Source organism: Culex pipiens, chromosome 1, assembly GCF_016801865.2.
Source record: "Culex pipiens pallens isolate TS chromosome 1, TS_CPP_V2, whole genome shotgun sequence".
NCBI classification, from domain to species: domain Eukaryota; kingdom Metazoa; phylum Arthropoda; class Insecta; order Diptera; family Culicidae; genus Culex; species Culex pipiens.
The window spans coordinates 3,993,343-4,105,883 of record NC_068937.1 but is presented as its reverse complement, the minus strand read 5'-3'; the positions used below and the strand labels follow the sequence as shown (position 1 = coordinate 4,105,883).

Here is a 112,541-nt window from a genome sequence, read left to right as displayed (position 1 = left end):
GGCGCGTTTTTCACGGCGATTCCGAGGCGTGTGCGAGCGGACAAGCCCGTTCCGGTGGTCAGAGAGGCCACAATCTGGTCGTCGTGGACACGGCGGCGGTGCAGCAGCGGAAGAGGAACGAGTTCCTGCATCCGAGCAGCAGCAGCAGGAGGAGTGAGCAGCAGCGGCCGCGGAGGCAGCTGAGGCGAGAGACGGTCGTTGGTCGGTGGAATCGGCCCCGGAGAGTCGACTGCGGTCGGCGGACCAGTTTTCGGCCAGGCCAGGTCGGAGACAACCCCGTTGTTTACGTGGCTGGCAGCAGGCAGCACAACAACAACAACAAGCGCGCGCAAACGAGCTTCCCGCGCATCCCGCTGCGGGCGGCAGCCAGTGCGGCCAGTTCGGCGGTGAGTGCGAAAGGCGAGTTTTTTGTTAGCGTTTAGTTTTTTTTTTCTCATAGTTTTTTTTTCTCATAGTTTTTTTTTCTCGGTTAGTTTTTTTTTTTTTTCCTTTTCTCCTTTTTTACTTTTGCGTTTAGTTTCATAATTTTCATTTTCGTTTAGTTTATCGCGTTTCTTCGCAAACATGGATCCGACCAAGTCGGACCATGAGGAATCCGATTTCGATTCAACCCTTGAGGGTGACGAGGACGTGGAAATGGAGGACTCCGTTTTGGGAGTTCCTTCAAACACCACCAACAGGGACCTCTTCCTGAAGGATAAGAATGATGGCGGTAAAGGGGGATCCACGGACGGGTCTAAGAAGACGAAGCGAAAGCGTCCTAAATCAGATCCGAATCCGGTTCCCCCTCAACCACCGATTCCTCCCTTGACTCCAGACCCGATTCCTCCCTTGACTCCAGACCCGATTCCTCCCTTGACTCCAGAACCGATTCCTCCCAATCCAGATCCAATTCCTCCTAAAACACCGGTGCCGAATCCGGATCCAAATCCTCCCCCGCCCCTGAATCCTCATTCTCAAAAACCGATTTCTCGTCCTCGTCAGTATCAAGAGGGATCGCAAACGGAATGGGTGGTCTTCTTCCGGCCCAAACAGAAGCCGTTAAACTTTGTACAGATCACCAAGGATTTGCAGAAGCACTATCCTGGGGTGGTCGAATGTACCAAGCTGAACAAGAGCAAGCTCCGCGTGATCGTGAACTCCGCGGTGCAAGCTAATCAGATCGTAACTGATCTGCGGTTCAGCATTGAGTATCGTGTTTGGATTCCGGCCCACAAAGTCGAGATCGACGGCGTGGTGACCGATGACAGTCTGTCGCTTGTCGACCTCTCAAGGGCGGTGGGACGCTTCAAGAACCCTAAACTTCCAGCTGTGGAGGTACTCGAGTGCCGGCAACTGGGCAACGTCACCACCGAGGGTGGCCAGAAGAAGTTCATTCCTTCTGCCTCGTTCCGGGTGACTTTTTCAGGGTCAGCTCTGCCGGACTACATTGAGCTGTACAAGCTTCGGCTTCCAGTCCGATTGTACGTTCCGCGTGTGATGAGCTGCGAAAACTGCCAGCAGTTGGGACACACCAAGACCTACTGCAGCAACAAGAGCAAGTGCTCAAAGTGCGCAGGCCCCCACAAGGACGTGGAATGCCAAAAGCAGGCTGAAAAATGCCTGCTTTGTGGCGGGGAACCGCACAAAACTCGGCAGTGCCCAAAGTACAAGGAGCGCGAGGACAAGATGAAGCGATCCTTGAGGGAACGCTCCAAGAAGTCCTTCGCGGAAATCCTTAGTCAGGTGACCCACCCCAATCGCTTCGCTCCTTTGGCGGACGAAGATTCGGGGGACGAAGATTCCGATGTGGAGGTCCTCTTCCAGAGAGACGAGGAAAGTGACTCTTCCGGACCAAACCCGAAGCGCAACAAGGCTTCCAAGTCCAGAAAAGCCGCGGGCGGCAAGGGTAAGGAAAGTGACTCGTTGAACTTCGAGGAGGATTTTCCTTTCGGTCCGTCGGGTAAGCCCGCTCCGAAGCCGGCACCGAGGCCGGCACCGAGGCCGGCACCGATTCCTCTCAAGCCGCTGAAGCCCGTTCCCAAGCTGCCAAAGATCCCCTTAAAACCGGTTCCTCAACCGAATCCGATAACCGATGCCTTCAAAGGAGTCCTTACTTTTTCCACAATCGTGGAATGGCTGTGCTCTTTTGTGAGTGAACCGACGCGTTTAATCATAAAGCGGTTTGAGCCTCTCGCTAGACACATCGGGAAACAGCTTGCTAGCACGATGCCCCTCTTGTCGTTCATTTCCTTTGATGGGTAATACACCAAAAACGAAAAACGGCATCTCCTTTCTACAATGGAATTGTAGAAGTTTAACCCCCAAGTTAAACGATTTTCAACAATTCGCATTCGAACGGGACTGTGATGTGTTTGCGCTGAGCGAAACGTTTCTTATCGGAGATGAGACGCCAGCTTTCCGGGGGTACAACATCATCACAGAGAGCAGGGCAGGACCAAATAGAGGTGGAGGCGTACTGATTGGGGTCAGGAAATGCCACACTTTTAGAAAGGTCACGCTCCCGAAGCTAGGAGGAATCGAAGCAGTCGCAGTACAGGCCAGGATCAGAGGACTGGACATTTGCATTGTGTCCGTCTATGTTCCCCCACAGGTGTCGTTAACTCGACAAAAGTTGTGGAGTATGCTTGAGCTGTTGCAGGCACCGCGACTGGTTCTGGGTGACTTTAATCTTCACAGCACCGAGTGGGGAAGCCACAAGTCAGACCCTCAAGCATATCTGATTCATGAACTGTGCGACGACTTCCAGATGACCCTCCTAAACAGGGACAAGCAAGTTACGCGGATTGCAACACCACCAACGCCAACTTCGTCCGGTACGAAGGCGAGTGCCATCGACTTGTCGCTCTGTTCCAACAGTCTGGCAGTTCTTTGTGACTGGAACGTGCTTCAAGATCCTCGTGGCAGTGATCATTTGCCGATCGCTATTCTGGTTAGCCATGGCCCACAGCAATCGACAACGGTGGAGATGCCTTACGATCTGACGCGAAATATCGACTGGAAACAGTACGCGGAGGCAGTCTCCATTGGAGTTGAGTTGCGAGCAGGGTTGGCACCGCTTGAAGAATATGCGTTTCTGGCTAATTTGATCTATGACAGTGCGTTACAAGCTCAGACGAAACCCGTCCCGGGACCATACATCCGAACGCGCCCTCCACTCCCCTGGTGGGACAAGGAGTGTACGGATCTCTCGGCGGCCAGGTCTGAAGCTTATGTGGACTTCTGCAAGTGTGGAATCCGAGCGAACTTCCAAAAGTACAGAGCTCTTGATCGCAGGTACAGTAATACTCTGAAGCGGAAGAAGCGAATGTACTGGCGGGAGTTCGTTGAAGGACTACCAGCAGATACGTCCATGAGCACTCTGTGGCGCGTTGCGAGGGCCATGCGTAGAGGTTCCGTTCCGAACGAGAGTGTGGAAAAATCGGACAAGTGGATATTGGATTTCGCCAAGAAGGTGTGCCCGGACTCGGTGCCGACACAACCATCATTCGACGTTGTTGATGGGAGCGATTCTAATCCTCCCTTCTCGATGGTAGAGCTCTCCATAGCACTATTGACGGGCAACAACACTGCTCCTGGTCCGGACAAGATCAAGTTCAGCTTGCTGAAAAATCTTCCGGACGTCGCCAAGCAGCGTCTGTTGAATCTGTTCAACACGTTCGTGGAGCAGAACATAATTCCACACGAATGGCGACAGGTCCGGGTGGTTGCCATTCAAAAGCCCGGTAAGCCGGCGTCCGACCACAACTCGTATCGTCCAATCAGCTTGCTGTCGTGTCTACGCAAGCTGCTGGAGAAGATGATCCTCGACCGCCTCGAACCATGGATGGAACGAGAGCACTTGCTGTCTGACACGCAGTATGGCTTCCGGAGAGGCAAGGGAACAAGCGACTGTCTAGCCTTGCTGGCCACAGGGATTGACATAGCCCGTGGTAAAAAACAGCAAATGGCTTCTGTCTTCCTAGACATCAAGGGTGCATTCGATTCAGTCTCCATCGATGTGTTGGGAGTAAAGCTGCGGCGGAGCGGTCTCAATCCGACGATGTGCAACTTCCTCATCAACCTGTTGTCAGAAAAACACATGCACTTTGTGCAAGGTGATCTGGCAATCACCCGGATAAGTTACATGGGTTTGGCACAAGGCTCACGCCTTAGCCCATCCATGTATAACTTCTACGTCAGCGATATCGATGATTGCTTGACCGGAGACTGCACCCTTATACAGTACGCAGATGACGCAGTGGTTTCAATCGCTGCCAAGAAAGAAGTCGATCTGCTAGAACCCTTGCAAGATACTCTGAACAACTTGGCCCATTGGGCAGTTGGAAAGGGTATTGAATTCTCTCCGGAGAAGACGGAACTGGTCGTTTTTACGGGGAAGCATGAACCGCCGCAGCTCAATCTTTCTCTGTCGGGAAAGACTATCGAGCAGTCGGACCACTTCATGTACATGGGTACCATCTTCGATCAAAAGGGAACATGGGGGAAGCACATTAACTACCTGAAGCAAAAGTGCCTGCAAAGAACTAATTTTCTGCGCAGCGTCTCTGGCAACCGGTGGGGTGCTCATCCTTCTGACCTGCTTCGACTGTACAAGACAACGATACTCTCGGTGCTGGAATATGGCAGTTTCTGCTTCCAAACAGCTGCAAAATCACGCTTGTTGGTTCTCCAGCGGATACAGTACCGAAGTCTTCGCATTGTCTTGGGATGCATGCACTCAACTCACAACATGACCCTCGAGGTCTTGGCGGGAGTATTGCCTCTGCGAACTCGTTACTACGAACTGTCTTACCGGTTCCTGATCCGGTGTGATTACAGGAATAAACTGGTAATTGACAACTTTGAAACGTTGCTGAACCTTCACGTTGAGTCTCGGCGCATGCTTCTATATTATGACTTTATGTCATCGTGGGAGTGGAGCCCGAGCACAGCGGTACAGCGCACGCCTCCGTTAACCAGCAGCACCCTGATTGGCTTCGACACGTCCATGAAAGCCGATACTCGCGGTATCCCAAACCATCTTCTGCGGGGAGTTGTACCGTCGATCTTCGCATCAAAGTACAACCATGTTCCTCCAAACAACAGATTCTTCACCGATGGCTCCAAGCTCGACGGCTGTACGGGCTTCGGTGTTTATCATGAATCTTATCAGCTGTTCTTTAAGCTGAAGGACCCGAGTTCGGTTTATGTCGCAGAGTTAGCCGCGGTTTACTGCGCACTGCGAATCATCGAGACCATGCCACCTGACCACTACTTCATCTTCACCGATAGCTTTAGCTCTGTTGAGGCTATCCGGTCTCTGAAGCCGACCAGGGAGTCTACGTTTTTCCTCACGGAAATACGTAAGACTTTAAACAACCTGGCGGCTCAGTCCTTCAGCATCACGGTGGCATGGGTCCGCGCTCATTGCTCGATTCCGGGTAATGAGAAAGCGGACTTGCTCGCCAAGAAGGGTGCTGAGAGTGGAGACATTTTTGAAAGGCCAATTAGCCTACAAGAATGTTACGGTTTCCCGAGGCAGCGTGCGCTTATGGATTGGCAAACACAATGGGACGGCGACACCAAAGGACGTTGGATGTATTCCATACGACCTAAGGTGCAAAGAAAAGCCTGGTTCAAGGGAATGGACTTGACGCGTGGATTCATCAGAACGATGTCCCGCCTTATGTCGAACCATTACTCGTCCAAGGCTCATCTGTACCGTATCAACATGAGTGATACGAACCTTTGCGACTGTGGGCAGGGTTATCAGGACATCGACCATCTCGTATGGGTGTGTCCAGATCACCAGGCTCACAGAATTAAGTTGAAAGATACCCTCAGGGCCCGAGGAAGACCACCAGAAATCCCGATGCGAGACGCGTTATCTCAACTTGACCTTGATGTTCTCTATCCGATCTATCAGTTCCTCTCAGATTCCAAAATATCCATTTAGTTTTCTTCCAGTTAGTTTTCCTTCAGTTAGTTTTCCTTCTGTTAGTATAACTCGCCTTCGCACAAAGCCGTCGTTTCTGGATTGCACCGGAAGCAAAGCAAGAACGCCCCAGCAGCTGGACACCGAGTTGCGGCTGAGGACAAAACGCAAAGGCCAGCAGAGCCAACCAAGACCCCTACACAATCCCCCTTCCCTTCCCACGCCTTGTCTTTAACATCAATCCCTTCCCTACTAACCCCGAGTAGGCCGCGGGTAATCGGCTCCCCTCCCACTAACATTTACACACAAGATCCTCTGTAATTATTAAGCCAAATGTAATTACAAAAGCCGACTCGGTCCTAACCAGGTCCCAGTACCGAAAAGGACCTAATAAAAATAATTTTATGAAAAAAAAAAAAAAAAAAAAAAAACAATATAAGGTACAGATCATTTTTTTTTTTTTTTCATAAAATTATTTTTATTAGGTCCTTTTCGGTACTGGGACCTGGTTAGGACCGAGTCGGCTTTTGTAATTACAAAAAACTTAATAATTACAGAGGATCTTGTGTGTAAATGTTAGTGGGAGGGGAGCCGATTACCCGCGGCCTACTCGGGGTTAGTAGGGAAGGGATTGATGTTAAAGACAAGGCGTGGGAAGGGAAGGGGGATTGTGTAGGGGTCTTGGTTGGCTCTTCTGGCCTTTGCGTTTTGTCCTCAGCCGCAACTCGGTGTCCAGCTGCTGGGGCGATCTTGCTTTGCTTCCGGTGCAAACCAGAAACGACGGCTTTGTGTGAAGGCGAGTTATACTAACAGAAGGAAAACTAACTGAAGGAAAACTAACTGGAAGAAAACTAAATGGATATTTTGGAATCTGAGAGGAACTGATAGATCGGATAGAGAACATCAAGGTCAAGTTGAGATAACGCGTCTCGCATCGGGATTTCTGGTGGTCTTCCTCGGGCCCTGAGGGTATCTTTCAACTTAATTCTGTGAGCCTGGTGATCTGGACACGCCCATACGAGATGGTCGATGTCCTGATAACCCTGCCCACAGTCGCAAAGGTTCGTATCACTCATGTTGATACGGTAAAGATGAGCCTTGGACGAGTAATGGTTCGACATAAGGCGGGACATCGTTCTGATGAATCCACGCGTCAAGTCCATTCCCTTGAACCAGGCTTTTCTTTGCACCTTAGGTCGTATGGAATACATCCAACGTCCTTTGGTGTCGTCGTCCCATTGATTTTGCCAATCCAGGAGCGCACGCTGCCTCGGCAAACCGTAGCATTCTTGTAGGCTAATTGGCCTTTCAAAAATGTCTCCACTCTCAGCACCCTTCTTGGCGAGCAAGTCCGCTTTCTCATTACCCGGAATCGAGCAATGAGCGCGGACCCATACCACCGTGATGCTGAAGGACTGAGCCGCCAGGTTGTTTAAAGTCTTGCGTATTTCCGTGAGGAAAAACGTAGACTCCCTGGTCGGCTTCAGAGTCCGGATAGCCTCAACAGAGCTAAAGCTATCGGTGAAGATGAAGTAGTGATCAGGTGGCATGGTCTCGATGATTCGCAGTGCGCAGTAAACCGCGGCTAACTCTGCGACGTAAACCGAACTCGGGTCCTTCAGCTTAAAGAACAGCTGATAAGATTCATGATAAACACCGAAGCCCGTACAGCCGTCGAGCTTGGAGCCATCGGTGAAGAATCTGTTGTTTGGAGGAACATGGTTGTACTTTGATGCGAAGATCGACGGTACAACTCCCCGCAGAAGATGGTTTGGGATACCGCGAGTATCGGCTTTCATGGACGTGTCGAAGCCAATCAGGGTGCTGCTGGTTAACGGAGGCGTGCGCTGTACCGTTGTGCTCGGGCTCCACTCCCACGATGACATAAAGTCATAATATAGAAGCATGCGCCGAGACTCAACGTGAAGGTTCAGCAGCGTTTCAAAATTGTCAATTACCAGTTTATTCCTGTAATCACACCGGATCAGGAACCGGTAAGATAGTTCGTAGTAACGAGTTCGCAGAGGCAACACTCCCGCCAAGACCTCGAGGGTCATGTTGTGAGTTGAGTGCATGCATCCCAAGACAATGCGAAGACTTCGGTACTGTATCCGCTGGAGAACCAACAAGCGTGATTTCGCAGCTGACTGGAAGCAGAAACTGCCATATTCCAGCACCGAGAGTATCGTTGTCTTGTACAGTCGAAGCAGGTCAGAAGGATGAGCACCCCACCGGTTGCCAGAGACGCTGCGCAGAAAATTAGTCCTTTGCAGGCACTTTTGCTTCAGGTAGTTAATGTGCTTCCCCCATGTTCCCTTTTGATCGAAGATGGTACCCATGTACATGAAGTGGTCCGACTGCTCGATAGTCTTTCCCGAGAGAGAAAGATTGAGCTGCGGCGGTTCATGCTTCCCCGTAAAAACGACCAGTTCCGTCTTCTCCGGAGAGAATTCAATACCCTTTCCAACTGCCCAATGGGCCAAGTTGTTCAGGGTATCTTGCAAGGGTTCTAGCAGATCGACTTCCTTCTTGGCAGCGATTGAAACCACTGCGTCATCTGCGTACTGTATAAGGGTGCAGTCTCCGGTCAAGCAATCATCGATGTCGCTGACGTAGAAGTTATACATGGATGGGCTAAGGCGTGAGCCTTGTGCCAAACCCATGTAACTTATCCGGGTGATTGCCAGATCACCTTGCACAAAGTGCATGTGTTTTTCTGACAACAGGTTGATGAGGAAGTTGCACATCGTCGGATTGAGACCGCTCCGCCGCAGCTTTACTCCCAACACATCGATGGAGACTGAATCGAATGCACCCTTGATGTCTAGGAAGACAGAAGCCATTTGCTGTTTTTTACCACGGGCTATGTCGATCCCTGTGGCCAGCAAGGCTAGACAGTCGCTTGTTCCCTTGCCTCTCCGGAAGCCATACTGCGTGTCAGACAGCAAGTGCTCTCGTTCCATCCATGGTTCGAGGCGGTCGAGGATCATCTTCTCCAGCAACTTGCGTAGACACGACAGCAAGCTGATTGGACGATACGAGTTGTGGTCGGATGCCGGCTTACCGGGCTTTTGAATGGCAACCACCCGGACCTGTCGCCATTCGTGTGGAATTATGTTCTGCTCCACGAACTTGTTGAACAGATTCAACAGACGCTGCTTGGCGACGTCCGGAAGATTTTTCAGCAAGCTGAACTTGATCTTGTCCGGACCAGGAGCAGTGTTGTTGCCCGTCAATAGTGCTATGGAGAGCTCTACCATCGAGAAGGGAGGATTAGAATCGCTCCCATCAACAACGTCGAATGATGGTTGTGTCGGCACCGAGTCCGGGCACACCTTCTTGGCGAAATCCAATATCCACTTGTCCGATTTTTCCACACTCTCGTTCGGAACGGAACCTCTACGCATGGCCCTCGCAACGCGCCACAGAGTGCTCATGGACGTATCTGCTGGTAATCCTTCAACGAACTCCCGCCAGTACATTCGCTTCTTCCGCTTCAGAGTATTACTGTACCTGCGATCAAGAGCTCTGTACTTTTGGAAGTTCGCTCGGATTCCACACTTGCAGAAGTCCACATAAGCTTCAGACCTGGCCGCCGAGAGATCCGTACACTCCTTGTCCCACCAGGGAAGTGGAGGGCGCGTTCGGATGTACGGTCCCGGGACGGGTTTCGTCTGAGCTTGTATAGCACTGTCATTGATCAAATTAGCCAGAAACGCATATTCTTCAAGCGGTGCCAACCCTGCTCGCAACTCAACTCCAATGGAGACTGCCTCCGCGTACTGTTTCCAGTCGATATTTCGCGTCAGATCGTAAGGCATCTCCACCGTTGTCGATTGCTGTGGGCCATGGCTAACCAGAATAGCGATCGGCAAATGATCACTGCCACGAGGATCTTGAAGCACGTTCCAGTCACAGAGAACTGCCAGACTGTTGGAACAGAGCGACAAGTCGATGGCACTCGCCTTCGTACCGGACGAAGTTGGCGTTGGTGGTGTTGCAATCCGCGTAACTTGCTTGTCCCTGTTTAGGAGGGTCATCTGGAAGTCGTCGCACAGTTCATGAATCAGATATGCTTGAGGGTCTGACTTGTGGCTTCCCCACTCGGTGCTGTGAAGATTAAAGTCACCCAGAACCAGTCGCGGTGCCTGCAACAGCTCAAGCATACCCCACAACTTTTGTCGAGTTAACGACACCTGTGGGGGAACATAGACGGACACAATGCAAATGTCCAGTCCTCTGATCCTGGCCTGTACTGCGACTGCTTCGATTCCTCCTAGATTCGGGAGCGTGACCTTTCTAAAAGTGTGGCATTTCCTGACCCCAATCAGTACGCCTCCACCTCTATTTGGCCCTGCCCTGCTCTCTGTGATGATGTTGTACCCCCGGAAAGCTGGCGTCTCATCTCCTATAAGAAACGTTTCGCTCAGCGCAAACACATCACAGTCTCGTTCGAATGCGAATTGTTGAAAATCGTTTAACTTGGGGGTTAAACTTCTGCAATTCCATTGTAGAAAGGAGATGCCGTTTTTCGTTTTTGGTGTATTACCCATCAAAGGAAATGAACGACAAGAGGGGCGTCGTGCTAGCAAGCTGTTTCCCGATGTGTCTAGCGAGAGGCTCAAACCGCTTTATGATTAAACGCGTCGGTTCACTCACAAAAGAGCACAGCCATTCCACGATTGTGGAAAAAGGAAGGACTCCTTTGAAGGCATCGGTGATCGGATTCGGTTGAGGAACCGTTTTTAGGGGGATCTTTGGCAGCTTGGGAACGGGCTTCAGCGGCTTGAGAGGAATCGGTGCCGGCTTCGGTGTCGGCTTCGGTGCCGGCTTCGGAGCGGGCTTACCCGACGGACCGAAAGGAAAATCCTCCTCGAAGTTCAACGAGTCACTTTCCTTACCCTTGCCGCCAGCGGCTTTCCTGGACTTGGAAGCCTTGTTGCGCTTCGGGTTTGGTCCGGAAGAGTCACTTTCCTCGTCTCTCTGGAAGAGGACCTCCACATCGGAATCTTCGTCCCCCGAATCTTCGTCCGCCAAAGGAGCGAAGCGATTGGGGTGGGTCACCTGACTAAGGATTTCCGCGAAGGACTTCTTGGAGCGTTCCCTCAAGGATCGCTTCATCTTGTCCTCGCGCTCCTTGTACTTTGGGCACTGTCGAGTTTTGTGCGGTTCCCCGCCACAAAGCAGGCATTTTTCAGCCTGCTTTTGGCAATCCACGTCCTTGTGGGGGCCGGCGCACTTTGAGCACTTGCTCTTGTTGCTGCAGTAGGTCTTGGTGTGTCCCAACTGCTGGCAGTTTTCGCAGCTCATCACTCGCGGAACGTACAATCGAACTGGAAGCCGAAGCTTGTACAGCTCAATGTAGTCCGGCAGAGCTGACCCTGCAAAAGTCACCCGGAACGAGGCAGAAGGAATGAACTTCTTCTGGCCACCCTCGGTGGTGACGTTGCCCAGTTGCCGGCACTCGAGTACCTCCACAGCTGGAAGTTTAGGGTTCTTGAAGCGTCCCACCGCCCTTGAGAGGTCGACAAGCGACAGACTGTCATCGGTCACCACGCCGTCGATCTCGACTTTGTGGGCCGGAATCCAAACACGGTACTCAATGCTGAACCGCAGATCAGTTACGATCTGATTAGCTTGCACCGCGGAGTTCACGATCACGCGGAGCTTGCTCTTGTTCAGCTTGGTACATTCGACCACCCCAGGATAGTGCTTCTGCAAATCCTTGGTGATCTGTACAAAGTTTAACGGCTTCTGTTTGGGCCGGAAGAAGACCACCCATTCCGTTTGCGATCCCTCTTGATACTGACGAGGACGAGGAATCGGTTTTTGGGAATGAGGATTCAGGAGCGGTGGGGGATTTGGATCCGGATTCGGCACCGGTGTTTTAGGAGGAATTGGATCTGGATTGGGAGAAGGAATTGGGTTTGGAGTCAAGGGGGGAATCGGGTCTGGAGTCAAGGGAGGAATCGGTGGTTGAGGGGGAACCGGATTCGGATCTGATTTAGGACGCTTTCGCTTCTTCCTCTTAGACCCGTCCGTGGATCCCCCTTTACCGTCAGCATCCTTATCCTTCAGGAAGTGGTCCCTGTTGGTGGTGTTTGAAGGAACTCCCGAGACAGAGTCCTTCATTTCCACGTCCTCGTCACCATCAATGGATGAATCGAAATCAGATTCCTCGTGTTCCGACTCGGTCGGATCCATGATTGAGGAAAAACGGAAGAAAACTAATCAAACCAAAATAAGACTAAAATAACGCAGAAGAAATGAGAAAAAAAAATCTAACAGGAAAAAAAAAACTATGAGAAAAAAAAAAAAAAAAAACTAAAAGCAAACAAAAAACTCGCCTTTCGCACTCACCGCCGAACTGGCCGCACTGGCTGCCGCCCGCAGCGGGATGCGCGGGAAGCTCGTTTTTTTTTTTTTTTTTCATAAAATTATTTTTATTAGGTCCTTTTCGGTACTTGGACCTGGTTAGGACCGAGGCGGCTTTTGTAATTACATTTGACTTAATAATTACAGAGGATCTTGTGTGTAAATGTTAGTGGGAGGGGAGCCGATTACCCGCGGCCTACTCGGGGTTAGTAGGGAAGGGATTGATGTTAAAGACAAGGCGTGGGAAGGGAAGGGGGATTGTGTAGGGGTCTTGGTTGGCTCTGCTGGCCTTTGCGTTTTGTCCTCAGCCGCAACTCGGTGTCCAGCTGCTGGGGCGTTCTTGCTTTGCTTCCGGTGCAACCAGAAACGACGGCTTTGTGTGAAGGCGAGTTATACTAACTGAAGGAAAACTAACTGAAGGAAAACTAACTGGGAGAAAAACTAAATAGATATATTGGAATCTAAGAGGAACTGATAGATCGGATAGAGAACATCAAGGTCTAGTTGAGATAACGCGTCTCGCATCGGAATTTCTGGTGGTCTTCCTCGGGCCCTGAGGGTATTTTTCAACTTAATTCTGTGAGCCTGGTGATCTGGACACGCCCATACGAGATGGTCGATGTCCTGATAACCCTGCCCACAGTCGCATAAGTTCGTATCACTCATGTTTATACGGTACAGATGAGCCTTGGACGAGTAATGGTTCGACATAAGGCGGGACATCGTTCTGATGAATCCACGCGTCAAGTCCATTCCCTTGAACCAGGCTTTTCTTTGCACCTTAGGTCGTATGGAATACATCCAACGTCCCTTGGTGTCTCCGTCCCATTGTTTTTGCCAATCCAGAAGCGCACGCTGCCTCGGAAAACCGTAGCATTCTTGTAGGCTAATTGGCCTTTCAAAAATGTCTCCACTCTCAGCACCCTTCTTGGCGAGCAAGTCCGCTTTCTCATTACCCGGAATCGAGCAATGAGCGCGGACCCACACCACCGTGATGTTGAAGGACTGAGCCGCCAGGTTGTTTAAAGTCTTACGTATTTCCGTGAGGAAAAACGTAGACTCCCTGGTCGGCTTCAGAGACCGGATAGCCTCAACAGAGCTAAAGCTATCGGTGAAGATGAAGTAGTGGTCAGGTGGCATGGTCTCGATGATTCGCAGTGCGCAGTAAACCGCGGCTAACTCTGCGACGTAAACCGAACTCGGGTCCTTCAGCTTAAAGAACAGCTGATGAGATTCATGATGAACACCGAAGCCCGTACAGCCGTCGAGCTTGGAGCCATCGGTGAAGAATCTGTTGTTTGGAGGAACATGGCTGTACTTTGATGCGAAGATCGACGGTACAACTCCCCGCAGAAGATGGTTTGGGATACCGCGAGTATCGGCTTTCATGGACGTGTCGAAGCCAATCAGGGTGCTGCTGGTTAACGGAGGCGTGCGCTGTACCGTTGTGCTCGGGCTCCATTCCCACGATGACATAAAGTCATAATATAAAAGCATGCGCCGAGACTCAACGTGAAGGTTCAGCAACGTTTCAAAATTGTCAATTACCAGTTTATTCCTGTAATCACACCGGATCAGGAACCGGTAAGACAGTTCGTAGTAACGAGTTCGCAGAGGCAACACTCCCGCCAAGACCTCGAGGGTCATGTTGTGAGTTGAGTGCATGCATCCCAAGACAATGCGAAGACTTCGGTACTGTATCCGCTGGAGAACCAACAAGCGTGATTTCGCAGCTGACTGGAAGCAGAAACTGCCATATTCCAGCACCGAGAGTATCGTTGTCTTGTACAGTCGAAGCAGGTCAGAAGGATGAGCACCCCACCGGTTGCCAGAGACGCTGCGCAGAAAATTAGTTCTTTGCAGGCACTTTTGCTTCAGGTAGTTAATGTGCTTCCCCCATGTTCCCTTCTGATCAAAGATGGTACCCATGTACATGAAGTGGTCCGACTGCTCGATAGTCTTTCCCGACAGAGAAAGATTGAGCTGCGGCGGTTCATGCTTCCCCGTAAAAACGACCAGCTCCGTCTTCTCCGGAGAGAATTCAATACCCTTTCCAACTGCCCAATGGGCCAAGTTGTTCAGGGTATCTTGCAAGGGTTCTAGCAGATCGACTTCCTTCTTGGCAGCGATTGAAACCACTGCGTCATCTGCGTACTGTATAAGGGTGCAGTCTCCGGTCAAGCAATCATCGATGTCGCTGACGTAGAAGTTATACATGGATGGACTAAGGCGTGAGCCTTGTGCCAAACCCATGTAACTTATCCGGGTGAAATCCGGATCCAAATCCCCCACCGCTCCTGAATCCTCATTCCCAAAAACCGATTCCTCGTCCTCGTCAGTATCAAGAGGGATCGCAAACGGAATGGGTGGTCTTCTTCCGGCCCAAACAGAAGCCGTTAAACTTTGTACAGATCACCAAGGATTTGCAGAAGCACTATCCTGGGGTGGTCGAATGTACCAAGCTGAACAAGAGCAAGCTCCGCGTGATCGTGAACTCCGCGGTGCAAGCGAATCAGATCGTAACTGATCTGCGGTTCAGCATTGAGTACCGTGTTTGGATTCCGGCCCACAAAGTCGAAATCGATGGCGTGGTGACCGATGACAGTCTGTCGCTTGTCGACCTCTCAAGGGCGGTGGGACGCTTCAAGAACCCTAAACTTCCAGCTGTGGAGGTACTCGAGTGCCGGCAACTGGGCAACGTCACCACCGAGGGTGGCCAGAAGAAGTTCATTCCTTCTGCCTCGTTCCGGGTGACTTTTTCAGGGTCAGCTCTGCCGGACTACATTGAGCTGTACAAGCTTCGGCTTCCAGTCCGATTGTACGTTCCGCGTGTGATGAGCTGCGAAAACTGCCAGCAGTTGGGACACACCAAGACCTACTGCAGCAACAAGAGCAAGTGCTCAAAGTGCGCCGGCCCCCACAAGGACGTGGATTGCCAAAAGCAGGCTGAAAAATGCCTGCTTTGTGGCGGGGAACCGCACAAAACTCGGCAGTGCCCAAAGTACAAGGAGCGCGAGGACAAGATGAAGCGATCCTTGAGGGAACGCTCCAAGAAGTCCTTCGCGGAAATCCTTAGTCAGGTGACCCACCCCAATCGCTTCGCTCCTTTGGCGGACGAAGACTCGGGGGACGAAGATTCCGATGTGGAGGTCCTCTTCCAGAGAGACGAGGAAAGTGACTCTTCCGGGCCAAACCCGAAGCGCAACAAGGCTTCCAAGTCCAGAAAAGCCGCTGGCGGCAAGGGTAAGGAAAGTGACTCGTTGAACTTCGAGGAGGATTTTCCTTTCGGTCCGTCGGGTAAGCCCGCTCCGAAGCCGGCACCGAAGCCCGTTCCCAAGCTGCTGAAGCCCGTTCCCAAGCTGCCAAAGATCCCCCCGAAACCAGTTCCTAAACCGAACCCGATCACCGATGCCTTCAAAGGAGTCCTTACTTTTTCCACAATCGTGGAATGGCTGTGCTCTTTTGTGAGTGAACCGACGCGTTTAATCATAAAGCGGTTTGAGCCTCTCGCTAGACACATCGGGAAACAGCTTGCTAGCACGATGCCCCTCTTTTCGTTCATTTCCTTTGATGGGTAATACACCAAAAACGAAAAACGGCATCTCCATTCTACAATGGAATTGTAGAAGTTTAACCCCCAAGTTAAACGATTTTCAACAATTCGCATTCGAACGGGACTGTGATGTGTTTGCGCTGAGCGAAACGTTTCTTATCGGAGATGAGACGCCAGCTTTCCGGGGGTACAACATCATCACAGAGAGCAGGGCAGGACCAAATAGAGGTGGAGGCGTACTGATTGGGGTCAGGAAATGCCACACTTTTAGAAAGGTCACGCTCCCGAATCTAGGAGGAATCGAAGCAGTCGCAGTACAGGCCAGGATCAGAGGACTGGACATTTGCATTGTGTCCGTCTACGTTCCCCCACAGGTGTCGTTAACTCGACAAAAGTTGTGGGGTATGCTTGAGCTGTTGCAGGCACCGAGACTGGTTCTGGGTGACTTTAATCTTCACAGCACCGAGTGGGGAAGTCACAAGACAGACCCTCAAGCATATCTGATTCATGAACTGTGCGACGACTTCCAGATGACCCTCCTAAACAGGGACAAGCAAGTTACGCGGATTGCAACACCACCAACGCCAACTTCGTCCGGTACGAAGGCGAGTGCCATCGACTTGTCGCTCTGTTCCAACAGTCTGGCAGTTCTCTGTGACTGGAACGTGCTTCAAGATCCTCGTGGCAGTGATCATTTGCCGATCGCTATTCTGGTTAGCCATGGCCCACAGCAATCGACAACGGTGGAGATGCCTTACGATCTGACGCGAAATATCGACTGGAAACAGTACGCGGAGGCAGTCTCCATTGGAGTTGAGTTGCGAGCAGGGTTGGCACCGCTTGAAGAATATGCGTTTCTGGCTAATTTGATCTATGACAGTGCGATACAAGCTCAGACGAAACCCGTCCCGGGACCGTACATCCGAACGCGCCCTCCACTCCCCTGGTGGGACAAGGAGTGTACGGATCTCTCGGCGGCCAGGTCTGAAGCTTATGTGGACTTCTGCAAGTGTGGAATCCGAGCGAACTTCCAAAAGTACAGAGCTCTTGATCGCAGGTACAGTAATACTCTGAAGCGGAAGAAGCGAATGTACTGGCGGGAGTTCGTTGAAGGACTACCAGCAGATACGTCCATGAGCACTCTGTGGCGCGTTGCGAGGGCCATGCGTAGAGGTTCCGTTCCGAACGAGAGTGTGGAAAAATCGGACAAGTGGATATTGGATTTCGCCAAGAAGGTGTGCCCGGACTCGGTGCCGACACAACCATCATTCGACGTTGTTGATGGGAGCGATGCTAATCCTCCCTTCTCGATGGTAGAGCTCTCCATAGCACTATTGACGGGCAACAACACTGCTCCTGGTCCGGACAAGATCAAGTTCAGCTTGCTGAAAAATCTTCCGGACGTCGCCAAGCAGCGTCTGTTGAAACTGTTCAACACGTTGGTGGAGCAGAACGTAATTCCACACGAATGGCGACAGGTCCGGGTGGTTGCCATTCAAAAGCCCGGTAAGCCGGCATCCGACCACAACTCGTATCGTCCAATCAGCTTGCTGTCGTGTCTACGCAAGTTGCTGGAGAAGATGATCCTCGACCGCCTCGAACCATGGATGGAACGAGAGCACTTGCTGTCAGACACGCAGTATGGCTTCCGGAGAGGCAAGGGAACAAGCGACTGTCTAGCTTTGCTGGCCACAGGAATCGACATAGCCCGTGGTAAAAAACAGCAAATGGCTTCTGTCTTCCTAGACATCAAGGGTGCATTCGATTCAGTCTCCATCGATGTGTTGGGAGTAAAGCTGCGGCGGAGCGGTCTCAATCCGACGATGTGCAACTTCCTCATCAACCTGTTGTCAGAAAAACACATGCACTTTGTGCAAGGTGATCTGGCAATCACCCGGATAAGTTACATGGGTTTGGCACAAGGCTCACGCCTTAGCCCATCCATGTATAACTTCTACGTCAGCGACATCGATGATTGCTTGACCGGAGACTGCACCCTTATACAGTACGCAGATGACGCAGTGGTTTCAATCGCTGCCAAGAAGGAAGTCGATCTGCTAGAACCCTTGCAAGATACCCTGAACAACTTGGCCCATTGGGCAGTTGAAAAGGGTATTGAATTCTCTCCGGCGAAGACGGAACTGGTCGTTTTTACGGGGAAGCATGAACCGCCGCAGCTCAATCTTTCTCTCTCGGGAAAGACTATCGAGCAGTCGGACCACTTCATGTACATGGGTACCATCTTTGATCAGAAGGGAACATGGGGGAAGCACATTAACTACCTGAAGCAAAAGTGCCTGCAAAGAACTAATTTTCTGCGCAGCGTCTCTGGCAACCGGTGGGGTGCTCATCCTTCTGACCTGCTTCGACTGTACAAGACAACGATACTCTCGGTGCTGGAATATGGCAGTTTCTGCTTCCAAACAGCTGCAAAATCACGCTTGTTGGTTCTCCAGCGGATACAGTACCGAAGTCTTCGCATTGTCTTGGGATGCATGCACTCAACTCACAACATGACCCTCGAGGTCTTGGCAGGAGTGTTGCCTCTGCGAACTCGTTACTACGAACTGTCTTACCGGTTCCTGATCCGGTGTGATTACAGGAATAAACTGGTAATTGACAATTTTGAAACGCTGCTGAACCTTCACGTTGAGTCTCGGCGCATGCTTCTATATTATGACTTTATGTCATCGTGGGAGTGGAGCCCGAGCACAACGGTACAGCGCACGCCTCCGTTAACCAGCAGCACCCGGATTGGCTTCGACACGTCCATGAAAGCCGATACTCGCGGTATCCCAAACCATCTTCTGCGGGGAGTTGTACCGTCGATCTTCGCATCAAAGTACAGCCATGTTCCTCCAAACAACAGATTCTTCACCGATGGCTCCAAGCTCGACGGCTGTACGGGCTTCGGTGTTTATCATGAATCTTATCAGCTGTTCTTTAAGCTGAAGGACCCGAGTTCGGTTTACGTCGCAGAGTTAGCCGCGGTTTACTGCGCACTGCGAATCATCGAGACCATGCCACCTGATCACTACTTCATCTTCACCGATAGCTTTAGCTCTGTTGAGGCTATCCGGTCTCTGAAGCCGACCAGGGAGTCTGCGTTTTTCCTCACGGAAATACGCAAGACTTTAAACAACCTGGCGGCTCAGTCCTTCAGCATCACGGTGGTATGGGTCCGCGCTCATTGCTCGATTCCGGGTAATGAGAAAGCGGACTTGCTCGCCAAGAAGGGTGCTGAGAGTGGTGACATTTTTGAAAGGCCAATTAGCCTACAAGAATGCTACGGTTTTCCAAGGCAGCGTGCGCTTCTGGATTGGCAAACACAATGGGACGGAGACACCAAGGGACGTTGGATGTATTCCATACGACCTAAGGTGCAAAGAAAAGCCTGGTTCAAGGGAATGGACTTGACGCGTGGATTCATCAGAACGATGTCCCGCCTTATGTCGAACCATTACTCGTCCAAGGCTCATCTGTACCGTATCAACATGAGTGATACGAACTTATGCGACTGTGGGCAGGGTTATCAGGACATCGACCATCTCGTATGGGCGTGTCCAGATCACCAGGCTCACAGAATTAAGTTGAAAAATACCCTCAGGGCCCGAGGAAGACCACCAGAAATTCCGATGCGAGACGCGTTATCTCAACTAGACCTTGATGTTCTCTATCCGATCTATCAGTTCCTCTCAGATTCCAATATATCTATTTAGTTTTTCTTCCAGTTAGTTTTCCTTCAGTTAGTTTTCCTTCAGTTAGTATAACTCGCCTTCACACAAAGCCGTCGTTTCTGGTTGCACCGGAAGCAAAGCAAGAACGCCCCAGCAGCTGGACACCGAGTTGCGGCTGAGGACAAAACGCAAAGGCCAGCAGAGCCAACCAAGACCCCTACACAATCCCCCTTCCCTTCCCACGCCTTGTCGTTAACATCAATCCCTTCCCTACTAACCCCGAGTAGGCCGCGGGTAATCGGCTCCCCTCCCACTAACATTTACACACAAGATCCTCTGTAATTATTAAGTCAAATGTAATTACAAAAGCCGACTCGGTCCTAACCAGGTCCAAGTACCGAAAAGGACCTAATAAAAATAATTTTATGAAAAAAAAAAAAAAAAAATAAGGTACAGATCCAGATCAAAACGATTTCAAGTCGCGTCGCTCTATCAACGGATAAAACAACCACAGATCCACCACTCACCACAAACGAGAAATCTCTGCACTTGAAGTACACTAGCCAACAAAAAAAAAATGCGAAAATTATTTACTGCACATGCTCATATTATTTGGTCTATGTTGCAAACAAGACCAAAATTGCATGCAACTTGTAGAGGGGATTTTTTTCATTTCATTTTTGGATTTTTAAGTTTCATAAATATCTTTGCTTAATTTTTATGAATTATTGTATTTTAATGTTTTAGGATTTTGTAGTTTTTGAATTCTTAAATGGAGCACTTCCATTCGAGCAGTTTTTGTTTTTTTCTACAATGTATTTCTTATGGAGCGAACTGTAAAAAACTGCTCGACTGCGGGTGCTCCATTGAGGTAAAACTAAAAAACTTTAAAATTTTTTGTTGACATTGTGAATTTCCGAATTTTGGAATTTAAAAATTTTGAAATTTTTGATAACTTTATTTAAAAATATTTTTTATTTAATTTTCTTTATAATTTTTGGTATTTTATGTTTTTGATTTTTTTTCCTTAAGACTACTTGCAACGTGGCTCTACTTTGTTCTAGCTGTTTCATTTTACAAATAGAACTGAAACAGACCACCCGCAACGCGGAGTTGCAGTTTTATTTTTCGAGCAGTATTTTGAAACCGAAATAAAACTGCTCGACGACCCACTCGGAAAATAATCTGGTAAATTTGAGTGTCTGGCGCTGGCGGACGTTTGTCGTGCAGTTCAGACACACTTGGCACACTTATCCTAGACAAGTTTTGCGTAACGCCAGATGAATCTGGCGAAAATCGGGCGAAAGTTCTGTCAGCTGTCTGGCACAAAAATCAACCGGTTCAATCGGTTGGACCGTGCACGACCGGTTTGTGTCATATTCGCCAGAAATCATGGCAGAAATCTGGGGTAAATCTGGGGGAAATTCTGCCAGATGGTTGGCGCAAGCCCCCAGACGAACGCCAGAATTGTGTCCGCCATTTCCGACCGGGGAGTTTGTTTCAAACGTGAGACGATTTGGAACTGGAATAGAACTAAGTTTATTTTTTTTTCTTCACAACTTATTTTTATTAGGTCCTTTTAGGTGCTAAGACCAGGTTAGGACCGAGGATCAAAAGAACAACAAAAAATAAATAATAATAATAAAAAAAAACCCGTAACTGAATTAGATGATCATTTCCTCGTGCCATGTGTCAGCAAGTGTGCGATCACATCAATCTGTTCCTCGGGTGTCTTGCACTGGCTCAAGCGAACTCGGTAAATGGCCCACAGCTCCGACTCGCTGTACAGCTTTCGTTCACCTTGTTGCTCCTTCGGGGTTGCACCGGCGTCGGCGCCAGTATTTCCTTGACTTCTTCCTGCGGGACGAGGATGTTTATCTTCCGGTACCGCTCCAGGTAGCGGAGGAAAATCCGCCGCGGTAAACACGGCTCCTGCAGGAGTCTGTTTGTCCTTCTTCCATGCTGGCGGCTTCGGCTTGGACGCCTGCTGCCTCGACTGGATGAACTGCTCACGTTTGGGACAGCTGCGGTCCAGACCCTCGTGGGATCCAGAACAGTTGACACATTTCTTGGCTTCCGTTTCTTCTGCTTTGCACTTTTCCGTGCTGTGGGCACCCCCACAGCTGCTGCACCTGGGCTTGAGATGGCAGTTACTGGTTCCGTGACCGAACTGCAAGCAGTTCTTGCACTGGGTCACGTGCGGTTCTTTGTTCCGGTAGGCCACCCACCGGACGACGACTGGTCCCACTTTCTTTACCTTGCTACTCAACTCCTTCAGACTGGTGTGCCCCTTGGGGAAGAGCACGATGAAAGGCGTCTCATCGATGGCGGGAAGCTGCTGCTTCCGCCTGATGGCGTGTACTGCCAAGACGTCCAGCTGATGGTCCGTCTTGAGCAGCTCCTTGACGTAATCCGGTTCCGCGTTCGGGAGACCTCGCATTACTACCCGGTGCGGTCTCGCGCTGCGCTTTCCGTGCGTATAGAACTGCACCTTGTTCTTCTTCAGGTGAGCTTGCACCGTGTCGAAGTCGTCGCTCGAGAAGCACGTAATTTTGGTGCCGTACCGCGTCAGTTTGTGTTCCGGCTGGACATCACATGTCGACATCACCTTCGCAAGGCGGGCGAAACTCGTTTCTTTCACCACCAGCGGTGGCTGCTTCTTCTCCCCGGCCGACTTGCCGGTTGCTGGTACCACGGGGATGGTTTTTTCTGCTCCTGGGTTCGCATTGTTGTTGTTGTTGCTCTCCTCCGCTAGCGGGCTGAACTTGTTGTTGCTGAGCAGTTTCTCCACATCGCCGTCGTTGCCGCCATCGCCGACGTTGATCTCCTCCTTAGCCTTCCTGCGGCGAACCTTGACCACGGGACGAAATTCGCCCCCGTCCTCTCCTCCTCCTTCGGAGTCTTCCACCTCCATGCCCGTCGCCGCCTGCGTCTTGGGTTGAAACCCGTCCGGTTTCTCCCACACACTTTTCCTCAAGGCCGCGTTCCAGTAGAACGTCCTTCCATTCTCAGCCCTGTGCTCCGTCCACTCACTCTTCACCGTCGCGGCCGCCGCCATGGCCGTCGGCGAAAGTTAACAAAACACCGTTGAAAACGCGCTAAGCTAGCTCGAAAGACGACCAAACCCAACGAAAGTTGAACAGGGAGTGATAGAACTAAGTTTAAAATCAGAAATCAGGCCTAGAAAGCTAACTAGAAAGCCTTATTAAATTTATTTGTTGAAATTAGAAATTTTGGTATTTTTGATTTTTACTATTTGTGAATTAAGATATTTTTTTTAATGGAGCACCCGCAGTCGAGCAGTTTTTGACAGTTCGCTCCATAAGAAATACATTGTAGAAAAAAGCAAAAACTGCTCGAATGGAAGTGCTCCATTAGGGTAAATTTTAGGGACCATCCATACACCACGTGGACAAATTTTTGTTTTGGTAATCTCGTTCGAATTAGCGGACATTCGACGTAGCTAAATTCGAATTAACAAATCCGCACTGTAGTGTACAATTATGAGCAATTCTCTACGAAATCGGTCTTTTTTTTTAATTTTAATTTTTATATTTTTTAATCCGGCTGAAACTTTTTTGGTGCCTTCGGTATGCCCAAAGAAGCCATTTTGCATCATTACAGGGTTGTTACGGACGGCGCGGATCGCGCGGATCTGGCGCGGATTTGCTGGCTAATTTTGCTCAGGCGCGGATTTCGCGCGGATGGCAATTTTGAAAATGTTTGTTTGTATTTTCTTAGTACGAAACGTCGAAAAATTATTTTTTATATGTTTCTTGTCATTTGTTAACATCTCCGGCTCTGAATATTTAATTTCTTTTGAGTTTTGAGTAATGATTTTCAACCATATTTATTTTTAATTTTATGCTGGATTTATTCAATTTTTAATTTTGTAAATCAAATATTACAAACTTTTCCCTAAGATATAGACATTAGAATGTGTAACAAAAACTAATATTGGGGCTTGTTCTGGTGGGCGCCAAATATGAGCTTGATTGGACGTAACAGAAGCTGGCCTCCACTTTCGAATTTTGGAATGGAATTTAATCGGTAGAAATTTTTTTTTCTAAATTTAAACATTCTTGACGAAAATAAAAAGATCAGAACATTCCAAATTCAAAGCTTCAGAAATTCAAAAATTCGAAAAAAATTGTTTCAATAGTTTTTATAATAACAAAAAAAAATCAAAATACATATCAATTTTTTTTCGAAATTTCTAAAATCGTAATTTAAAAAATCTGAAATTTCAAAATTCAAAATTTTAACAATCTGAAATTCAAAATACAAAAAATTTGGGTAATCAAAAATTTGAAGATTTAAAAACAAATCAAAATTAAAAAGTCAAAATTTAAAAACTAAAAAATATCAAATTCAAAACAATATAGAAATTTTTTTCTCAAATCTAAAATGATTTTAGTATCCTTAAGCTTATAAATTCTAAAATTCTAAAATCCTAAAATCCTAAATTCTTTAATTCTTAAATTGTTAAATTCTTAAATTGTTAAATTCTTAAATTATTAAATTCTTAAATTGTTAAATTCTTAAATTCTAAAATTCGAAAATTCTTCAACTCTAAAATTCTAAAATTTTAAAATTCTAAAATTCTGAAATTCTAAAATTCTAAAATTCTTGAGGATTTTTTTTTAAATCGATTTATTGCTTTCATTCTTTTGGAGCCTTTAACCATAAAACGAGTTTTTTTTTATCAAATACTTTCTAAATTAGTTTTTCTTCATTAAAAAATAAAATTTCTTAAATGTTGGTCGCGATATTTTTTATATGGCGTGGATTTTGCGCGGTTTCGGATTTTAGGTCGGCGCGGATTTGGCGCGGATTTTTTTTCGACTCTCCCGTAACAACCCTGTCATTAGTTTGTCCATATAATTTTTCATACAAATTTGGCAGCTGTCCATACAAAAATGATGTCTGAAAATTCAAAAAGCTGTATCTTTTGAAGGAATTTTTTTTAACGATTTGGTGTCTTCGACAAAGTTGAAGGTTTGGATAAGGACTTCACTGAAAAAAGTAAACGGTAATTTTTTTTTGTGATTTTTAATTTAATTTTTAGTCACTAAAACTTGATTTGCAAAAAAAACACTATTTTTTTAATATGTTTTTTTGCAGTTTTTTTTTACATGTTTCAGGAATGTTTTTTTTTGTCAATTTTCAGAAATTTTCAGGTTGTGCAAAAAATCTTTGACCGATTTATGAATTTTTGAATCAATACTGATTTTTTTCAAAAATTCGAAATATTGGTCACACGAATTTTTCAACTTCATTTTTCGATGTAAAATCCAATTTGCAATCAAAAAGTATTTTAGTAAAATTTTGATAAAGTACACCGTTTTCAAGTTAAAGCAGTTTTTAGGTAACTTTTTTGAAAATAAGAGTTAAACATTCAATATTACACCCTTTTGAAATGCTAGTCTTGGTTTAAAATTTTTGAAAACATTGTTTTCGAAAAGATCGGAAAATTTCACGAATGTTTCATATTTTAACATTGTAAATCGGAAGTTGCTGAGATATCGACGTTAAAAAATGATGGGTATTTTTGGTGAAAAACATTAATTTTCCTGTTTTTAAAACTTCTCATGGCAATATCTCAGCAACTAAGGGTCGTATCAACAATGTTCAAAAAAGCAAAATATAGAGAATTTTCTCAGCTTTTCAAAAATATTTTTTCAAGAGCGACATGTGCACTAATTAAAAAAAAATGAGGAACTGCGACTATTTTCAAAAAAGTTACCTAAATGGCTTTAACTTAAAAACGGTGCACTTCATCAAAATCTCACTAAAGTACTTTTTGATTGCAAATTTGATTTTAATTTTTGCGACCAATATTTCGTTTTTTTTTTTAATCAGTATTTATTGATTCATTATGATTATATCTCGGTCAAAAATTTTGGCCGTTCTGGAAATTTCTGAAAAGTTGGCATTTGATGTCCCCTGCCCCTAAAACATATAAAAAATTTAAAAAATATTTTTTTTGCAAGTTTTAGTGACAAAAAGTTAAATTAAAAATCTCATTTTTTTACCGTGTATATTTTTTTCAGTGTAGTCCTTATCCATAGCTACAACTTTGCCGAAGACACCAGATTTTTTAATTTTCACATCATGTATGAACATCTGCAAACTTTGTATGGAAAATTATATGGACAAACTAATTATGCAAAATGGCTTCTTTGGGCATACCGAAGGCACCAAAAAAGGTTCAGACAGATTAAAAAATTTAAAAAAAAAATCGAATGACCGAAATATGAAAGAATTGCTCTATCACTTTCGTCATCCCAGGGAAGAACAAACACTGAACTTTTACAACACTTAACTAAACTTTTCATTGAAGTAAAAGTCGTTAAACGTCCGCACGTTTTCTCTTTTTCCTTCACGCAGAAAAATATTTTGTAGAATCAGCCTGTACGAGGTTTGATTCAACAAAATTTTTGTTGAATATAATCAACGCAGATTTTGCGTTGAAACAAACCTTGATTTGAAAAAGTTGCTTTGACGTTTAGCGTTGATTCAACAAAAATCTTGATTTTCAAATCAACACAACGTTTTGTTGATTCTTATTTTTCTGCGTGTTCTCTCGTTGCTGTCAGATTGACAGCGTTGCGGTGGCTGCACGTTGAACATCGTTTGCGCGAAAATGGGTAGAAGCGCGCGTCTTCTGACACTCTGACAAAGATTTATACAATTTTTTAGTTGAGCATCAAAACCAAATTTTGAAAAAAAAATTAAAATAAATTTATTTTTTGATGTTTAAATGATATTTAGAGAACGACTTACCCTGGAATGACCCTTGAAGGGATTTTTTCTCTCAATAAAAAGGTTAAAAGTCAGTTTAGAATTGTTTTTGCCACGCTATTCGTTCGTTTATTGATTTCTTATTTCTTCAGAAACAGTTATTTTAATTGCTTGTATATAATGTTACTTCTTGATATCAATTTTAAATAATAATAATAAGAGCATCATTTTGCCAATAGTGTCAACAACAATCTTTTCTCTTCTCTCCTCGCCGCAGCCTTTGCTATTCGTTTTTTCGTTTTGTTTTGTCAGTATTAATCCATCGTTTCACGTACAGTTATTTAAGATTTTTTTTCTTGCTTGTGTGAGTAAATTGCCAGATTAAACTTATTCATAGTCCTCTAAACTATTAATCCAAAACAACACTAGACCAAAAAGAGAGAATGGTAGTTTTTCGATCTAAATAATACTAATCAAAACGAATAGTAAAATAGTGACAAGAAAGTCTAACGTAGTGTTTATAAATTCTAATGAAAAAAAAAATTGTTTATAAAAAAAGAACAAGCACGTTCGGTGGAAATCGACGGAGTGGTGAGCGAGGAAGGACTGACAGCGAAACAGATTCTGAATGGAGTTGGCCAGTTCAAGCGAAGAAACCTGCCGACAGTCCAGATCATCGAAGTCAGACGGATGGCAACTTCGGAGGGCGAGGGCGCAAACAAACGGTTTATTCCTTCAAGTTCGTACCGTGTTACGTTTGCCGGAACAGCGCTTCCGGATTTCCTGCTAATTGACAAGGTACTCCGACTCCCCGTACGAATGTTTCACCCCAAGGTCATGAGCTGCACGAATTGCCGAAAATTGGGACACACGAAGTCTTTTTGCTACAACAAAAAGGTCTGCGGCAAGTGTGGCGAGAAGCACCAGGACGAGCAATGTCAAGCAGTGGAAAACAAGTGCCTGCTCTGTGGAGGGGCTCCGCACGAAACTCGTTCCTGTCCCAAGTACAGGGAACGTTCGGACAAGTTGGAGCTGGAACTGAAGAGGCGCTCAAAGCGATCTTTCGCGGAGATCGTCAAATCAGCTGCAGCTACAACCACGAACGAGAATCCATTCGCTGTTCTTTCGGACGAGGAACCGGAACATGAGTCATTCGGCGAAGAGCTGACTTTCCGCTCTGGAGAGGGAGCTCGCAAGAACAAGGAAAAACCTCGGAAACAACTCGGTAAAACTAGAAAAGTTTCGAAGGATACTACACTCCCAGCGGACAAGGAAGATTTCATCCGAGCATTCCCTCCGGCAGGCTCAAAAAAGAATCATCAGGAGATGGCAAAACTGAAAGTCCCTCTTCCTCAGAAGGACGCTTGCAAGACTGCTCGAATAAGGATTCCGTTTTCCAGCATCGTCGAGCTGGTTCTGTCGACGATGAGCGAACCGACAAGAGCGATGGTGGAACCTCTGGTACCTTTCTTGCGAGCAATCGGTAAACACTATGCCGAGAATTCGACCCTCTTGGAGTTCATTAGTTTTGACAGTTAGAATTTAGGAATCAATCATGTAATGTTGACCCTCGGTCCCAACCTGAGATGTTAATTTCTAAAAGGACCTAATAAAAATAAGTTTACAGAAAAAAAAAAAAAAAAAAAAAAAACGATTACGGGTTTGTCATGTTAGTGTGTTTGTGTTGTGTGGACGACTAAATCACGATCAGGGTTTCTCAAAGGCTACTTGGATTATGTTTTGAGTAATATCTATCTATTGTAAAATTAAAACAAATCACTTTTAGCTACTTGCAAGATTTTTTTTGTTTTGTTTTTTGGGTTAGATATTATTCATTTTGTGGTGTTTTTTTATTTTTTTTTTTTGGGTAAGCACATTTACCTAACAATTAGTGTAATTTTTATGGTTGCACCACCAATTTCTAGGAAACGCATGCAACTTTCCCTAAATTAGATGGCGCTCTCCTAACAAATGGTGCAATCCATGTCGCCGGTTTTGGGCAGTCCCTCGAGCACCGATGCCACCGCCCTGGCGATGTACGTCATGGTGCCGTAGCTGCCGCTCGGTGCCGAATCGTACAGATGCTGGCAGATGTAGGCCGCTCCACCGCACAGCAACAGCCCGGCGGTCGTCGTCTCGCGGATGTCCTTGTTCTTGGCGCAGCACAGCATCGCGTCGCCCTTGACTTTGCGCTGATCTTCGAGGAAGAGCTGGTTCGCCTTGTGGACGAGATGCTCGACGTAGATGATGTCACCGAGCGATGCGATAATGTTGTGCTCCGTTACGAGGGTGAGAACCATCAGGGCCTCGACGACCAGCTGGCGGTACTCGGGCTGGGGGATGGTGTTGAGGGCGGTCTCGACCTGAGGAAAGTAATTTGGAAACGATCAGAGCAGCGACAACCCCTTTTAAGAATTGTAGGGGAAATATACCCATTTTAAGCCTAATAAGTGGTCGTGTTTGTATGATGCTGGATAGTCTGGATTGTTCCTTGAAATTCACTAAAACCAAGTACACCAACGAGTAGAGCAACTTTTTGGGAACATTTCTGTTTATTTTTACTTTTGTTAAAAGTTATGCTATTCCTTTTACAAGCATTTAAAAAAAATAATTCCCAAATGCATTCTAATCAGTCGAGTACATTGGGCCACGCCCATTTTTCTATTTTCAGCTTAGTTCTTTTTTTTTCTTCTTCTCTTTTGGGTCTGCTTAGTGCTGCCAAAATTGATGAAATTTTAAGCAAACACTCACGAAAAGTAGCATTTATAGAGAAAATTCCCTGGCATCACTGACTCACTCCAACAGGCGCAGCACCAGCATGTTGGTGGTGTTGGTGGCCACCCTTTGTTCTTTATTTGCCTTCGCCTCTCGCTCGGTTTTCTTCAGCCTTCGATTGGAATGGGTAGTCAAAATTGAAACGTCAAAAGACTTGGCGCGTTTGTTTTTTTGATGGCGCTTGCTAATTATTCACATGTTTCGGGATTATTTTTCAAGTGAGTGAATAACTAATGTGCAAAAGAACATGTTCCCGGTAGTGGGAAGCAATTTTATATCTTAAGCGCTTTGAAATCGTTAGCGCAAGTGAAAAGATATTGATGGCGACTTTCGTTAAGCAGTTAACCTCTGATCTTGCGTGTGGATGTGTGTGCCACCAAAATGATGAGAAATGGTCTCGCAAAATAGAAATTATGATCAAAATGCTATAAATTTGATCTTTTTGGCCAGTAAATGGCATAAATTTGCGTGCTTACTCGAGGCAGTGCTGTTGCTGGTAAGTTTATAGCCTAAATAGTATTTTTGGAGCTTTAATCGAGCATCTAACTCTCCATATGACGAAGATAGGTGTTTGATTAGAAAGGGTTTATTTCCCCTACTAGAAATTAGATTAAACTTTGTTAGAGTGTACTTTAACAGAATGTTATAATTATCTTGTTTTACCACTTTCAAATTATAAAATATTAAATTTGCAGAAGATTTTTTATCAATTTTACGAATTTAACAATTTTTTAAACTTTACAATAGATTTGAAACCGAATTTTTCAAACTTAACAATTAATTCAAACTCTTTCATATCTTTTTAAATTTTTGAAATTGGGTACTAAAGCCCTATGTAAATTTTTATGTACAACGGTAAAAAACACGATTAAAACCCATTTCTGAACACTTTTTTTTTCATTTTAATGCATAAAATAATAATGACAAGACAACATTTTTTCGATGGATCAACTATGGTCCCCTTGGAACGAGCTGTCAAGTAGGAACTTTTCTGTCAAGAAGGACCGCGAGGTTAATTTTTCAAAATTGATTTAAAAATCCATTTTAAACTCTTTGTGGTCGTACAAAGGGTCATTGTACTCAGAAAAATAAGCTTTATCGCTGTAAACAATAATATCAGCAATCTAAGCTTCATTTTAGGACCCAATTAGCAGACTTTTCAGATTCTGGTAAAAAAAATATTTTTAAATTTTTTTTAACCTTTTACAATTTTTGAAATTAAATGATAAACATTTATTGAATATTTAACTTTGAAGTTCTTTTTGAAATGAATTTGAGAATTAAAAAAATGAATTTTCCGTATTTTTTTTTAATTTGTAAATTTAATAAAACATTAAAAAAGATTTTTTTTAGATTTTCAATTTGTTATACTTTGATTTATTTGAATTATTTTTTTGAATTATTTTTTAGATTTTTAGAATAATTTTTTTTATTTGTTAAAGTTTTAAAATATTTTTTTTTTATTTATTTACGATTTCTTAATGTCTTAGTTTTTTTCATTTGGATTAAACTTAAATTTTTTTTTGTTTTCTAGAATTCCAATTTTTTGCAGAGCTTTAGATTATTTTTTTTAATTTTCAGGTGTCACTAGTGAATGCATAATTTTGAACCACAAGCACACGCGCTCAAAGCAAACTGTTACGGAGTACGTTCACTAAGAAATAGGTAAAGCTTTTTTAGAGTGTACTTTGACAGAATCTTTAAATCAGTAATAGACAAATTTTCATATTAAAAAAAAAATCGAATTGCAGCATTTCATTTTTTTTATGTGGCAAATTTATAATTTTTCAGATTTGATGAATTTTATCAAACTTTAGAATTACACGAAATTTCTGAAACCGAATTTCACGAATAAACGTTCACGCAGAAAAATAAGGCATACCTTTTTGAATCAACAAAACGTTTTTTTGAATTGAAAATCATGATTTTTGTTGAATCAACGCTAAACGTCTAAGCAGCTTTTTCAAAACAGCAAAATACTTTTGTGGAATTGAGAAAATCAAGGTTTGTTTCAACGCAATTTTTTGTTGATTATATTTAACAAAAAATGTGTTCATTCAAACCTCGTACAGGCTGATTCTACAAAACATTTTTCTGCGTGTTTTAACATTTTACAATAGATGAAAATTTAATGAATTTGACAAAATCATAAAACTTTACGAATTTAATTAATTTGATGTATCAAAATATTTAAATAAATAATTTTGAGAAAAAAAAGGTTATATAATTTTGTGGAATTTAAACATTTTTGATTATTTAGAATTTATATTTACCTAGAATTTTCTATTTTTTAAAATCTAATAAAACTTAGCCATCCTGAAAAATCTTAAAATTATATAATAAAAAAAACTAAAAACTCAGCCCTAATAAGCCCAGTACGAACCACTGATTTTTTTCACATTTTGAAATACATAACATTTTCATTTTGAAAGTACCAAGATGACGGCCAAAATTGCGGTGATAAAATATTGAGGTAATGCATTTATTAATTTGTAGGACAAGACAGTTTTTAACAAGTGGGAAAATATTTTTTTTATGATTTTAAACTTTTCTCAATTCCGAGCATCTTATTTTTTTCAACTTTTGAAACATTGTTTTTATCTAATTTTTTTCTATTTTTTTTTTAGTTTTGAAATGTTTCAAACCGGGAAAAATTTTAAAACTGCTATTTTTTAAATTTTTCGATTACTTTTCTATAACAGAGTAAAATAATATTTTTTTTACGATTTTTCGAATTTGAATCATTAGGATTTTTTTGGATTTTTCAGTTTAAAAAACAAGTCTTCAAAAAATACACAACATTTTATGCTAAGATACACATTTTAAAAGTTTCAAACATTTTAAAAATGTAAATATATTTTTTTGATTATTATTTTTTACCTCAAGTTTTATTTGTTAAATTTCAGATTTAAAATACAATATAATTCATGTTTTTTTTTTTAATTTGTTGATTTATTTTTTGTCCTGTTTGAAAAAAAGTGACCAAAAATTGTTCTTTTCCATGAGGCCTCACACAAAATGTGTGATGAATCAAATTTGTTTCGCTAATTTTTTCAGCTCCAGCTCTGCTGGGGATTGTTGAGCTAAATTGCCCACATAATCACTTCCACAATGGTGAGATTAACAACTTTTACTGTTTTCGCAGTCATGCTTACGGTAGCAATTTTCTGCAGTGAGGCAACTTCCAAAAATATCAAGACTGGCGGAAATGAACCAGTTGTAGTTATCCCAATTTGGAGTGAGTTTTCTTTATCTACTTGTTTTTTTTTTAATTGAATTGTGTTTAATTTTTTATTTAGTTAAAGCTGTAAAGCGGAATTCAAAGAGGGACTTAACATCTTTTTTGCTAGATTAAATTAAAACAAAACAAATGAACAAACGCAATAAATTATGAAAAACCAGTGAAAACCATGTCAGCAATTTTGCAAAAAAACAAATTCTTGTCTTTAAACCCAATTTAGCGTGCAACTCTGACAGCCTAAACCAAAACAACCCCAGTAAAAAGTTTCCCTCCCACAATCCCCCGACAATGTCGGTGCATGTCGGCCAAATTAGTCGACATAAACGGCGTTTTTCACTCACCTCCAGCGCAAACTTCAGCTCGTTCGGCGTCATCTCCTGGGTCAAACTCTGCGGCAGGACGCGCCCTTCGATGGCCAGCCCCTGGCAGCGTTCCAGCACGGTCCAAACGCGCGGGTAAAAGTCCCTCGGCACCCGGTTCAGCGCTCCGTCCAACCGCCGCCGGCGCAGCCACTGCCCCTGGCGGTCGTCGATCATCGAACTTTCTGCCTCGTCCGGTTCCGGCTTGCCGAGCCCGATCTGGCTCTTCTTGCTGACGCGGCTCGATTTGCAGCTCACGATCGAAATGTTACCGCGCGCGACACTGTTGATGGCAAACTCCTTGCCGCTGAGGATGTGATGCAGCAGATTCTTCATCTCGAACGGGCTCAGATTCAGCAAGTGTTCCGACGCCTGCTCGCCGTCGCAGTTCAACGTCCGGGACAGCTCCTTGGCCATCACCTGGATGATGAGACCGACCCGGAGGCGAAGCATTTCGTGGAACAGTTGGGGCTCCGTCCGGATAAACATGGCCAGATAGACGAGCAGCTCCTGGGTCAACATGGCCGTACTCTCGTCGTCTCCGTACGCTTCGTGGATCAGGGTACGGAGTTCCGCTTCCGGAAGCGGAGCCGTTATGGTGTACTCGCTGTTGGGCGGCATTCCGACGGTGACCTAAGAAAATCCCCCCATTTCAATACCACAACTCGTCAAAAGGAAACAAAAACCGTCCAACGAACCTGCTTCTGCCGCACGAGCAAATCGGTGACGGCCTTGGCCAGATCTTCGACGCGCTTGCCGAGCATTCCGGCCGTGTGACGCACCAGGCCCCACATCTTCTGCTGGCAGGCCTTCTCGTACAGACCCTTGAGCAGACCACGAACCGTCACGACGCGGCCCTCCTCCAGCATGCCTTGGGATTGGGAATCATCATTAGGGCCACCGAGTTCTGGTGCACGAGACGGATCGATTCCGGGCAAACGACGGCATTCCCACGGCCACGAGCAAGCAGCATTCACGCAGCGTAACAAATCACACGCAAAAAGCATGTTTTGTGGTTTTGGTGTGGTGTTGTATGTGTGACATTCACAAATGTTTTAAGTGTGAGTGTGTGAGGGTATTTGTGTGTGTTGGTGTGATTTTAACGGTAAAATCAAGCAAATGAAACAAAATGAAAATCGTTAGATTGTGGAAGAATAGAGAAGGGAACTCCAACCAACAAACGGAACATCTGCATGTGTCTTGTAACAATTTTGAGATGTCTTGGTTTGTTTGATTTTTTTCAGCGGGTGAATTTGGAATTTTGAATATAAAACAAACAAAGGACAACACAAACACAGAAGGAATACCGATGGGCCAAAATATTGTTCAAGCCAAATGGTTGCAGACTTTCTACTATCAAACAGACAAAACACAAACAGTTGCAGGATTGCAACGGCAATATCGATTTTGACAGTTTCATCGACGGAACATCTGCATGTGTCTTGTAACAATTTTGAGATGTCTTGGTTTGTTTGATTTTTTTCAGCGGGTGAATTTGGAATTTTGAATATAAAACAAACAAAGGACAACACAAACACAGAAGGAATACCGATGGGCCAAAATATTGTTCAAGCCAAATGGTTGCAGACTTTCTACTATCAAACAGACAAAACACAAACAGTTGCAGGATTGCAAATTCGACGGCAATATCGATTTTGACAGTTTCATCGACCTATCGATTGATCGAATTTTCTATGGGGTCGTGCATTTGACAGCCGCATTCACGTCAACAACCCCGTAGAAAACGCCCCATCTTCAAAAGGTGGTTTTACCGACCAATCTAACGATATTGCCGTTCGAATTTCGCACTTAACCCGTCCCAAATCGCCTTACCGGTGTTAAAGTCCAGCCCCTGCGTGTCCACCAGGTGCTGCAGGATGTCGCCCTGCTCTTCCAGATTTTCCGTCTCGCGCAGCATCGCGATCAGCTCCTCCACCTCGGTGTTTTCGAAGTTGGTCTCCGTAGCGGGACGATGCCGGGGCAGCGGTTGAATCTGGATCTTCGGCGCTGAATTTTAAAACGCTGATAAAACTAACTTTCATTTCGAAAAATCATAACATCTTACTAGCTGTCGTGGCCGACGTCTGGATGTGCAGCTTCTTGCCGTCGTCGATGGACATGCGCTGCTCGTAGCGACCTGTACCGGCTACCGTCGGTCCACCCGCCTGCTGCGGCTGGTTGTTCGGCGAGGGGTCCCGCGAGATGGCCAACGTGACCGTGCCCTCCTGGTTCGGCTCGAGCCAGGTCGGAGTGACCGAGTGGGACAGACGCCGCTCGGTGACATTGCCCTCCATGCCGAGGGTTTCCGCTGTAGGTAAAAACATCTTAAAATTGATCCTTCTAAGAAAATTGAATCGCCTTACAGTCGACATTGATCGAACGGGTCTTCTTGATGGCACCCTTGACGGACATCCGGCGGCGCAGGTTCTTCGGTCGCAGCCCGGATGATCTAACGGAGCTAACGGAAGCTCGATGAGTGAATGATCGCAGCAAATGTTCCTCCAGATAGGACTGCACCTGGGGATTCAATTCTACGAGAACACGAATCATTTTCAATTCAACTTTGTCTAACTATAAAATGTGAATACACTTACTATCCGGATATCCATCCTCCTGGCTACCCAGGAAACTCAAATCCGTGATGGCCGACGTGTTGATAAAGTCACCCAAGTTGCCCAGGATCACCCGGGTACCGTTGATGTAGCCCGACTTGAGCTTTTTCATCGTTTGGATCATCGCCAGCGGCACTTTGTTGTTGTCTGTACGATGAACAATACGTTAGTATAATTTTCCAATAAAATTTTAAGGGGGAGGTTCTATACAATTTTACTAAAAAGATACTAAACTATCAGGTAAAACAGAAGACAAATGATGAAAATAACAAAAAAAGTTAAAAACTAACAACTTTACAAAACAACACAAAACGGGAATTTCAACAAATCATTAAAGCTATTTCTACTAAACAAAATCTACATAAAAATCAATTGCAAAGCGTTCTTTTTGTGTGAATTTGGAATTTTTACATTAGAATAGTTTAGTGCGGCCGAATGTCGTTCCCAATCGTTCCAATTCGTTGGTTAATTATTGAAAACTCAATCGTTAGTATACTTTGACCACCAGAAACCTGCGTTAGCACTCACACACACCAACCATCTTTAACCAACCGCTTGTCGACCGTTTCGATAAACGAAAGTTCTGAACACACACACGTTAGCGCATAACTGTTTTGGAGGAGAAGAAAACATGTTGACGTTGACGTTTCTTTTTCGCAATGCTCGAACCATTTCAGTCGCCAACGCGCTTTTATTACTTATTTGTTTTTGTCAAGAAAGTAACAATCGCGAATCATTAGATGAAAGCCTTACGTTTACGGTGCAAAATTTAGTGCAGTGTATGTGTTTGGTGCTGTGAAAGCATTTTAGAAGAGAACCGACAAACGAAACTAACTCGGCTGACATTTTCTATGGGGTTGGTAGCGAAAAACAACAACAACCCCGTAGAAAATTTTGCAATTATGTCGACAACAATATGTTGGCAAAATGTAAGCATGTATCGTGGTCTCATTTGAAGCAAATTTCAATTGAAGCCAATAGAGGAGAAAAGCAACTCGCGACAAAATTTTGAGGCTAGGAATTTTGACAGGTATGATTTTCATAAAGTATTCGCCTCCTTTTCTCTCCCACAGAAAACCTGGGAACGAGGTAGCTGTCAAACTAGGCCAAAATGTTAAAGTCACTCACAAAATGAACTTTGAGTGATTTGAGTTCATTTCTGACGTCACGGTTTTCTCCTCTATTCCAGACCGACACTCCCAAACATCAAGCGTTGTGAGTGACATGAACTAATTGGTGAACCCATGAGAGAGCCCCAGTGAACGTCAAATACTCTGACCATTGAAGCACATCAAGCGGTACAACACAACGAAGCCAGTGGCAGCTTAACTTAAACGACAATAATGGAAAATTTTGTAAAGGAAAAAAAAACAATAAACCAAAACAAAAGAAACGACACTGAATGGAACTCATGGAGTAAGTGAGTGAAAGAGAGAAGAAAACGAGAGTGCAAAGGTAGTGACGCGCCCATGGAAGATGAGTGAGGTTCGCCGTCTTTTGTGACGCGACGAGATAGACCTGATGGATGAGTGGGTGATCATGATGAGTGATGGATGAGATCCCGTCGAGTGATCGAGACGTGAAAGTCTTTTCGTTCTTTAACTTGTTTTTTTTTTTTAGAAAAAAAGGGCAGGCACTAAATCGAGTGTGTTGAGTGTGAATATTTGGGGGGCGCCATGGTTGCGGGCCGCGATAGTTACCTATAAGCCAGTGAGTGGCGGTCAGTGTGATCGTGGGCCGACCAAGCAGATGGCGCCAGCTAATGCTGAGGAACCCTAGGATGTCCATAAAATTGCTGACCAGCAAGGCCGGATCGCGGGACATGTAGTACTCGTCATGGTCAAAGATCTACGCGTGCGAGCGTGTGTGCACCCGTCACCAATGATTTGTAGGATATTTTTGTAATTTAATTTTTTTTCGTTTCGATTTCATGCAAGCCGCCATCCACCATTTTTGGGTTTTGTTTGAGGGTATGATCATGTTTTGGATATTTGTGCAGCATTTTTTTTTGTTTGTACGGGAAGAAAAAATATGAAACCAAAAAAAGAGAGAAAGAGAAAGACTGCCAATTAAAGATACATGAATGCTACATCCGGAGCATGTAACGGGTAGCGATCAAGGGGTAGGACAGTGAGTGAGTTTGAGAAATATTGAATAATTTTGAGTAAAATTGAGCCACTCGAGTTACTCAGAATTTCCTAATCTTCACGAACGACGTAACGGATTTTGACACTGACATTTGACAGCGATGACGATCGACGTTGACAGATGCAAAAAAATAATCGGCGGAAAAAGTACTAAATAAGTAAACGAGACAAATAAGCGACTGAAAAATTCTGGTTCTGATGCTCAATCTATTTTTCTACCATGACTCGGAGAAGGATTAGGCTGTTCTGCTGGAGAACACCAAGGAAACACCGACTAGCCGATTCCGGCCATTCAGGCGAGTGGAAGCCGATCTGCCTGCGGCTGTTGCTGCCGTGCCGGCCGTCACCGGTGCCACCACCACGCAGATGATCTCGGCCAATGACAGGAACGATGCGAAACCCAGACCATCGGATTGTAGGGCGAAGCAACCGACGGATTTTGAGGAGGCGCGCAAAGGACGGTGTTGAACGGTCGGCTGGTCTTCGATGCGATGGTCATCAATATAAGTTCTTTCTCTCTTTATAATCCGTTTGCTTCGATGGATGCTAAGGCAGGCTTTTTCGGGAGGGTTCCGGTTGCCACATTAGGAGAATCGTTGGAACGAAGGAGGAAACGGGGAAATTGGTATTGATGAGAAGGAATATGAAAGTTGGATTTACTTTATTGCAGAAAATCGGACCCTGTGTCAAACATTTAAGATTTCGTGTCAGATTCCAGCGCCATGGACGTCAACGTGGCCAAAATCTCCGCTGGCCGCTGGCTCCGAAGTTTAAAATATTTTGTTCGAACCACACAATCAGCGACAGTGGTATTTATAAAGAGTTGGTTAGAAGAGTCAACCGATGGAACCGTTTTGTTCGTGCAGCGGTCTCGCAGCCTGAGATTGTGTTCGCACGGGTAACATTCTGCGGAACCTTGGATTTGAATTTTAGTTGGTGACCTTTTCTACTCCACTCCACCGATCCACGGAAACAATCTTCCTGTTCCGGTACACCAGACAAGTACATTACGCGTTCCGGTGGCCAGCGCCGTCTGGCTCGTTATAAAAACAAATTATTTATGATTGAATCTAGCTTTTATCACTAATTGCGTTAGCCCTTTGTAGTAACGCAAGCAAATTTCGACTAAGGCAGTCAGGAACGAACTCAGGAAAACCAGCTTGATGCCAGTTTGTGTTCCGTTAAGTAGTTGCGGCTTGTTACGGTGGGTAGGCGATTTGTACGATGCTTCGGCAGGCTTTGAGGTTGGGCAAGTTGATGCAGTAAAAGACAGATACCGGTCCGGAACTGTCAATTTTGGCCGTCTTGCACCTTTCCAGAAAAAAACTGTTAAGAAGATTTTTGCAAAGAAATTTGGTTGGCCAATAGTCCAACACGTTCCGCCGAAAGAGGCCTGTCCAAAGCCAAAGCGCCGAGCAAAGAGCCTTAATACGGACTACCGGAAGTCGCAGCGGACCAGTGCTGGGGTCACTTGGAACTGGTAAGAGGTCAACACTTGGCGGGAACGGTTACGCTTAACGACCATAAAGGGGTCTCAACTTGGTCACCACAGACACAAGTATATCCTCCAGGCCTTAATAGTAAATGGCCTTCCGATAAACCTCCTAGAAAGGTTCCTTTTGTTCCGAAATCGGCACTAAATTTGAGAAATTGGGCAGCACCGTAACCAGAAAATTTTTCTTCAACCTAATTGTCACGCTCATCTGTCAATCTATACACATTCAAATATTCCGTAACCTGACTGAAAATCGTTCTAGAGGAAAATTGAGTAACTTTGAGTAACATTGAGTCATTGTGAGAAATTGAGTCACTCAGTTACTCTCTGTCCTACCCCTTGGTAGCGATTGTTTTCTTCCTTCAGCGTATTTGACGAGTTTTTCATAGGTTTAGCCGATGATCCGGTTCAGCTTGCTCGAAACGACGCCGACGTATTGGTACAAGACGACTTCTAAAACTAATGCTTATTATTCCTTCGAAACCATGGATGCCAATCACCAGAAACGAGGACAAACTATTCTATTTGAGGTAAAAGAAGCAGAAAGACATGCTTTCCCGAAAGAAAGGAAAGTATAGAAGAAAAGAAACTACGAAGAGAGAAAGAAGCAGAAGCCTCCACTAAACAACTACCGGAAAAGGGTTGAGAAGTAATATATACAGGAACAGAAATAACCAAGCTTGAAGAGAACTATAGAACGGAAAAGTTATAAACAAATTAAAAACAGAAGAAAAAAACAAAATATGATACAAAAACATATAAAAACTTAAACAAAACAAAACAAAGGATAAAGTCATAAAAAGAATAATATGCAAAATTACATTTATAATGCGAGATTTAGGATTGTCATAAATATCTGTCCGACAATGTTGAGCAAGGTGGACTTAACTGTCAACACGTTTTTAACGGGATGTTTGAGCACAACTCAACTCGACCCCGTACGAAATTGACAGATGTGAGATTGTGAAATTATGTCGACTAAATCGAGCTCTCGAAATTCTGAAAACGATGTTGCTTTATGACTTTATCCTTCAAAAAAAGATAGATTTGTGCTACATAAAAACATTGATGGTGTAAAACGATGAAAACAGAAAAAAACGAATTTTGCTACAATTTTGGACGGAACTAAAGAAAACCAAGGACATTCTTGCTCGCGAGGTTCACAACACCGACCTAGATGGACCGTTTTCAGCACCAGCGTTAGCAGCGGCCGACCGAGCAGGTTCTGCCAGGCCGATTTCAGGAAGTTGATCTCGCCCTTCAGCAGATCAATCATCAGTTCGTTGTCCGAGGCGATGTAGAACCGGTTCACGTCGGAGAACTATTCGCGCGCACGCAGATACAGACACACAAAATTAGCGAGGTTTTACAGAGAGTTTTTTTTTCGTGGGTGTTTAAAAATTGTGGGGGAAATAATTTGAGCTACCGAATCGTGTGCACACTTCTTCCTGCAAGAGAGGGTTAATTTGGGCGAGGGAGATTTGGCCACGTGGCCACGGAGAGTCGGAACATACCTGAGGAGTGAAGGCAAAGATGCGATCCTTGAGCGAGTACAGCTTGCTGGTGCTGAGAATGCCCACGTCGCGAGACTTGCGACCGCTGAGGCCAAGCTTCTTGTTGCGGCCGAGGTAGGTGTAGAGATGGCTGAGGACACGCGCCGGTTGAACCTCGATCGGAGCTACGTCGGCGATTGTTTGGACGTGAATGCCGTGCTCGGCTAGCTTGTCACGGATGTAGTTGTCCTCGGCCAGGATGACCACTTGGACGACGACGTCCGGTTTCTTTTGGGCGCCGAGGCGACGATTCAGTGGATCTAGCTCGCCAACGGCCAGGAAACCCTGGAGGGTGAATGCGTTCGCTTTAGTTAGTCTTACGACTGTTTGGTTGATCTATTGAAGACCAGGAGATCTGTAATTTCCTTACCTCCTGCAGCAGCTTTCCCAAGATGTACAATGACTGTCCCCACAAGAACGGGCACCGTCCCACGGCCATTCGCTGTTGAGAACCCGGATTTTGATACTCCGCTCCGACGACCTCACCTGGGACGGCGTACAGTTCCGGCACCAACCGGATACCCTCCTCCGTTTTCACCAGAATCTCCTCCAACTTTTGCGAGTACTCCGAAACGGAATCCTTGTCCGTTTGGAAGGCCTTGTTCAGAATCAGATAGCAAAAGAACAGTGGCCACTCGCTTTCGATGTTTTCGAACATGCGCAACTCCCAGCGTTCGTAGTACAGCCGGGTTTTGTCCTCCTTGGGTGTGTTGTAACCATCCCGGAGGAACCGCTTGCATCCGTAACGTCCTTGAAGGCGGTTCACGATCGCATTCTGTGTGGACTCAATCAACTGCGGATCATCGCAGGCGAACGCCGGAAAGCCAATAACAGACAACAACCCGGCGTCCAACTCCTTGCTGTTGGATTCACGGGGCAACATGGACTGCAGAACCGCCTGGCACTTGTGGGCCTCATCCGCGAGTACGTGAATCACGCTGCCCGATCCACCGCGTGCGCCGAACAAATCCAGCTCGTTCATCGCTTCCAGTGCGGCCTTGGCCATTCCAATCGAGCTCGCGTTCAGCTCGGTCTGGCCATGGTTGGACTTGTCTCCCCGTTCCCAGATGCCGTAATCCGGAATGCAGTACGCGGATTCGATGTAAAACACCAAATTCTGAATGAACGAAACTTCGTCCAGCGAAAACACAATCTGCAGCCCGGAAGCCGTCATCTGGGCCAGGATCAGCAGGTACAACGAGATGGCATCGATCTGCAGGTGGCCCCACTCGTCATCGCCCACCACGGGCTGGCCGTTCTTGCTCGAGTACTTGGCGTGCAGTGAATCGAGCGGATTCTGCGTCGTCTTGAAGCGCTCGACCTTGTCCTTCTGGTTCATCATGGCCATCAGCAGGCCACGCATCAGCTTCACGCAGCACTGCTCCAGTTCGTACGCTTTGGCCCGATCCTCGTCCTGGTCGGCGATCTTTTTGTACGCCATCGAGAGACCCCACACGGCCAGAATGCAGTACACGTTGTCTCGGATCTGCGAGGGGGTTAATTTTAAGTAATGTCTTATATTTTTTTGATTTTTAAAATGCAGTGCTGCCAAACAACAACGTTTAGTGCAAAGTGACAAAACTAGTTGAAATTATCTTACAGTTTGTCCCGTTAATCCTTTGCCGGTTTGGCAGCGCTGCAAGATGATGAGTTCAAACCATGGAAAAACATAAGCTTTCATAGTTCGTTTCAGATGTTTAAATTATAACAGAAACTAAAATCGAAAAAAAAAATCGAAAACTATTTTTCACGCATCATTGTGACGAAATTAGTGCAATGTTGAATAACCGAAAATGCCATTCAATGTATTCTAAAATGTTTTAAACACCTGATGATTTTTTGTCTTTGTCGACACTTTCGGCCTTCAATGTGTCGACATAGTCGGGTTACTTTTGTACAGGGTTGGCTACCGTTTAAAGCCGTCCAACCCAGTGAGAAATTTATGGATTGTTATCAAAACAGAATGATTAATTCTAAATATTTTTAAATTTAAAGTTATTTTTATTTTCATCTTCATTCAAACAGAATAAAATACGAAATAAAATTCGTTATTTGATAAAAATAAAAAAAATTGCAATATTTTGGTTTTCTATGATTATTTAAAATACAAAATAATGATCCTTAACTGATAATTATTTTTATGTTTAATCAAAACAACGTCGATTTTTACTCACCCATGCATGCTGGTTGTGCGGACTTGCAGGAAAGAGTCCCGTTACTGGCTGCTGATGGGACATAATCAACCGGTGCACGATCCGCTGGTAGTAGTCCAGCCGGACCCCGGAATTGCTGCGACTTCTCATTTCGCTGCCGAAATGTGTCCCCTGGAACCTGCCGAAACCGTAACCGTTGAAAATTTCAGAACCTTCGCTGGCCAGACCACCGCAGGAACCTACCTCCAAGCAGAGCTACCTGATCTTCCCCAAGAGACGGAACGAAAGTGGGCAAACTTAAACTCGACTTTTCCACCCCGGTACCGACGCCCCGCGGACCGATTTCACACTCTTCAGCTGCGGGACACTTGCGCACACACCGGACGTTGCGTTTGGACGCGAAATTTAGAACATTTTCGGCCGAAAAACGGATTTTAGTCGCCGCCCGAGTTCCGAAGCTGCGAAAAGGTTGAAAATCCCGAATGTCACTTGAATGTCAATTCAATCATCTGGTTGCGGGGTTGCCCTTCACGCGGAGGAAAAGTGATGAAATCGGAGAAAAATAGAATCAATAATTGATATAATAATTGAATAAAACTATGTATTTTCGGAATTTTGAGATGTTGGTGGGTGTTTTAGAATCAGTTTTGTTCGCCTAACATGATTCTTACGAAAACTCAGTTTGTTTACATCTGAGGGTTTCGCCCTTTTGAAAAGTTGTTACTGAATTTTAGTAGGTATCGAGGTTTTTAAGCGAAGATGGCGTTCGAATGGTGAACGTCCGAACTGCCAAAATCGCGCAGTAGCACCAACATTAGAAAAAAATGTGGCTGTCATGCCATTCTCTCTGGTCATGCCATGGCACACTTTTTTCGTAATGTTGGTACCACTGCGTGATTTTAACATTTCGGGCGTTCACCTTTCGAACGTCATTTTCGCTTAAAAACCTGGATATAATTTGAACGTACATTTTTGACATGTTTTGAGCGACTCAAAACCTGGTTTTGTTTTTTAAAATAATAGCTGTCTTATTTACCCAAGGTCCTACACGGTGGGAACGTCAGCTCAACTGTTCGTTAATGTATTGACGCAAATATTTCGTGCTTTCCATTTCATTAGGGCACAAAACATTTGTAAACAAGAGTGTATCCCTTTCACACCTCATTTGAGTGAAAGGGATACACTATTGTTTACAAAACTTTTGTGCCCTTTTGAAATGTTAGGCTCCATTTATCAAAACCGCCGTCAATAGGTTGACGAATAATAAAAATATTAATTCTGTCCAACCCCAGGGTAGGTACATATTTAGCATTTTCAACCCATATCAAGCGAAAAATGGCTCAATGAGAAGTAATCAAGCAAATTTATATCGAAGCTTTTGCAAAAGAAATTGTCTAAATAGTGAGAATTGGGAAATTCGACGGAATTAAGGCTTAGATTTTATCCTACCAAACATACGTGAATTTCCCATATTTGATTAGAATTGGGTCCTAAAATGAAGCTTATATACGACGACGTTATATAGATTGCTGTTATTATTGTTTACAGCTATAAAGCTTATTTTTGCAATTCCGTCGTGAAACTACTTACTTTTCGTGCCATTCTTGAACGACGAAATAGCCTACTTTTCTGTACCAAAAATAACAGAATCGAATAGCAACACTTTTCAAAATAAATGCTGAAAAGTTCTACTTTTCAGCACTGAAATGGATGCTGACAAGTTAAACTTTTCAATACTTGTTTCGAAAAGTAACAATTTTGAAAAAAAATGATTTAAACGATTTATTGACAAAATACATGAAAATTTGACTTAAAATTTTACTCAATGGGAGTTTTTTTTAAATTGCAAAAAATGTTGTATGGAACTCGTTGCAAAACTAGATTTTTTCAGCACTCTTCGTATTTATCCAACTCGGTGAACCTCGTTGGATAAATGTACGACTCGTGCTAAAAAATCCTCTTTTTGCAACTTGTTGCATAAACTACTATTTTGTGAGTACAATGACCCTTTGTACGACCACAAAGAGTTTAAAATGGTTTTTTAAATCAATTTTTAAAAATTAACCTCGCGGTCCTTCTTTACAGCAAAGCTCCTACTTGACAGCTCGTTCCAAGGGGACCACAGTTGATCCATCGAAAAAATGTTGTCTTGTCAAAAAAAAAAATGCATTAAAATTAAAAAAAGTGGTCAGAAATGGTTTTTGATCATGCTTTTTACCGTTGTACATAAAAATTTACATAGGGCTTTAGTACCCAATTGGGTGCTACTTGTCAGCTCTTTCCAAGGGGATCATAGTTGATCCATCGGAAAAATGCTGTCTTGTCAACTTTTTGTTTCATTAAAATACAAAAAAAGGATCAGAAATGGTTTTTATCGTGTTATTTTACTGTTGTACAACCTTTAAGACTCTATTGAAATTACTATGAGAAAACAAAACTCGCCCTGTTGAGTGATTTCTTCAAGTTTTGGTTCCTCTTCCCACACGGCGGAGTTGGCGCACGCGGAAGCAAAATAACGCGACGCTCGTGCGGGCAAAACAACCGCGGGTGGGAGGGGAGTTTGTTTTGGTAGCCGTTTTTGACGTTTCCACCACCGTTCGCGGTTTTGACGAGTGCACGCTGATGCGGAGTGGGGCAGATGGCTGGGTGAAAGAAATTTAACGAAGGTTAATGTTGTTTATTTTTGGAAGCGGGTCGTAAATTTTAAGTTTCGTTGAAATTTGTATTATTCATGTTCCATCACGAAAACTAATTTGCATTTCCAGGGCCAAATGTTCGGTGGAGCTCATTAGTTTAAGACGCAGAAAGGAAGTCATTAAAAATTGTGGTTTCAAAGATACAAGACCTCTCTCTTTTTGGTGGATCTATCCATTCCAACTAGGTAGGAGACCTCACAAAACAGTGTTAACCGTTGTTAGAGTCGTGTCAACGTATTTTTTTTTTCTAAGAATCATAAACCGTAAATCGTGACCTTCGGACTTCGGAGATAGTAAAATTCGTAGCTGATTGCTTATTTCATAATTTTTGGAGGTTTGTTTGATTTGCTAATCTTTTGCTTGATATCCGACACGTAATGTAATTTAATTTGTAATTTGTTGTTTTATTGGGTACATACCATAACTTGTTAGTTAAACTATGTATCAAGTCAAAGCCCTGATAAAAATAAGTTAAGAAAAAATAGGGTATATTCTCAAAACGCATCAATATAAAACAAAGTTTTGTACAGAACATTTTATAAATCGTGATTAATTTTCATTTAATTTTTGTACTTCTGAGATCTATATCCAGAACTATCATTGACTCCATCTAAATATTCCAATAACTTAATTTTAGAGAAACTTTAACAAAGTTACCAACGATGAATCCCTGCCCAGCCTGCAACGCCGTAATCGATGCCGCCGGTTGGCCAATCCGCTGCAGCGGCCAATGTGGCCTGTCTTTCCACGCCCAGTGCGTGAACCTATCGCCGTCCCAGTTTGGCGCGTGGAACGACAAGGTCGGCCTGCTGTGGTTCTGCCTGCAATGTTTTCCAGCGTTCAATCCGGCGGTGGCCGCCATCCGGAAGACTACGGTGGCCCGAGTCGAAGAGCTCGAGTCCAAGCTCAACAGCGGCCTGGGACGATTTGAATCTCTCGTTAAAGGGTTGAGGGGAAATTTGGCGAGCGTGGCGACGGCCAGGGTGGCGGCCGTGAAGCCGCCTCTGCCGACACTTCCGACCGAGATGTGGGAGGAGATCTTCCTGAAGCTGGACCTGTGCACGCTGAAGAAGGTACGGCTGGTTTGTCGCAAGTGGAACGAGATCGTGACCTGCTGTCCATCGTTGTCAAACAGTTACGTGTTGACTATTCCGGCGCCGCCAAAATTGGAGGACATCGGGACCGTCCGGAGCACGTTGGCTTGCCCGGCTCAATTTTCGAACGTGGCGGTAACTCTTAGGCCGTTTGCAAATCCGGGGCAGAGCGTCTGGTGGAAGTCGGCGTGGCAATCGTTTGGCCAAACTTTGCAAATTTTTAAATTTAAAGGCGATAACGAAACCAACCCCACCATGCTGGAGATGATGAGATGGATGACAAACCTCAAGGAATTCACCTACACCAAGTATGGGTATACAATTCCCGACTACCGAGTCAATGATCTACCGATCAACTTCCAACTAGATAATGTTCAAAAAGTCATACTGAAACAAACGGAATACAACGTCGGTATGCTTGTCCTTTTCGGAAGGATGTTCCAGAAGTTAAAGGTGCTCAAATTGTACGTTCGAGTGTCTACTGTGTTAATGCACATGCAAGATTATAACCAGAAGGCCATAGATCTGATAAGAGCTAACATTGGCACTTTGGAAGAGCTTAAACTGTGGCCAACAGATAGCATCATAGATAATCTGATGCTTGTTGACGAGCCAAAGTTGAAGCGTGTCACGATTATAAAGAATGACCAAAGCGGAATCACGATCACGCAAGTTGTACAGCTAACCAGACACCAAACCAAGATTGAGCGGCTTAATATAGTGGACGTGTCCATTGAAGACATTTCGGTAAGATGTCCAAAACTTCATATTTGTTTAGAAGTTTAAATTAATTCTTTTATTTGCAGGCACTTCGTGAAATTGTACTCAACCTTCCCAACCTGAAAAGTCTAAAGATCTCTCTCCCCGTTAAGGAAGCTGCTATCAACGCGCTGCCACCGTTCCTGGCCACGCTGACCAAGCTGGAAACGCTAGGAATCTACAAAACTCTCGATCGAGAACAGCACCAGTATCTGCAACTTGGCGAGCTCGGTTTGCCCAACCTGAAAAAGTTCAAAATGGCCAACATGACGCTTGCAAGAAACTCTCTGTCGAATTTCGCAGCTCGTTGTCCCAAACTAAACTCCATCTTCCTGCAAGATGTCACCATCACGGATTGGGCCGAACTTCCGGCGCTGGTCTCTCGCGCTCCCTCTCTAAAACAGCTTAAACTGGTGCTCGTGAGGGAGGAAGAAAACAACCAGGCCTTACCCATCCCACCCACCAACCCGCCCACCCAACTGTCCAACCTGCGCCGTCTGTGGATCTCGTGCACCGACATTCCCGACGAAACGTTGCACACCCTAGGCTACCTGTGCCCTCAGCTGGAGCTGTTCCATCTGGCAATCGTCATTCGCCAACTTACGGACGACGCTACCATGGCGGCGCTCTGTCAAACGCTGGAGAACCTCCGGGAGATTAAGCTGTACGGGCTCGATAGGATTAGCGTGCGTACGCTGAAGTGTTTGGTGGATCGCTGTCCGAAGCTGAGCAAGGTGCTGCTGGGGAGCTGTTCGATCGATGAAGACTCGGCGCGGCAAGCGTTGAAGCCGTTGAAGGGGGTTCAGTTGGTGTACAACTGTGGAGTGTTTAAGGATAAGGAGAGAGTTCGGCAGACCTATGAATTGCCGAATGTGAACAACTGATCGTTTTGTAGAGGCGGAATCTCCTTAAAACATATATTTTCAAAACATTTCTTATATATTATATACTATAAAAATCATTCCCAACATTACTTTGTAAACGTTGCCTTTATGAAACCATTCACTTTTGTTATTGCAGATTTTTCTGTCTTCGTCGTGAATAAAGTATAAAATAATTTTAAATTAGGTTTTTTTTTATCTTCTTCAGAAATGTATTTATTTCAATTCTAGATTAAATCACAGACTCCTTTTAATTAACCTACACGAAAAACCACCGGCGTGGGTTAACATTTCAAATTTGCAGACCACGTGGTTTATGCACGAGCCCCAGGCGGCGCCGAGTTATAAGCGTTTAGGGCATCTCCACCGCAGAGATCTAAATGCGTGGCAAACCTATCGGTTGGATCCCCACTTTTTCGCATTGCTGGGAGCTAATTTGACTACCGAATCAAGCCCACCGCGGGGATCTAATTTATTCATTTTCAAATTCTAGCCGTTTTGTTGATCGAAATCAATAAAACTACATTCTAGCATGATAGAACATGCTTCCAATTGCATTATATGTCCTAATTGTTTGCTTACATCAATAAAATATCCTTTTTTAAATTTTAGAAAGAGTTCATCCGATTTGCTTCCGACATGTTTGCTTGTTTGTTGTTGTTCGTTTGTTTTTTTTTTAGCGATTTTTTGAATTATTTGTATTTGTTTTGGTTGAAGATGCATTTATTTTGAATATCAAATTCGAATGAATATTAAAGAAATCAGTAATTTAGTTCAAAACGATTTTATTAAATTGAAAAGTTGTGGAATTTATATATTTGTTTGTATTTTTTAAATAAAAAATAATCAACCATGAATGTCCAAAATTTAAAAATTTTGAACATTTTTAAATTATGTATAAAATTCAAATATATATCAAGCGAAACAATGTAATTGGTCCAATGTGAGTTAGTAAACAAAGGGTGTATCTTGCTCACGTCTGTGAGGAGTAAGGTAAAATTACGAATACGTTTATTTTTATTATTTATTTTTTTCATTTCATTTCAAAATATTTTCAATGGTTGTACCGTAAAGGCTGATACGCAGATCCGAAGGAACCCAAAACTCCATATAAAAAAACGCCCAAGATACGGTCAGGGAAAGGGTCACGAAAAGATTTTTCTTAAGCGGTACGCAGCATAAACGAAAAGTGGCGTTTGACGTTTCTTCGCGCGGTGCTTGTTTGCAATATGTTCTGATGAAAAAATCGAAGAATTGGAATTTTCCTTTTTAATAATCTTGTGTTCGATATAATAATATTTAAAATCCCCGCCGAATCTAAAAATGCAGAATTTTGAAATTAAAAGGACAGATATAGTTTTTTGGTCGAAATGGAGTAAAAAAAGAAGTTGTCTTTATAGCTGTCGGCCACTATTGCTAGTACCAATCAGCAACCTCTGGATTGTGAGTCCAGTGCGCTGTCCAATTGATCCACACAGACGGAATCGAAATTAAGTAAAATTTACAAATTTACGAAAAACCCGAAATTCTAACATTCAAAAACACAATTTTTATCAAAAATAAAAAAAATAAATTCAAAATCTGGATTTTGAAAATTTAATAATTTGGGAATTTAAGAATTGAGGAATTTAAGAACTTAAGAATTTAAGAATTTAAGAATTTAAGAAGGAGCTTTTCTGTCAAGAAGGACCGCGAGGTTAATTTTTCAAAATTGATTTAGGCTGGTACAAATATTTTTAAAAGTTTTTGTCACCCCCCCTTCAAAATTGGCCCGAAAAATCAGGGGGCAAAAAAAATATTTTTACAATAAACTTCAAAATTTCAATGAAAATTCAAGTGCAACCAGCTGAAATCAAATTAAAATACATTCTTCTGCGTTTAAAATCATTTTTAGCATGTTTGGGTTTATTAAAAAATCTTAAGATTTTTTGAAAATTTTTGATGCAAAACCTTTTTTTTCGATACAATTTTTGTTTTTGTCAGATCTTAGATTTTTTTGAAAACTAATGATTGCAAAACAACTGAACTAGTGTAAAATGCATTTTAAAACACTTTTTTCATTTAAATGTGAAGACTATGGCTTGTTATTTAAATTTTTATATTTTTTTATTTTTTTGCCCCCCCCTTGACCTCGGCCAGGGCCGAGGGACAAAAACTTTTTTTAATATTTGCATCGGCCTTAAAAATCCATTTTAAATTCTTTGTGGTCGTACTCAGAAAAATAAACTTTATCGCTGTAAACAATAATATCAGCAATCTAAGCTTCATATTAGGACCCATATGCTCGAATTGCTTGTTTTCAAATCCGTATTGGCTCTTTGTTTACAAACTCACATTGGCCCAATTACATTGTTTTGTCTGAAAAAACCATCCGTCAGACGATTTGCTCCCGGAGCTAACCTGAGCTCGAACCTGAGTTTTGTTTAGATTCGGATGAACACGGATGAACTCGAACCTAAATTAGCTCTCGCACAAGTACCGCGGTGGGCTTGACGCGGGTGCCAAATTAGCTTTGCAACGCAATTAGGTCCCTGCGGTGGAGATGCCCTTATAAGGCATAGTCACACGTCAAAAAACAAAAACAAAGCCAAATACACTCAAACCCCGGTGGTTTGACACCAACTGTTGTCAAACGAACGGGGTCACTTTTTAGTTTGACACCCCTTTTACACGGAGTTCACACACACTATCAAACGTTTGTTTTGATAGTGTCACTCGTCACTTTTTAGTTTGACTTTGACCAACCAACGGGGTACAAACTAAAAAAGTGTCAAACGAAAGTGACCAACCACCAATTTGATATTTCACGGGTCCCCCACAGACCGTTATTATGAAGAAAAAATTTCCACCCAAACCAATGATTGGACATGGTTCCTGGGACCATTCTGCACCTCTGGGCCGAGTTTCAAAATATTTGCCGGCAGAAATTTCGAATACGGTCAGTTTTAGTGTTTTGAGTAGAAATTAAGGGGAAATCGCATGTAAATGCGTAGGAAAAGATCAAAGTTTCAATGTTTTAACTCCGAAACATTACTGGTCATGGTTTTAAATTGTACTAACATGTAGCAGAATGATTTAAAAACGACTTACAGCACTGACTTAGCCGAATTAAGCCTAAGTCAAGTGACTTAAGTCATTATTTACAAGTTTATACCTTAATATTAAAAAAAAAACTCTTACATCAAGGAATTTTCAGTCAAAGAAAACTAGATTGCCCAAAAATAACTTAAAATGGGGTGACTTTGAGCCAAGGGGTGACATTGTACCACCAAATGCATAAAGATTGCTTTATAAGCTTGAATATTATGATAATTTATTTATTTGTAGACGGATTAATTTGGTCTATTTATGCTCCCACAGAGCGATTTGATGATATTGCTACGCAAATCTGCTTAATCTGTTTAAATAAAGCCTTTTGATTAAAAATTAAATAAATTAAAATAAATTTACTATCTCCTGGAATCCTCCAAATTTTGAAAATGATGCTCACATCATCATTTTTGTACGTGGCAAGTTTTTGACATTGCAATTAGAACAACATTGTTCTTTTTTGTTTTTAACCGTTTACAAATTTCAACCTTACGAATGAAATCTGGAGAGTACTTCAGCTATCATTTAGCTCATATATTTTTGTTGTCCTGTGTAATGATAATAATTAGCAAAAGTTTAATGACACAACTTCCCACAAGATTAATATTTAAAAACCAACCAATTATTTTCCAACATTGCAGTTATCGTCATAAATTAAAGAAATACATTTTATAATTGATTAAAGTAACTCATAGTTAGAATTCAATAGAACATATTATTGATCATCAAGAACGTTCACTAATAATGTATTCATCAAAACAAAACCTACTTCTGCCCAATGTGAAAACATAATCAATCTTATAACAAGCTTGGCATATCTTATGAAAACATGGAAATAGTACAGTTAAATATCAAATCAAATCAAATTGTTCGCTCTACAAACAATACCAGCCCAACAAGGGTGAGAGGCAACCACGTTTAACACTCCACCACCGAACCCGGTATAGTCAAATATGTACAGGCGATGTAAGTTTTCAATGTGACTTGTGTCCTAAACTCTTGTTGGGGTGAAGCGGTAAGGCTTATCTATTGTTTTTTTAGTTTTTCGTTCTTATTGAACTTTTTATGGCAGAGGACAACAAAATCTAAGAACAATATTTGCTACGATTATACTTTGCAATTCAAGCTTATCGAGCTTGTTGGTAAGCTATCTGGCTATTATAAAATCGTAAAATTTGGTACAATGTCACCCCTTGGCTCAAAGTCACCCCATTTTAAGTTATTTTTGGGCAATCTAGTTTTCTTTGACTGAAAATTCCTTGATGTAAGAGTTTTTTTTTTAAATATTAAGGTATAAACTTGTAAATAATGACTTAAGTCACTTGACTTAGGCTTAATTCGGCTAAGTCAGTGCTGTAAGTCGTTTTTAAATCATTCTGCTACATGTTAGTACAATTTAAAACCATGACCAGTAATGTTTCGGAGTTAAAACATTGAAACTTTGATCTTTTCCTACGCATTTACATGCGATTTCCCCTTAATTTCTACTCAAAACACTAAAACTGACCGTATTCGAAATTTCTGCCGGCAAATATTTTGAAACTCGGCCCAGAGGTGCAGAATGGTCCCAGGAACCATGTCCAATCATTGGTTTGGGTGGAAATTTTTTCTTCATAATAACGGTCTGTGGGGGACCCGTGTATTTGTTTCCGTCTAGCTGTGCTGAAAAATGGAAATGATTCCACTTTTAATTAACCAAAAAAGGGAATGTGTTTTAGGATGTTTTAACTTTATTTCAGTTGTTTATAATTCAGATAACTTCTTAAAATATACTTAATATACGCAATATTTTCGAGTCTTGTAATAATAATATAGGTTCCGAGACGGAATTCGAGAGAAGCAGCCCAGAACCGAGTTAGACTGCAACGCATCTGGAGATAGCTCATGACCCGCAGGTTGTACGAGCAGTAAAATGAATGAAATGAAAATGAATAACAACATAACAAGATAAAATGGAAGTGCTACACGCCGTCGGCTACCCCCTAGGCTTCTTCCTGTCCTTGTACATGGCACAGTTGAAAATCAACTCCGCCCCCTTCAGCGGTCTCAACACGTCGCGCGCCACATCTTCATTGATCAGCGCACAATCTCCCAGCAGCAGCTTCTCCACACGGGGACAATTCTCCACCAAACACTCCAACGCCCGTTCGCTCAGGTACTCAAAGTCGTACAGCTTAATCTCGCGCAAATGCTCCAACGTCGGACACAGCTCCTCCATCGTGCTGTCCCGCAGCCACTCGCGAAAGGCCGGAAACCGGCTCATGTACAGCAGCTCCAGCTTCGGGCAGAGGTAGCCAACGTTGCGGACAAGTTCCTCCGGGACTTCGCAGCCGGTGAGTTGCAAATGGCGCAGGTTTGAGGTCTGCGCTGGCACGTTCGTAAGCACGTCTTGGCCGGGACAGTGCTTCTCGAGGTAAAGCAGCTTCAGCTGGTCCAGCGATGGGGCTCGCGTGACCAACGCCGGAAAGTCGGCCCAATGGATGCGGGCGTTGCGCAGCAAAACGGTGCGAAGTCGGGGACAGCGGGCGACAAAGCTTGGCAGCGAATCTTTGGCAAAGTAGACGAGTATTGCCTTGAAGTTTCTTAGCTTGGGAAGGCTGGCTTCGCCGAAACTGAAGCCGGCTTCTGCGTTTGGAACACTCAACGTGCGAATGCCGAGCGTTTCCAGCTTGGTCAACGTGGACAGGAAAGCGGGAATTGCGTTCAGGGCAGCTTCAGACTCGGGAAGAGAGAACTTGAAGCTTTTCAGATTGGGCAGGTTGCGCACTATGTCGTAGAGAGCCTGTGGATTGGAAAACCAAGTTAATATTACAGAAATCTTTCGCCAGAACAATGTTCACTTACCGAAATGTTCTGGAACTTTACAATTATGTGGAGGCGTTCGATTTTAGTTTGGCGTTTAGTCAGTTGAATTATTTTCCCTATTGTTACATTCTCATTGTAATCAAGAGAAACGCGCTTCAGCTGAATCTTATCAAAGTTGGTTAGCACATCGAGGATGCGGTTTGTTGGGTAGAGTTTCACCTCTTCCAACGTGTTTTTGTTGGCTTTCAGAAGATCAACGCACTTTTGTTCGTAGCCTCTATGCATCATGAAAATGGGGCCGCATCTTGTTTTGAATTTGATGACCTTTAATTTCTTGAAAATCCTAGCAAAAATGCTTAGCATACCAACGTTCATGTCAGTTTTCTTTAGCCACAACCGCTGGACGTGATCTAGTCTAATTGTGGAAGGTATATCATCGATCATTTCGTCCATACGATCCCTCCAATCGGGTGTTTGAGAGTATGTGAAGTCCTTCAAATTCGGCATACGGCTAAGCATCTCCATCATAATTGGGTTGGTCTCATTCTTGGCTTTACATTTGAGTATCTGAACGGTTTGACCAAACGACTGCCACGCCGACTTCCACCAAACGGCTTGGAATGGGTTCGCAAAAGGCTCAAGCGTAACCTTGACGTTGGTGTATTGGCCCGGGCGAGCTAGCACTTTCCGGAGGTGCCTAATGTCCGCTGCTTTCGGTGGCATGGAAATCTTAAACACATATCCGTTCGACAATGATGGGCAACAGGTGACGATCTCGTTCCAGCTGCGACACGTCAGCCGAACCTTCTTCAGCGTGTACAAGTTCAAATGCTGGAAAATCAACTCCCAAAGTTCCGTTGGCAGTGCGGGAAGAAGAACTTCATCCTTCGGCTCCTGCACCATGTTCGTCCCACTTCCGCTCATCCCCATCAGCAAGCCTTCAACTCGGTCCAACCCACGGTCCAGCTTGGTTTCGAGGTCCTCCACGCGGGTCACCGTACTCTTTCGGATGGCGTCCACCGCCGGGTTGAACTGGGGCAAACATTCCGGGCAGAACCACAGCAGGCCCACCTCGTCGGACCACGCCGAATACTGGGACGGCGTGAGGTGGGAGCAGCGCACGTGGAAGGACAAGCCACACTGGCCGCTGCACTGGACTGTCCACTCGGCGTCGGTGTCGATGCTGGCGTTGCAGCTTCTGCACTGGGTCATCGTGAGGATTTCGATCTGTTGAGCGGGAACCTTAAAAAGGCATACGGTCACTACAGTTGGCAATCCAAAATTTCGCAAAGCGAAATGAAACGTTCATTCCCATCCCTGGACGTGCTATTCAAGTATCAAAAGTTCTTCGTCATGATGGTTATCCTTGTAGCATTAACACAGCACCTTTTTTTAAACAGTAAACATATTTTTTAATGATTTTACTTTTAACAGCTTGACTAATTAATCTTCAATTTGTTAACGAACAGTACCTTTTCTCAAGTTTCTAGCTAGAACTAAACACAAATCTAAAATGCTTAGTTAGTCGTTAATCACTCGATTCAGCAGATTCTTTAGTATCAACACACAGGCATGTGAGCAACGGAGGGTGGTTTTGTTGAGTCAAGAATATTTAACGAAACTTAACCCTCAACAGCTACCCAGTAAGAAATACGGGGCCGATCGGGTCTGATCGTCAGAGCGACGATCAGACCTACAGGGGCCGATGCGGGTCTGATTTTGAGACACGCATCAGACCCGAATCAAGGTATTTTGCACCCGAAACGTAAACCTGTCAACCTTGTTCGAACATCGCGAGAGGCCTACGTGCGGGGGCGATGTAAGAACGACGTAATGGTGAAAAATCGGACGCGCATCAACCTGATTTTTGTTTTCTTCTTCTTCTTTTTCTTTCATCTGTCATTCGATTTGTTGTCAATAAAACATGCGTTTTTGATTTTTCGTTTGTTTATTTTCATAAAATTGTCAGTAATAAAGTTAATTTAACTCATCCGGTATTTTCCATAGTTTTAAGCTCGAATTGAACTGTAAGGAAGGAGAGAAAAACTTCAGGCAAATGGGGACCGATTCCGGGGACGGATCGTGCAACATTTCACCCATCGGTCTGATAGCACCGTTGTTTCCAGGGCACTTGCAGGGCAGGGGCCACTTCTGTGCAGCGTTGCTTTCGTCGTTTCTTACAAGGCCATGGCCGCCCCGAGTGGCATTCCCAGATTGCAGCAGGGGGAATGCGCCAGGAACGTGAACCGGTTACGATTGATCTGGTCCTTCAAAACGGTCTGCAGACACCCTGCCATTGTCGTTCCTGCCATCATCCGATCCGGAAGCGTCCTTTTCATGCGCCATCGCATCCAACGAGGTTGCGCTCACGTCAAGTGACTTGCTGGCTTCCTTCGCAGCTTCTACCAAATCTTCCCAAGGCTTCGACAGCAGCCAAGCAGGTTCTCTGGGCTTCTGCTCTTCCATCTCGACGACTCCAGCTTTCCCGGAGTTTCGCTCGCTCTCCAAATCAACGCGAATCGTGTTACTGCTGGAACTGCTGCCTCTGGGTTTCCTTGGCCAACACAATGGCCGCCTCCGCCAGTCGACGGTTCACCTTTTCCGTTTCACTCTCAAGATCCGAAGATGATCTGCTGCTGCTGTTACGGCTGATGGTGCTTGCAATGGCTCGAAATGGTCGTTCTCGTTGCCACATATCTGAAACTCGTCGATTCAACTACCCTGCGGTTGACTTCCGTGCAAAATGTTCCGGAAAGATTTCGCTCTAGTTTACTCTTATTGAAACACGACGGTAGATCAGTTTGGAAGCTCGTTCTGCTGATCCTTATGGCCGTTCTTGACCGGTGACCCGGTCCTTTGCCTTCAACTCTTCAGCTTCTGCTCCAGTTGCTGCAGCTTCATGGCCGCGGCCTGCTCGCGTTCCTCTCATCGCGGGGAGGATGCAATTTGAGACGTTCCTCGTCCTCGGCGTCCAGTTTCAACGACTTCCGACGCCGACGTGGCCACCGATTCACGCTCTTGGCGTTCGCGTTCGCGTTGATCCTGCTCCAGTCGGTCCTGCTCGCGTCTTCGCGACTTTAATCCATGCGCTTGTCCTCTTCCCGGTTGTGAAGTTGTTACTGTTGTTGGCGCGACTTCGGCGGGACTCGTCATCCGAAAACTTTAAATTCTAGTTGAAATCAAACTCGTCGTTCTTGGTGATAGCCTCGATGCCTCGTGCGCTGGATGATGGGCCTCTGAACGACAATCTCCGGATTCATGAACGGAGCCACCGCCGACGAAGAGTCACGCCAATGACCGCCGTGATCCCGGTGTAGGTTTCGCTGCTGCTGGTTGGCCAACCTTGGAGGTTGCATTTGTCCGCGAGGCTCGCGATCGCCTACTCTTCCGCCTTCTGCCGATTGTCTCGGTCGTCGTACGATCTTGGACCGTCCCACGTTGGCTGCAGCGATCTGGAACTTCCTCCGCGATACACAAACGATAGCATCAGCGCACGGTTGGTGGCCTGAGACAGCTTGGTTGCCTACCGGTTTCGTTTTCATAATCCAGTTGTTGAAGTGGTTCTGGAGATTTTCGATGTGATTCTGGTTCTCGGTTCATGAAATTGCCGGACGTTGTTCCGGTGAATGTTGCCCGGAATTATTGAGCTGGAAAAGGGAAACGTTAGCTTGAGTTGGAATATTCCAAGATTAATGTTCTACCTGTCCTTCAGTGGCACTGATTCCGCTGCCAACGACAACTACGCCACATCCGAGGTGGTCTTGCTGGTCGCTCCCGAGAGTCCCACGTTGATCTAGATGTTGTCAAATTATTCAGGAGAAGGAGGAGTGTTTCGCCCAGTTTAGAACGCCGCCGGAATCTTCACCTTCATCTCTAGTTCGGCCTGGGACCGCTTTGTGGCCACATGCTGGTTTGGATCATTCTGGTTGAGAAAAACGTTTATGTGTGGCGATTCTGTAAAGATCATACCGATTTGAGTACATTTGAAAGAAAAGAAATGATTTCAAATTTATACCGTGAAACTCGCACTGTCATCCGAAAGTTATCGGCCAGATAGCCAAATTTAGTTTTGTACAGGGTCAGCATATAATCTTTAGGCCGCCGAGGCATTTTTTTATCTTTCTTCTTGATCTTGGTGGCGGAACGTTCCTGGTAATGTTGCATGTCGTCGTTGTAGGAATCGTGACTGGTGCCGATTCCGTTGATGTTGCTGAGTCTACAAGAAGCTCGGAGACGCTGCTAATCTAGAGAGAGAAAAGAAAACATGATGAAATTATGATAACTTATTCGAATGCATTTGTATTTGTTCTCACCAAAATCCCTCTGTTCGCGTTGGGCCAGATTTTGCCGGCCACCGTCTCCGCGACTGCTACAGACTCCGTTAAAAAACTAGATGGCCTCCCGTGACCATCGGGTGATTCACTCTGGTATCGAATTGATCGGCTGAGATCACCGTCCCCGACCTTGGCATGTTCTTACGACCGTCCTCTCGAATGTTGACCACAGGGCGACGGATCCATGACCTTCTTTGCGCTCTTGACCACCGACGTGGCCATTCTATTGCTAGGGCGGTGGTAGTCGACTGATGGTCGATTAAGGGCCGCTGAACGACAATCTCCGACTCCATGAACGCCTCCGTCGGCAAATATGGTCGTTGTGATCCTGGTGCTGGCCTCGCTGCAGCCGGGCGGCCAACCTTGGGGTTTGCATTTTTCCAACTCCTGCAGCTTCCTGGCCTCGACCTGCTTGCATTCCATCTTCCTTCGCTGGTCCTCTTCGCGACGCAACTTGAGACGTTCCTTGGCCTCATCGGAGCCGGTGATCGTTGTGATCCCGGTACTGGTCTCGCTTCTGCGAGTGGCCAACCTTGGAGGTTGCGTTTGTTCGCGATGTCAGCGGCTTTTTGCACCACTAACTTTCAAATTCTTCCAGGTCAAAGAGGTGGCACACAACACGGCCTTTTCCGGCTCGAACTCGGCAGCTGAATCATGTTGATGACGCCTCGGGAGGTCGGTTCCGGCGTCGTATTCGTTGACGTGGTTCTGAAGTTTGTCGGAGAACCTGCGTTGGACCGCTTGTGGACAAGTACGTGGATCCGTCTTCGTCAACCGAACCTGGACGCGTTCGTGGAGCATCTCAACCGTCGCTTTGGGAACACTTGTAGAGCCGGAACCGTCTTTCTAACCAGTTCCGGCTTTGGAACGATTTCCGAGGGCACTTGTAGGGTGGCGACCGCTCGTCTGCCATGATCGTCCCTCGTGACAATTCCGGGTGGCATCAACCTGTTTAAAGAGAAAAAAAAAATGAAATTATTACACTGAGTTAAGCAAAAAGCGGAAGTGGAACCGTCCCTAAGACCGCATTCCGGGAGTAGTTCCCGTGTTGAGCTTGCGGACACAATTTACGACGGCTAGCTGACTAAACACGTTAAAATCGATGGACATCGTGGAGCAACGGAAAGCGGAACCACACCGGAGGTTTGCGAATTTCAGTGGAGTTTGCCTCCTTTCTGATAACTTGGCCCTGAAATTGAAAAAGTTTACAGCTAGTAAAAACAGACAGCCTATAATTTACCTTTAAAATCCACTCCTTATCAACATGGCGAGAATCTGCGGGTGTTTGTTGGCCTGCCAGTTCCACCTACAACCCGGAACAAACCCGGAAAAGCTGACCACCAAATTTTCGTGATGGAGCAAACGTGCTCGCCATGCTGTTTTTTTTCGTTTGACAAGGTTTGACAGAACTGCCGAAAAATTCGCAAACATGAAGGAGTGAGATAGCATGCTAAGCGAAACTTCGATGAAAATACAAAGCATGCTTTCTCTTTCGCTCTAACGCGTAGCATACAGTTCATCGAAATTTTCGAAAAACATCGTTGCCTTACAAAACATCGTGGGTTTACGGACTTTCGATCTGGGATAGCGGCCACAAAAATAAGGGACAACAAAATAAAACAGTTACACGCTAATAACAAAACAGGCCAAAAATTTGGATTAATTTGGGTTACACTCAAAATCAGAAGTATCCCTCAAAAAGGGTTCTGACAGACGATTTGACATATGCGCAGATGCAGTTGCTGAGAATATTGGAGAATAAATGAAGATTCGGCCCGCGACGTGCTGAGGCCGTTGAGTGTGGGAGAACGGGCGATGTTAAAATTCCGTAGTAACAGTTCAATAGGGCGAATCTGCGTTTGTAAACAATCAGTCTATCCCCCTCTTACTTGACGTGAACTGTCACTTGAGCGAAAGGGATAGCCTGCTTGTTTACAAATGCAGATTCGCCCTATTGAAATGTTAGGGCATCTCCACCGCAGGGACCTAATTGCGTTGCAAAGCTAATTTGGCACCCGCGTCAAGCCCACCGCGGTACTTGTGCGAGAGCTAATTTAGGTTCGAGTTCATCCGTGTTCATCCGAATCTAAACAAAACTCAGGTTAGCTCCTGGATCTACCAGGAGCAAATCGTCTGACGGATGGTTTTTTCAAGCAAAACAATGTAATTGGGCCAATGTGAGTTTGTAAACATAGAGTTTATCCTGCTCACGTCAGTAAATGTTTACATTAGGAGTGATGATTGATTTTTCGATTTCAATTATTCGAGTTTGGAGATATTTTACCTTCCGTGCTGCAAGTTAACGCATGAAAAATAACTTTTGGTAATCTGGGGTGATGCAGTTTAGTTTTTTAGGTCAGATTGGGGCTGTGTTTGTTTAATTTTGGTCAACGCATTGTCGATCTACTGCCGGACATGCAAGAGACAAGTCATTTGTATTGAGTAACAAGCAAAATTCAAGCATAACATTTTAAATAAGCCAATACGGATTTGAAAACAAGCAATCCTAGCAATCCTGATCTTAATTTCTTAAATTCTTAAATTCTTAAATTCTTAAATTCTTAAATTCTTAAATTCTTAAATTCTTAAATTCTTAAATTCTTAAATTCTTAAATTCTTAAATTCTTAAATTCTTAAATTCTTAAATTCTTAAATTCTTAAATTCTTAAATTCTTAAATTCTTAAATTCTTAAATTCTTAAATTCTGAAATTCTGAAATTCTGAAATTCTTAAATTCTTAAATTCTTAAATTCTTAAATTCTTAAATTCTTAAATTCTTAAATTCTTAAATTCTTAAATTCTTAAATTCTTAAATTCTTAAATTCTTAAATTCTTAAATTCTTAAATTCTTAAATTCTTAAATTCTTAAATTCTTAAATTCTTAAATTCTTAAATTCTTAAATTCTTAAATTCTTAAATTCTTAAATTCTTAAATTCTTAAATTCTTAAATTCTTAAATTCTTAAATTCTTAAATTCTTAAATTCTTAAATTCTTAAATTCTTAAATTCTTAAATTCTTAAATTCTTAAATTCTTAAATTCTTAAATTCTTAAATTCTTAAATTCTTAAATTCTTAAATTCTTAAATTCTTAAATTCTTAAATTCTTAAATTCTTAAATTCTTAAATTCTTAAATTCTTAAATTCTTAAATTCTTAAATTCTGCAGAATTTTTAAATTAAATGGACAGATATAGTTTTTTGGTCGAAATGAGTAAAAACAGAAGTTGTCATTATAGCTGTCAGTCACTATTTCTAGTACCAACCAGCAACCTCTGGACTGAGTCCAGTGCGCTGACTAATTGATCCACACGGATCGAAATGAAGTAAACCAGAGTGAAAATAAACTTGACAGTTATCATACAAATATCTATAAACTGACTGAAAAACTCAATAGTAGAACATTTTAAATTAAAAGTATGGAGATTTGAAGAATAATTTTAATATTAAAGCATTTATTTTATTTCGAAATTAAATGTCAAAATTACAAAAGCTTAAAAATCTGAAATTTAGAAATTCGAAAATATAAATTTACGAAAAACCCTAAATTCTAATATTCAAAAACACTATTTTGATCAAAAATTGAATTCAAAATCAGGAATTTAAAAATTTAAGAATTAAAGAATTTGAGAATTTAAGAATTTAAGAATTTAAGAATTTAAGAATTTAAGAATTTAAGAATTTAAGAATTTAAGAATTTAAGAATTTAAGAATTTAAGAATTTAAGAATTTAAGAATTTAAGAATTTAAGAATTTAAGAATTTAAGAATTTAAGAATTTAAGAACTTAAGAATTTAAGAATTTAAGAATTTAAGAATTTAAGAATTTAAGAATTTAAGAATTTAAGAATTTAAGAATTTAGGAATTTAAGAATTTAAGAATTTAAGAATTTAAGAATTTAAGAATTTAAGAATTTAGGAATTTAAGAATTTAAGAATTTAAGAATTTAAGAATTTAAGAATTTAAGAATTTAAAAATTTAAGAATTTAAGAATTTAAGAATTTAAGAATTTAAGAATTTAAGAATTTAAGAATTTAAGAATTTAAGAATTTAAGAATTTAAGAATTTAAGAATTTAAGAATTTAAGAATTTAAGAATTTAAGAATTGAAGAATTGAAGAATTGAAGAATTTAAGAATTTAAGAATTTAAGAATTTAAGACTTTAAGAATTTAAGAATTTAAGAATTTAAGAATTTAAGAATTTAAGAATTTAAGAATTTAAGAATTTAAGAATTTAAGAATTTAAGAATTTAAGAATTTAAGAATTTAAGAATTTAAGAATTTAAAAATTTAAGAATTTAAGAATTTAAGAATTTATTTTCACTCTGGTTTACTTCATTTCGATCCGTGTGGATCAATTAGTCAGCGCACTGGACTCAGTCCAGAGGTTGCTGGTTGGTACTAGAAATAGTGACTGACAGCTATAATGACAACTTCTGTTTTTACTCATTTCGACCAAAAAACTATATCTGTCCATTTAATTTAAAAATTCTGCATGAGATTCGGCGGGGATTTTCAACGTTTGTGAGTTTCAGTTGCATACAAAAAGGAAAATTCTTGGTATATATTTGAATTTTAATACATAATTAAAAAATGTTTAAATTTTCTGTGATGATTTGCTTATATCAAATATAGGTGGTTTATTATTTTTTATTTAAAAAATACTAAATAATGATAAATAACACAATTTTTCAATTTAATAAAGTCTTTTTGAACCAAATTACTGATTTCTTCAATATTTATTCAAATTTGATAATCAAAATAAATGCAACTTCAACCAAACAAAGACAAATAATTCTAAAAATCGCTGAAAACATTAGCCACCGGTAGCTCGACGACTTCTCGAACACCTATCTTGGCTACTCGACGGATCCCCGATGAACTTTTTCTTCGCTGAATGAACTCGAAGGCTAATTTAGCTTTAGCTCTGCTACCCGCGGTGCGAAAGTTGGGGTGCAAACATGTCGGGAGCAAATCGGATGAACTCTTTTAAAAATTTGAAAATGATATTTTATTGATGTAAGTAAACAATTAGGACATATAATGCAACTGGAAGCATGTTCTATCATGCTAGAATGTAGTTTTATTGATTTCGATAAACACAACGGCTAGAATTTGAAAATAAATAAATTAGATCCCCGCGGTGGGCTTGATTCGGTAGCCAAATTAGCTCCCAGCGGTGCGAAAACGTGTATTAGCTACGGAGCAAAGCTAAAATGGGGATCCAACCGATAGGTTTGCCACGCATTTAGATCTCTGCGGTGGAGATGCCCTTAAAATACAGTATCCAGGTTTTTAAGCAAAGATGGCGTTCGAATTGTGAACGCCCGAAATGTCAAAGTCACACAGTGGTACCAACATTACGAAAAAAGTGTGCCATGGCATGACAGCCAAATTTTTTTTTCTAATGTTGCTGCTACTGAGTGATTTTGACATTTCGGACGTTCACAATTCGAACGCCATCTTCGCTTAAAAACCTGGATATGAATTCATTTTTGTTAAATTTTCGTCTAGTCGTTTTGTTCCAGTTTCAAAAGAACTACGCTGAAATTGAAATTTGAAGAGTACCCAAAACCCCAAAACTGAGTTCTTGTGGAGTCAGCCGATTTCGGCTGAGCGTGTACTACCTGTCAAAAAGTAAAAAAAAAGTCTCGGTTGGCCGCACAACCTCGTCCATCGCAGCAGTCTTGATTCCCCGTTCAGTTTTTTCGACCGCGACGCAAAGACCGACCTCTGTGCAAGTTAATTTTCAGTGAAAAGTGTTCAAAATGGTAAGAAAATCGCCCTAAACTATCGCAAAAGCACGCTTTGATGGGTGGGCAAGCGAAATGCGGTGGAGTTTCCCGGTTAAATGTGGATTTTTCCCCAAAACAGCACTTTTCTCGCACCGGGTGTCAGTCCGGCATTTTCAGCACGTGAGGTCAGGAAAACTGGGGTTCGCCCACGGCTTTCGCGGACGATTTCGTTGCAGCTGGTTTGAGGGACCACGTTGAGGTTGCGATTCCGTTCCGGTTGGTTGGTTTGAGTAACGAGGGGGGCGTAACACCCCTCCGGGAATGTTCTAGTCCTGGGGCTGAAAATAACTGTGCTTTGTTTACTACGATTGATTGAGGTTAGAATCGATGACTAATGTTTTTTTTTTTTGCTTTTTTTTCAGGTCTCGCTAAATCCGGTTCGAATCCTGAAGAATGAAGCCGAGGAGGAGAAGGGCGAAATCGCCCGGCTGTCCTCGTTTGTGGGGGCCATCGCGATCGGCGACCTGGTCAAGAGCACACTCGGCCCGAAGGGAATGGACAAGATTCTGGTGGCGCACGGCCGCAGCGCCGGCCAGGTTGAGGTCACCAACGACGGGGCGACGATTTTGAAGGCGGTCGGCGTGGACAATCCGGCGGCGAAGATTCTCGTGGACATGAGTCGCGTCCAGGACGATGAGGTTGGCGATGGAACGACTTCCGTGACGGTGCTGGCGTCGGAGTTGCTGCGCGAGGCCGAGAAGCTGATCGAGCAAAAGTTGCACCCGCAGACGATCATCGCCGGGTGGAGGGCGGCCACGCAGGCGGCACGTTCGGCGCTGATTGCCGCGGCCCAGGACAACTCGAAGGATGCGGACAAGTTCCGGGAGGATTTGATGAACATTGCCCGGACGACGCTCAGCTCGAAGATTCTGTCCCAGCACAAGGAGTACTTTGCCAAGCTGGCCGTCGACGCCGTGATGCGGTTGAAGGGATCCGGGGAATTGACCGCGATTCAGCGCATCAAGAAGACCGGTGGTTGCTTGGAGGATTCGTTCCTGGACGAGGGTTTCCTGCTGGACAAGAAGCCCGGTGTGCACCAGCCGAAGCGCATCGAGAACGCAAAGATCTTGATTGCCAACACGCCGATGGACACGGACAAGATCAAGGTGTTTGGGTCGAGCATCAAGGTGGACTCGATGGCGAAGATCGCCGAGCTGGAGGTCGCCGAGAAGGAGAAGATGAAGGACAAGGTGAACCGCATCCTGGGCCACAACTGCAACGTGTTCATCAACCGTCAGCTGATCTACAACTACCCGGAGCAGCTGTTTGCCGACGCCGGAGTGATGGCCATCGAGCATGCCGATTTCGACGGAATCGAACGGTTGGCGCTGGTGACGGGAGGTGAAATTGTGTCGACCTTCGACAACCCGGACCAGGTTCGTCTCGGTCGTTGCGATCTGATCGAGCAGGTCATGATCGGCGAGGACACGCTGCTGCGCTTCAGCGGAGTTCCCCTCGGAGAGGCCTGTACCGTCGTGATCCGTGGGGCAACCCAGCAGATCATCGACGAGGCGGATCGTTCGCTGCACGACGCCCTGTGCGTGCTGGCCGCTACCGTCAAAGAGGCCCGTATCGTGTACGGCGGAGGTTGCTCCGAAACGCTGATGGCATCTGCCGTGTTCAAACTGGCCGCGGAAACCCCAGGCAAGGAATCGATGGCAATGGAAGCGTTCGGACGCGCTCTGCTCCAGCTGCCGATCACGATCGCCGACAACGCCGGGTACGATTCGGCCCAGCTCATCTCGGAACTGCGTGCCGGTCACTCCCAGGGCAAGAGCACGCTCGGCCTCAACATGTACGAGGGCAAGGTCGGCTGCATGAAGGAGCTCGGCATCACGGAATCGTTCGCCGTCAAGCGACAGGTGCTGCTGTCCGCGTCGGAAGCCGCCGAAATGATCCTGCGCGTGGACAACATCATCAAGTGCGCCCCGCGGAAGCGCGTCCCGGACCGTGGCTACTGCTAAGCGACTTCATAATTTACTCTAATCTTTCCTCTCAGTAAAACAAGCAAAAAACACACAATTGTAACAACCAACTTAGCTGTTTAGGGCCTTTGTCGAGCAAAGATTTTCCGAGTTTTTTTTTAAACACACATTTTTTCGCCTTATCATAACACACAAACACACACTCATACGCTATCTACTCGTGCACGTGTCTAATCCTGTATGCTTTAAGCTGAGAACGCGCAGAACCCCACACTAATGATATGTAATACATATGATGATGCCAGGAAACATCGGAAGAAAGCACTAACGAAATGTTTGATTATTTTTTCCTCTCCAGTATGGAACCAAATAAAGGTCTCACTCACTCATACTTACCAGTAAAGTTGCGTGAATTTTGTTTATTTTTTCTTATCCGAAATGTTTTAATCTCCGTTTGAGCAACATCAAGCAGAATTGATCGAAAAATTTCGATCTGTTTGAACTTAATAGTATCGAATTTGGTCGATATCAATGGAATATCGACAGTCGAGCAATTTTGATTGACGTTCGAACAGCATCGATTACTTGGATGAGATAAGATCAACAAAAAATACTAATTTTAGAGTGAAAAAATAAGGCTTTTATTTGAAAAGTTTTCCATTTATTATATTCTAGATTCTAGAACAACTTCTTCACAGCGATCCCCTTCGCTTTTCCTTCTTCTTCCCCGTTTTCACCGCCCCAGAAATCGTTTGACTCAGCGCGTCTCCCTTTTTAGCTTTCTTCTTTTTCTTCTCGCCGACCGGCGACGCGACCGGTTCCGACGGTTCCACCTCCCCAACGTCCTCCTCTTCCCAAATGCCGGACGCCACACTCGTATTCGCGGCGCGCTTTTTCTGAGCCGATTTCGCCTTCTTGACCAGTGGCGTGCTGAAGCCGGTCGGCGGTTCCGCAGGTTCCCCGCCGGCAGGTCGCTTCTTGCTTTTTCCTCTTTTCTGCGCCTTTTGCGTGGCGGCGGCCTGCAGCGGATCTTCGTGCTCCACGATGACCTTGCCGATGGCGTGAATTCGCTTCAGCTGGTTCTTGAGGTCCTCCTTGGAATCGTCCTGCTTCTGGAGGTACTTGTGCAGGCCGTGTTTGTCCGCTTCGACCAGCACCAGACAGGTCGGGCGACAGCCGATGTTGGTGGTGCACAGTTCGTGCAGTTCGCTGCCGTCAATCTCCCACAGGCTGATGTCCCCGGAACTCGACGCCGTCGCCAGATGATTCCCGACGATGGCCATCGCCTTCAGGCGCGTCTCGTACGCTCGGATCTTCTCCGGTTCCACCTCCGCTCCATCGCCCAAATCAAACATAACCAGGTGACCGTCGTCCAACCCGACGGCCACTTCCGTGTCCGAGATCCAGCAGAGCGAAACCGGCCGACTCGAGCAGGTCACCGTCCGCGCCGACTTGGTCGTGTCCACCGAAACAACATCCACCACACGGTTCCCCACCAGCGCAAAATGAGCCCCGTCCGGACTCCACTCGACCCACGACAAAAACCCGCCAAACCGCGAATCGCCCTTCAGCCCGCGCGTGTAGATCGTCCGCCCCGTCACCAAATCCCACGTCCGCAGCGTCATGTCCGCGCCCAGCGACAGCGCCAACTTCCCCTGCGGATGAATCGTAATGGTCAGCACCGCCGCCTTGTGCGCATTCCGCCACGTCTTGTCCACCGCAAGCTTCTTCACGTTGATCGCCGCGATCGTCCCGTCCGAACTGCCACTAAACAGGTAGCTCCCGTCCGCCGAAAACGTCAAACAGTTGACCGTTCCGTTGTGGTGCAGCAGCTCGTCCCGCAGCGTTCCCGTCTCCAGGTCGAAGATACAAATCCGGTCATCGGCTCCGCCGGAAGCCAACAGCTTGCCGTGGCTCGCGAGCACGCGCACCGACGCCGTGTGGTTGTGGGTGGAGAAGATTTCCTTCAGGTACTGCCGGGACGAATCCGTTTTGAACGGTTCCACCTTGTAGCCGACGGTGTACTCCTCGTACGTGCCGATAATCAGCTCCAGTCCGGCCATTGGGGCAGCCTTCGCAGGTTTATACTCTTGAACGTTGTTTAATTCACCACAAAACGACGCAAAAATCCAACAAATTTTAAATTTTCAAAAGTTTTCGCAGAGCGCGCACACGTTTTGATTTCATTCGGCGGTTTGACGTTTCTTCTGCTCGTCGTCGTGAGCACGTTGTTTACGCTTTGCACGGTGAGAGGGAAACAATGAAAAACTGGGTGAAACGGGGTACACTGTAAACATGTGTCGGAGTTGGGAGGCTGCTCGAATGGCACAATGGAGCATTTCCATTCGAGCAGTTTTTGCTTTTGCCTTCCTCACTTCACTGAGGAAAGGCTATAAAACCACTCGAAAAATGAACTTCTTAAAAATGAAAGACCTTTCGAACGAGTCCAAAACACTGAAAATCTGATAACCCTATAAAAAGTTATTAGCACTTAAGTTTTATTTATGCACTTTTTGGAGGCCGGATCTCATGATATTTTGATGAAAACGTTGTCCGAATCTTTAATGCGCCTATCTTTGGATATTTAATCGAAAGAACTTTTCAACGAGTACGAATTGGATTGGAGTTCTGACTACTAGAGATCCTAAATAGGGAGACTGGACGAAGTGACGTACCCAAACAGACGCGAGTTTGACGTATCCAAACGAGCATTTGCCTTTACGCCCAGCAAAACTTATCAGTGTTGCCAAGCTCAAAACATACGTTGCCAGATCGATTTAGCAAGCTTAGACCAGTCTCCCTATTTAGGGTCTCTACTGACTACCCTATCATAAGTTATAAGCACATAATGGCCCTGCAAAATGAAGATCCCTATCGAACACGGAACCGGTTGTTGCGTTTGAAACGGAATTTGTATACGATTCTAATTAGATTCCGTTTCAGAATTCGGATCGAGTTAACTGGGCGGTCGCATGATGGCGGCATCGAGCCAGAATAAGGGGTAATCATGGTGGTCAAAAATGACATTTTTTTCAAGAATAATGATATTTTTCCGACTGAATTAAAAGATTGCGAACATGTTCAAACATGTTCTTGATGTCGGAGAAGTGATTTAAAATCACAATTATAATCCACAATTTTTCTATGAATTAAACTTTTTCACACCGATTGGGAACCCCTAGGTCTATCCACGACCGTTTTCAATGACGGTGAGAAGATGCCAGATGTCATTTCTATGTCATTTCTACCACTCGAATCCGGTGCTCCGTTCAAAAATGAAAACACCGTATTTCGAGCAGTTTTTTTTTTGCTTTTTCTCAGTGGTTCCGCCATGCACGCCGTCCCAGCAGTCACGGAATTTTCTAGCAGAGCTAGTTCTGCACGAATCCTGATAGAACGATGGAACCTTACTACACTCAACCCCCGGTGGTTGGTCACTTTTTCGTTTGACACTTTTTTAGTTTGTACCCCGTTGGTTGGTCAAAGTCAAACTAAAAAGTGACGAACTGTCACTTTTTACACGACACTCACGCACACTATCAAAACAAACGTTTGGTAGTGTGTGTGAGCTCCGTGTAAAAGGGGTGTCAAACTAAAAAGTGACCCCGTTCGTTTGACAACAGTTGGTGTCAAACCACCGGGGTTTGAGTGTACTAGAATGCTGCCAGAATATGCTGAAGCTCTGCTAGAACGTCGTGAACTAACAAAGTACAAAATAGCTCATTCTTTACCATAAAGAATAATCTTCATTCCTCGATATTTTCCCTTGCTTGAAGGATCTCTTCCTCGACGGTCCCTTGGATTCTGTTTGCTTTAAAAATCTCTTCCGGTTGTCAATAATTTCACTTTCTCATGGCTTGCATAGACATTTTTCTTGGCGTAACGAAGCTTTAAAGGATGTTTGACATTAGTTTGTTTTTGTTTGATGGACGTTGCCATGATTCTCTCCCATAGCTGGGTACCAAGAAAAACATATTTTCAATCGAGTCTTCATTTTGCATCGTTCTGTAAACTGATGATTCTCTTCCTCGACGGTCCCTTGGAATCCTTGGATATTGACAACCAGAGAGTCTACTGTATTTATTCAGAGCAAAAAATCTTTCCTAGGAGTGGAATTACTTTGTAAATGTGAGTAAGGTGGTTGGTACCTTATGGTGGATTAAGAAACGTTTTAGATCCTTAAAATTTGTAAATTCAAAGAGGTAAGTAAAAAATCATGATATTAGCGAGGAATTCCTTGTAAAAATGTATTGTAACATAACCTAACGACCTATTTAATAAATTGTAGGATTGTTTGGGGAATGGAAAATGTACGGTTGCACCCTATTTGGTGTATTATCAAGATCATTTAGGAAAAATCATTCGACAAATGGTGACTGTATGGTTGTTGACTATGCGGGAAATAACCCTTTAACCGATTAAAATTAAATAAAAAACCAAGTGGAGACGCCCTAAAACACCATGTTTTCATAACTTCAAATCCAGGTGGCGCTTCAGGCGTTTGAGAGACGTTCAGTTTGACGTTTCCCAGCTGATGTTTACAAACAGTTCCATTTTCAGGCTAACTTGCATGAGCCGGGTCGTTCTGCCAGCGCTACAACTTTGTGAAATCTTTTTAAAAAGGTTTCTTTCCCGGTAAAGTTTCGAATTCATCCAAGAACCAACCATGGACAGCTGGCTAAAGGAGCGTCTCTCCAAGTACCTCTGCTTTGAGGTGCCGGACGACATGGTCAGGTAAGAAACGAAACTCTTGTTTCTTTTTTCAAAACATTGTGCAATCCGTGCATTCTTATCTACAGCTACATCCTGGAGCTGCGCAGCCCCCAGGATCTGGACAACTACTTCAGCACGCTGCTCGACTCGGGCAACCCGGAACACGTGGGCTTTCTGAACGAGTTTAAGCAGCGGCTGCGAAAGAGTCCCGGCGATGGTGGTGGGCGCGGCGGTGGCGGAGCAGGTGGAAAGGGACAGAAGGGTGGGAAATCCCAGCCGAAGCAGCAGCCGGTGAAGGTGGAACCGGTTCAGCCGGAGCAGTCTGCGGCAACGACGAGCATGAAGAAGCGCACCAAGTACGTGAATCTGTACGACCAGGAGGGAAGGGCGAATGTGGTCCTGCTGAAGGGTCGGCACCTGTGCGATTGCCAGGCCGCGAAGCACAAGCTGGTCAACAACTGCCTGCAGTGTGGCCGGATCGTGTGCGAGCAGGAGGGCAGTGGTCCGTGTCTGTTTTGTGGCAACTTGGTGTGCACCGAGGAGGAACAGCGGATGATTGACAGCTCGTCTAAGAAGGGGGACAACCTGCGGCGCACGCTGATGGACCAGAATCGTCCGAAGGGATGGGAAGAAGCGGTCGCGACCCGGAACCGGCTGCTCGAGTATGACCGGAACAGCGAGAAGCGAACGACGGTGATTGACGACGAGTCGGATTACTTCAAGTCGAACTCGGTGTGGCTTTCGGACGCGGAGCGGAAGAAGCTGGAAAAGTTGGAGGTGGAGATGCGCGAGAAGAAGCACGCCAGCCGGTTGGCCAAGGCGGTCACGTTGGATTTCGCCGGGCGGCAGGTTATTGACGCGCCGCAGGTCGACGTGGAGGATGAGATTTTAAAGCGAATCGCGCAATCCGTGGTGGAAGAAACGGCGGCAGAGTTAAAGGCGAAGCAGGGTTGGAATCGGCGACAGCCGGACGCGGATCTTTCGGACGATATCCACCCGGGAATTGTGGGCGAAGCGCCGGTGTTCATCAACGTCGGTTCCGCCCTCTCCGGCAGCAAACATCCGGCCGTCCCGAGCGCACTAAACCCGGGCTACGACGGAGTGTACAGCAAGGTGCAGGACAAGGAGTTCCTGGAAATGTCCGACCTGCGGCACTGCATTTCGATGCATCAGCCGTGGGCCTCGCTGCTTGTGGCCGGCATAAAAAAGCACGAAGGACGCACCTGGTACTCGTCGCACCGTGGACGCCTCTGGATTGCGGCCACCGTCAAACCGGTCGAGCTGGAGCAGGTCCGCCAGATGGAGAATTTCTACCGAGTGCTGTACAACGACGAAAGCATCCAGTTTCCGTCGCAGTATCCCACCGGTTGCCTGCTGGGTTGCGTCTCGGTGCAGGACGTGCTGCCGCAGGAAGAGTACCGGAAGCAGTTTCCCGAGGGCGAATCCGAGAGTCCGTTCGTGTTTGTGTGTACCGATGCGCAGGAGCTGCCGATTCGGTTCCCCGTCCGGGGCCAGCATAAAATCTGTGAGTTTTCCATTGAAAATGTTTGAAAATTAGGAAGCCAATGTTTTTTTTCTTCCATTTTTGTAGACACTCTGGACCCCAAGATTCATACGGCGGCGGTGAAATCGTTGACCCGATTGTCCAAACTCAAAGCGGAGGAGTGAAGTTGATCCGTTGAAATGTCTTTGTTCCTTAAATAATTCATTTACATTAAAAATATTAAAAACATAATTTGATACTAAGTGAATCGTGACAAAAAAAATATCCTTCCATTTTTTTTCATAAAATTATTTTTATTAGGTCCTTTTCGGCGCTGGGACCTGGTTAGGACCGAATCGGCTTTTGTAATTACATTTTACTTAAAGCTAAGAGTAATTACAGAGGATCTTGTGTGTAAACGTTAGTGGGGGGAAGCCGATTACCCGCGGCCTACTCGGGGTTAGTAGGGAAGGGATTGATGTTAAAGACAAGGCGTGGGAAGGAAAGGGGGATTGTGTAGGGGTCTTGGTTGGCTCTACTGGCCTTTGCTTTTGTCCTCAGCCGCAACTCGGTGTCCAGCTGCTGGGGCGATCTTGCTTTGCTTCCGGTGCAAACCAGAAACGACGACTATGGGCCATAAAACTTTATATTTAAAAAAAAAACATTGCTCCCTCGACGCAGAGCTCATCCTACTTGATTGTAGCTTCTCCGATTGTAGTAAAAAAATATCACTTGAGCAACGCTCACCAGAAAAGTAGTAAGGCTGGGTCTGTTGCTTACCGTAACAACATAAATGATACGAACCTTTGCGACTGTGAGCAGGAATATCAGGACATCGACTATCTCATATGGGCGTGTCCAGATCACCAGGCTCACAGAATTAATTTGAAAGATACCCTCAGGGCCCGAGGAAGACCACCAGAAATATCGATGCGAGACGCGTTATCTCAACTTGACCATGATGTTCTCTACCCGATCTATCAGTTCCTCTTGGATTCCAAAATATCCATTTAGTTTTTCTTCAGTTAGTTTTCATTCAGTTAGTATAACTCGCCTTCGCACAAAGCCGTCGTTTCTGGTTGCACCGGAAGCAAAGCAAGATCGCCCCAGCAGCTGGACACCGAGTTGCGGCTGAGGACAAAACGCAAAGGCCAGCAGAGCCAACCAAGACCCCTACACAATCCCCCTTCCCTTCCCACGCCTTGTCTTTAACATCAATCCCTTCCCTACTAACCCCGAGTAGGCCGCGGGTAATCGGCTCCCCTCCCACTAACAGTTACACTAGAGGTGAGCAAAAAAGAGCGAGCCGCTCAAAGAGCCGGTGCACTGAAAAGAGCGAAAGAACAAAAAAAGAACCGCGGTTCTTTTTTAAACCCCGGTCTTTTGAAAGAACCTTTTCAAGATGGTATGATTTTTGTCAAAAATATAATTTATTGAATTTCCAAAAAAATAATAGTATTAAATTTGTTTTTAAGAATTGGAAATGCAATTTCAAATAATTAAATGCCTTTAAAAAAATAATCCCAACAGTAAATGATTTGTCAAAATATTTACAAAAATCTACTGAATAGTTTAGAGATTTTATCGATAAAATCAGAATGTAGAAAAAAAAAACACAGAAAATTTTCTCCAAATAAAATATTAGGATTATTTCAATTCATGTAGAAATATTTAAATACAATTTCAAAATAAATAGCAATTTTCGGCCTCCTAGATTTAAGTTTGGATGCCATTCTATTACTCGAATGTTTAGGTTTGAGAAGAAATCTTGACATAGAGACCACCAAGGCCTATGGTTTTCAAAGGCATCTTCTCGTTTTCAGTTTAATTTTTTTTTATCAATTAATTTATAAAAGTCCAATGTGAAATAACTTATAAAGTCACACGATTCTTAAAAAAAGCCTTTTCATCAAAATTTTTAAAAAGAGCGAAAGATCCGTTCGAAAGAGCGGCTCTTTTTAATGAGCGAACGAAAATGAGCGGCTCCTAATAAAGAGCGGTTTTACCCACCTCTAATTTATACACAAGATCCTCTGTAATTATTAAGTCAAATGTAATTACAAAAGCCGACTCGGTCCTAACCAGGTCCCAGTACCGAAAAGGACCTAATTGCCCCCTCGACGCAGAAACCCATCCTGCTTGCTTGAAGCTTCTCCGATTATGGTCAATAAATATCACTTGTGCAACGCTCACCAGAACAGTAGTAAGGCTGGGTCTGGCTTAATATATTCACAATGTGATATTATCATTACGGAAATCATTTTCTGGACAGCGTGCCCGGCGAGTTGTTGGGTGCGCGCACAGTTTGAATACAACCATCTGACCAATAGACTACCTACCTTCTCCAAGCAACCTAACTACAAAAGATAAGACGGGGCCCACATTTACATGCCCATCCGGAGGAATGTGTAAAACAAACTCGCACTTTGACAGTTTGCCTGCTTTGTTTGTACATACTGCATGCATTTGTTTGTGCTGCTGCATACGTTTTGTCTTGTTTGCGAGTTTGGTAAACTGTCAAACAAGGTATGCGAGTATGTTTGCGGTAGAGTTGAGACTGAGAGACAATCACGCTTTAAACAAAGTTCCAGTGATAACTGCGAATCTGTTTAAAAAACCTTAGTCCACTAGTTAGCTACAACGTAGATTCCGGGATTTCTAAAACCATTTGAGATAAGTTACCCTGTGACGTAAAAGGGGTCTGAGTAACTTTCAAAAAAGGAGAACTAACTTTGCCGTAGTTCCAAGGCTATTTGCATATTTGATTAAGGATGTGTGGTATCACAAAACGGATTGCAGAAGCCTTGCATTATCGATGCACAACTAGAATCTAGGAACCCCAATCGGAAAATAATCTGGTAAATTTGAGTGTCTGGCGCAGGCGGACGTTTGTCGTACAGTTCAGACACACTTGGCACAATCTTCTTTTAGCCAGGTTTTGCGTAACGCCCGACGAATCTGGCGAAAATCTGGCGGAATAACTCACACCTGTCTGGCACAAAAATCAATCGGTTTAAACGGTCCCCGGTCGGAAATGGCGGGCACAATTCTGGCGTTCGTCTGGGGGCTTGCGCCAGCCATCTGGCAGAATTTCACCCAGATTTACCCCAGATTTCTGCCATGATTTCTGGCGAATATGACACAAACCGGTCGTGCACGGTTCAACCGATTGAACCGGTTGATTTTGTTGCCAGACAGCTGGCTGGAAATTTTGCCCGATTTTCGCCAGAGTCGTCTGGCGTTACGCAAAACTTGGCTAGAATAAGTGTGCCAAGTGTGTCTGAACTGCACGAAAAACGTACGCCTGCGCCAGACACTCAAATTTACCAGATTATTTTCCGAGTGGGGTTTAAACGGTCCCAGACAGAAACGGGGGGCGTCTGGCGGGCGTTTTGTCTTGGGCACTGCGCTTAGCTGCGCAAGACGTCTGGCAGATTTTCCCCCCGACTGGCCCAAGATTGTTGCCAGAATTCTAGCAAATATGCAACAAACCGGTCGTGCACGGTTCAACCGATTGAACCGATTGGTTTTTGTGCCAGACAGCTGTGAGTTATCCCGCCAGATTCGTCGGGCGTCACGCGAAACCTGGCTAAAAGAAGTGTGCCAAGTGTGTCTGAACTACACGACAAACGTCCGCCTACGCCAGACACTCAAATTTACCAGATTATTTTCCGACCGGGTTGGCTCCACCGAGAGCCACTGCCTAGGACACTGCTTCCTGCGGGTCGAGAGCGATCCTTCGGTTCTTCGACCGGGACGTCCGTCCGGCAGCGGAGGAAACTCGGCCGGTGTGAACGCCGGAATTACTGGACTTTGCTTCTCCGCCTTCCGTACCGGCGGTTTCGGTCTGCGGCGTCGTGGGCACCAGAGCAGTTGGCACATTGCTTAGGCTTGGCTTCTTCGACTTTGTACGTCTTTTGGGGACCCCCACAGTTGTTGCACCTCCCCTTGAGGTGACAGTTCCTGGTTCCATGACCCAGCTGCAATTAGTTCCTGACCACAATGTACGGAGTTTCGTCCACGGTGGACTTTTCCTTCCGCTTGATGACATGCACCTCCAGCGCATCCATCTTGAGATCCCTCTTCAGCAGGTACTTGACCGCATCCGGTTTCAGTTCATCAGGCAAACCACGAAGAACCGCCCGATGATATCGTTCGCTTCTTCGGCCGTGGGTATAGAATTCCACTTTCTTCTTCTTGCGAAGCTCTTGCAACTTGTCAAAATCTATGACAGAGATGCAGATCACCTAGGTTCCATCTTCAAGAACTTGTAAAAAGGCCGTGGAGTTCTTCACCGCCGGAGGTGGTTGCTTTTGTTTACCAGCCGACTGACCGGGTGCCGGAACCGCCGTAGCGTCTTCTCCTCCTGCTGGGCTGGCATTATTGCTGTTGTTGTTGTTTTCCACTAGCGGGCTGAACTTGTTGTTGTTGAGCAGATTCTGTAACACTTTCACTTCTCCGACGACAGCTCCGGTGACTTCTTGTTCTTCCGCTCCCGATTTCCGGGAATGGCGACGTTTCTCGTTCGCGTCTCGAAAAACGGAGTGAAAATTTTGCGCCTGTCAGGTTGGCAGCGCCGACAGGCAGTGACGCAGGGCTGGACTAACGCTCTCACGCACATTGGCTGACAGTTATTTTAGGGTGATAATTTTAGGGTAATTTTTTTTCTTTCTCACAAAAAAGTAACGTTTTGTACAGATCTTCACATTTTTTTAAATTTTTATTTATGTATATATATTCACAGTGAAATATTACAGTTTTTCTTCCTCATATATATAATGTTTTTGCTTACCTTTTTCTGCATTCTTTTGTATATTTAGAGCGATTTTCAATTTTCTTTAATCATCATTTTTGACCGCCCGTTTGCTGCACACAAAAAGATGGGAAGGAAGGTCTACTAATCTGTAACTTTTTCTTCACTTTCTCACCACAATCTTTATGTTTGCTCGCATAAATACAACTTTTTTTCTCTGGATTTGTTTGAACAAACACGCATCGAAATTATTCTTTTTTTTTGTTAAGGTGCGCCTCCACATTAGTGCACTCTTTTTCGTGTGAATTCATGTGTGTGTTTGTGTGGGTGTGTGATTCGAGGGGGAAGAGTCTGGGATTCTGGGATCGCCTGGATCTGGATCCTTGCTATACTATTTTACAAAGCGCGTTCCGTTTGTTTTCTTCTTCAGTGAGTTTGAGTGAGTTTTTTTTTTTTGAAATGTGAATGTGGCGCGAGCAAAACTGATTGTTTGATTAGTTTCAACGATTTTTCTTGTTTTTCTTTTTTGTTATCTTTCTACTTAATTTAAGTTCAGTACGGGTTAAGGTGTTTTGAGTTGTTTTCTTTCTTTTTTTGTGAAGAACCGATAAGAATGTGATTTATTCCGTGCGCGGGGAAGTGAGTGTGGTGAATTTCTGTGTTCTTGTTTTTTTTTTCTCAACAACATTAAACTATTATTCACCGCATTTTCCCCCCCACTTTTCGATTATTTTTTTCTTGTTTATTTCTTACGAAATAAAAAAATGCTGGAAAATTTCTAGAATTCTACACGTACGTTAACCCCACACATTCATTGGTTTTGTCGATGGAACTAGCAAATAACCTAACAAATATACATTGTACAAAAATTGATTTATCCTCTCCCACTAGCGAAAAAACCTCTCTGCGAGACTGTGACTGTATGTGTGTGTGTGTGTTTGTATTTGTGATGTGACCAACTCGTTCTCGTGCCCGCACCAACAGTGTTGCCAGTGTTGGTGCTCTTCTCTACTCTCAGCTATAAATATTTCGTGGGACTCTTTCTTTTTCTCCTCTAACAATGGGCAGTGAATTTTACCTTCATTTTCTAGATCAAACACAAAAGAAAAACACATCATTCAGTTAAATTTAGTTTTCTTGCTATTGTTCTGTGGCACGCACACAACTTCATATTTATAAAAACATAACCTAGCAGTTCTTATGTTGTCCACTTTGCTAAACATTACTAGAAATGATGTTGTTTTCATGTGATGATGGGAGGGGGATTATTTGTGTTTTCCTTTCTCTCTCTATACAAATGTGTTTTGTTTTACACTCTTTGTTTAAGTGTGTGTGTCTGTTTGTGTGTTTTTGTGAGGGGGCTTATAAGGATTTATTTACAGAGGAGTTAAATATATTTCTTCTTCGTGTTTTTTTTGCTTGGCTTAAATTTGCCAACTTTCTCTTAATCTTTTTTTATAGCAGCTCAAACGTTTACTTTTTCTCTCTCGCTCAACTATTCACTCACAAATGCCACTAGATTTCCTGTTTTTCTCTTTAGATCAAATAGTCGAATAAAACAGAAAAAGAAATCATCCTAATCAATAAATAATAGCGAAAACCCAAAACAACTTGTAAATCAAGAAAATGTACAAAAAACGGATGCTAAATCAGCGGGCGGAATCAATGTGAGCAGGATAATAGGCATTTCCCACCTCTCAGTCGGTACTCTGCGTTATAGACTTTAAATATTGCGTTTGCTTTTTTCATTTAAAGAAATCTTTATTGTTTGCACTCTGCAGTTTGATTATAGGGATTTTGGCTTTTATTTCTTGCGATATTTCTCAACTGGTAGAGTGCTTGCTGAAGTGATTAAAGAAAAATTAAAGATTTGAAAAAATACAAGCTAGAATGCATTGGGGGTCATGCATTTTAAATTGTTTTCAGCTGGCTACAATTAAAATTTCGTTGTAATTTGTAGGTTTTTTGTGAAAAAATATTGTTTTGCCCCCTGATTTTGGGTCGTTTTAAACAAATATTTGCGACAGCATCATCCCGAAACTGATAATTCTTGCATGAGAGAGCTTTTTCTCTCAGAAGCTTTTTGATGCATTTTTCTCTTTTAGAGAGCGTCAATAGATAAAGCTAACAAAATATAAAAAAATAACATATTTTGAAAGTTTTCCAAATTGACCAAGAATTTTTTGTTGTGGTCTTTCTTTTAAATGCTGAGCTTAAGTATGACCCCTAAACTACTCTAGAGTGATTAAACATTTTAAATCCAAGATGGCGGCAAAAATGGCGGTGATGAAATATTGAAAAAATACATTTTCTAATTTAATAGGCATTCAACAATTGAAATGGGGTTGCAGAACTCGAAATTGATGTTAAAAGAAAATAAAAAAATAAGAAAAAAATTAATTCGTTTTTCGATTATCCGAAGTCCCATACAAACCGGATAATCTAATTTCGGATAATCGAGTCTGGGCTGTATTAAAATGAAGCATTCAGATTTTTTTAATTTTTTTAGTCGGAGTTGCAAAGTTGTACAAATAACAAAAAAAAAAACATTTGGCAGCAGTGCCAATTAAAAAAAAGTTATTATTGAAATAACGTCGTTCATAAAAAAAATGAGAAAAAGCGGCATTATTTATCATGCTTTAAAAAATAATAATAAAAAAATAGCAAAAAAAACGGCAACACTTCCAAAAAGTCGAGTACCCAGACAATTTTCTTCAAAAATAATTATTTTGCGTATTTTTTTTGTGATTGTTTCTATTGTTTTCAACTATTTTTTAATATTCTTCTACAACTTATCCGAAGACACCAAATCGATAAGCAAAATCTGTTTTTTCCGATTTTGTCTATTTTAATTGGTAATTTTTCATGGGCAGCTGTCAAAATTGATCAAATAATAAAATGCCATAATGACCAAATTACTCAAAATAATTAAAATTCCCAAAATACCAAAAATGATCAAATCGACCAAAATTACCTAATGACCGAAAATACCAAATGAACCAAAATATCAAAATGATCAAAATTACCAAATTGACCAAAATTACCAAAAACCCAAATTACACAAATTGCAAATTACCCAACATACTAAAATGACTGAAATTACTTAAATGACAAAAAATACCAAAGTAACCAAAATATCAAAATAACCAAAATTACAAAATTGACAAAATTACCAAAAATGATCAAAATGACCAAAGTACTCAAAAATTATTAAAATGACCGGAATGACCAAAATATTCAAAATGCCCAAATTACTCAAAAATACAAAATTAAGTCAAAAATGACCAAGTTGACCAAAATGACCAGAATTACCCAAATGATCAAAATTACCAAAATATCCAAAATGCCCAAATTACCCAAAAATACCAAAATCTCAAAAATATCAAAATGGCCAAAATGACCAAACTGACCGAAATATTCAAAATTACCCAATACAACTAAAATGACCTAAATGACCGAAAATACCAAATCAACCAAAATATTAAAATGACCAAAACTACCAAATCAACCAAAATATCAAAATAACTAAAATGATCAAAATGACCCAAATTATCAAAATGACCAAACCACCGAAATGACCAAATTACCTAAAAAGACCAAATCGATCAAAATTACCTAAATATCAAAAATTACCCAAATTATCGAAAACCAAAATGACCTAAATTTCCAAAATTTCCAATATGATCAAAATGGCTGAAATTTGGACCATGAATTTTGAACATTTTGGTAATTTAGGTAATTTTGGCAATTCTGGTCATTTTGACCATTCTGGTAATTTTGATCAATTTGGTAATTTTGGTAATTTTGATATTTTGATAATTTTGGCAATTCTGGTCATTTTGGTCAACATGGTCATTTTTGACATTTTGGTAATTTTGATCATTTGGGTAATTTTGGTCAATATGATCATTTTGGACATTTTTGTAATTTTGATCACTTCGGTTATTTTGATCATTTTGGTAATTTTGATAATTTTGGTAATTTTGGCAATTCTGGTCATTTTGACTATTTTGGTAATTTTGATCTTTTGGGTGATTCTGGTCATTTTGGTCAACATGGTCATTTTTGACATTTTGGTAATTTTGATCATTTGGGTAATTTTGGTCAATATGATCATTTTGGACATTTTTGTAATTTTGATCACTTCGGTAATTTTGATCATTTTGGTAATTTTGATAATTTTGGCAATTCTGGTAATTTTGACCATTTTGGTAATTTTGATCAATTTGGTAATTTTGGTCAATATGGTCATTTTGGACATTTTGGTAATTTTGATCATTTTGGTAATTCTGGTCATTTTGGTCAACTTGGTAATTTTTGACTTAATTTTGTATTTTTGAGTAATTTGGGCATTTTGGATATTTTGGTCATTCCAATTTTTGAGTACTTTGGTCATTTTGATTTGAAATTACTCAAAAATACAAAAATAAGTCAAAAATGACCAAGTTGACCAAAATGACCAGAATTACCAAAATGATCAAAATTACCAAAATGACCATATTGACCAAAGTAACCCAAATGAACAAAATTACCAAAATTATCAAAATGACCGGAATGACCAAAATATCCAAAATGCCCAAATTACCCAAAAATACCAAAATCACAAAAATATCAAAATGGCCAAAATGACCAAACTGACCGAAATATCCAAAATTACCCAAAACAACTAAAATGACCTAAATGACCGAAAATACCATATTTACCAAAATATTAAAATGACCAAAACTACCAAATCAACCAAAATATCAAAATAACTAAAATGATCAAAATGACCCAAATTATCAAAATGACCAAACCACCGAAATGACCAAATTACCTAAAAAGACCAAATCGATCAAAATTACCTAAATATCAAAAATTACCCAAATTATCGAAAACCAAAATGACCTAAATTTCCAAAATTTCCAATATGATCAAAATGGCTGAAATTTGGATCATGAATTTTGAACATTTTGGTAATTTAGGTATTTTCGGCAATTCTGGTCATTTTGACCATTTTAGTAATTTTGATCAATTTGGTAATTTTGATCATTTTGGTGATTTTGGTAATTTTGATAATTTTGGCAATTCTGGTCATTTTGACGTTTTTGGTAATTTTGATCTTTTGGGTAGTTCTGGTCATTTTGGTCAACATGGTCATTTTTGACATTTTGGTAATTTTGATCATTTGGGTAATTTTGATCATTTTGGTAATTTTGATAATTTTGGCAATTCTGGTAATTTTTACCATTTTGGTAATTTTGATCAATTTGGTAATTTTGGTAATTTTGATATTTTGGTGATTTTGGCAATTCTGGTCATTTTGACCATTTTGGTAATTTTGATAATTTTGCTAATTTTGATATTTTGATAATTTTGGCAATTCTGGTCATTTGGACTATTTTGGTAATTTTGATCATTTTGGTGATTTTGATAAAATTATCAAAATTACCAAAAAATATCAAATTGAAGAAAACGATCAACATTATCAAAGTTACCAAAATGTTCAAAATGACCAAAGAACACAAAATGACCAAAATAACCAAAATGGCTGGCACAGACATCGCTGTTTAAGTATAAATTGTTGAAATTTGTATGCTCAAGTGTCGTAAATTTTGTTATAAAATGGCACCCAGACTTCATTGCATATTCTTGAACGGGTATTTGAACGACTTTCAGGGTTCTCCGGAAACACTGCCACCAGAAATTATTTTGATTGAAATTTATGTTTATGATTTTTCGAAAAGAAACTTAAAAGTTTTTTCAATATACTAAATGTTGTTTATATTCTAGCAGCAAGCACCCTATCATTCAACTATATCGTTCAATCGAACGAATCGTTTAATTTTCGTTTCGAACAAGCTTTGAACTTGATTTCGATTTCTTTGGACCAAAGAAAACCCGTGCTTTACCTAACTGTGGACAAAAACCAAAAACCAGACACAAAAAATCAGTTCTCCTGTAACAGAAACAGAATCGTCAAGATGCATGCGTATTTCCCCTAACCTTAATCATCCTCTCTTCCTTTCAGTCGTAAGGAACAAACCTCTCTCTCTCTCTCGTTCTCTAAAAACAAAAACTGGACGAAAAACCTGAAACAAACTTAAAAAAAAAACAACGGGAATCTACCCCGACGACTTGCCACCACCGTCCTCCTGCTGCTGCTTTTGTCGCTGCTGTTATACGGAAATCTCGTAGTTCATGTCGTACACGCTGGCCCGATCCGGCGGCGTCGGCGTCGTCGCTCGTCCCCCGACTCCTCCCTGCTGACTACTTCCATCTTGTCCTCCGGCCTGCCCCGTCGGGTTCATCTCCAGCGAATCGGTCATCTCGAGCGCCCTCACAAAGGACATTGGCCGCGTTGGGGTGGCTTTCCGCTTGATCTGGGGGGAGGGCGCCTGCGGGCCTCCGATCGACTGGGCCGTCGTCGTTACGATGGGAGGTTGTGGCGGAAACACCGGAACGCCCCCTCGTAACGCCGGATGGTAGCCTGCTGCGGCCGCCGCCGTTTGGGACTGTTGCGCCTGCTGAAGCTGGTACCGGGCGGCACTGACTCCGCCGTAGCTGCTGCTCTGCTGAGGTGCCGTCGTCGGACTCGACTGATTCTGGTACACCCCGGCGGCGGCGGACTGGGCCATACTCACAAAGACGCCGGGACCGGGCTGCTGCGCCTGACTCAACTGCGGATTGACGACGCCGACGCCGTTGCTGAAGCCGGGCGAGGTGTCGTTCTTCCACATGTATACGCCCCGCTGCGGACTTCCGGCCAGCTCGCGGATGTTGTCCACGGTTTGGTTGCTGCGCGCGTACGACAGCTCGGCGCCCTGCCGGGCCAGTTCGCCCTCGGAGAGGTACCGGCGCTGGGCGGACACGACCACGTTCGAGGGGGGTCGAACCTGGCCTGGTTGCTGCTGCTGCTGGCCGGGCAGGCCACCGTTATGGTGGACCATCGGATATTGCTGCTGAAGTTGTTGCGATTGTTGCTGCTGCTGTTGCTGATGGTACGGATGCACTGGGGGAAGACCGGTTTGGTGGAATTGTTGCTGCTGCTGTTGTTGGATTTGCTGCTGTTGCTGCGGGCTCATCATGTTGACGCCGATAAAGTCGGGCCGCCGGGGCTGGGTGGGCGTTCCGGGGTTGGACCTGCGATTGGAAAGAGAGTTTTAGTTGATTTGAATTGGGACAAGTAATGGCGTCAATTTCTACTGAGCGAAAACATTTTTTTTTCTTTTAGCAATACGCAAGAGATTTAAACAAATTGTTAGCGCGAAGCACGCGCACGCGTTTGCCATCATTCCGCTAGAAAATAGCTTAACGAGTTCATTGAGAACAGATTTAAAATTATTTTAAGAATAAAAAACAAAACAAAAGATACTAATTAAATAACTAAAGAAACTCTGCAAAAGTATCCTAACTTATTTATAATTTAATCGGGGAAGGAAGTCAACTCTACATTTGAAAGTAAACTTTTTTCTATTGATTCGGTTGACGACCGAATGATTTTTGTTCGAAGTTTGTATGAAGAATTAGAGTAGCTCGTAATTGTTACATACAAGTCAGCAATTGTAGGCAATATGTAGAAAGAGCAATATGGCCTGATTTTAAATACAAATTATGAAGAAACCCCAATACAAGTGCACGTGATTCCGAAGACCTTCTAGTGCACGCTTGTCCTTGAGTTGAGAGTGTTAGATATGAATGTTTTTCATAGTCTCATAGTCTATCAATTTCATTAATAGAAAGAACAGATTATTGTAAGCAATTCTATTACTCCCAAAACTTATAAATTTAGCTTTTTAAGGCCGTTGCAAATATTTTTTGTAGTTTATGTCCTTCGACTCTGGCCAAAGTCGAGGGGGGAGGGCAAAAAAAAAAATAAAAAAGTATAAAAATTGAAATTACGAGCCATAGTTTCAACATTTTAATGAAAAAAGTGTTTTAAAATGCATTATACACCTGTTCAGTTGTTTTGCCATCATTTGATTCCAAAATATCTAATATTGACGAAAATTTTATTTTTTGCGAAAAAAAAAATATTTTTGCGGTGCTGTACATTGGAATTTAATGAAAATTCCAAACATTTTTAAACAAACCCAAACATGCTAAATATAATTATCAATGCAGAAAAATGCATTTTAGATTGTTTTCAGTCAATTAAAAATCTATTTTCATGGAAATTTTCAAGGGTTTTTGCCCCCTGATTTTTCAGACCAATTTTGAAGGAGGGGGGGAGGGGGGGCGACATAAACTTTGGAAAATATTTGCAATGGCCTTATCGCTAAAAAACAACAATTGCGTTGAAAAAATGTGCAAATTTTGAATGATTAGACCACAGATCAGAAAAAGAAATAAAACTTGCAAAAAGAAAGTTATTTAGGTTTTTTTTGTCAGAAATGACGATAAATATTTTTCCAAAACTTTCACTAAAAATATATATATTTTTTATAATATTTATATTTTTTACAATAAGTTTCGAAGTATCAATACTTTTTTTTTAATACCTACCGTGTTTTTTCGAAAATACTCAAATTTTCAGAATTTGCAATATGGGTAGCAAAGCAAAGTTTTGTATGAATTTTCAATTTTTATTTTTTTTTTTTGGAAAATTGTAAAATTTTTACAAAATATAGTATTTTATAAATACATAAATTTTCTAAGTTTACAATACAGTTATCAAACAAAGCAAAATTTGTATGCATTTTGACTTTATTTGGTTTTTTTTTTGTAAAACACAAAATACCAAAAATAATCCTAAAAAGTAACATAGTATTTTGTGTAAATTTCAGTTTTTCACAAAAAAAAATCTAAATTTCAAGCAAAACAATCTAAACGGGCCAATGTCGAATGGTAAACAAAGAGTCTACGAGCAGGACAGACGCTTTGTTTACACTTGGCCCAATTACATTGTTTTGCTAGAAATAAGTGATAATCCATGCAAAACTTCGCTTCGTTAAATACCATAATGTGTGAAAATATAAGTTATTTTTTTAACAAAAATACTTCAATACATTGAAAAAGCGTTCAAAATGTTACTTCATTTGAAACTTATATTGCAAATTAAGAAAACATGAGCTTTTTCGCAAAAATACGATATTTTATGGTATTTTACAAAAAAAAATCTAATAAAAATAAAAATGCAAACACAATTTCGCTTTGTTTGATAACTATATTGCAAATTATGAAAATTTTAAGTATTTTCGAGAAAACGATATTTTGTAAAAATTTTAGTATTCTTTTAAAAAATAATTCATAAAGCGAAAATGCATATACACAATTTCACTCCGATTTATCACTTATGGCAAATTTCAAAAAATTTAGTATTTTCAAAATATACGAAAATGACAAAAAAATAACTTTAAAAATCTAGATTTTTCCGTGTTATTATTATTTTTTTTAATGTTCTAATCATAACCTACAACTATAACTTAGCCAAATACACCAAATAGATCTGAAAATCCCTTCTTATGTCATTTTGTGACTGGATATTTGTTGTAGAAAAAGTCATTATGTTTTAATTAGTCCAGCTAAATTAAAAAAAAAAAAATCTCGAAAAAAAGGCGGACTTATTTGGAATTTCTTGATACCTAGTTTCTTTCTCTCAAGTTTTTTTTTACAGTGAAAATTTATATTTTTTAAAATTAAAAAGCTTCATTACCCTTGATTTTTTGGAAAAAAAATTAAGTTGGAGATTGAGGCCATTAAATTATTATTTTAATTTTTAAACCTGCCAGAAACCATTTGGATGCTTTCGATATGCCCAAAGAAGTCTGTTTGCATCATCAGTTCGTCCATTTAATTTTCCATACAAATTTTGCAGCTGTCCATACAAAAATGGTATGTTAAAAATTTAAGACTCGTTCTCTTTTGACGGAATTTTTTTATGTCTTTGGCAAAGTTGTAGGTATGGATGAGGACTACACAAAAAAAGATTTTGGAAATTACTTTGAGTCGTTAAAAATAGATTTCCATAAAAAAAACTTTTTTTCCATAACATGCCATATTTTTAGGAAAAAAGGACAGCCAAAAAATCTTTAACCCTTTGTTCAAGTATGAGATTTTAGGTGTTAAAATGGCTTATTTGAAAACGGTTGAAATTTTTTATTAAAGTACTTTTTGAACGCAAATTGGATTTTACTTTTATTTTTTATTACTATTTTTTCAAAATTTTAACTTGGTCAAAGATTTTTTGCCTATTCTCGAATTTTCTGAAAAGATGGCATTTAAATGTCCCTCAAACATGCCAAAAATTAAAAATAGTTTTTTTTTATTTTTTCAACATAAAAAAAATATTCAAAAAATCTATCCTGTGTAAACCTCATCCATTTCTACAACTTTGATGAAGACACCAAATCGATCAACAAATTCCTTCAAAAGATACCGATTCTTAAATTTTCACATGCCATTTTTGTATGGACAGATGCAAAATTTGTATGGAAAATGACATGAATAAACTGATGACATGATGATTTTTGCGGCATACAACAATTAAAATCACAAAGGGAGGGAGAGGGGATTTTGAATTTCCAAAAAAGTATCCACGTCGTTTATGAATGGTCTCTAATCTCGCTATCTGTGAAGATCGCGGGTGATAGAGGAACATTTAGTCAACGTTTTTTTAATTATGAAGAAATTTTTTAAACGTAGTATAACAAATCGCGTGGTTCACATTCAAATTATAAAATATTAGTTTTTTACACAAATAAACAGAGAAATTACAATACTAAAGGTTTAACTTTGGATGGATAATTACTTTACGTCAAGTTTGAAACAAACAAATCAGTGCATAAATTAAAAATTGCGTTATCGCGAAATAATACCTGAAATCACCGCAGAGCTTATATCAAAACTTGAAAAGAAGTCGCTTAAAAATACAATTCCAAACAGATAACAACAACAAGACTTAAGACAACAGGACCGCATACAAAAGAGCCACAACTTATTCGATTTAGAAAAACTGCCAAAAGATCAACAATAACGAAAAAAAAAGTTCTAGCACGCGCGTCGCTTCATTCTAAACTGTGCTTCACTGCGATTCATCAACAAAATTACAGGTAAGCGTAACGAGTTTTTGCACCTAAGAGAAATAACAAACTAAAATACTTGAAAACTAAAAACAGATTTCATTCAATTACCAGCGGTACTTGAATTGCGTGGCATTTTTTTTTATTGTTTTGTCGGAAAATTTGTTAGATGGCCAAAACGTGTGGTTTATTTTCTCTCTCTCTCTCGCGGTGGTCACACGGAACATCCGGATGCCGGAGATCTGCTCCATCGGGTTGGCGGTCGTCGTCGTCATCATCTCCGGGAGACGTGGCAAGAGACCTTTTTCTTTTTGGTATTTTTGAAGATTTGTGGCCGTATTTGAGAGTGTGATTTTTGTGTGGAATTTGCTTAAAGTGGTGGGATTTGTATTTTCAGCTCGGATAACGATGAAGACGATGTTCGATTTGATTACTATGTCCACCTGGTGAAGCCGTTTTTTCAATTTGTGTTGGTTTGAACCGTGTGAGGATTTTTGAAAAAAAGAAGCAACGAAAGACATCAGTAAAGTGGTACACAATTCAAAATGATTTTGAAACAAACAATAAATCTCTTGTTTGCGGTCTCTTTTTTTGGTAGTTGAACAAAGAAGGCTCTTAGATGAATCGATTAAGATTTGGAAAATCAACGAAATCGTCAAACAACTCACCTCCTCACAGGACTAGACATGGCCAGTGGCGTCGCGACGCCAAGCGCTTTGATTCTCTGCTGCATAGTAGGCGTGGCCGACGAATTGTTTCCTCCACGTGGCATTCCCTGCTGATTCTGCTGCTGGATCGTAATCATCGGCGGCGGAGGTTGCTGCTGATCCGGCGATAGTCCCTCCGGCGTGAAACTCCGCGACGGATCGAGTCCGCGTTGACGCGGATGGGGACTGTGCCGCGGGTGATACATCCGGATGTGCTGCCGCGGGGAATCTCCGCCCCCGTTTTGACCACCCTGAGCTCCTCCCTGGCCGCCGTTCATGTTCATGCCCCCGTTGCCGTCCATCGGGGGCAGGAAGAAGTTACTCTTGGAACCGTGCCGCTGCAGCGGCGGCGTCGGCTCGCAGTCCCGGCTCTGGGTGCCCTGCGGTTCCATGTCAATGTCGGACCCGTCCCGACCCGGCGATAGCTGTGGATGCAAAGGGAGCGTTAGTGAAAAAGTAAACAAGTTTGTGAAAGATCGCTGTTTTTTCAACCTATTTTGTTAGTTTCTTAAATGTATGTTTCACACAACGGATAAAGTAGACAGAGAATAAAAAAAACTATATTTTACATAAACATATGTACACAAGCGTCAAATCATTCACCGAAGCAGAGCGGGTGATAGCGCTCGAAAAACCACGAAGTTTGACACCCATCATGCCTCGGTGGACCACCCGGACCGTTTCGGATTGCAACCCGGAACATCCGGTGGCGGCCACGGACCACCTCCCCGACCATGCGACGTGTCAAACTTCACGATTTCACGCCGCCAACACCATTCACGGCAGCAGAAGCAGCGAAGCGTTTAGTGTAAGCGAAAAAGCTATCGTCGGAATCGTCGCCGCGGGAGTGGGCCACGGAAGAGGTGGACCCGTCGGCCGCGAGCTGCAGCTTGAACTGGTGCTGGCCGTGCCGGCTGACGCGGTGCAGCGCCCCCAGGTGGGCGGCCCCGTTGTAGATGGTCAGATCCAGGCTGTCCAGACTGCTGCCGGAGCGGAGCGTCGAGAAGGAGGAGCCGGAAGCTCTCCGCGGAATCATGATCGGGCCTGCTTGAGTCTTGAGGAACTGGAAGGGGAGGGGGAGTGGGGTCAGGACACGTTTCGTCTTCTAAGGTTGGCTCTAACGACGGGATCACAGCCGAACTACTGAGGGCGGCATCCACAAATTACGTATTTTTTTAAATTGGCCAGCCCTACTGCGTTAAATTAACCGTCAAGCTTGTTCGTTGAAAATGGAATAAAACGCTACGTAATTTGCAAATGACGGGAGCTAGAGGTGGTCTCTAAACACTGTCTCAAAGAGTACGGAACTTACCTTGCCCCCGTCAAAACTTCGGAAATTTGGGGGACTTTTGGAAAGCGGAACAAACTAAACATCTCAATTCGCAAATCGGGACTTGGAAAATTGGAAACAAGCCAAGGCAGACAAGACAGGACACTCGGGACGACCTTATTTTTTTTATTCGTCAAAAAAGCAGCTCATTTTGCACATGCTTTTTTCTTTGTTATTATTACCGCAAAAGGGGACAGCCACAAACGGAAATACACACGGAAAACACAAACCAAACCGATTTTTTTTTGTCGGCACCACACTCGCTTGTTTAAAAAAAATCTCAACACCAAGCATTTTTTTTTTGTTCAGAGAAAGAGGGAGAGCGAGAGAGAAATGATGCGATGCGCTTGATTTTTTGATTTGTTTTTTTAGTATGATGGTGGTTACCTCCTTGTCGTGAAACAACGTGTTTTTAGAGTTCAAAAATGATTCGAGAGAGTATGAGATCTAAATGTTAGAGGGGGATAGAGAGAATGGGGGAACGGTGAAAATACAGAGAGAGAGAGAAAAATGTGAGAATTTTGATTTTGTGAGAGAGAGATAATCCAATGTAAAATCGCAGAAAAAGGTAGAGAGTTTGTTATTTTTTTCAGTAAATTTCAAGCTTACAAACTAAAAAAATGCAAATCAAAAACTTAAAGAATAAAAATAAAAGAAACCGCTCCAGGCAAGTGGAAGAGTGTGACTGCGATGGTGTAAGCAAGTGTTAGTGAGCAGCGCGTGAGAGAAGAGAGTGAGTGCGCACACATACATTCAAGGTTAAGGTGAGAGCAGAGAGCGATCGCGCGCGCTCGATCGCGTGTTTGCGTGTGTTAGTGAGAGCACAGTGAGTGAAAGAGTGAGAAACCAGAAACCACCAAGACGCGTGAGTACGACCCGGCCACAGAGAGTTACACGTATTTTGATACTGTATTTTTTATTTGTGAGAGAGGGCGGGACCAAAAATTGTGGTACTCAAAAAGAAAAACCATTTTGTTTGTAATTTGCAAGAAATATTTATTTCAACTCAGAAACAAAATACTATTTTAAATAAATCTTGCTCCGGACGGCGAACATCCGGCGGGTCAGTACTTGGACAATTTCTGTTCTTAAAAACAAATTAAACGCTCTTTGTTTATGTTAAATATTACAAGTTAAAATTCGAAATCGAACTGAGATGTATCGGTAAGTAGTGGGTAGATCTAACTGAGGACTCTCTTTCTCTCTCATTTTTTTTGGGCACTCTCACATCCACACAGCCGACGCGGCGTCTCTTTTTTCTTTCTCTTTCATGCGTGTGCGCACACACGCGACGTTTGCGGCAAACGGGAATCGCGTCAGGAGCACCTTGTTTTTGTTTTGAGTGTGTGTGTGCGTGAGAACTTTTCGCGCAGTTGCAGAGCGAATGCGTGTTTTGTGTGTGTGTATTGGTGATATTTAGCAAGGGGTTTGTTTCTGTACAAATTTTCTTGAAGTATTTTTGTTTATGGGGGTTTCAGAGTGTTCACACTATGGATCGCTCTGTCAACTACAAAACCGAAATAAAAAAAGAAAAAGAAACCAAATAAATATACAACGAAAGGTTTGGGAAACGAAATCGGGAAATCGAAATTAAATAAACAATAGTGAGTGTTTTAAAAAGCATTCAAAAAGCACTATTTTACGGAGGAAAGAAGTGATAGAAAACTAAAAACAAATCTACGTACCTTGCTGTAGTGGCTGGATCCGACCGTACGAATACCGTGACCATTGCCATGGTCCATATAGGTTTTTACCTGCGTGTGGCGACTATTATCATAGATGCCCTGGCCGCCGCCACCGGAGCCTCCCGGGTTCAGCGCTTGCTGCTGCGAGTTGAGATGGCGGCCGGAGCCGTTGCCACTGCCGCCACCACCCGGGCCCCCGTCGTTCGTGATCGTACTGATCGACTGGTTCTCCTTGTTGGACCGCCGGGCAACGTACTTTTGCGGCTTCAGCAGACTGCAATTTAAACCGGTGTCAATGCCACAGCTGCATTCCTCACCAAAAACCATGAAGTTTGACACGTCGCATGCCCGGTTGGACCACCCGGACCGTTCCGGATCGTCAACCCGGAACCGGTTTCGGTGACCGGTCGGTCCACCAAATCGGCCATGCGACGTGTCAAACTTCGCGATTTTTCTACCGTAACTCACCTGGGATACTGCGGACCGCACTGGGTGTAGCAGCAGTTGTTCCAGCAGCCCCGCGAGAACGGATTGTAGCCACCCTTGAACTTGCCGGTGACCTGCTCGTTGGTGGTGCGCCCCCGCGACACCAGCACCATGTGGAACCCGGTCAGGCCGAAGATCGGGATCGCCAGCAGCGTCACGATGGCCATCAGGATCATGCTACGAAAATTGTTAAATTTAACATTCAATCTAAAACTTGATTCTGGTGAAACTTACGCCACGATCGGTTCCACCTCGGTCAGCTTGTCCTTCTCCTTCTGGAGCACGTAGATCAGCGACAGCGAGAAGATGCTCAACATGTGGATCGACAGCGAGATCAGGAAGAAGAAGAAGAAGCGATAGTTCCGCCGACCGATGCAGTTGTTCACCCACGGGCAGTGGTGGTCAAACGTCTACAAAAATAAAACTCATAAATTTTTCATTCAACATCTAAAAATTTCAAACTTCATACCTCAATGCAGTGATTGCAGACGGAACAGTGCGAGCACCGGGGCGGCCGGTAAAACTTGCACGTGACGCACCACTTCATGCGCACCGTGATGCCGTTGATTTCGGCGTTCTTGTACAGCGGCGCCCGGAACTCGTCCTCGCGGTCCTCGTCGGGCGGGGCTGTTGGGGGAAAAGTAGCGACATTAAATTCCCTGTTGAAAACCGCGCAGTTTGACACGTCGCACGGTCCGGAGGACCACCCGGACCGTTCCGGATCGTCAACCCGGAACCGGTTCCGGTGACCGGTCGGACCACCTAATTTTGCGTGCGACGTGTCAAACTTCGTGAAATTACGTCGCGAATCGAAAGACACAAATTTGCTCGTACGAAAACGAAACTGGTTCCCGTTAATTAGCAAATCGTTCCTAACAAATTGAAAAACGAGGAAACCCTCACGTAATCAGCGAACGAGCAAGGTCATTTGCTGCCGAGATCGACACTGAAAACAAAGCTGCGACTTCAAACGAGTTTGAACGTGGAAGAGGAGGCAAGCAAGCAGCAACACATGCAAATGGGCCGGCTGGCTAATTGCTAATGGATAATTATCGAATTTATCAAACCGGGCACGTTTGAAGCGACGACGATGCCCGGCTTGAAGCTGGAACTTTTTTATATAACTCGGTCAAGGTGATAATTGGAGGGATTTTTTTTGCAGGGAAATTTGAGTTTTAAAACTCACCTTTCGGTATGACGCCGGGATCCATGAAGGTGGCCATCGTGAAGTTGGCGATGACGAAGAACGTGATGACGGCCTGGTACGCCGGAACCCATGGGTGCCGCTGCACGTAGAACTGGCGACATCTGGAGAAATAAACGAGAAATTTGGTTTCAGTTTAATTCTTTAAAAAATGCAATGAACTTAAACAAAATTCCCTTACAGTGAAAATGCTCTATACGTTATTTCTGTCAACGTGAATCACTGCCTCTTCCCAATCACACATAGTATTAATCATTGCGAATTGCTGTTCATATGAAAAGAAAGAGAGAGAGACTTAAACAAGTCTCCTCCTCGTTCAAGTGGAAAGAACCGAGAGTCCGCACGGAAGCACTTTTTTTTTATATGCGTCCGTTCCATCATCATGACAGAAACCTCCGATGTCAATAGCCGTGGACGATTAGCGCAAAAAAAAGATCCATGTGTGACAACGACGACGTCAGTAATCGACTCTTGTTGGGACACAAAGGCAAGGCAAAGGTTAGCTATAGTCAATTTTTACTGTTGTCGTCGTCGACGCTACTTAGCTTATCTGACGGTCAAAAGAGAAGAGGTTAGATTACGATAAGCCGGCATTTTTACTGCTTTTTGATTTTGTTTGTTGTTGCTGTCTTTTGGAGTTTATTTTGAGAGGTTAAGTTTTTACTTTCTGAATAATTTGTTTTAAACTTAGAGTTATAAGACAACTAATAACTTTCAAGTTCTTCGAGTTGCCCGAAAGCATTTAGATTACATCAAATTGAGTCCTGAATTGTATCTTTCAAACAAGTCCTTCCCATAGCATCTTTGCTGGAAAGGCACATCGACAAGTAGTTAAGTATGTAATTTTTTTTTTTTTTTTTTGCGGATCGAGGTGGGATAGCCAGGATCAAGTCAGTCCAAGTCCGGTTGTGTACAGGAACGGTAATGGTCGTGTCAATCACATGCGGATCGCTCGCACTCCATGGGAGCGGGGATTGAGGACATGATTGGGTAGGTTAAAATGAGATTGTGTTTGTGAGAGTATGTAATCGTGTAATGATGTAAATAAGCTAAATCGAAACTTCGTGCTCAATCGCCGCCCCCAATGTTCATTAAAAACCCCGTTCGCACGAGCTTCCCAAAATCAGCGCTATAGGTTTAAACTGTCGAGACTGTTAAACCCCACAGAACTGACTCCAAGGAACCCTAGCGAACGGAGTACACTATCCACGCACAAATGGACCTTTACTAACCGATTATTAAACCATCCCAACAAACGCAAAGTTATCACAATGAATTTATATGTTGAGGTTTACAATCAATCAACGAAAGTAATTAATTATCAGAAGCAAAGAAAACAACAGAAAACAATGTTTAAAAGCTTAACAGGCCCTCGTCTTGTCACGTCCGTCATAAGTCTTGTTTGCTGAAAGTTTAAATGGTTAGTGTTGTAGTTAATCGTATTCAACATGACCATAATAGGCAGGCCTGTAATACGATTACTTTACTGATTTGTTACTTAGCTTTTGAAAGGACGACCCCGCAACCGCCGTCAGATGTCCTAGATCACCTTCGCCAGTTGATGTCGGAATTGGTCAGTAACGAATTTGACCTGGTCATCCTTTGACCAGCTCCGCTGATGAAGCTGGGTACCTGCAAATATTAAACAAAGGTGGCGGCAGTATCTTTTTTCTCCTAATTTCTAAGGAACGAACTCATTAGGGAGAATAAACCCTACAAATCTTCTCTAAATAATAATAAAAATAAAACTGAAGCTCATGGTTCAAATAAGTGTGCCTAAATCTAAATGCACTTCTAAATTTCTAAATGGTCTAGCTTAATTCCGCTTAACACCTAACATTTCTAAATTGTCTGTTGAACAAGCAAAAGGCTTATGTAACAACAGAAAGTATTCTTTTTAAAACCTGTTATAGAAAGTAATGTGGAGATAACAAACAGATAAATATTGTAATGTTGAAAATAATTATCCTAAATACTCTAATCATTGATTTCAAAATTGTATGGCAAGCAGTAATTTAGACCCTACAATGCCTAGAAGAGGCCTCGGTTTCTGTTGTTGTGAGTAGACGCTGGTTTCAGAGTTCATTTTTCAATTTAAAAGGGGTGGGAGACGACTAATTTGCTTCATGAACTCCTAATCGACCCTGAGATCACCTCTTGTGTTTGTCCACTGATCGCTCCTAGCTAGGTGTTACCTAGACACAGTGTTAGAGGCCCGCTTCGCATGGCAAAAATGTTGGCTGGGGGGAGGGTGATATTATCCAATGAATTTTATTTTTAAGCCAACATTGCTAACGGCGTTGAGATCTCTACTCATGCCCAGGGACAAGTAGTTAAGTATGTAATTCTCTACAAAATCGTCCGATTTCGCATTTTAATTTTTTGTTTTGTTTGATTTTGCATTTTAATTTTTTGTTTTGTTTGATTTTGCATTTTAATTTTTTGTTTTGTTTGATTTTGCTCAAACTTTTTGGGGGCCTTCCATATGACCAAAGAAGCCATTTTGTGTCATTCATACAAGGCTCCGTACAATTTGGTCGGTTGTTCATACAAAAATGGTACGCAAATATTCGGAAATCTGTTTCTTTTGAAGGAATTTTTGGATCGGTTTGGTGTCTTCGGAGTAATTGTAGGATGACGACTATTCTGACAAAAATCGTACGCTGCAAACATTTTTGCCGATTTTAAAATAAACTTTTTTTTCTATTTTTTATGAGATTTTTTGATTTGTTTTAGGGGACAAAGAGCCATGAACAAAAACGTTGCCTATTGAGATTTTACTCGAAAACAGTTTTTGACTTAAATTTGTTATGTAAAATCGAAAAGCACTATACAAATTTCAACGTTGCAACGTTTTCAAGATATATCCATTTAAAGTTTAAACTGAAAAAAAAAATCTAGTTTTCCGATTCTTTGAAGTAGTCTTCAATCAGGAACAGTCGAACTAAAAATATTATTTTCGAAAATTCTCAATGAAATTGCCTAAGAGACATTAAAGATTATTTTCTGAAATACAGCGAATAAAAGAAAACAAAACAAAAAAAAGTTTTTTATGTCTCATCGAAAAAAACAAATTAACAAAAAAAATAAACATTTGTAATGTTTTCTGATTTTTTCGAAAAAAAATATTTTTAAAACTACATTATCCTCTTAAATTTTAAAAGAGCAATATTGAATAATATTAAATATTTGAACTTATTGAATGTTAGTATGTTGACCCCCAAAAAGATTGAGCCAAAGAAAAAAAAAATACAAAAAATGCGCCTCGTCGGCTGATTTCGTAGAGAATTGAGCCAAAGCAATGTATTCAAGTATCGCAAATATTGCAGAATAAAATATATAGCAGAACATTACTACTTGAAAAAAAGAACATACTTATTCAATTAGTTGTTACATGTGACAGATATACAGCCAATTATTCTACATACATAGTTCAAAAAGTTACACAACGTGTATTTTGTATTTAAAATAAAAATTGGGCACTTGTTAGCTTTTGGAAATTTTGAATTTTAGGACCGACAAAAAATACATCGATATTTTACAATTTTTAGAAAGTACCATAAGGGCGATGCAAATATTTAAAAAAGTTTTTGGACATCATCTCGACCTCGACCAGATCCGAGGTACAAAACTTTTAAATGAAATTTGTACTTGCTCAAGTAAGTACAAACTTTATCTATTTTTTGTCTCCCTCCCTTCAAAATTGCCACATAAAATGAGGGGGCTAAGAAAATAATTGCTAAAAGTTTCTTTTTTTTCTAATCTAATCTAATCAGACCCTAGCGCAGCCAATCTTTCGAAGGGATCCTGGAGAGTGCCTTAGGTTAGATGACGCCTAGCACTCTTCTTGTCATTTATTAACATTTGTAGTGCGCCATAGCATCGGAATGCATTGAAACATCACAAGCGTTAAAGCGGCCAGGCCTACTGCGTAAAGCCGTATCGCAGAGAGGACTCGTAATTGGGTTGAGTTTGAGCACTGAGTGTTCGAACAACAACACAATTCTGAATCGACAGGGAAGGAAGAAGCGTGGGGACACACCACCATACGCTCCTAGATTTGGTTGTATTCGTTGGGAGCACCATGCTAAGAAGGTTTGGTACTCCGGGACCCTCTGGGATGGGACATTGTATTTCCACGAATGCCCTGGACTCTCTCTGCCGTGGTTATAGCGCCACAACTCGCTCTGCTAAAAGTTTCTTTTTTTTTTAAGAAAAACATGTGCAGTTTGGGATACATTGTTAAACATATAGTTTGGCATTTTTGATAAAAAAAATCGGTCATTTTTGGAAATTTTTGAATTTTTGTGTCCACAAGTAGGAAATAAACTAAAAACTTTAAGAAAAACATATTTTTTTGCAATTCCGTCGTGAAACTACTGACTTTCTTTTCATTCTTGAACGACAAAACGGCCTACTTTTCTCTACCAAAAAAAAAAAAAAACTGAATCGAAAAGTAATATTTTTCGTTACAAGGGCCGAAAAGTTATACTTTTCAGCACTGAGGTTGTTTTTTGGAATTGCAAAAAATGGTAACCTGGTTTGATAAATGTACGACCTATGCTGAAATTTTTATCTCTTGCAACTTTCTGCTTAAAATACTTTTTTATGAACTCAATCAGGCTGGTACAAATATTTTTAAAAGTTTCTGGAAAAGTTTAGGAGGTGTAACTGAAAGTCAAAGTGCTGATATGCCAACATTATGTGCACGATGGAATTACAAGCTGTTCCCCTATATAATTTAAACGAAATTAACACATGTTTGAACATGTTGCGTTCTACGTATTTCCGATAATCGATTTTAAAATCATGAATAGATAAAAAGATGTTACAGTCCAGACTCGATTATTCGAAGCCTCGATTATCCGAAGTTTCGATTATCCGAAGGTTTCTATGGGACTTTGGATAATCGAATCATGAACAAAAACAAATTGTTGTCATATTTTTTCATCCTTACTTTTAAAATCCAATTCGAGTTCTGCGACCCCATTTTAGGCAAATTTTAATGGTTGATCGCCGTAAAAATTAATTAATGCATTTTTCAGTCTGGACTGTACAAGATTAAAAATTCGTTCCAATTTCTTGTATTTTTTAAACCTTATTTTATAAAACTAACGAATATTCAAAGTTTCTTCCGAAAACTTTGCAGACCAATAATTCTCAATTTGATTAGGAGAGGTGAGACATGGTGGAGGTTCGACCCACCCACCAACAAAACCAAAAAAAAAAAAAACGAAACTATTGGCACTACGCCCCCCGGGGCATGGCCTTCCCTCTAACGTGGGATTTCTGCTCCAGCGCCTCTGACGAGACAGGAGAAACCGGGACCGACGTTTTACTTCACCATCCGATAGAAGCTCAGTGGATAAGGCGGGAATCGAACCCGCGTCTCATAGCATCATCGGGATCGGCAGCCGAAGCCGCTACCCCTGCGCCACGAGACCCACCAACAAAACCAACAACTTCCCAATCGTCGAGAAAGCAAAAGTCACCCAAAACGAAGGCAAAAGTGTGTGGCGCGGCATAAAACCACCTCCACCAACGGACGACCTCCTCCCCACGAAAAAAAGTAAAAAAACATGAGTCGAACAAGTGTTTTTCTGTCGTTTTGAGAGGGTGAGGGTGGTGAGGCAAAATACCCTGCAAAAGGAAAAACTTTCGTCGCGCGATCCAAAAACGTGATCTCTTACACCTTCCCCTCCCTCTTCTCATGCCTCCTTCAACACACACACTACTCACTAACGACTTGGGCTCGAGCAGCAGGAAAATAGAATTTTTAATTTGTTGCTTTTTGGTCGGTTTTCCGCTTTGGGTTTGGCCAGTTTTCTTTCTCTTTCTCCCCCGCGAAGGAAAGGCGCGTTTTTTTCCTTTTCCAGTCGGCCCAACCAAACCGCACTTTATGGGCTAGGGTCAGGTCGCGAATTGTTGGAATATCAAATTTGCTATCTTCGTTTTCGTTTCGTTTTACGGAGCAAGGTGGGGGACGCGGCCTCAAGTCAGTCCAAGTCCGGTTTCTTGTGGAAAAAAGGGTAGTGGCCGAACTAGTATTGCATACCAAATGAACACCACCGGAAGATATAGGGGATCGGGAGGGGGAAGGTGAAAGAAAATTAGTGTAGGTGTGAGTAGTAAGAACTTGGATGACATGAGCAGTTACGTTAATCTAACTTCTTACTAAAACTGAATAAAGGAACTATGAAATTATGATTTAATCTAAAACTAATTTGAGATTTATACAAAGGGAACCTATGATGTATTTCAAATTTAAAGGAAATCAAATAAATTTACTGGAAGATGAAAGATGAAAACTAACTTGTCAAGGGCAATTTTTCAGGGCTTCGTCCTGTCGCGTCCGTCAGTAGTCTTGTCGTACATTGCAACTAACTTTAATTTAACTGATCATTTATGTCCAATTATTCATTTCAGAAAACTAACTAACTTGAATCAACAACCTCAACTAAACTGTCTGAAAGTAACTTGAATCTCAAATCCCCGAAATTTTAATTACAAAGCCAAACATCCCTTTACCTATTTGTTAAACCTGTCTTGCTGCTTCCAAAAACAATAAACATTAATGAAACGTTCATATTTTACAATTTGAACACTCGTTGTTAAAACGACTATTTCGTGCCTTCCATTTCATTAGGGCACACAAGCTTTGCAAACAAGAGTGTATCCCTATCATACCTTATGTAAACTATCATTTGAGTGAAAGAGACACAATCCTGTTCACACCTGTGTGTCCTTTTGAAATGTTAGGCTCTGTTTGATCGTCAAAACTCCAGTAGATCCTCGATTCGCAACAATGATCGATACAACCATAATCCGAAAACCGTTAGTTCAACAGATTAACGAATTTTGTCCGATATCATTTCATTATTGATTGATCGAGACTCTATGGATTTTATGACAATTCAGAATGGTTAGTATACCACTTGAATTGAAATCAGAGATTCTGATAGCATTACTAAACTGGCTTACACATAACTGGAGTCTGGAAGTATTAAACAACCTAGAAGAGTTACAAAAAAACTAACTATTCATCCCTAATATCAAACGGGTTTAAACCTGTTCCTAACAGATTTCACGAACAAGAATATTGAGACTCAAATAAAAAAATTCAACATCTTGCAATTTTACATATTATAAAAACTGTGATTTCTATCAACACAAGTATATAAATATAAAATAAATGTGTGATATATATCAACATCGGAAATCATCTTTGCAAATAGCCCTGAAACGACGGCAACGTGTGGCTCCATCTCCAGGGAATATCAAATTTGCTCCCTTAAAACAATATTATTTTGCATTAGTCACTCAAGTTTCGACTCTGTAAACAAATTTGAAAAAATCAACTTTTCCAACAATTGACGCCCCTACCTTAGTTTATACCTTTTGGCCATGGACGGCGGCGGCGGCCAGGGATAGGTTTTTGCACAATTTATTTGTTGCCGCGCTGTTGCCACTCTCGTTGAAATATGTATTCAGCAACAACCCAAGTTGGGAGTTTTATGCTTGTTGTTGTTGTTGGTTTTAAGTTCCTCTGCTGCTCGATATGGACGACCAGACACAGACACTGACGGATGGATGGACGGACTCATGTGGTCCCGGACAGAGAGAGTGAGTGAAGGAATGCCAGCTGGCTGAACTGGATGGTTGTAAATGAGACCAACTAACTCGAAACTAAAAGCGATCAATCGATATACTATACACTCGGACACGACTCAACGAGAGCTGGAGGACGAAGATGTAGTTATTGTGAAATGATGATCAACGTGTTGCTCCAACGACCTGGGAATTGATCTGGAGCATCATCAACGTGATCTTGGTCGTTTTGCTGATCCTAAAGATCAAACCAGGCTTGCCACATGTACAGATATTTTTGGCACAGGCCAAACACTCAATCAAGTATAACTTTAAAGAAAATCATTTTTATCAAAAACTAAACAAGTAAAAAAATGCAAAAAATGTGTATCTTTTTAGTGCAGTTTACAAAAACTACTCAAGTGTATTTTAACTGTAAAAATAATTAGTTTGAGTGTTTGGTCTGTGCCAAAAATATCTGTACATGTGGCAACGCTGGATCAAACTATGTTGTGCGTTTGCATTATTTGATTTAGAAACAAAAATTTAAGTTTCAAACCAATAAGAGAGTCTATCAAAATCCCAAAAAAATATTCCTTCAAAAAAAAATCGAACTGCAATCTTTTCAGACAAATTTTCACACACAAAAAGCTTACCCATAGAAACATTAATGTGCCAAGTAATAGAAATTTACTACAAATCGTCAATCCTGAAATAATTTGAATATTAAAGAGGTAACATTTTCTTTTAAATCTTTTTGAAGACTGCTTAACGGATGAAACAAAAAATATATAGTTCCCGTTTTTGCAAAGATTCAAAAATGTGTGTAATAAATATTTGGGTGCTCCAGGCTTTAGTCAATTTGCACCGTTTAGGAACTTTTTAATTTTCCTGTCCTTCTTGAATGATGAAACCAGCCTACTTTTCCTTTGCTGAAAATAAGAGTACTGAAATGTAAAATTCAGCATTTATTTGAGTGTTGAAAAGTTTAACTTACCAGCACTTTTATCGAAAAACAATACATTAAGATTCTATTTTGGATTTGGATATGACTGCAAATAACATTCAAGCTGTTAAAGCAATGGTTCATTAAAAAAAATTAAACGGTTGATTCCGGAATTAAAAAAAAAAGTTCCAGACTTGTGGAATTTCATTTTTTTTTTAGCACTCGTTATGTTTTTGAAACTTGTTGCATAAGGCCGTTCCACATATTTTTCAACGTTTATGGTGCATAAATTACACTTAAGTGCTTATAACTTTCGATAGTGTTGCCAGATCTTCAATCTTTTGAACTCGTTGGAAAGGACTTTTGATAACCAATCCAAAGACCGGTCGCATGATAGACAACGTTTTCATCAAAATATCTTAGATCTGGCCTCCAAAAAGTTCATTAATAACACTTAAGTGCTAATAACTTTTTTGATAGGGTTGTCAGGTCTTCCATCTTTTGAGCTCGTTGAAAAGTTCTTTTTAATACCTTTCTAAAAATGTATAACAATGCGGGGTTTCTTACAAAACCACCCTTTTTACAATCTTCCGAACTTTTGTTAACATCGTTTTTTTAGCATAACCTGTCGTTGAATAGGTAATCGAAAGATCTTAACAACGATTTCAATAAATTGCAGATCTGACAACCCTATCAAAAGTTATAAGCACGTAAGTGCCCTGAATTATGAAGATCTGACTAACCATTCTGATGATATGAATAATGAATCAAGTTGATAGAACACTGAAAGGTCCGCCCTTTTGTATCTATTTTGGATAAAATAAAATAAAAAATCTCAAATTTTAACAGAAAAAGTTTTACATAAACCTTAATTCGAAGGAACCTAGCACTCTCAGAGAGGCCTGGCGCCCTAGCCAGCACGGCTATCGGACCGTTGAAAAATGGTAGGATAATTGCCCATATGAACTTGACAAGTTGGTTAAACAGCTTTCCCATACTTATGGTCCGCGTATTTCTGGATGTAAAATTACATAGATTTTCATAATATAGTGCAGGCATTATTTAAAGCTCAGTCCTTTTACACGCAGCCGGATTACAACTTTTTTTTGCTCTTTTATAACTAACCATGACTCAAAGTGAATCTAACTTTAAGCAATCTCTGTTTTTTTATTTTGTAAATTTCAAAATTTGACACTTTAAATAATTTAAGTAAAAAACGCTAATTTAACAAATTAAAAAAAATCGAAGTCTTAATCTTTCAAACTTTTGAAAACATTGAGCTCAAAAAGATTTTAAGTATTTTTTGTATATTTTTTGTTTGAATGATTCTCATCAATTCTGGAAAAAAAATCAAATTGACCAGAAAAAAAAACCATTTTCATTTTTTTAAATAAATCGGCAGAAAATATTTCATGACAGTTCTAATATTGTATAGTTTTATGGATATACCGTAAAACGGGGTGACTTTGATAGCCGGGGTGACTTTGATAGGTTTGCGATTTTTCCGCAAAATGAAGAGTACAATTAAAATACGTAAGGAATGGTTTAGAAACATACTGACCGTGGTAGACAATTTTCCACTAGGAGAAGGTTAAAAAAGTTTGTAAATAATAAATAATATGTGTTTTTGAAACACAATTTAAAAAAAATCTCCAAATTAAAAGGCAATTTCAGTTGAACAAATTTTATGTAAAATGTGAAAACTTGTGATTCGTGCTTCGAATTCAGTATAAATCGATAATTTTACAAACAAAACTAGTTTCAACAAATTTCAGCCAATATTCCGACTTTTTAACAATTTTACCTAAAATTTATATGTATTTTGTTAACTAAATATAAACATTGATTTTTTTTTTTCTTAAAAACTATATCAGCTACTTTAGTGATGGTACATTTAGCGAACAAATAAAGTTTGAACATCTTAAATATGATTTTAACAAGAAAAACTATGACTATCAAAGTCACCCCGGAATTAAAACTAAGAATTTTTAGCGTAACTATTTTTCTAAACATTATTGAAAAAACTTTTTTTCCGAAACAGTGCATGGATTTTGTGTGTCCTACCCCAGTAAATGTTTTAAAAATAATAATCTTGAGAAAAACCTTACCTGTTGGAAAATATTCTAAAAACAAATCGAAATCATATCAAAGTCACCCCGGTTTACGGTACTTACAATTGATACAAAAAGGCTTCTTTCAATTGAAATAGGAAAGGCACAAATAGAGTAGATTTGCATTTTTTTTAAATTTATTTATTTTTATTTTATACAGTTAAAAAATCTGAAAAAATCATGAAAATCAAAAAAAAATACCACATAAAACCCCACATCCTTCCAAAGCAAAAGACGCTTCCATTTCAAAAGGGACATGACTTTTGTTGGTCCGCCGCATCATCATCCTCGTCCTCGTAGTCGTAATCATTATGCTCAAGAGGAAAAGTGCAGTTAAACGAGCGACGACGCGATGTCAACGAGTGAGTTGTGTGTGTGCAAATGAAAGCAGCACAGCACAGGTGAAGTGATTTTAGTTGCCTTGCCCTGCTCGGTTCATAAAGTTTTTTAGTTACAGGACAGTGAGTAGTTTTATCATTAAGGAAACGACTTTTTTTTCTTTCTTTTTCTCTTTCACTTGTGGACTCGCATTTTGCAGACAGTTATTTGATGAGCATTTTAAAATGAATTTTATTTACTTTTGACAGAAATGAGCATGATCAAACCATTTCAAGTGTATTTATTATGTTTCATCAAATCGTCATATAAATGAATAAATTTTAGCTTTTTTCAAATAAACTGTTTTAATTTTGTAAACAACAACTCGAGAAATGAAATGTGCAAATTTATTCCGTTTTCTACGCCCTTTTGATAAGCTAGTCTAGCTCAGCCAAAGTCTGGTGGCGCAAATCTTAGTCATTGCGTCTAGTCTAGTGTGCCGTCGAATCTGTGATTCGATGTTGCGTTGCGATGGATGGGGATATTTTTATAACACTGGCTGCTGGCCGTTCGTCGTCGTCGTCGTCACCCATTTGGGTGTAACAAATAGGGAAAATTTATGGCAAAACGGGTGGGGCGGAAAAAACAAGAGGAGGGTGGAAATATATGACGATGGGTTACACGCATCGTCGGTGGTCACAGTTGGTCTGAGATCTGTGTAAGGGGAAGCCAGGGGCGATTAATTTGTGGAAAATTTTGATTTAAAATTTTAAATTAGCAATTTTATTAAATTAGATTTTTTTTTGTGGGATTTCTTTAGAAAAACACATTTAATAGAAAACTTTTATAAATCCAGTTGACTACACCCCTGACATGTTGTCCCAATCCATAAATATCTCCACAAAAACACACACACAGCTAGAAAAGAGGCCCGGTCGCGTGATTTCACTATTTTGTGTTCTATGATAGGTGGTTGGTCGGTCGTCGTTCGTTCTGTCGGTCATTCCAGCGGAACGTGGAAAAACCAAGTTTGGCGTGGCGTGGGCCATGATGGTTCAACATAGTGTCACATGCGAAAATTCGATTACGTGGTTCGTTTGTCGACTATGTGACCATGGAGTGATGGAGTAGGAGGAGCAGGAGCAAAAAAAAGGTTTTCCAATCAACAACAAACTGACTGCCACTATCCTAATTGAGACAGAGTGTTTGATCGTTTTTTGGTTTAAATTTAAAGCAACTCATGGTGATATTGCAACGTTTAAGATTAATCTTCTACAATTAAAACTAATTATCCAAATTAAATTTGGGCCATTCCAATCTCATCGTACACAGAAAAGTGCAAATTGAAAATTCTAGTTTTTTTTTTGTAAGCAAAACCAGAACAAAATGTTTAATTTTTGTTTTTTTTTGTGTTTTTAAAACCACCTTGAGTTAGGAATATTCAAAACACTCGAACTTGAAAAAAACGTTACTTAATCCACCCTTAGGTGGTTGATGCCTATCCAAAATAGATACAAAAGGGCGGACTTTTCAGTGTTCTATCAATTTGATTCATTACACAGTTCAACAAAAAATCAAATGTTTCTTGTCTCTGAGACGAGAATATGTGTTCCTAGTAGATTTTTGCCTGCTGAATCCGAATCTGGGTCCAGAATTGCTCCAAATGGTCCCAATTTTGAGATACACCCGTTTGAAATGTTAGTTTAGTCCAAAATTAGCTACTTTGTCGACTATTTTACAAAAGAACTATTGAATAAACAACTAAACCAATACATGTATCTTAAAGTTCACGTATTCCCCTTTCTGAAACACCCCTGGTTTTTAAAATTTGATTGTTTCTACGCATATTTATAGCCATTTTAAAATTAGAATTTGACTTGCATGCAAGTTGGAAAAAGTTGAATGAGAACCAACTGAAAATATAATTTTAAAATGGCTATAAATATGCGTAGAAACAATCAAACTTTTAAAACCAGGGGTGTTTCAGAAAGGGGAAAACGTGAACTTTAAGATACATGTATTGGTTTAGTTGTTTATTCAATAGTTCTTTTGTAAAATAGTCGATAAAGTAGCTAATTTTGGCCTAAACTAACATTTCAAACGGGTGTATCTCAAAATTGGGACCACTTGGAGCAATTCTGGACCCGGATTCGGATTCAGCAGGCAAAATTCTACTAGGAACACATATACTCGTCTCAGAGACAAAATCTTGTTGGACTGTGTTATTCATACCATCAGATTGGTTAGTCAGATCTCCATAATTCAGGGCACTTATGTGCTTATAACTTTTGATAGGGTTGTCAGATCTGCAATCTATCGAACTCGTTGCACAGGTCTTTTGATCGCCTATCCATCGACAGGTCGCATGATAGATCCGGACACCGTTTTCATCGAGATATATGATAAGAATGTCAGATCTTCAATCTTTTGAACTCGTTGGAAAGGTCTTTCGAATACCTTTCTAAAAATGCATAACATGACGGGGTTTCTTACAAAAACCACCCTTTTTACAATCTTTCGGACTTTTGTTCTTATCATTATATTAGCATAACTTTTGAAGTACTTTACTAAACTTTATAATTTTCAATAGTGACTTATGGGACCCCAAGATGGATCGAATGAGACCAATACGGTCCAAATCGGTTCAGCCAGTGCCGAGATAATCCAGTGCAAATTTTTTTGATCAACATCCCACCACACACACAGACATTTGCTCAGAATGTGATTCTGAGTCGATAAGTATACATGAAGGTGGGTCTATGAGGTCAAATTAAGAATTTCGTTTTTCGAGTGATTTTATAGCCTTTCCTCAGTAAGGTGAGGAAGGCAAAAATATAATTTTCTTTACTGGACCTTTTCATAAAAATAAACATTCGATGATCATGTTCAAATTTGATGGTGCCGTTGATATCATTAACCAAGAATCTCGATTTTCGCATTTTTCTAGATCCAGTTCTTTCAGTTCACAAGATATTCATGTTTGAAAATTAGAGTTTAACAATTAGTGCCTAAAAATGTCCTAGTGATTGCGTGGTGTTCTGAATGTAACCTCAGAATTGGGCCAAAGTGTCAAAATACCGATTTTTATCATAATTTATCATATTGTCACACTTTGGCTTAATTTTTTAGGTCAGATTCAGATTCAGCGGGCAAAGCAACATAGAAAAACATATAGTAACAAAAATTTGGAATTTCCTTAGAGCAGAACTATAACCACAACAAACGTCACAAAAGTCTAAAAAATGTTAAAATAATGATTTAAAATGATTTAATCATCTTAAAAAAAAACTTTTTCGTAATATTCTGATAACTGATATTAAATTTTGAGTTTTTGTCTGATTTGTAGAACATTGGTACACTCTAAAAAGAAAGCGTAGTTTTAAAATAAAGAAATATTGTTCAAGATGAAAAAAAAACCCTGAAAATATAACATCTAGAAATGGGTACATCTTTTATGCCAGAAAAAAAAAACTAATTTTACCGACAAAAATCTGTAACTTACCTGTCACTTTTTTCAATTGTAATTGGGGTATTATTACCAAAATTACAAAAATAAAAGATGTAATATTAAACCTTCCAATATTACACCTTACAAATTTGTGTTAATTGCTTCTATTGAAACTTTGTCCGTGTATTTCCTACACAGAAAAAAAAAGTTGAATTTTGGATGGTTAAATATTTGGTTGGTTGAATACTATTCCACTGTTTTGAGTAACTCTAGTTCAGGAACTAGCTCCTTAATACGTCCTTAATAATGCAAAACGGCTTCTTTTGATATACACAGCCAAAAATGATAACACAGTGAAACCTCTTTTTACGCGGTGCGTTACGTTTTTCTAATTTGTCGATTTCGACGCAACATTTTTGCAATCTTTTAAAAGCAATTTGTAGGTTTTGTCCAGATCTACAAAACGCTTTTTGAAGCTTGCAAAACTATTGTATGGTTTGGAGAGATCGACGAAATAAAAAGCGTAACGCTACCGTGTAAAAAGAGGTTTCTCTGTAATATTCATAAGGGAATGATGACAGATCCTGATAAAATATTATTTAAAAAAAACAACTTTTGACACACAATCTGTCACCATTCCCTGATGAATATTACTATCATTTTTTTTTCTGTGTATGTCAAAACAAGCCGTTTTGCATTATTAAGGGCATATTAAGGAGCTATTAGACTATGGCAAACGCACCTTTTTTGTGTTTGACAGTTTGCCAAACTCGCAAACTCACAAACAAAGCCAAATGTATGCAAGCTGACGTTTCTGCAAACAAACAAGGCAGGCAAACTGTCAAAAAGTTTGTTAGAGAGTTTGTTTGTCGTAGTCTAATACTTTCTTAATATCTTTAGCTTTTCCTTCGTTAAATATTTAAAAATGATAAACATTTACACTAAAATTTCACCCTAAATGCTCATAACTTGAAACTGGAAGATGAATTTCGGTTGGGAAAGAATGTCAATAAAACTGCCTGTTGGGGAACTTTCGTTCCTTCCCTTCGTTTGTAGGATAAATGAATAACTCAAGGACACTCTACAAAGGTGGTAGATTTTTGGTATTACAGTTTTTTTTTTCTAAATTACTTTTATCCACTTTGGGAAAGCTCGAAATTGTCACCCCAAGTGGCAGGGAATGTTCAAATGCAGCTTTTGAACCCATTTTTCCACTAAAATAATGTTTAGATTTGGATGCAGAAGCGAATGAAAACGGCTTTTTTTTCCTGGCTTGATTAAAAAACTTCAAAAAACAATTTACTCGAACAACGAAATTAAAAGTGGAATGAAAAGTTACTTAATCAAGAGCTTATTTAGCGATATTTTTTTTTAATTCAATCATCTTTTATCACTGAATCATGTTTTAAGTTTTCTTTTTCAATATTTTAAACAGAAACTTGACAGAAACATATTTTTTTAAAGCAAAGTTCACAAGATATCTGAATTTACAACTTTACCAGCATTAAAACCAGTTTCAAACAAGAACAAACAGGAATTAATTTTCACCAGCTTCCAGGACTATTCTCAACAACCTCAGCTCACAGTAACAACGACCCCATTCCCTTTTCTTTCCAGGTGACCTACCACCATATTCCCATCATTCCCGGAGACGACGACGACGACGCCTTGACCTGCGGGCGCAGAAGGGAATGACCTCGACTCGGGCAAACGGGAATGGATGATTATTTTTTGTTTATCCTGTGTGTTATCACCGTGTCAGATCCCGAGATGGGTAGATGATGTTGGTGGAGGATAGAGCGATTGTGTCAATGTGTGTGTGTGCGAGCGAGAGTGTGTGTGTGTCGGGAAGGTTGGCATATTTTATATCGATTGTGTCGTCGTCGACGTCCCACAACAAGAGACAAGAAAGGTCGGATCGAAAAAAAATATGAGGAAAAAACGGGACACTTACGGATAGTAGAAAAAGAGGAACGTCGTGCCGAGCAGCAGAGTCCAGGCGAAGGTCGCCGGAATTAATCTAGTTTTTAAATCACATTTCGGCATTCTCCTTCGTTTTGTGATGTTGTGTTTTGTTGATTATTTCGTACTATTTATTCCTGTTGCGTTTTCTGGTTGGATTTTTTCCTTTATTTCATTTTTTTGTTATCTTTGCACTTCTCACTTTCAGATTGAATTTTTCAATTCTCACTTGAAACTTGCTTGATTTCGCGTTAATTTTTCAGTAAAACTGATCGCAGTAGTCGTTTTCTTCTTTGAACTTCTGGCTTTTTAACTTCCTTCCTTCAGCACCTTCTCAGCCACCCCTCACAAGCAGCAGCAGTAGGCTGGGTTGTGTGTGTGTGATGACTTTTGCTGGGAGGGAGGACGACGAGGCCAACTCTATCGGAACGCACAGACCAACCCCGACCAACTCCGCTTCCCCGTTTCCGTTCACTCCGCGAAAAACCGCGCGTCACTTTTCACACCATTTTCCACTGATAACGAACGGGAAACGCAGGCAACTTCATTTCTTTATCTTTCCTGGAATTTCAAAGCACCAGCACCAGAGCCAAGAAGGTCAGGTAAAATTTCCCCAGCCCCAGACTCCTCTCGCCACCCACCGTGTGTGTCGTGACTTTTCACGGAGCAGCAGCAGGCGTTGCGCTTTCGCGGAGCGGAAGAAGGGTGAAATCCGCACTTTTCACTACACTACGCACCGGAAGCGAGTCGCGAGACGGTCAACGGTGCCCGGAACCGTGCGATTGAACCCGTTTTTGGCCCGTAATCCGACCGACGATCGACGGAGCAGAATCGCTTTGGAGAAAAAATCACTCTACTTTGGACGACGACGACGACGACATGATGGCTGACACCAGGGATGCCAGAGCGCGTGGAAAGGAGTTGTCTGCACAAGCTGGGACGCTGTCAAAAGTGACGTGGGGGAGATCTGTATCGGATAGGGTTTGCAGATTTTGGTTTGTTCGAGTACAGTGCGGATTTGATAATTTGAATTTGATTTATTTAAATTCAAATTTTATTCAAAGGTGCAAAATTAATTAATTAATTAATCCAGATTTTTTAAATTTCCTAAAATTTTAAATTTTTAAAATTCTTAAAATAAAAAAAAATTAAAAAAGTTGTATTTTTTTTTTTTAAATCAAAGGTCAAAAAGATATAAACAGTCCAGACTCAATTATCCGAAGTAAGTAAATCTTTCCCAGTTCCTGAGGGGAACACCCTTGAAGAGTATCGGGGCCGGCATTTACAAAGCGGATTCAGTGGCAGTTTCATTCTCAACTTAATGTTAACATGTTAAGGTTAATGCGAGGGGTGAGACACAAGCCCTAATTAACTAAAAATAATCGTTTAGTTAATCAGAATTTACAACTAGTTGATTAGGATTATCGCTAATCAATTAGCGTATTCCTACCCTTCGAATTTTAACTTGGGTTGATGGACAAACGTCAAAACGTCAAAACATCAAAACAAACCAAAACATCACTCGTGGTTGCGGCCGTAAAGCAACACCAAGAAATTGAAGTGGCTAATCTGGTTCTAACCTGGCAAATGACCAAACGCGGTGCGATGTCCGACCTGAACCACGGCAACAGGAACGAAGAGGAGGAGGCAAACCGATTTGCCCAGACGTTACAAGCTGGAAAAAACGCGTCGTTAAAACGGAGTCGTCGTCACGGATTCCGCGGGCAGCGGTGGATCGTCGTCGGTGTTCGATGCGTTCAAGGGATTCGTCGGGGTGACGTCGACATCGGCTGTGAAGCCTACTGAAGCAGGAGCCAGTCCATTTTCGCTTCTCAGTGCCACCATCTTTGCCACGACTCACCCGAGCAAGAAGGTCGTTGTAGGAAGCCGGTCGAAGGAGGAAACAGCAGGCTCCATCGGCAAGGACACCGGGGATGAGGAGTATGCGCCAGCGACGACGACAAACACGGCCGCGGCACCGACTCCAGCAGCAGCCAAACAATTTAGCTTCGGGTTTGGCTCGACAAGTTCTACGCCCGGAACGGGTTTCATCTTTGCCAACGTGGCCAAACCCACCGAGGACAGCAAGTTGGACGAAAAATCCGCCGCCGATGACGACGAGAACGAACCGTCCAAGGTGGAGTTCACGCCGTTCAAGGACAGCATCTTTTCCAAGCGGTGCAAACTTTGTCAAAGCTGACGGTAACTACTCGGACCGTGGCATCGGAACGCTGTACATCAAAGTGAACCGGAAGGTGCAGATAATGGTACTGGCCGACTCCAGCATCGGCCAGATTCTGCTCAACATCATTCTGAACGAGGCAGTGCCGGTGCAGGGGATGGGCAAGAGAAACGTCATGATGGTGTGCGTTCTGACGCCGGAGACGAAGCCACCGTCGGTGCTGCTGTGGGTCAAGACCTGCGAGGAGGCTTACGAGCTGTATGAAGCACAAGCCCAAAAAAGGGGTCGGCCATGGAAAATTGTTTAATGCTTGGTTTAATGTTTCATTGAATAGGAAATAAATTGATCAAAATTAGGAAAAAAAACCTTGGTCATGTCACTGTGTCATGTGATCCCGCGTTTACTTCCACGACGGCCATCACTACCGCAGAACCTTCTCCAGTTCTCGCTACAGACCTTACTTTCACACCACCATGCACCTCAGCTCGACCGTAACCCTAATAATCCTTACTATCCAGGTATCTACTTGCAGATTCGCTTTCATCCGGCGCGTCAACGGCTGGACGATTTCTAGAAGAATTCCAAACGAATGAACTTGCAGACTATGTCGCCACCACCATAACTACCACGGCAACTAGGAACCAGCGGT

At 42.3% G+C, this 112,541-nt stretch overlaps 7 protein-coding genes, 2 long non-coding RNA genes and 1 pseudogene across 16 annotated transcripts; 5 read left to right on the top strand and 5 right to left on the bottom strand.

Moving 5' to 3' along the window:
- Positions 1-26,373: 26,373 nt before the first annotated feature.
- On the bottom strand, positions 26,374-43,099 carry LOC120432221 (probable phosphorylase b kinase regulatory subunit alpha). Of its 4 annotated transcripts, none has more exons than XM_039597397.2 (12): positions 42,845-43,099; positions 42,623-42,779; positions 40,819-41,934; positions 40,410-40,733; positions 36,954-37,101; positions 35,236-35,400; positions 35,005-35,172; positions 34,707-34,949; positions 34,475-34,648; positions 33,340-33,512; positions 32,624-33,274; positions 26,374-28,629 (listed from the first exon to the last, which is right to left on the bottom strand). In XM_039597397.2, exons 2-12 carry the CDS (start codon positions 42,749-42,751, stop codon positions 28,231-28,233), a joined length of 3,690 nt encoding a protein of 1,229 aa, XP_039453331.1. In that variant the 5' UTR covers positions 42,752-42,779; positions 42,845-43,099; the 3' UTR covers positions 26,374-28,230. The 4 variants fall into 4 exon arrangements, with proteins under 4 accessions (XP_039453331.1, XP_039453328.1, XP_039453330.1 ...); XM_039597394.2 differs by lacking the exon at positions 36,954-37,101 and adding an exon at positions 40,069-40,216 and having other exon boundaries at positions 33,340-33,548; positions 42,845-43,098; XM_039597396.2 differs by lacking the exon at positions 36,954-37,101 and adding an exon at positions 40,069-40,216 and having other exon boundaries at positions 42,845-43,098.
- Positions 31,927-32,497, top strand: LOC120432222 (uncharacterized). Its single transcript, XR_005608038.2, has 2 exons — positions 31,927-32,279; positions 32,341-32,497. It is a non-coding gene; the product is annotated as an uncharacterized LOC120432222 (long non-coding RNA).
- A 2,178-nt stretch (positions 43,100-45,277) lies between the features above and the next one.
- On the top strand, positions 45,278-48,235 carry LOC120432299 (uncharacterized). Of its 2 annotated transcripts, none has more exons than XM_052707547.1 (3): positions 45,278-45,482; positions 45,935-47,138; positions 47,198-48,235. In XM_052707547.1, the coding sequence occupies exons 2-3, from the start codon at positions 45,960-45,962 to the stop codon at positions 48,032-48,034; spliced, it is 2,016 nt and encodes a 671-aa protein (XP_052563507.1). In that variant the 5' UTR covers positions 45,278-45,482; positions 45,935-45,959; the 3' UTR covers positions 48,035-48,235. The 2 variants fall into 2 exon arrangements, with proteins under 2 accessions (XP_052563507.1, XP_039453420.1); XM_039597486.2 differs by having other exon boundaries at positions 45,279-45,631.
- Positions 48,236-52,811: 4,576 nt separating this feature from the next.
- LOC120432326 (uncharacterized) lies at positions 52,812-55,534 on the bottom strand. Of its 2 annotated transcripts, XM_039597511.2 has the most exons (3): positions 55,399-55,532; positions 53,966-55,312; positions 52,812-53,903 (listed from the first exon to the last, which is right to left on the bottom strand). In XM_039597511.2, exons 2-3 carry the CDS (start codon positions 55,136-55,138, stop codon positions 53,097-53,099), a joined length of 1,980 nt encoding a protein of 659 aa, XP_039453445.1. In that variant the 5' UTR covers positions 55,139-55,312; positions 55,399-55,532; the 3' UTR covers positions 52,812-53,096. The 2 variants fall into 2 exon arrangements, with proteins under 2 accessions (XP_039453445.1, XP_052562215.1); XM_052706255.1 differs by having other exon boundaries at positions 53,966-55,534.
- Positions 55,535-55,921: 387 nt separating this feature from the next.
- On the bottom strand, positions 55,922-58,458 carry LOC120432293 (uncharacterized). Its single transcript, XR_005608048.2, has 4 exons — positions 58,240-58,458; positions 57,942-58,170; positions 57,628-57,880; positions 55,922-57,573 (listed from the first exon to the last, which is right to left on the bottom strand). It is a non-coding gene; the product is annotated as an uncharacterized LOC120432293 (long non-coding RNA).
- Positions 58,459-63,879: 5,421 nt separating this feature from the next.
- Positions 63,880-66,380, top strand: LOC120432245 (T-complex protein 1 subunit beta). The gene is made up of 2 exons (XM_039597419.2): positions 63,880-64,028; positions 64,415-66,380. Exons 1-2 carry the CDS (start codon positions 64,026-64,028, stop codon positions 66,014-66,016), a joined length of 1,605 nt encoding a protein of 534 aa, XP_039453353.1. The 5' UTR covers positions 63,880-64,025; the 3' UTR covers positions 66,017-66,380.
- A 214-nt stretch (positions 66,381-66,594) lies between these two features.
- On the bottom strand, positions 66,595-68,194 carry LOC120432279 (p21-activated protein kinase-interacting protein 1-like). The gene has a single exon (XM_039597465.2). The coding sequence runs from the start codon at positions 68,038-68,040 to the stop codon at positions 66,670-66,672; it is 1,371 nt and encodes a 456-aa protein (XP_039453399.1). The 5' UTR covers positions 68,041-68,194; the 3' UTR covers positions 66,595-66,669.
- A 2,355-nt stretch (positions 68,195-70,549) lies between these two features.
- Positions 70,550-72,423, top strand: LOC120432298 (activating signal cointegrator 1). Its single transcript, XM_039597484.2, has 3 exons — positions 70,550-70,711; positions 70,777-72,215; positions 72,282-72,423. The coding sequence occupies exons 1-3, from the start codon at positions 70,644-70,646 to the stop codon at positions 72,356-72,358; spliced, it is 1,584 nt and encodes a 527-aa protein (XP_039453418.1). The 5' UTR covers positions 70,550-70,643; the 3' UTR covers positions 72,359-72,423.
- Positions 72,424-77,174: 4,751 nt separating this feature from the next.
- On the bottom strand, positions 77,175-110,631 carry LOC120432227 (palmitoyltransferase ZDHHC8). Of its 3 annotated transcripts, none has more exons than XM_039597402.2 (8): positions 109,703-110,631; positions 93,321-93,442; positions 92,604-92,761; positions 92,369-92,544; positions 92,117-92,311; positions 91,718-91,922; positions 88,595-89,058; positions 77,175-84,048 (listed from the first exon to the last, which is right to left on the bottom strand). In XM_039597402.2, exons 1-8 carry the CDS (start codon positions 109,792-109,794, stop codon positions 83,085-83,087), a joined length of 2,376 nt encoding a protein of 791 aa, XP_039453336.1. In that variant the 5' UTR covers positions 109,795-110,631; the 3' UTR covers positions 77,175-83,084. The 3 variants fall into 3 exon arrangements, with proteins under 3 accessions (XP_039453336.1, XP_039453335.1, XP_039453337.1); XM_039597401.2 differs by having other exon boundaries at positions 91,649-91,922; positions 109,703-110,627; XM_039597403.2 differs by lacking the exon at positions 77,175-84,048 and adding an exon at positions 88,225-88,369 and having other exon boundaries at positions 91,649-91,922; positions 109,703-110,624.
- Positions 110,632-111,315: 684 nt separating this feature from the next.
- Positions 111,316-112,215, top strand: LOC120432308 (nuclear pore complex protein Nup50-like; annotated as a pseudogene).
- Positions 112,216-112,541: the final 326 nt, after the last annotated feature.

Bases quoted from the DNA above. Each gene is read 5' to 3' on its own strand.
- LOC120432221 (XM_039597394.2), bottom strand. From the start codon at position 42,751: ATGAGAAGTCGCAGCAATTCCGGGGTCCGGCTGGACTACTACCAGCGG. The intron at 35,173-35,235 runs GTAAGTGTATTC...GTGTTCTCGTAG, and splicing joins GGAGGATGGATATCCGGATA to AATTGAATCCCCAGGTGCAG. The intron at 28,630-32,623 runs GTGAGTGAAAAA...TACTTTCCTCAG, and splicing joins AGCTGAAGTTTGCGCTGGAG to GTCGAGACCGCCCTCAACAC.
- LOC120432227 (XM_039597401.2), bottom strand. From the start codon at position 109,794: ATGCCGAAATGTGATTTAAAAACTAGATTAATTCCGGCGACCTTCGCC. The intron at 92,545-92,603 runs GTATGAAGTTTG...TTATTTTTGTAG, and splicing joins TCTGCAATCACTGCATTGAG to ACGTTTGACCACCACTGCCC. The intron at 84,049-88,594 runs GTGAGTTGTTTG...TTCCAATCGCAG, and splicing joins ATGTCTAGTCCTGTGAGGAG to GTCCAACCCCGGAACGCCCA.
- LOC120432279 (XM_039597465.2), bottom strand. From the start codon at position 68,040: ATGGCCGGACTGGAGCTGATTATCGGCACGTACGAGGAGTACACCGTC.
- LOC120432326 (XM_052706255.1), bottom strand. From the start codon at position 55,138: ATGACCCAGTGCAGAAGCTGCAACGCCAGCATCGACACCGACGCCGAG. The intron at 53,904-53,965 runs GTAAGTGAACAT...TCCAATCCACAG, and splicing joins TAAAGTTCCAGAACATTTCG to GCTCTCTACGACATAGTGCG.
- LOC120432299 (XM_052707547.1), top strand. From the start codon at position 45,960: ATGAATCCCTGCCCAGCCTGCAACGCCGTAATCGATGCCGCCGGTTGG. The intron at 47,139-47,197 runs GTAAGATGTCCA...TTTTATTTGCAG, and splicing joins TGTCCATTGAAGACATTTCG to GCACTTCGTGAAATTGTACT.
- LOC120432298 (XM_039597484.2), top strand. From the start codon at position 70,644: ATGGACAGCTGGCTAAAGGAGCGTCTCTCCAAGTACCTCTGCTTTGAG. The intron at 70,712-70,776 runs GTAAGAAACGAA...TCTTATCTACAG, and splicing joins GTGCCGGACGACATGGTCAG to CTACATCCTGGAGCTGCGCA. The intron at 72,216-72,281 runs GTGAGTTTTCCA...CCATTTTTGTAG, and splicing joins CCGGGGCCAGCATAAAATCT to ACACTCTGGACCCCAAGATT.